Below are 140,249 nucleotides of genomic sequence, written 5' to 3'. Positions count from 1 at the left end.
TGACAATATTCAACATCCATTCTCTCAGAAAACTAGTAATAGAAGGGAACTTGCTTACTTAATAGAGGATAAGTTTGAGGAGAGGGGAACTTCAGTGAACCTCATTCTAAATGGGGACTGCACGCTTTCCCCATAAGATCTGGAACAAAACAAAGATAGCTTCTCTCATCACTCCTATTCAATAACAGACTAGAATTTCTAACCATTGCAATGAGGCAAAAAAAGAAATATAAGGCATAGAGACTGGAAAAGAAGGAATAAAAATATCTCTATTCACAGATGACATAATTGTCTAACAGAAAAAGCCTTGTACTACTAAAACAGTTCGCAAGGTTGGAGAATACAGGCTCTATATAAAAAAAACTAAATTGTATTTCTATGTACTAGCAATGAACAATTGGAATTCTAATTATTTTTATAGTACCATTTACCAAAACAAATGACTTTGGTATAAATCTAGCAAAATACATGCCACATCTTGATGATGAAAAGTACAAACACTAATCAAATAAATCAAAGAAGATCTAAATAAACTGAGATATATATTGTGTTAATGTATTAGAAAAGCCAATATTTTTAAGAGGTCAGTTCTCCTCAAATTGTTCTATAGACTCAAAAGGATCCCCAAAAAATATCAGCAGGCCTCTGTAGATAATGATCAGCTGATTCTAAAATCTAAATGGAAAGACAAAGGAACTATAATAATGAAAACAATATTGAAAAAGAACTAAGACACACACTACCAATTTCAAGATTTACTATAAAGTTATAGTCATCAAGACAGTGTAGTTTTGGTAAAAGGATGGATACCTACATCAATAGAACAGAATAAATAGTCCAATACAGACGCAGAGAAAAATAGTGAACTAATTTTTGACAAGTCACAAAGGTAATTTAATGAAGAAAGGATACTATTTTCAATAAATGGTGCTAGAACAATTGGATAACCATTTACACACAAAAAATTGAATCTTGACCCAGATCTCACACCATACGAAAAAATTAACTTTAAATGGATCATAAACCTAAATATAAAACAAACACCATAAAATTTCTAGAAGAAAACGTGAGAGAAAATCTTTGTTCCTTCAAATTAGGCAAAAAAGTTCTTAGATATGACACAAAAAGCATAATCAATAAAAAAAATGATAAATTGGACTTCATAAAAAGTAAGACATTTTTTTCTGCCAAAGATACTGTTTTTAAAAATGAAAACTATTAGCCGAAGACCAGGAAAGAACATATGCAAATCACATTTCTGACAAGGACTTGTATCCAGAATATATCAAGAACTCTCAAAACTTAATAAGCAAACAAACATCAAATTTTAAAATATGGGCAACAGATCTGAACAGACACTTTACCAAATAAGATATATAGAGTAAATAAGCACTTAAAAATATGTCCTGCATGATATTTAATCATTAGGCAAATGCAAATTAAAACCACAGTGAGATACCACTGTACTCAGAATTGCTAAAATAAAAACAAAATTGACAACACCAAAAGCTGACATGGGTGAGGAGCAATTTCAACTGTCCTCCATTGCTGGTTGGATTACAAAGTGATACAAACACTTTGGAAACAGTTTTCTGTTTTCCATTTTCTTGCATAGTTAAGTAAATACTTACCATATGAACTAGCAATTCCATACCTGGGATTTGCCTAAGAGAAATGAAGATTTGTGTTCACACAAAAACCAGTACACAAGTGTTTATAGAATATTTATTCACAATCACCAAAATTGGAGACAATCCAGATATCCTTCGACAGTGAATGGGTGAACAAATTATAGTACATCCACGTAATGGAATACTGCTCACCAATAAAAAGAAACACTTTTGATTCACACAACATGGATAATCCTCAAAAGCATTTACCCAAGTGAAAGAAGGAAGACCCAAAAGGCTATATATAGTATAATTCTATTTATATGACATTCTAGAAAAAGTAAAACCGTAAAGATGGAGAACAGATCAGTGGTTGCCTGGGATTAGGGTGACTAAAAAGCAAAACGGAGTTTTTGAGGTAATCAAAGTGTTCTGTATCATGATTTGTGGTAGATGCATAGCTCTGTGAATTGTCAAAACACATAGAGTAGTCTACCACAGGCAGTAAATTTTAATGTATATCAATTAAAGAAGAATGGCGGGGGGGAGGTGTGGGGTAAAATAACGGGGAAGGTGTCTGACCATACCAAGTGTTGGTGAAGATGTAGAGCAACTTGAATTCTTGTCTATCATGGTGGATATATAAAATAGTACAATGACTTTGAAAAACTGTTTCTCATAATGACAAATACACTTTTAGTACAATTGTCAAGAACGGAAACAATAATTCTATGACAGGATAGTAAATACCAGATGAAGGCATAGCACTGGCTTCCAAAGGCAAAGCGTCACATGACCCACCCAGACATGCTCTTTGTACATTTGTCGAGAACACCCATATGAAGGCTGTCCAGCTCATAAGATTCTTCCCCCGTCCCACACGCACACATTAGCACCGTCACAGGGCTGAGCTACTGACATCCGTGTTTATAGTATCTGACCCTGCTCATAGATGATTGGACCAGGGATAGACACCTGAATCGAACTGAGCTAATCAGATTCTTCATCCTGGGAATTCAGGATTCTAAGGGTTTAGAAAGGAACAGTAAAAGAAGTCACTTTGTAGAGAAACAATTAATGACAATTTATTATCCTTAATGTCAAATATTGTTCTAATCACTTTACTTGTATTAACCCCTCAGTTATTCCTATCACAATCCTATTAGAAAGTATATCAATCAGGGCCCAATCAGAAGACAGAAATCAGACAGTGATCTGAACATGGAACTTTTAATATAAAGAATTAATAAGCTATTCTAGGAGGATCACTATAAAGATGTAACAAGAACTCTAAAGGATACCCTAGAACTAAAGGAGAGTACCCAAAGAGGGACAAACTTCAGAGAGTTGGCCCTCCCCAAGGCTGGGATCCAGAAAGAAGGTGAGTTTGCAGTCCTCTGGATGGTGAGGTGTTCTGGGATGCCCACAGCTGGTCCATAGCCTCTAGACAAGCAGGGTGCAGGCAAGCCAAAGACGGTGGGTAGGGAATCATGGCTGTGACTGGTAACGAGGAAATACCCCTCTACAAGGAGGCTGAAGCTGAAAAGCCAATTTCTGGGATGCCTGCAACACTCACTGGAAATTGACCCTTCCTCCCACCCTGCCCCCTCCCTATCTTTCCTCCTTTCTTAGTATCTTTCTAGAAATCATTTTTTCCAACTATTTCAATATACTTTGAAAATTTGCTCCTTGAGTAGTCCCTTCTCTCTTCTATCTTTATTCTCTACCTTTTGGCTGATCCTTTTTTCTGTCTTTGCACTTTCAAAATTGGCTTTCCTAATCTTGAAAAATAACTCTGCTCAACTCTGATGCATCTCTATTCATTGTCCCATTATCTCATTCCTTTTAAAGACTACCTTCTAAAATCACGGCTCTACACTCACCATCTTCAACTCTTGCTTAATTTTAAATGCAATATAGGTCCCAGTGATATTCATAAGGAAATCTGACTGTGAATAACTTTGTTGATGTAAGCACTCTGAGTTTTCAAAATGCTAGGTTAGCTACTATCCTTCTCAAGGACATTATGGGGAAATGGAAGAAAAATAACTTATAATAAGTGGACATAGGAAAAAAGAACATTACCCATGTGGAGCACAACTATAGGTACTCTGTTTCTAGTTATAAATAAAACTATAAATTATATAAATAATTATATAAAACTTATATCTCCTCTGCTCATTGTTTACTTAGCAGGGCAAAATGCTCATACTGCTATTCAATTGTTTACAATAGCATTTTTTGTTTACTCTTTCAGGAATGCCATTATTTATGAGGATATGGAAACCAGAAGTTCTTAAAATAAATTTATAGGAAATTGTATGTTTGAGAATAGATTCCTCAGGCAAAATTACAGTAGTTAAAATTACAGTGTTATAGATAATTGAATGTGCTCGCTAAGCTATAAATGAACTCACCACCCCTGTGTTACACTTGCCATGACAATGTGTATATTTTGTTAGAAAGCTTAAGATGCAGGTTTTATCTTTCTCCATCAGACAGTTTAAAACACATTGTGACTCTAACAGATTAAAATGTCAAACCAGTCAGGAATCTTATTCTTCCAAAACACCTTCTCTCTATGGGTCTCAAATCTGGCTCTTTCTCCTCCCAGTCTACAGCTAACCAAATTCAGTGATAAGCATTCATGTTGACTATACATGGTAGATTTAGAGTTCAGTGGTGATGGTCACCATCACTTCCTTTAAACTGCAGCTTCCTTTGACTTCCATAAAACTCGGCTATTCTCAGTCTCTTCCTACATTTTCGATTCCTTTCTGTTCTTCTTTATTAGTTTTCCCTTTCTTCTAGATTTATGCAACATCAGCCTGCTTGTTGAGCTAGTGCTGCAATTCTAACTATCTGCTAGTCTTTCATACTTGGATTTTCAGTTATTAACTTTAACATAATATGTTGAAAACTGATCTCACCATGTTCTCTCTCTCTCAACCTCCAACAAAACTAGCTGGAAGTCAACCTACTTTCTAGGTGTCTGTGATTATTAGGGCCATCCTTCCAGTTCAGCGAAAGAAGTAAATACTAAATTACAGACTGCAGAGAGGAAGGAGAGGTTATTTCCATGTGAGGATCCAGGGACGGTTATAAGGAACTAAACTCCATTATATCTCATTTGAAGAATTAGAGGAAGGGCACCCCAGAAAGCAGAAATATCATAGAATAATGCTCAAAAATATGGATTCTGGAGCTAGATTGCCTGAATTCAAATAACAGCTAGACTACCTATTAGCTGAGTGACTTTGGAAAGTCCCTTAACCTTTCTGTGCCTCAATTTTCTCATCTATAAAATGGAAATAGTAATTCTTACGAGGATTAAATGAGTTAATACAAGAGAAGCTTTTAGATCACAGTTCCAGGCATATAGTAAGTAATATATAAGTGCTTTCTATAATGATGATGCTCAAAGACATGAAAATGAGAAACAGATGGCATGTTCAGGGCATTTACATTGCTAATGTGAACATGAACACTGACAGTGACCAAGTGATAAGCAGGGGCCAGTAATGAAGAGCCTTAAATGATGTTGGGTGCTTTGATTTTAACATATGTTGATGAGGAATTATTAAGAGATGTGTAAAAGAAATGAAGGTAGGTAAGGTGTGAAAAAATTTTCACTTTAGGCTGAAGGAAGCACTTGAGCAAGTGGGGACATAAGTTAAGAAGCTGCTGGGAAAATACAGTCACATGGTGATGAGATCTAAGTCTGGAATGCCTTCCTCATCTCTATTTCTACACAGTGAAACCAAACCTATTCTTCAGTATTCAGACACCTTCCTTGTTTCTTATTACTAGAAGAGGAGTTTCCTATGAATTTTTGTGCAATTTTGATGTCTATGTACAAACCAGGACACTACTGAGAGTGAAACAGGACACTTGTAATAATTATGCTAAGACAACAAGCATAAACCGGGGCTCTTCTGGGAAAACCAGGATATAGGGTTACCCTCTATATGACACTCGTACAACACTTAAACTGACTTTATGCAGTGGTTTGGAATGCAGGTTTCTTCCTCTCATCCTCCTCCTCTTCCATGAGAATGCACATGCCACATAGTGCCTGGTAAACAGAGGCTGGACCTTAAATATCTTTGTATCCTCTAGAGTGCATTGCACACAAAAAGTGCATGGTAGATATTTAGTAAAGGAGTGAATGAATTAATTTTTAGCATTGCTAGAATAGGTCTTTTTTTTTTTTAAGTTATTGTCACTTCACAGTCTTTTTTCCCTTTATTATAATATCAAAGATCTGTCGTTATATGCAAAATACATAAAGTAATAAAACATCACAAAGGTTACAAGTGAAAATTAACCTATTTTCTATTAATATTGGATATATGTAACAAATATTTAAATGGACACATATTACATGAGTAAGAGCACATACACTAATTTTCTCTTACCTGTAAATAAATAGAGAGGAAGATGGCTGAGTAGGAAGCTCTAGGAGTCAGTCCTTCCACCAGTTGTCTGGAGCAATTATTTCAAAACTCCAGAATCCAACAGCACACTGCACGGACCAGGGAAGAATGGGAGGAAAAGGCTGGTAAATTATGATAAAAACTAGTAAATTGTTCTCTCCATACAATGGTTACTGGTGCCCACCTCCCTCCTCACAGCCCCTCGTGGTGGGCCACCTTGAGGCCCAGCCCCCTGGCTAACTCACTGGTGACAGAAAGGAACATAAATCTCCTCCTCCCCAAGATCGGGGGTGAGCATAGCTGATCGCTGATCACTGATCACGGCTTCTGATTAGCAACTTCCTATCGCTGGGGGCCCAGCTCTGAGGGCAGCCATTGCTCCCACCCTTCCTGGACAAAGGTGGTTGAGGAGACTTAAAAATGCTACTCTTCTTCATGGCTGCAGGGGACAGTTGAAGGGCTGCATTTGCTGGGCAGATCAAGACAGCGCAGCTTTGGGGAGCCGTGAAAGAAGCTCCTGGGGGCCTTCCTGAGCCTTTGCCCAAGGCACTTTGGAGCCAGTCTCTGCCTTGCCTCCTTTGTGGGTACTTGTCTTTTTCTCAGTTAGGAAAGACTGACTTCTTTGTCCCCATCCCTATCTTGTCTCTACCTCAGCCTACAGAATTTGCCCTCCAGGCAAAGCAGCTTGAGACAATAAAAGGAGTGTAAGAAAAGAATTGAGGCAGAAAGCCTGAGGCAAAAGCTTACCTGCTTTAAACACCCAGAAGAGGAAGAAGGTCTGTCTCTGCAGGCCAGTAGAACACTGTACAGCATCCAGGGAAGAGCAGGAGAAAGAGGTTGGTAAAAATGGTAAAGACCAGTAAATTGCTCTCTCCCCATGGCATTACGGATGCCCATGTTCCACTCTAGCGGATCGCTGGGGCCAGGCTCTGAGGGCGGCCGGCCGTTCGTCCAACCTGCCGCATACACGGGTGGCTGAGGAGACGCAAAGACTCTACGCTTCTTTATAGTGGCCGGGCAGGTCAAGAAAGTGCAGCTTTGGGGAGCCTGGGGAAAAGTTTCTGCCTCCCTTCCTGATTCACACCCCGAGGAAGTTTGGAGCTGGTCCGCGCTTCCTTCCTGAGTGCCAGGACTTTATCCAACTGAGAAGGACTGGCTAGAAACTACTCTCCAGCATACTCCCACCACCTGAATTTGCTTTCCGGGTGAAAGCAGTTTGAGACAATGAAAGCAGTGTAAAAAACTATTGAGGCAGAGAGCCTGGGGCAAAGGATTAATAACTTAAAACACGGAGAGGGAGAAGGTCTGTCTCCTGGGAAATAGAGGGGACAAATAAATTCCTGTAAACAGAGGAACTCCAAAACAGCTAACAAGCACAAGCCCAGGACAAGCCAGAGCCCCCTACCCCTACCCCCGCCCACCGCAAAAAAAAAAAATAAAGAAAAGAAGAAAAAGACAGGGAGGACCCTGCACACTGCTTTCATCTTGGTAAGACTTTCCTGACAGGATGGCTGACACTGAAGAAAATCTGTCTTATCACCAGCTGGTTATAAAATCAAGAAATAGATGTCTCAGGAAATAGATCACAGAGTTAACATTTTAAAATATTAAAAAGTACAGTGTTCAACAAGAGTAATGAGACAAACAAAGAAACAGGAAATTATGGCCCATCCAAAGGAAGAGGAAAATCCAGAAAATACCAGTGAAGAGGACAAGAATGTGGACATACCAAACAAAGCCTTTTAAAAGTCATTTTTAAAATGCTCAAGGAGATGAAAGAAAATACAGAGAAAGAACTAAAGGAGATCAGGAAAACTATGAATGAGCAATATGAGACTCTTAGTAAAGAAACAGAAAATTTAAAAAGGAACCAAACAGAACAACTAGATCACTTAATGGAAATGAAAAATTCCCAGGAGGGTTCCAACAGCAGATTGGACCTGGCAAACTCGAAGACAAGACAATTGAAATGAGTCAAGCTGAGGAGCAGAAAGAAAAAAGAATAAAGAAAATGAAAATAGCTTAAGAGACCTCTGGAACACCATCAAGTCTACCAATATATGCATTATGTAAGTCCCAGAAGAAGAAAGAAAGAAAAGGGCAGAAAGAATAGTCAAAGAAATAATGACAGGTTGTTACCTTTTAGCCCCATGGTAACCACAAGGAAAATGTATGAAAAACATATCCAGATAGAAATAAGGAGGCAGTCAATCAAATAAACATGAAAGTAGGAATAAATGGAAGAATTGAGGGACTTAAAAGGTATAAGACTTACAAAGACTAAATAGCAAAATGGCAGAAGAATGTCTTGCATTATCAGTAGTGACTTGAAATGTAAATGCATTCAACTCTCCAATCAAAAGGCAGAGATGGGTAGAACAGGTAAAAGAGCACAACCCAACTATCTATGCTTTCTGCAAGAGACTCGCCTTAAATTCAAAGATACAAGAAGGTTGAAGGTGAAAGGATGGAAAAAATATATAGCATGCAAGTAGTAACCAAAAGAGAGCTGAGGTGGCTATACTAATATCAGATAAAATAGACAATAAGTCAAAAACAGTTATGAGGGATAAAGATGGTCATTATATACTGATAAAGTGGTCAATTCTACAGGAAGAGGTAACAATCATAAATATAAATGCACCTAATGGCAGAGCTCCAAAATATATGAAGCAAATACCGACAGATTTGAAGGGAGAAATTGTTGGTTCTATATTAATAGGAGACTTTAATATACCACTTTCAATAATGGATAGAGCATCTAGTCAAAAGATCAACAAAAAAGTACAAGACTTGAATGATATTCTAAACCAAACAGACCCAACAGGTATATATAGCACACTTCACCCAACAACAAAACAACACACATTCTTCTCTAGTGCACACTGATCACTCTCCAGGATAGACCATACGTCAGGTCACAAAAAAGTCTCAATAAATACAAAATATTTTTACAATGTATCTTCTCTACCCTCAATGAAATGAAGCTACAAATCAATAACAGAGGAGAAATGGCAAATTCGCAAATACATGGAAATTAAATACTCTTAAATGACCAATGTGTTAAAGAGGAAATCAGAAGCGAAATTAGGAACTATCTTGAGGCAAATGAAAATGACAGTACAACATACCAAAACATATGGGATGCAGCAAAGACAGTGTTGAAAATGAAATATATAGTTCTAAATGTTTACATTGAAAAAGAAGTTTTCAGATCATAGACATAAGTTCAAACAGGAAGTACTAGAAAGAGAAGAGCAAACTAAACCCAAAGCAAAAAGAAAGAAGGAAATAACAGACATTAGAGTGAAGATAAATTGAAATACGGAACAAAAAAAAAAAATAGAGAATTAACAAAACCAAATAGTTCTTTGGCAAACATTTAGTTAGACTGATGAAGAAAAAAAAAGAGAGGACACAATTAACACTAATCAGAAATAAAAAGGGAGATATTACTACTGATCCCACTGAAATAAAAAGGACTGTAAACAGATACCATGTACAATGATACACCAACAAATGAGACAACCTAGAGGAAATGGACAAATTCTTAGAAATACAAACTACCTACACAGACTCAAGAAGAAATAGAAGATCTCAACAAACCAATTACTAGTAAAGAGAACAAACCAGTAATCAAAAACATCCCAACAAAGAAAAGTCCAGGACTAGACTGCTTCAAAATGGAATTTTACCAAACATTCCAAGAAGAATTAACACCAATCCTGCTCAAACTCTTCCAAACAATTGAAGAGGAGGGAGCACTCGATGGGGAAAGAATGGTCTCTTCAACAAATGGTGCTAGGAAAACTGAACCTCCATTTCCAAAAGAAAGAAGGAGCACCCCTACCTTACACCTTATATAAAAATCAACACAAAGTGGCTAAAAGACATAAATGTAAGAGCCAGAACTATTAAATTCCTAGAAGAAAATATAGGGAAGCATCTTCAGGACCTTGTTGTAGGCCAAGGCTTCTTAGACTTCACACCCAAACATAAGCAACAAAAGAAAAAATAGATAAATGAGGACCATCAGAATTTAAAACTTTTGTGCCCTCAAAGGATTTTTTCAGGAAAGTAAAATGTCAGCCTACACAATAGGAGAAAATATTTGGAAACCATATATCCAATAAAGGTTTAGTATCCAGAATATACAAAGAAAATCCTTCAACTTAACAACAAAAAGACAAATGACCAAATTAATTAATGAGCAAAAGACTCTAATGGACATCTCTCCAAAGAAGATATACAAATGGCCAAAAAAGCACATGCAAAGATGCTCAACATCATTAGCCATTAGGGAAATATAAAGCAAAATGGCAATGAGGTACCATTTCACACCCAATAGAATGGCTACTATTAAAAAAAAACCCAGAAAATTACAAGTGTCAGAGGGTATGCAGAGAAATAGGAACGGTTATTCCTTGCTGGTGGCAATGTAGAATGGTGCAGCTACTATGGAAGACAGTTTGGTGGTTCCTCAGAATATTAAGTCTAGAATTACCATATGACCCAGCAATCCCACTTCTAGGTATATACCCCAAATAATTGAAAGTAGGGACTCTAACAGATGTTTCCATTCATAGAAGCATTATTCACAATTGCCAAAAGACAGAAGCAACTCAAGTGTCCATCAACATATGAATGGATAAACAAAATGTGGATATACGTACAAAAGAATATTATTCAGCTACAAAAAGGATTGAAGTCTTGATACACGTGATAACATGGATGAACCTTGAAGACATCATCATAAGTGAAATAAGCTAGATACAAAATGACAAATATTGTTTGATCTCACTGATATGAAATAATTAGAATATGAAAACTCAGGGAATTAGAATCTAGATTATAGGTTACCAGAGGCCAGGGATAGGAATAGGGAATAGGGACTTAAAATGTGCCGAGTTCTTATTTGAAATGATGGAAATGTTTTGGTAATGAATGGTGGTGAAGGTAGCACAACAATGTGAATGTAATTTTCAGAGCTGAAAAATATGTCTGAAGGTGGTTAAAAGGGGGAAAATGTTAGGTTGCGTATAAAGTAACAGAATAAAAATTATAAAAAAAGAAGTATACATAGATATAAATGTAAGTATAGGTATAGATATGGATATAGATACATATTTCCGAGGTATAAGAGTGCATAAATAAATTTTTAACTGTTTAGAACTTAAGGGTTATATAATACTCCCCTCATTTTTTTTTTTTTTTTTTGCTATGTAGGAACTATTGAGGCCATTTAAAATTTATTCTTCTAAAAGGAATTAAGGCTTCTGGACCTTGTTTTCTCAACTTTACTTGGCCTAATTCTTATCTGCATTATTTATGTTCATCTTTCATCAAGGATGGTGAAGAAATGTCCTGTTCAGTGGTATTTTTTTGCAGTCATAGAAAACACAAATTTCTTCTACAGGAAAATAGATTGTGCCTTTGATCATCTTTGGTGGTAAGTGCAGCCATTTACTCTATCTTAGGGAAAATGTCTATTGAGTTATACTGACTGATAGCCTGAGATAGCCGAAATGCTGGAGTAAAATATAGTAACTATAAGACTGTGAAGCTATTGGTACATAACAATTTAAATAAGCCTAAGTAGGTTTCATATTTGTCATATGTTGTGATTTGCTAAAATAAAAATCAGTAGGCAGTTAATTACATGAAGTTTAGTGTGAAACTAGCTAAGTAGTCTTAGAACTTTATGACATTTCCGTCTCCCCATACCAACACCTAGATACTTCCATGGCAAGCTCGTTGGACATAATGCCTTTAATAACCAAATCAATCCAAGTTTAACTCCAATATGGTGGACTCTAAGTCTCCGGGCTTATAATACGACCATTCTTACCTTTCAATAATCTTAGAGAAGTTTTTTTTTTCCTTAAACTCATCTAATTCTGAAAATCTACCAATGCAAATGTTAAAAATACAGTTCCAAGCCTCACCCCAAAGTAAATCAGGAAAAGGAAAAGGGCCTGAAAATGCCTGTTGATTTATGTGGACTGCTGGAATGAGAGAGGAGAAAGCTATAGCTAGCTGCCTGGGAGAGGTTTATGATCAGGCAATTTTATGAACCCCTGACTGTGTGGCAGATAGCAATGGTAAGTTTCAGAGCCTTCAGGGTTTCATCATTAGTTGATTATAGTACTTAATCAGTACAATATTCAACAGTCAGAATGTGCTTGTATCATCAAGCAGCAACTCCAAGTTAACAGGGTTTGATTCAGTAGGATGTTATTTGTCCAAAGACTTTTTAGCAATATAGTTTGAATAAACAGAACAACTAAACTTACTCTCTGACATATGTGATTTAGATTAGTTAAAATAACACAGGTCCTAACAACAAGACAACAGCTAGCTCATACAGAGCTTTGTTAAAACCAGAGAAACATCCTCTTTTCTCCTCTGGGGGAAACAGCTCCGCACCTGGAACACAGACTGAATTTCAGCTGGTGCACTTGTGCAGGACAATCTGGACATCTGTCCCTAGTTGCTGGTGTTCAATCATTGGTATCAACTGCTAATATCATGAGAAATCAGAGGAAAGACTGACTCCTAGGCCAATGATTCCTCTAATGTTTTAAAGATATGGAACTCTTCCACTCCAATTATATCTTAAAAATAAGCACAAAAATTAGTTATTAAGGGAATGGAGCCAGAACACATAGATTGTTGAGTGAAGTCTGTAAACTTCCTGGAATTTTGCTATTATTTTTTGGTTGGGCTATAAAAACAATACATCTGTTATTTTTTGAAAAAACTGAAATAGTACAGCAGGGTATAAAGTACTATTATTACAGTCTACACTTAGAACAATTCCTTGAATAACTGTCCGATAATTTTTTATATATGCGCAAAGGTGCTCTTTGTTATTATAAGCAATATAACATTTTGCATGCTATTCTGCAAATTGCCTTTTCAATTAATGTATCTTCGATGTATTACTATGTGGCACATATAAGTCTCCGTCATTCTTTTTAGGTGGTGCATAGTGTTCCATTATGAAAATGTAATTAATCAGTTACTTATTGGTGGACTTTTAAATTATTTCCAATGTTGCTCTATAGCTGGCATGACTGTAATGAATATCATTGTTCCTTTATTTTTATTCATTCTATGCATATTTTTGTTGGATAAATCCCTGAAACTGAATTTTCTAGGTCAAAGGGTATTTGTATTTTCTGTTCTTATATTAAACAGTTTGGTTTGGTGAAGGTTATTCTTAAAAGGAGGAGTAATATTAGTATACACTTTACTTTCTTCTCTCTCAATATATTTTCTAAAATAAATAATTCTGTAACAATAAGGTCTGCAAGATCAGGAGCCATATCTGTCTTGTACATCATTATAACCCATAGTCTTAAACAATGCCTGACATTGTACTTTTTAAAAAGGTCGAATGGATGACCAATGCAGCAACTTGAGTAGAAATCACAAACTGCACTGAAAGCATACCTCACAAATATCTTGAAATTTAGGAAACCAAAGCATAAAATCAATAATATATGTTATTGCAGTGAACCCAACCCAAAGCAGCATGCACAACAGTGACATCTTTCAGATGGTGAGAAAACACAGGAATATCACATTATTATTCTAAAAATGGCTGATGAGAATGAAAATGAAAAGACACAGTTTAGCTAAAGAGTTATGGATAATACTATTAGCACATTTGGTGCTACTCAATTCCTACATATCCTATGAATGGATAAATAAGGAACTTAAATAAATTACCTATAATAATTACACTTGAAAGAGGCCAATCTTATTCAGTGACACAGGTTTTATTTTAAAACATTGTAAAGGATTATGACAGATATTTCTAAAATAGAATTTATCTTTATTTTTCATTACAATAGCAAAACATGACTCTTGTTACAAAGTTGAAAAAAAAAATTTACAAAATAGAAAATAAATATCCCATGGCCCAAAGAACAACAAGTAAACACTAAATCAAAAATATTTTCTTAATATTTCAAACTTCCAAAGCTAATGTTTCACAACCACTCCTCCAGAAGACTGGATACTATTCTTCTATGCAATCTATATCACCTTGAGCTAATCATTTGACTCCCCTGAGCTTTGGATTTTCATTCCAAAGGAAGGGAATAGAAGAAATGAATTTTAAAGGCCCATTCTAGGTTCAAAACATTATTTTTCTGAAAATAACAATTTATACCAATTTTTGGTGGATAAAACAATAAACTATCATATTACTAGTGCATTATCAAGTGAAACTCATGCTAGTTTATAGACTTTTAAGATAATATAGAAAGGTTTTCTCCTAAGAAGGAATGGATGCTTTCCACACATTGATCCAGTGATATAGCTCTTGGGAAAAAAGATAATAGAATAGAAGCTTACCCTGTTATTAGGAACCTGGAACAGATTTTTTTTTTCTGCTTTGCTCTGCTCTACTCTAGGAGGTTTGATTTCATCAGAAAGTGATATGTACAGTCCCCAATCCAACTCTAAAATACAACTAAATCTTAAATTACTTCTGACAAATCTAGTCTCCTTGACATTTTCTGAATTACAATTTGGAAATGAATTATTGGATTTTAGGAGCTGCCATATTCAGTTACATATCTGGAGAATTCCTCCTAAACCAGCAGAATTTGGGGACTAAGCCCCATCTAGATCTAAGACAACTTAGTATCAGAGGCTAAGTTTTTTTGGTCTTAAACTTCAGTGGTATGCCTCATTTACTGTACACCTTCTCTTTAGCTGTACAGAATCAATGACTTGCTAAGTGCTCTTACCAGCTCCCTATTGCTGCCCCAAATTGAGTGGCCCTATGACTACATACAACCTTCTTATGTTAGACAAAGGCCAGCTGTTAGTACAGCACCAGGATTATTCAGTGTGTCCATTTTAATACCCTTATGATAAAGCAAATTTTGTCAATCAATAGTCTTAATACCATATTTTAAAATTTTACGAAAGTGGTGGTTCTCAAAATATGGTCCTGAGATCAGCAGCAACAGTTACATTTGGGAACTTGTTAGAAATTTATATTCTCGGGCCCCACCTCAGACAGGCTCAAACAGAACCTCTGCAAAGTAGGGGCCCAGTCATCTGTGTTTTAAAAAGCCCCCAAGGTGATTCCAACATATGCTCAAGTTTGAGAACCATTGCACTAAAGAATTTCGTGTCTTATGTTTAGGGCAACAATGTCCCCAGTGGCCATAAACATGTATACTATTTTTTAAAAATAAATGTTTCTACACTATATTTAAAATAATCCCCGAAGAGGATTGTCATTATTTTTTAAAGCATGTATGAAACTCAGTCTCCAAATTCAGGTGTTCAAGAAATTTCCAATCTTTCTTCTTTAAAAAATTTAATAAATCCAAAGCTGTGCCTAAGTCCCACCGGATTTTGAGGAAATTTATTCTTACTCAGTATCAAAGCACCCTTCCTTCATACTACTTAACCAAAATCCAAGAGGTTATATGGTGATCAGAACTCAGAAGATGTTTCTTGAGCCTCCAGTCTAACAAAGCCTCCAAACTAAAGTAGATCCTTGTGATCTATTCTAGACTCAGCTCTCTTGGGCACACTATGCAGTCATCTCTTTGAGGTTTCGCCTCTTTCTGGATTCTCTACCACAGATTAGGGAGTGCATCCTAAAAATTACAGGACCCATTGGTTTTTTTCCCTTGTCCCAGTTCCTGGGAAATGTTGCTCCTTCTCTTTCCCTCAGAGGTGTTTCTCTGGTTAAGAGAAATAGTCAGAGATATTTCTCCACTAAGCCAGACTCATTTCTTTAATAAACTTATCTTTTACAAACAATCCAAAAGGCTTTTAAAGCACTGTCTGATGGAACTACCTGCGATGATGGACATGTTCTATATCTGTGCTGTCCAATTCAGTAGCCACTAGACACATCTACTTAGCATTTGAAATGTGGCTAGTGCAACTGATGGACTTCATTTCTAAATTTATTTAATTTTAATTAAATACTAATGTAAATTAAAATAAGCCTCATATGGTGTTCTGGTTTGCTAATGCTGCCATTATGCAAAATACCAGAAGTGAGTCGGCTTTTATAAAGGGGATTTATTAGGTTACAAATTTACAGTTCTAAGGCCATAAAAGTGTCCAAACTAAGGTATCAACAAGAGGATATCTTCCCTGAAAGAAGGCCAATGGTGTCTGGAACACCTCTGTCAGCTGGGAAGACACATGGCTGGCATCTGCTGGTTCTTTACTCCCAGGTTGAGTTTCAAAATGGCTTCCTCCAAAATGTCTCTGGGCTTCTGTCTCTCTTAGCTTTTCTCAGCTCTCTGCTTGGTTCTCCTGGGGCATTTCTCTCTAAGCATCTCGGGGTCCTCTCTTAGCTTCTCAAGGGCAAACTCTGGGCTTCATCTCTTAGCTTAGCATCTCCAAACGTCCTTCTGTCTGCATCTCCCAGCATCTCTAAGCATCTGGACCTATGTCTGCTCTTAGCTTCTCCTGGGGGACACTCTGGGTTATATATCTTAGCTTCTCTCCAAAATGTCTTTCTCAGCTTCTCTGAGCTCCTTGTTCCATGAGCTCTCTTAAAGGACTCCAGTGATCCAATTAAGACCCACCCTGAATGGGCGGGGTCCACACCTCCATAGAAATAATCTAATCAGAAGGTCTCACCTACATTTGGGTGCGTCACATCTCCATGGAAACAACCTAATCAAAAGGTTCCACCCTAACCGAAAGACTAATAGTCTGCCCCCACAAGATTGTATTAAAGAACATGGCTTTTGTGGTCACTTTATTGGACAGAGCAATTCTAAAGTCTTCCATCTTGCCTCATAAACGGCATATTGATTTAGATATATAGTTATTGTTAAGTAAAATACAATGGATGCCTGCACTGGGCATTGCCAGGAGGAGGGACCCTTTTCCAAGAAAGGATTTTCCAGAAGACAAAAATAATTGACCTGTAGGAGCTTTCAGAAAAAATGGAACGTTATGCACCCTACAGAACTGCAGATAAGCAAAACCTTGTAATAAACCAGTTTCCATCCAGGAGAGATAGCTTATCAAATTGGACACACGATGTTAACCACTGTGTATCTGCTTTCCCCTCTGTGAGACTTTCCCCATCCCCACACCCCCATGTAAAATGGAAACTTAACACCAGCCAATCAGAACATTTCCTCACCCTCTATAAACTTCTCCTTTCTACTCCCGGTGGGCTGGGGAGGGGGTGGCGAGCTCCCTTCTACTTTTTGAGTGGGATGATGCCCAATTCATGGATCTCTCAATAACACTGTGAGATCCTAAATTCAAGAAAAGTTTTTCCTTTAATAGCATCTACTTGAAACAAGAAAATGGAAAATACAGAAAACAACGCAAAATTGTATCTCAAAAAAGTTCTTTGGTGACAGGCTTAGGAGAGTTCATTGTACTGTTCTTCAACTTTTTTTTAGTATTTGAAAATTTTCAAAATAAAAATTTTAAGAAAGAACATATATTGTCACAAATTAAAGCCCAATTATAAATGGATTTGTGAACAGAGATTCCAGGGTATGAGAGCCCCAGCTGTTTTCGTTCAACTAATTAAGACAGTTGGTAGGGCTGGCCAGGGCAAACTAGTGCATGAGAAACCAAGAGTTGCATGTGAAGAGAGAAAGCCTGGACACCTTCCCCCACTATTAAGGGGAAATATAACCTCTGTACTGAGGCATTACTCTGGATGGGAAAGTTTCTTTTCCAGAAGTGAGATGGAGTCCAGTGTCTTCACTAAGGTCGCTGGGATGCTGTGTGCACCACTGTGAGCTGACATGCTGATGAGATTCTGACTAATTCCTTTTAGAAGTCAAACTCATGGAATAAGAAGTATTAGAGGGCAAGTCAGAATGCCAAACTGGGATGAAGCAGTTCCATAGGGTAAAAGCATCGCTCAAGTGACTGTTAGTATATAAGATTCTTAAATGGATGCAAGGAAGGGATTAAAAAAGGCAGAGAAAGAAACATCAGTGGGAAAACTTAGATGCAACATGCACAGAGATCACACTGGACCATAACAGTCTGCAGAACTTCAGGTCTCCTGGGCACAAAGTTGCAGTCTGTTCCTTTATTTTTGCAGATGCAACATTTTACATTGGAGTGTATTGCCCCTAAGGAATGTTGGGGACCACTTGGTAGCCCTGCTATACAAAAAGTTATTCAAGAATCAGACATCTAATGCTAAAGCTTGATTCTTCTCAACCTTAAGAAAAAAATTAGAATAGAGGTAGGGTTACCTCCCCTCCAGAAATAATACAGTGTCAAGGAAGATGTGCAGTTGAATTTGATGTTGGGTTATGTTTTTCAGATATGAACTTGGACATAGGTGAATAAAATTTAAAATTACATGCTTTCTTAATGTCACACCAGGCAGAAGGGGAGTTACCACTCTTTCTTGGTCTTATTCTGTCAACCAGCAAAGAATTCTTTAAATAAGAGGAAGGAAAGACGGATGGCATCTTATCTAAAGACATTCTGTATATCACAGTTGTAAAATTTAAATAATTCATCTTCTATTTCAAAATGCCAGATTCTTAAAAATGCATTTTTCTGTCTCTTCATTCTACTTTTACAGAGATGAAAAGTAAAGATCTAGCCAAGAAAAACAAGAAAAATAGCTCTCCTGGTAAGTCTCTGTCATGATATCTCAGTAAAAGCATTCATATCATACAGTGGTTTAAAAGAAGTCAATTGTAGAAACCCAGTTACATAATTCCCTGAACTACATAAAGTGGTGTGAATTTCACCTCATACTTGATACATTAATCCCTAATGATGGGCAGAGATCACTCAGTTTATTCTCTTGGAAAATTGCATGTCCTAAGACAGCTATGACAGTTGTGTAATTCACTGTAATTTAGTCATTTCCTTTGGTGAATATTTGTTCAGTCTATCTATTTTTACTAGACTTTAAACTCCAGGAGGGCAGGGACAAGAATTGTGTTCTCTGCTGTTGGCACTTCAACATTTGATGAATAAATGAAGGAATGATTAAACAACACATTGTTAGAACTCAGATCACCTCCTCAACTTTCTTCAGAATGTCATTTAGAGAAATAAATGTAAAAGGCAAGTGACCACTACCCTTTTCTCCCGAACTTAAATGAAAAAAAAACAAAAACAACAACAACAAAAAAACCTGAAGTACTTTAAAGGGATGAGATATGACAACCTTCTTTTTTTTTTTTTGCATCAATAGCCACCCATGCATCATAATCTTCTATATAATAACAGAATTAAGGATGATTTTTAAATTTTTGGATTAAAAACACATTATTTAAAAGACTGGTCCTTTTCTACTTTGTTACTTAGAAAATAAAAGAGCAAAAGATAGCAAATAGAAGGCTGGATCCTAATCTTAGGTTAAATGGCTGGACCATGGTCAAACAGCTCATTAGATAAGGAAGGAGCTTTCCTTTAACTGTGGGTGATGGATTAAATTGTGTTCCCCCAAAAGATATGTTGAAATCCTGATCCCCAGTACTTTCGAACATAAACTTATTTGGAAATAGGGTCATTACAGATAGAATTAGGCAAGATAAAATGAGGTCATAACTGGAGTAAGATAGGCCCCTAATTCAATATAACTGATGTCCTTATAAAAGGAAATTTGTATTGACAGAAAGACAGAGGGTAGAACACCATGTGATTACTGAGGCAGGGAAGACTACAGATTCCTGACTTCCACCAGAAGCCAGGAGATACAGAACAGATTCTTTCCTATACACATCTTTCATATAAACTTTTCAGTGAACCAAAAACATAAAATTCAAAATACCAACTTTGATGAGCATCTTGGACTGTTGATACAGTCTGCCAAAAGCGGAGTGCAGATTCATTTACATGCTTTGAAATTTAAAGCAGGTATTACCTGTAGTCCATTACCACAAACTTTTAGCTTGACTCAATGTTGGAAACACAGAAAACAGCCTTCATGGGAACAGGACATGCCTCTTTGGATGGAACGCACTTTAAAGTTTGGGAAACAAATGAAAAATACTGTTTTGCCCTGAGGCTTAGTGTAGTAACTACCCAGTCCCTTAAGATTGCCATTGCATAATCTACTGGTACGGAAAAAGTTAATGTGCATCGATTCCTGAAGAAACTTAAAATCTGGTTAAGGCAACTCAGTATCATGTCAACTAAGTAAGATAAGTAATTCTAAGATGGAAATTTGGAATCCATGTAAAAGATTCTTCAGATACCATTTATATCTCAAATCTTATCCATTAATTTAAAAATCGCTTTAAGCAGAAATAGGAAATCTTTTACTCCATATTTCATTTTAATTTTGAATAACTGAAGAAATCTATGTAGAGCTGACAGTTGCGTGGTGGATGCAAACATGAAAGTTTGCAGAGGGATTCATTTTATAGCTTATAATCAGCAGGATATATATTTAAAAAAAACCACAAACCAACCAAACAAAACAAAACGTGAAGAACATATTTACGTTATTTCTCCCTCTCATTATCCAGCTGGGGAAAACGGACTAATTTAATGTGCATTCTAACGGCATACACAGGATTGCAGCAATACTCAAAAATGCTCGTCCCATTTCTGTTAAGAAGTTGTGATTTTTCTGCGCCACCCTGTGGCCATATTACAAGTGAAAGTTATAACGCTTTTACACTCGTTGGTCAAGCTTTCAGATACCCGCATTGCGGTAATCTTTCTTCAACACAATCGTGCAGAAAATGCTGTCTTTCTTTGTAGCCACTGATGCGAAACAGACTTGCTCTATTTTCCACTTCCTCCCCAATTTCCCAGACTCGTAATTCCATACCCTCGTGCCCGCCTATCCACTCTCCTCTTTGAGCCGTTTCCCTGTATCATCCCATCTGGCCGCGTTCCCTTCCCCTACATGGGGCCTCTCCGGGCCTTCCTCTCAGCCCTGCGCTCGGGGTCCCTACCCACGCCTCTGCCTTGCGTCCTGCAATCCCTGCAAAAAGGACCCGCCCCCTTTCGGCAGCCAATGGCGGCGCGGCCTCGCCCCACCCCTCCTGCTGCTCTGGGCGCGCGAGCCGGGTCTGGGCCTCCGCGACGGGAGGGTGGGCGCCTGTTTCTAACGCTGGGCGGTGGCTAGCACACGTCCGGTGCTGCGATCCAGTCTCGGGGAGCCATGGACCCGCAGGGGCTGAAGGTGAGTGGGCGGGCGGGGGCCCGGACAAGGTTTGCTTGAAGAGGGGTGTTGATCGGTGGGGGGCGTGGGGTGAGCTCGGGTGGAATTCGCGAGGCCTTTATTACTTGGTGGTGCCTTTGCTGCCCAGCTCTCCTGGTTCCTCACCTCCCCCCACTCCAGCGTCGCAGTGCGGGCCCGTTGCCTTCATTACCTGGTCCATCTCCGGGGCCCCCTGCTCTGGAATCCCGAGGCCCTGGCGCTTCCTTATCATTGCCGTTAGTGTGCTTGTTTCCCACCCGATTTGCTGTGTTTACTTTTACTTTTATACCATGTTTGCTAGGAAAGCCTGATGGGCACAGAACACTTACTGCACTTCCAGATATGATTTTTAAGGACTTACTGGAAACTAGTGTCAGCTTTCCGTTGGACAGTAGAAACACGGAAAGATGATGTGAAAACAGAGACACAAGACTTGAAAATGGAGGAGTTTTTACTTAAGGTTGATGGGGCTTTTCTATTCATTTATCACTGATTCGTCCATTTAGCAAATATTTAATGAGGGTCCACTTCATAAATGATATAGAGCCATAGACATGAAGCTTAAGGTTTCCTTTTAGGATGATGATCTTCTCTACTCATTTGTTCACTGCTTTGCCTACTCGGCAAACATTTCTTGGGGGCTCCCGGTGTCCACTAGAAGCTGAAGATACACTGATAAGCAGAACCAAACAGCTCCTGTCTGCACAGATAACACTAATGCCGGAGAAAAACCTTAATTAAATTCATTCCACAAATGTCCAGTGCCTACTATGTGTCTGGCACTTGGCTAGGTACCCAAGATACTGTAATAATAAAACTAAGAAAAAAACCCTCCAGTCTTGGAGTTCACATTGTAGTAGGGTGAGTCAGACAATAAGGAGGTAAATAAAATAGGGAACGTGCTAGATGATGATGAATGGATAGAGGACAGTACTGAAGTGGAGGAGGATAAGGAGTGCTGGAGCTGTTTTGTTTTTTGCTTGAATTTTTACATTAGCATCCTGTCAAGCCTCCCGTCAAGCCTCCCCCTATTCCCTTAATTTTTTTCCACTCCCTTAATTATATCCTTCACACTGCCACCCAAGTGAACTCTTTAATAAAAACATTTTAATGCTTAAAACCATTATGTGGCTCCTCATCACTTCATCTGGAGGATCAAGTCCAAGTCCTTACTGTGAGGCACTTCTTGACCCTACCTTTCTCTCCAACCACATCATCCAGGATTCATTCCCTCCATCACTTACGGCTCTAGAAAAGATCACTACAGACTTTTTCTGGAAAGGGCCAGTAGGACATATTTTAGGCTTTGCAGGCCATAGGGTCTTTGTCATAGCTACTCAACTCTGCCATGGTAGTCAGTCCCAAAGCAGTCATAAACCATATTTAAACAAATGAGTGTGGTGGCTGTGTTCTCTGTTCGTGGACACTGAAAATTTAAATTTCTTATAATTTTCATGTCATGAAATATTTTTCTTCTTTTACTTTTTTTTTTTCTTTCCAACCACTTACAAATAAATTAAAAACAACAACAGCATTCTTAGCTCATTGGCCACAAGAAACCAGGTATGATCCACAGTCTGTAGTTTGCAGACCCTTGCCCTAAAATAAGGAATGGGTTTTAGTTTTCTCCATCCCCATTTCCATCCCCATGTACCATTGTTGATTTTTTTTTATTTCTGGGATGTTGCAGTTCCTCTGCCTGATTTACTTTTCAGGCTGTGTAACTCCAAAACCTTCACAAATTATGAAAGCAGAATAGCAAGAGAGAGAAAGAGGGGGAGAGAGGAGGGGAGGGGAGAGAAAGAGAGAGAGAGAGACAGAGAGAGAGAGAGAGAGAGAGTGTGTGTGTGTGTGTGTGTGTGTGTGTGTGTTAAAGAACTTGCAATTCAAGAGCCCTTAAAGTCCTCTGCAAGAATCTTTCCCTTAGCTTTCCTCTTTTACCCTTCCCCTATACCCCACCCTCAATTATCAGACCAAGCTGTCTAAATATTCTTCTCCTGCATTCTCAAAGCAATTTATAAGGTCTTTTGTTACATTTATTACAGTGTATTTCAGTTAGTCTTCAGATTCCTCTAAAATCTTAAGCTTATTTGGGGCAGGAACATATCTCATTCATCTGTATTTTCCCAGTGTCTGGCACTAGCACGTGGTCAGTAAATGTTTGTTGTACTGAGCCGTCTAACCTGAAGAAGGCGTTGGCAGTAAGTATAGAGAATAGGGAAGTAGACTGAAAAAATACTAGAAGAACCTAGTGAATGGTTATACTTAGGGTGACCTGGGTGAATGGAAAGGGAGCATTTTCTGACTCAATTACTGGTTGGGTACCTGTGGGCAGGAGGCAGCTGGAAATATGAATCTGGAGCATACATGAGAGATCTGTGTTGGGCACATTGTTTTTTAATTCATCAGCATAGGAAGAATTTATTTTTTTTCAGAATAGGGGTTTTGCAGTACATCTTTTTAAATGCTCAACAACAACCTGTCAATTGATCTTACTATCAACATTATACAAATGAGTAAACTGAGTTTCTGTAATCTGGACCACAGATTTGAAACCAGGTCTTTTCAACTTTAAATCCACGTTCTTTTTATAATGTCACACCCGCTGCCTTTCAGGAGAGTTAGAAGTACTTAGTGAACTAAATGCTAGACAGAAGTCAAGTAAAATATTAAGTGTCCTTAGATGTGGCAAGCCAAGAGGACATTTCAAACTAAGAACTCATTTGTAACCTTAGGGAGTGGAGAAGTGGAGGAAAACTGCAATTTACTCAGATGTACTGTGGAGATTGTGAAGATGGGGTATGGTCCATGTTGTCAAGAAGTGAGTGAGCCTAAGAAGGGGAATCGAGAGCAGGAACCAGGGCTGGTGGGTGGTGTGAGGAAACAGAGTCAAATTTGGGCTTTCAAACTGAAACTAGCTGGTAACTGGTAGAACAAAGATCTAGATAGAGCAGGGATCTGTGAACTATGGAGCCAGATCTAGCCCTCTGCCTGTTTTTGTATGGTCTGCAAACCAAGGATCGTTTTTATATTTTTAAATGGTTGAAAAAACTCAAGAGACTCATCTTTTATGACACATGAAAATTATCTGGAATTCAAATTTCAATATCCATAAATACAATTTTATTGCAACACAGCTTCTGTGCTCATTCCTTGAAGTATTGTTTATAACTAATTTTGGGCTACAGCGGCAGAGTTGATTAGTTGTGACTGAGACCCTATGGTGCACAAAGCCTAAAATATTTATGATCTAGGCCTTTACAGAAAAAAATTTGCTGTGCCTTAATCTAGAGGAGATGAACTTCCATCTAATCCTTATGCCTCATCCCTTTTTCTCACTCCATCAGTAGAATCAGAGTAGATAGTTTTGGATGTCTTAAATTGGTTTATTGCAGTGAACTAGACATTTCACACTGACGGTAAGTGTGGCTTCCTTCCGATTAGGTTAGCCTGCACACTTTGGATATGATTTGTGTCAGGAACAGGCCCAAGTAATCAAACTTGGTATCCATTTATAGTAGTTTTCTGTATTGTAAATCTAAATAAAATAATTTTTAAAAGAATAAAGTCAGTTATTTCCACTGAAAAATAGTTTAAATCATATATTCCTTTTTAAATGATAGATTTTTTAAAATGCAATTTTATTGAGATACAGTCACACACCACATAGTCCATACAAAGTATATAGTCAGTAGCTCACAGTCTCATCACATAGTTGTGTGTTCATTGCTACAATTTTAGAACATTTTCATAACTCTAAAAGAAAATCGTCAGTTGGCCATAAATGTGAGGATTGATTTCTGAGCTCTCAATTCAGTTTCATTGGTTTTTATGTCTTTGCTTTTGCCAGTACCATGCTTTTTTGATTACAGTGGCTTTGTAATAAGTTTTAAGATCGTGGGTCTTCCACCTTTTTCTTCTTTTTCAGGATGACTTTGGCTAATTGGGACCTTTACTCTTACATATAAATTTAATAATTGGCTTTTCCATTTCTTCAAAGAAGGCCATTGGGATTTTTATTGAGATGATGTTTAATCTGTAAATTGCTTTGAGTAGAATTGATATCTTGACAATATTTAGTCTTCTAACCTGTGAACTCAGAAGTCCTTCTATTTATTTAGGTCTTCTTTGATTTCTTTAAGCAAAGTTATGTAGTTTTCTGTGACTTTTAGTTCTTATTTTCTTTTAGACTTTGATTAATTACTATTGTCAAGAGAGATATTTCCATCATGTGATAACTGTTGCCAGTGAAGGGATTAAAAGGTATGGCAGTGACCCAGTCTTCAGGTTTTATCATGCCTATGGTACATTAATGGAAGGTATGTGCTAATTAATAACCCATGTTCCTTAAGTTTTAAATTCTCACCTTGCACTAAGGACAATTTTTCACATCAGAATCTTGATTTTCAGGTAAAATTCAAGAAGCTCTTCGAGAATTTGAAGCTATTAAAAATAAACAAGATGTATCACTTTGTTCTCTAATTGCACTGATATACGCCCATAAAATGAGTCCTAATCCAGGTACAGTATTTAAGTACAATGCTTAGGCAATTTCTCCTACTCAACTCATTTTGATTTTTCATAATTATCATATCATTGTCTAATCATACTGTATTATATATTGCCTGTGAGGAGCATTTATAGTATATAAGTTTTGTTTTCCTGGCAAGGTTATAAATTCATTGAGCATAAGAAATATGTGTCTATATAATGTTCATATTCCTTACATCCTATGGCAGAAATTTTATGAGTACATAGGAATTGGTGAAACTAACTTAAAGGTAAAATGTATATTATCAATTGTTATCCTCAAAAAAAAGGCCAGCCCAAAAGCAGGTATATACATTTAATTGCCCTGCAGCAGCCAACTTTACAACTGGTTATTTTCAAGTATATAGCTCTGTATAGCTTATCTCTTACACTGTATCTTGAAGGCTTTTGCACCCTCCATGGGGACTAGCTGTTGGAAGACTTTCAACAGAATTTTTGCCAACAGTAGATTAGGAAATATTACGAAATTAGAGAAGGAAACTTATTCATAAATCAGCAGTTAATTAAAGTTGTATGAACTGTCTTAGTGAATAATGTAATTTTTTTGGCTGAAGCCCAAGATTATCAAATTTGTAGATAATAGAGAAGAAATAAAGTTGTTTTCTTCCATAATTTTCCAATCAGAGCTAATAAGGTTATAAATATCGATAGTCTCAAAAGATTAGATAATAACCAAATAGGAAATAATTTTTTCTTAAGTATCACTTACCTCCACCCCATTGATATGCACAAATCCATAAAAAGTTATTTAAAATATTAATATATTTAGTAAGTAGACAAGTCTAACACTTAGACGCTTACATTCTGCAAGGGGCTGTGCCAAGTGCAGTTAGAAGCTACAAAAGAATTGTAAACAATGATCTGTGACCTCAGCTTATAATTTAAGAAAACAAAGTGTAAAAACCACAAGGATTAAATCCTAGCATTACTATTAAATAAAGCTATAAAAATGAAACTAACAGTTCTATAATTAATTAAAAATGGTATGCATTGTTAAGCCACAGGATTGAGCTGGAAGACATTGTGAGAGATGGGGACTTAATCTGGTCTTTGAAGGATTTAGAGTAATTGAATATGAAGAGCATTTACCAAACAGGAAAATGACAGGGGCAAAGATATGGAAGTTGTTCCGGATTAGGTTCTTGTTGTGAATGCCCATTCTCTGTGCTCCAGGGAAAGTGTATACCTGGAGCAGAGAATTTGTATAGGAGAGCAGTGGTCATTAAGTTTAGAAAAAGAAATTAGTACAAACTATTTTCTTCCTGGAATCAGGTGTTTACTTAAATTTTAAGACTGAGGTCTTTGAAGGTTCTGTTGGGAAATTTGATTTCCAGGGCACTAAAAAGATGGAGGCAGAAATATTGTTCAGAGACAGCTGAGTACTGATTTTGCCTTCCACCATAGATGGTGCCAAATGGGCTTGAGATCCAGATGGGGCAGAGATGTCTGTAAATATTGCCTGGTAAAGGCTTACATAGTTAGTGAACATTCCTCTTAAATGCTGGTGTAAACCTTGGTTTTAAATGGGCTGTGAAGCAGAGAGAACTCCAGCTGAGATCTGGCAAGAGCCTTCTTTGTGCAGACAGCATCACAGGTAACTGATGTCCCATCAGGGATGTGATGGAACTCTGGGCTAAGACGTGCAGCACAGTTATTTTCTGTGTCTGTGACATGGCTATTTAATTAAAACTTCTGAATAGGTGGGAGTGAAAGAAGATGTCTTCCTGCCAAGCGATCTGTAGCTCTGTAGAAGCAATTCTGTTTCTTAAGCCCGTGCCTCATAACCTTTCCTTGGGTGCCATTTTCAGAAAGGGAGAACAAGTAGAATCCCAGCTCTAAACTTGGGCACTTCTTCCTTATTGCATAGCTGATCTTTTTTCTCATTTGATCCAGGATTTGGATATGACTGACATTTGTGTCCTAAGCAGATATTCATATATAGTGGATTTAATAGAATTGATTAGAGTTATTAGACACATATTAAGCAATTGAGCAGTCAGTATATAAACTACGAAAGTAAACAGTGATGTATTACTCTTTAATAGAGCTGAAACAGAAATTTGTAAACATTTATATGTTTTAGAATTGGATTTGGGAGTTATATAATTTAAGTACTAGTCCTGGATCTCCCCTTAAAACCTGCATCATTTTAGAATCATTGCAAATTTTTCAAGTCTTATTATTAATAAATATTTGCATATATAGCCTTTATGTTTTGGAAAAGACATAAATTATACACCTATATGTCCAGTACAGTGGCTGTTGAGCACTTGAAATGTGGTTAGTGCAACTGAGGGACTGAATTTTAAATTTTATTTCATTTTAATTAACTTATATATTAATTTAAAGCCATACTTCAGTTATTGGAACACTTTTAGGTATGTTTGGAACAGCTTGAGTATGTGAATTTGCTTTTTCACTTATAAATTTTATGAAAACCAAGTATAGATCAAGTATTTCTGATGAAAATTTAGCATCTTGAGATGTGCTATAAGTATAAAATACACAACAGATTTCAAAGACTTAGTAAAAAAGAAGAATGCAGAGTATCTCATTTTTTTCAATTATGTATTGAAATGATAGTATTTAGTATATATCAGACTAAAATATAATTAATTTCATTTTTTTTTTTTACTTTTTAAAAAATGTAGTTCTTAGGAAATTTAAAATTATATATATGGCTTGCATTTTTTTTTTCTATTAGACAGTGCTTCTATAGAGAGAAGAAGTAAATTCTCTGCCCTATTAATCATCTCATATTTTAATAGGTCGGCACTTGATCATCAGATCAGCACTGGTTGATAATTTAGTTTTCATTTAATGCTTTTTATTCTGTCACAGATAGAGAAGCTATTCTGGAATCAGATGCCAGAATGAAGGAGCAACGTAAAGGAGCTGGACAGCAGGCTTTGTACCATGCAGGCTTATTTTTATGGCACATTGGTCGTAATGATAAGGCGAGAGAATATATTGACCGAATGATCAAAATGTCAAATGGCAGTAAAGAGGTAGCTGTTTTTTTTTATTTGAAATAGTAATATTAGAGGAAGCTTATATTATTTTCCCATTCTATTTTCATTTTTAAATAACAGTTTTAATTTAATATTTCAATCTAGTAATATTGTGGTTCTCTTACGCTGTTTAACTCCTGAAAAGATCCATCCGTCCCTCTGCCCATGCTTCCCTTCATGCCTCCTTCTTCCCCCCTCCCTCCTTGCCTTCTTTTCTACTCTCTTTCCTTCCTTCCCTCCCTCTCGCCTTATTTAACAGCTCTAAGTACAAAGACACCATTATTCATACTGTTAATAATACAAAGGTAAGGAAAACAAACTTTACTTTCATGAATGACTAATCTAGTAATGGCATATACCTAGCTAATACTGAGGGAAAAATTACAATAGTATAAGAGGTGTTTTTTGTTTTTTGTTTTTTTTTAATCTTCATTTTATTGAGATATATTCACATACCACGCAGTCATACAAAACAAATCGTACTTTCGATTGTTCACAGTACCATTACATAGTGGTACATTCATCACCCAAATCAATCCCTGACACCTTCATTAGCACACACACAAAAATAACAAGAATAACAATTAGAGTGAAAAAGAGCAATTGAAGTAAAAAAGAACACTGGGTACCTTTGTCTGTTTGTTTCCTTCCCCTATTTTTCTACTCATCCATCCATAAACTAGACAAAGTGGAGTGTGGTCCTTATGGCTTTCCCAATCCCATTGTCACCCCTCATAAGCTACATTTTTATACAACTGTCTTCGAGATTCATGGGTTCTGGGTTGTAGTTTGATAGTTTCAGGTATCCACCACCAGCTACCCCAATTCTTTAGAACCTAAAAAGGGTTGTCTAAAGTGTGCATAAGAGTGCCCACCAGAGTGACCTCTCGGCTCCTTTTGGAATCTCTCTGCCACTGAAGCTTATTTCATTTCCTTTCACATCCCCCTTTTGGTCAAGAAGATGTTCTCCGTCCCACGATGCCAGGTCTACATTCCTCCCTGGGAGTCATATTCCACGTTGCCAGGGAGATTCACTCCCCTGGGTGTCTGATCCCACGTAGTGGGGAGGGCAGTGATTTCACCTTTCAAGTTGGCTTAGCTAGAGAGACAGGGCCACATCTGAGCAACAAAGAGGCATTCGGGAGGAGGCTCTTAGGCACAACCATAGGGAGGCCTAGCCTCTCCTTTGCAGCAACCGTCTTCCCGAGGGTAAAACCTGTGGTAGAGGGCTCAACCCATCAAACCACCAGTCCCCTATGTCTGTGGTCATGTTAGCAACCATGGAGGTGGGGTAGGCGAATACCCCTGCATTCTCCACAGGCTCCTCAAGGGGGCACTACATCTTTTTTTTTTCCTTGTTTTTCTTTTTTTTTTTTTTTTAACTTTCCCTTCTTTTTTTTTTTTTTTTTTTTTTTAAATCATCATTTTATTGAGATATATTCACATACCACGCAGTCATACAAAACAAATTGTACTTTCGATTGTTTACAGTACCATTACATAGTTGTACATTCATCACCTAAATCAATCCCTGACACCTTCATTAGCACACACACAAAAATAACAAGAATAATAATTAGAGTGAAAAAGAGCAATTGAAGTAAAAAAGAGCACTGGGTACCTTTGTCTGTCTGTTTCCCTCCCCTACTTTTCTACACATCCATCCATAAACTAGACAAAGTGGTGTTTGGTCCTTATGGCTTTCCCAATCCCATTGTCACCCCTCATAAGCTACATTTTTATACAACTGTCTTCGAGATTCATGGGTTCTGGGTTGTAGTTTGATAGTTTCAGGTATCCACCACCAGCTACCCCAATTCTTTAGAACCTAAAAAGGGTTGTCTAAAGTGTGCATAAGAGTGCCCACCAGAGTGACCTCTCGGCTCCTTTTGGAATCTCTCTGCCACTGAAGCTTATTTCATTTCCTTTCACATCCCCCTCTTGGTCAAGAAGATGTTCTCCGTCCCACGGTGCCAGGTCTACATTCCTCCCTGGGAGTCATATTCCACGTTGCCAGGGAGATTCACCTCCCTGGGTGTCTGATCCCACGTAGAGGGGAGGGCAGCGATTTCACCTTTCAAGTTGGCTTAGCCAGAGAGAGAGGGCCACATCTGAGCAACAAAGAGGCATTCAGGAGGAGACTCTTAGGCACAAATACAGGGAGGCCTAGCCTCTCCTTTGCAGCAACCGTCTTCCCAAGGGTAAAACTTATGGTAGAGGGCTCAACCCATCAAACCACCAGTCCCCTATGTCTGTGGTCATGTTAGCAACCATGGAGGTGGGGTAGGCGAATACCCCTGCATTCTCCACAGGCTCCTCAAGGGGGCACTACATCTTTTTTTTTTTTTTTTTTTTTTTTACTTTCCCTTCTTTTTTCAAATCACCTGTATGAAAAAAAAGTTAAAAAGAAAACAAACATACAATAAAAGAACATTTCAAAGAGACCATAACAAGGGAGTAAGAAAAAGACAACTAACCTAAGATAACTGCTTAACTTCCAACATGTTCCTACTTTACCCCAAGAAAGTTACATAATATAGCAACATTTCTGTGAACTTGTTCCTACTATATCCATCAGAAATTAACAGACCATAGTCATTCCTGGGCATCCCCAGAACGTTAAATAGCTTATCTGTTCTTCTTGGATTATTGTTCCCCCTTCCTTAATTGCTCTCTATTGCTAGTTCCCCTACATTCTACATTATAAACCATTTGTTTTACATTTTTCAAAGTTCACATTAGTGGTAGCATATAATATTTCTCTTTTTGTGCCTGGCTTATTTCGCTCAGCATTATGTCTTCAAGGTTCATCCATGTTGTCATATGTTTCACGAGATCGTTCCTTCTTACTGCCGCGTAGTATTCCATCGTGTGTATATACCACATTTTATTTATCCACTCATCTGTTGAAGGACATTTGGGTTGTTTCCATCTCTTGGCAATTGTGAATAATGCTGCTATGAACATTGGCGTGCAGATATCTGTTCGTGTCACTGCTTTCCGATCTTCCGGGTATATACCGAGAAGTGCAATCGCTGGATCGAACGGTAACTCTATATCTAGTTTTCTAAGGAACTGCCAGGCTGACTTCCAGAGTGGCTGAACCATTATACAGTCCCACCAACAATGAATAAGAGTTCCAATTTCTCCACATCCCCTCCAGCATTTGTAGTTTCCTGTTTGTTTAATGGCAGCCATTCTAACCGGTGTTAGATGGTATCTCATTGTGGTCTTAATTTGCATCTCTCTAATAGCTAGTGAAGCTGAACATTTTTTCATGTGTTTCTTGGCCATTTGTATTTCCTCTTCAGAGAACTGTCTTTTCATATCTTTTGCCCATTTTATAATTGGGCCGACTGTACTATTGTCATTGAGTTGTAGGATTTCTTTATATATGCAAGATATCAGTCTTTTGTCAGATACATGGTTTCCAAAAATTTTTTCCCATTGAGTTGGCTGCCTCTTTACCTTTTTGAGAAATTCCTTTGAGGTGCAGAAACTTCTAAGCTTGAGGAGTTCCCATTTATCTATTTTCTCTTTTGTTGCTTGTGCTTTGGGTGTAAAGTCTAGGAAGTGGCCGCCTAATACAAGGTCTTGAAGATGTTTTCCTACATTATCTTCTAGGAGTTTTATGGTACTTTCTTTTATATTGAGATCTTTGGTCCATTTTGAGTTAATTTTTGTGTAGGGGGTGAGGTAGGGGTCCTCTTTCATTCTTTTGGATATGGATATCCAACTCTCCCAGCCCCATTTGTTGAAAAGACCATTATTACTCAGTTCAGTGACTTTGGGGGCCTTATCAAAGATCAGTCGGCCATAGATCTGAGGGTCTATCTCCGAATTCTCAATTCGATTCCATTGATCTATATGTCTATCTTTGTGCCAGTACCATGCTGTTTTGGCAACTGTGGCTTTATAATAAGCTTCAAAGTCAGGGAGTGTAAGTCCTCCCACTTCGTTTTTCTTTTTTAGAGTGTCTTTAGCAATTCGAGGCATCTTCCCTTTCCAAATAAATTTGATAACTAGCTTTTCCAAGTCTGCAAAGTAGGTTGTTGGAATTTTGATTGGGATTGCATTGAATCTGTAGATGAGTTTGGGTAGAATTGACATCTTAATGACATTTAGCCTTCCTATCCATGAACATGGAATATTTTTCCATCCTTTAAGGTCCCCTTCTATTTCTTTTAGTAGCGTTATGTAGTTTTCTTTGTATAGGTCTTTTACAACTTTGGTTAAGTTTATTCCTAGGTACTTGATTTTTTTAGTTGCTATTGAAAATGGTATCTTTTTCTTGAGTGTCTCTTCAGTTTGTTCATTTCTAGCATATAGAAACATTACTGACTTATGTGCATTAACCTTGTATCCCGCTACTTTGCTAAATTTGTTTATTAGCTCTAGTAGCTGTATCGTCGATTTCTCAGGGTTTTCTAGATATAAGATCATATCATCTGCAAACAATGACAGTTTTACTTCTTCTTTTCCAATTTGGATGCCTTTTATTTCTTTGTCTTGCCGGATTGCCCTGGCTAGCACTTCCAGCACAATGTTGAATAACAGTGGTGACAGCGGGCATCCTTGTCTTGTTCCTGATCTTAGAGGGAAGGCTTTCAGTCTCTCACCATTGAGTACTATGCTGGCTGTGGGTTTTTCATATATGCTCTTTATCATGTTGAGGAAGTTTCCTTCAATTCCTAAAGAGGTGTTTTTAAAGTGCTCAAGAAAATAATAGCTGACATTTACTGCCTGCTGGCTTTGTGCTAGGCACTATTTTTAATACTTAAGGAGAGAACGTATCTAGAAGTATTAGGAGAATAATGAAGAGTTTATTGAAGGAAGAATATTTGAGCTAAAACCTGAAAGATGGACACAGTTTCAACAGGCAGTGATTATGGAAAAGAGAAGCAAATAGTCCCAAGATGAAAAATAATAGACGGAAATGAGAAGAACAAGGAGACATGTTGGTTCTGGGTACAGCGAGAACCTCAGATTTGATTGGATCACAGTATGCAAGTGGTGGGAGAAAAGCTTAGAGAGGTGGTTTGGGGCAAATTGGAGGATCTTAACTGCTAGGTATAAATGTTTGTGTCTAATCTGTAGGCACTGAGAAGCCATTGAAGGTGTTTAATTATGGGAGTGATATAATTAGAATGCAACATTTTTTCGGATCAACTGGCCTGGGAGAAATTAGAATGGGGTGAAAAAAGGTAGTGCTTTCTGGCAGAAGAATTTGAGAATGTATACTGAAGTATTGTAGAGTGCATACAAATTTGAGAATTATTAAATACCCATGAGTCTTGTCAACTGATTATAAATAGTGGGGCAAAGATAGTGAGATGTTAAAGGTCAAGGATATCTCTGAAGTTTTAAGCCTGGGTGGTTCTGAGACCATTTAACACAAAGAGAAAATATGCTGGGATGAGGAGCTAGTTTGGGAGGGAGGCAACATATTTGGCATTAAGACATTATATTGCAGGCATTGGCAAAACAGTGAAGTGGAGATAGGAAATGAGCTTTTGGAAAAAGAGAAGAAAAGTTTAGAAAAGGTATTGGGCTAGAAATATAGGTTGGAATCATCCACAGAGACAGTAGTTGAAACCATTGATCTAGTGAATGGAGTTAGTATTGTTTTAGTATCCGTATCTGTCTTTTCAGGTGAAATAAAGGAGGTAAAAATCTTAGTTAAATGTTTATAGATTTTTTATTTCTGAGGCCGTTTATCCTTTCATTTGACACTCACGGGAGTAGTCACAGAGGTCAAGGACAATTGTCAAATTATCGTAATGTTTACTGTATGTGAAAGCGAGGCATCTTCTGTTTTTCCATCTTGGTTCATCTGGTGACAAATTCTTATTTACATACTGACTTGCAGGTTTAATGATTATTAATACTAATTTACTGGCTTAGGACCAGATAAATATATTGCTTTTAACATTAATGGAATATTTGACATGTTTATAAATAATAATGTTGAGGAAAGTAGTAATCTTTAAGGCTGAAATTCATAATAAAGTATAGTTTCCAAGACTCCAGACTGGCCAGGGTTCAAAAGCTATTTTACTGCACAGAATTTTATTGTTCATAACATTATTTGGTATCTTTTATTACTAGTTACAGAAAAACGTTTAAAACTGTTAATAGGTTTAGCTCTCTCATCAATATTTATTTCTTTTATTTCCAAAAAATAGATGTAAGAGATTATTCATTTTACAGGGACAGATTTTGAGAGCATGGCTTGATATTACAAGAGGAAAAGAACCTTATACTAAAAAAGCCCTAAGGTATTTTGAAGAGGGATTACAAGATGGAAATGATATTTTTGCTCTTATGGGTAAGGTGAGTTGGAGTTAACATGAATAAATCATGTTTTTAAATTTATTCATAATGTATTTGAAACCCACAAAACTAAGTAGTTGAAAAGAGGTAATAATTTTCATGTGATTTTGTCAGCTCTGATGTTGTAGAAGGGATTTCCATTTGTGTAGGACAATGAGTAATAAACTAGAGAAATGTACTCCTTACCAAAGCTCCTGAATCCTGGGTCATTTTTATTTATTTTTTTCTCTTCTTGGTTCATTTTTCTTTCCTCAACAAACATTTATTGTGTGTCTAATATGTGAGAGGCATCATTCTAGCTACTAGGTATACCCTGAACAAAACAAAAACCTCCTGCTTATGTGAAGCTTCTATTCTAGTGGTGGAGACAGACAATAAACAAAATAAGTAAATTATGTAGTATATTAGAAGAGGATAAGTGCAATGGAAAAATAAAGTAGGGAAAGGGGGAGAAGGAAAGCCAGGTTGTGACTTGCAATTTTAAATAAGGTAGTCAGAGAAAGTGACATATTGGAAGTGAGGGATAAGGCTGTGTGGACATCTGGGGAAAAAGCATTCCAGACAGAGGGAATAACACGTAAAAATACCTTAAGGCATGTTCAGGGTATAGCAGGGAGTCCAGGAGGCTAACATGAAGTAAACAAGCATAAGAGTAGAAATAGAGATTAGCGGGAAAGAAGGCAGGTGTGGGGGCACGTGGGGCATGTGAATATGGGGAGGTGAAGAGAGGCTGAGTGAATTCTGTAAGGCCTTTGGCTTCTAATTTGAATGATATAGAAGCCACTAAAAAGTTTTGAACATATAAATAACATGATCTGATGTACATGATGAGGGATGAGCAATTGACAGAGTCATTAGAAAACATTGATGGGTGGAAATATTCAGACTCTCTTCAATCCTCATTGCTGTCTTCTGAGGGCCTTTAAAATTTTTTTTAATTTTATTTTGATTCAGCAAGAAGAAATAAAATTTATAGGATAGGAAAAACAGTCTTTTAGACTAGCAGACATTGGGGTGGGGGGGTGAAGAGAAAAAGAGGAGGGGATTCATGTCTTGGCTCTTGTTAATGTCTCCACATTGCTCCTTTTGTAGCAGAAAAGCTTTTTGCAGCAGAAAAAAAAAATTCTATCATAGATCTATTGAGACTGGATACTCATTTTTCACTGAGGTATACTATGACTAAATTTATTGCTAAAGGAAATCCAGAAATACATTTTAAAAATCTGATGTGATAAATGTGCCTCATTATCTGTTTTCAAAACATTATCTATAGCATTTATTTATAGCTTTTTCTATCAGATTGATACATGGATATTGTAAAAAAAAAAAAAAAAAACAAAGTTCATCAACTACTGAATTAGAAAATAAATATCACCACCTAGAGAAAACTAGTTAAAGCATTATATATGTATGACATCTCTTCATATCATGATGTAAAATAGATCTACAAATCTACATAAGCACTTTTTATGGCTACCTAAAATTCTAATAAACAGATAGGCTATATTAAAAATCTTCTATGGACATTTGGGATTATTTTCATTATTTCTATTATAAATAGTTTTACCATAAATATTATCTGTATGCTTTCTTTTTTTTTAGTTTTGCCCAATTATATTAAGATAAAGTCCTAGAAGTGAAATTGTTGAGGTAGAGAGAGTTGTTTGTTCTTTGAAGTCAGAATTTCTTTAATCTGGAAGTAATAAAAAATAGATTTAAAAATGCTTTAATGTCAGATACTCCTTACAAATATCCTGGAAATATTTATTTCTAAAAGGATAAGGGTAGCAAATTATTTGTTGTGTGGTGTTTCTAAAATCGTATTTTTAAAATTTCTATCCTAGATTAATATTTCTGAGTTATTTAAAAGTAGATTTTAACATGAAATTTCCTATTATTGTATATTGTTCTGTGATGTTTTAAACTTTTATTTTTTTCTGATTATAAAATTGACAGCTCTTTCTAACAAGAAACTCATAAAATAAGAAAATAGGCAATAATAAACTTCCTGCCTACTCAGGTATTACTATTGTGAGAACCTTGGTGTGTATAATCATAATTTTGATGTCACTTTGTTTTCCCTTCCATTAGGCCCAATGCCTTGAGATTCGACAAAATTATTCAGGTGCTCTGGAGACCATGAACCAGATAATTGTGAACTTTCCAAGCTTTCTACCTGCTTTTGTAAAGAAAATGAAATTACAGCTAGCCTTGCAGGATTGGGACAAGACAGTTGAGACAGCACAAAGGTTAAGTTAAAAAAAAAAAAAGACAACAAACATCTTTGAGTCTGGTTACAATTTTGAGAAGAAAGAAAATCTAAATGTATTCTTTTGTCTCAAGATTTTTTTAAATTTAATTTTTCAAAATAGCACAGAATTGAAGGGAAACTTAACACTGCATGCTTTTAAAAAATGAATTGGTTTACGTAATTATCTGAGTACCTCTTCTAAACCAGACACTGCTTTAAGTAAACAAACAAATATTCCTGACTTCATGAAGGTTATTTTCAAGTGAGAGGAACCATATCATAAACAGAAAAAAGTTGGTAACTTATGTAGTACATTAGAAAGTCACAAGTTTTATGAAGGAAAGATAAAGCAGAAAAGTGAATTAGGGAGTGAAGGGGGTTTGGGTTTATGGGGTGGTCAAGGACAGCCTCCGTGAGTAGACGGCATTTGAGCAAAGACTGAAGAAGGTGAGAGCAAAAGCCATGCAGACATCGGAGCGAAGACTTGGCAGAAAGGAGAAACAAGTGTGAAGACCTTTGGATGGGAATATGTGTCGTGTGTTTGAGGAATGGGAAGGAGTTAAGGGAGAGATGATTAAGTGGTGAAGTCCGAGAGGAAGGATGGGAGGGAGGGAAGGGGTGCCAGGTCTGAAAGCTCTTGTCAGCCATTGTAAGGATTTTGGTTTTTCATCTCAAGTGGGAAGTCATTGGAGGGTTTTGAGCATAGGAGTAACATGATCTGACTTAAATTTTAAAAAAATCAGCCTGCTGTGTTGAGAACAGGCTGAGGGGAAGGGGGCAAGGGCAGAAGCAAGGAGACCATTTTGTGCACTATTGCAGTAATCTTAATGAGAAGTGTTGGTGGCATGGAGCAGGATGGCTGTGGTGGAAATGTGAGAAGTGGTTGGGAATCTGGATATGTTTTGACCTGGAGGGTGGAGAGAGAGAGGGGTTGGAGATAGTTCCAAGGCTTTTGGCCTGACAACTAAATTAACAACAGCAACGATGATGTTTATGATGAACCCTTGTAAGTGCTAAGAGCAGTAAGAGCACTTTCTATTTACCCTGACAACAGCCCTAAAAGGCAGAAACTGTTAGTATCTCACTTTTACAAATGACTGGACAAAGAAAGGCATAGAGAGGTCAAATACCTTAGTGGAAGTCACACAGTTTGTAAATGGTGGGGTCAGGATTCAAATCCAGAGCACTCTGCTCCCAAAATCTTTGCCCTTAAAGCCTATATTGTACTAGAAGGATGCAGCTGCCCTTAACTGAATGGGGAGAATGTGGAAGAAGATGATTTTGGAAGGAAGGTCAGTTTGAGAAGCTGGATCCTCTAGGGAAACAGAACCGACAAATGATGTCTATAAATATTGAGATTTTTGTAAGAATTGTCTCATGGGACTGTGGGGATGGGCAAGTCCAAATTCTGCAAGGCACACCATGAGCTGGGAAATCCTATGATGGGTTTCAGTGACTTCCCAAGGAGAAGCTGACTAGCTGACGTAGAGATGGAAATTCTCTCTTCTGACTACTGAAATCATTACTTCTTTTAAAGCCCCCGACTGATTGGATGAGACTTCTCTCATTGTTGAAGGCAGTCTCCTCAGTTGTTAAGCCCACTATCCTCACAGTAACAGTCAGGCCAGGGCTTGCTTGACCAAACGCCTGGAACCATAACCTGGCCAAGTGAACACATGAACTTAACCATCACAGATGCCTATTAGAAATCAAAGTAGAGATGGATGTACATGTTGGCAATTGGATGTTGAAATCTGGAGTTCAGGAGAGAGGTCTGGGGTGGAGTCACCAGCAAATAAATGTCATATAAAGCCATGAGACTGGATGAGAATAAATCTGTTAGCCCCAAATTTATAGTTTCTGATGAACAAATGAATTCATATCACTTAAATACTGAAATTACAGAAGTCAATTTTCCAAATGATAATTAGCTTTTAAAATCAGGATGTCACAATAGAACTTCTCACACAAACATTGGGCAGAATCCTTTCAAGATACAGACAAAACAAATTGCTTAGAAAGTCAGCTTTACTTAAGTATGGATTAAGATTGAATCAAAGGATATTGTGTTTGTTAGGGTAAACTTAGCTACTATAGACAGTAGATTCAAGCATATAATGGTTCAACATGATAGGCTTTGTGTGTGGGTGGGGAGTGGGCCTTAGCATTGATTGGGCAGCTTTTTTTCACACTGTGGAAGACCTAGGCTTTTTCCATCTTGCTACTCTCCCATCTCCCAGGACCTACTATCTTTGGTATTCGGCTGATGAAAGGGGTGAGTGGGGAGAGGCATTTCACCTTTCTTAAAAGTGTTGTTAGATATTACTTATTCTCACATTGGCCACATCTAATTGCAGAGACTGCTGGGAAATGTTGGTTAGCTATGTGTCCAAGAAAATAAGGTGAAAATGGATTTGAGGGACAGATTACAGTCTCTCCCTCAGGTGAACACATGTAAATTTTGATAGACAAGCCAAATTGCTCTTGTAAGAAGTTGTGCTAATTTATACTCCCATGAATAGTCTATTAAATAGCTCTCCTTTCCCCGTCCTCACCAGTCACCAATACTGGCTATTATCACTGCTTCTTTTTTTTTCTTTTTACAATCTAATAGAAGAGTAGTGCCTTATTTTAATTTTAATTTCATTACTCATGATGAGATTGAGCATCTTTTCATATCTTAAAAGCAATTGTTTTTCTGCATATTGATTTTTTTCTTTTAACTGGGCCTATTCTTTCCTATATTTCTGTTGAATTTGAATACCTTTTAGGGTAAGTTTCCCATCATGCTGTTTCTTTTTTGATAGTTTTCTTGGCTCTTCTTTTATAGTAGACTGCCAGTATTAACTTATCAAATTATAAAAAGACACCTTTTAAGATTTTGGTTTGAACTGCATTAAATCTATAGGTTATTTGGGAAAGAATTTTAATTTAATTTTTTTACCAAAGATGAGCATTATCATCTGTATCAGCTAGCTATAGGTGCATAAAAAACAACCACAAATCTCAGGGCATAGAATAATAAGCATTTATTTCTCACATTTGTGTGGGTCATCTGGGGTTGGCTGATAGATCAGGCTTGACTGGGGCTCTGCCCTAACCTGCACATCCAGCTGAGTGGGTGTGGCACCTCATTACAGCTTGGGTGCTGGTCAGCTCCAAGTGTTTCTTCCTTGGGCTCAAACCAAGAAGCAGCAACTGCCCAAAGAAAGCTCTTGTCATGGTAATGGCAGAGGTACAAGAGTATAAGCAAAAATATTCAGTGTCTCTAAAACTTAGGCTTAGCATACTTCTACTTCTTCTCACATTCCATTGGCAATATGAGAAAAATGTCCAGGTTTATGGTTAAGGAGCAATAAAGTACAACCTGTCTTTTGTTGGAGGAACTGCATGTTACATGGCAGAAGACACATATTCGGGGAGAGTTGAACAACTGGAACCAATAATTCAGTGTACTACATCATCCATGATAAGAAACCTAATGTGTTAATCCATTGTTTCAGTTCTTTTTTTAAATGTCCTTGAGAAAATTTTATAGGTTTTTTTAATATAGCTTTTGCATATTTCTTACTAAACTCATACCTGATTTGTTTTTGTTTTTGTTCCTGTTAATATGATTTTTTTGTGTTTTCTAATTTGTTTTATCACATAAGAACTTTATCTATTTCTATTTATCTGTCTGTCTCTGCACATATCTATCCTTAAATCAGAACAACTTATTCCATTTTTAAAATGTATTCTCTAGAATTTTCTGGATCACTTCCTTTCTTATTCATATTTCTTTATTTTTCTTCTTTTATTGAATAGGCCAAGATTTCTTTTATAGTGTCAAATAGTATTGAGAATAAAAGGAATTTTTTTCCTGTTGCTGACTGCAGTGTGAATAATTATAATGTTGCATCTTTTAAGTATAATACTCTTTTTAGGTTTCTGGTAGATAACCTTTATCAGGTTAAGAGAGTCTCCTTTCATTATTAGTTATTATGTTTATCATGAATCAGTATTGAATTTTATCAAATTTCTTAGTCCCTCAAGGTGATTATGTGGTTTTTAATGTTATTAATTATGTTAATAGATCTTCTTAATGTTCAACCACCTTTACATTTCTACAACAACTGTAATAAATCTGCCTAGTCAAGGTGAATTCATCTTTTAACATATTGTTGTGTGTGCTAACTAATATTTTATGTAGGGTTGCCATAGGATTTAATGAGACTCTTGGTACAACCTAGTCATATCTTTTAAAAATATATTAAAAATTAAGATCTAGAGATTTTTTAGTTTAAATGGTGAGGTTGATAATTTTCACACAGCAGGTGTCATTTCACTAATTTAAAATTAATTATTTGGGCAGAGAAATTATAGGCAGGCCAATAAATCAACTTTTCAAGCCCTCAAGTAAAAGAAAATATATGCTTGCTTTAATACTAACTGAAATGTTTTCTTGTAGGTTAATGCTACAAGATAATCAAAATGTAGAAGCACTGAGAATGTTGGCTCTCTACTATTTGTGTAGGGAGGGAGAAATAGAGAAGGTAAGTTGTACTGCATTGCCTATGTTTCCTGTATTAAACCTATATATTTAGTTACACACATACATACTTAATGGGGCCTTGAAGTGCTCTTTTAGAGTGTACATCATGGTAGTTTTTATTTGACTAGTAGAAATATATCTTAAAGTCTATAGCTTCTTAGTAAAGCAAAAATATTATATAGTTAAAATTACCCTTGAAAATCCTACTTAAATCATTAATTATGTGCATTCTCTTTATAGAACTCCTATGCAATAATATATATGATTAATGTAATCATTTATTTATATTCGATATGTAAGAATACATATGCAGAATTTTTGTTAGTCTTACAATTTAATTGAATTTGCCTAATTAAATGAGAGGATGAAATTCAAGTGTACCTTACAATAAGGTATATTTGTTTCTTCAGTAGTGAAGCACATTGCCATATATTGACTTATAGAGTGCCAAAATCTATTCTGTAGCAAATGGTATTATAGCAAATAGTGAATTTGGATTGTGTTTGGTGTGGTTAAAGTGGTTACTGTGACAAAGGCTAATAAATACTTCAGTAAATACTAGAATAATCTTATGGGGCAAATTTTTTTCAGTAAATTTTCTAGGCATTGACATTACTTATGTTAGATACTGTAATGATTTTTCTATTCTAGAAAATATTTTAAATATAAACCAAGCCATATAGGTTATACAAGGGCTGATCTCATATAATATGTATGTTTGTAAATATGTTTTCCTTCATATCACACTTATTCATGTACATCATGAATTAATCATTGGAGAGGGAGCTTGACATGTATAGTTAGTTGAATATTATGACTGTCATTATACACCCAAAGTTGTCCATTAAATAAAAAATATTAAAGAAACACTGACTAAAACTAAATAATTCTTTATAATTATTGAACTTTTTAAAAGAACTTTTAATATATCTTGCAGCATATAAGAGTTCATTGGAAGAGGGGGAATTTATAAAAGTAAAGGCCTTATAACAGAAAATCATGTCTACCCATATGTTTTCTTTAGTGCACATGTTCATGTATTATGCTTTTTTTTTTCCTTAGTATATTTAAAAATTATACTAATTACTTTTGTTTTAGGCTTCCACCAAGCTAGAAGACTTAGGAAACACATTGGATGCCATGGAACCACAGAATGCTCAACTTTTTTATAAGGTCACAATAGCCTTCAGCAGAACTGTAAGAGTGCCTACCATGTACCAGAACTCTGTTACCTGTAGTAGGGAATATAAAATAAGCAAAAAAGATTGAAACACCAAAGAGTATATGGCCTAGAGTGTATATACAGCATGTACATAAATATGTGATACATTTCCAGTTGAAACACGTTTCAGAGGAGAGATGATTTCCAACTATAAAAAGCCAAGTGCTTCATGGAAGGAGGGTCACTTGATCATTTAAGGATACAGATGTGCATTCTAGGCAAAGAAATAGGAAGTAGTTTATTTTAATCCATAGGCCATATAATTAGGGTTGTTCTGTTTTTATTGTTTATTTTTTAAACTGTTTGAAAGAAAATTAAGGTGGATGTGCCAGTTTGAATGTATTGTGTCCCCCAAATGCCATTATCTTTGTGGTCTTGTGTGGGGCAGAAGTTTTGGTGCTGGTTAGATTTGCTTGGAGTGTGCCCCACCCAGCTGTGGGAGATAATTTTGATGAGATGTTCCCATGGCGGTGTGGCCCCACCCATTCGGGGTGGGCCTTGATTGGTGGAGCTATATAAATGAGCTGACTCAAAGAGAGAAAAGAGAGTGCAGCTGGGAGTGGTGTTTTGAAGAGAAGCAAGCTTGCTAGAAAGGAACGTCCTGGGAGAAAGCCGTTTTGAGGCCGGAGCTTTGGAGCAGACGCCGGCTGCCTTCCTAGCTAGCAGAGGTTTTCCGGACACCATTGGCCATTCTCCGGTGAAGGTACCCGATTGCTGAGGTGTTACCTTGGATGCTTTGTGGCCTTAAGACTGTAACTGTGTAGTGAAATAAACCCTTGTTTTATAAAAGCCTATCCATCTCTGGCGTTTTGCATTCTCCAGCATTAGCAAACTAGGACAGTGGATGATTAACTATTTTAGTGGGGGAAATTGTTGGTATCTTTTTTTTATATATAATAGTAAAGAAATGTTTTTATTGTAAGCACCCAGTAGAAGGAAGGTAATCAGGAATGGAATAGAAAAATTCAGTAGAATATAAAAATCAATAAAGAGAATGAAAAGATTGAAAAGTTAATTAAACTAGCAAAAAATAAGGAAAGAATACACATAACTAAGATAATTTGTACACATAAAAGTGAAAGAAAATCAAGGATATTAGTTGTTAAATGACAAGAATAAACTATTTCTCTCATTTAAAAAGCAAATATTGTCAGAGGAAAAAATCCCTGCTATTAAAAATTGAGTTAAGGAGGATAGTTACCTTTTTTTTTCCCATGCATACTATTTTGATTAGTTTTTTGATAAGCTTACAAAAATTCAAACATCTAAATAACTATTTTACTCTTAAATGTTGTGCTCAAAAGTTATGTACTTATTCTGACAATACTGCCATTTCCTTCAGTATTTCAAAAATTTTTTTCAAGAGTCCAAGGTTTGATCTTTAAAAATATTTTCACTGTTGGTACAGCTTGTCTTTTGGGCCAAGTAGATCCTAGTCCTATTTTTTGGTTCAATAAAATATATATAACCTTGAAGTAATGGTTTTCCTGCCTAATTTGTAAAACAACTGTGAGACATTTGAAAAAGGCAGTTTCTTAAAAAGCTATGCCACAGCATCACTAGTTTAGGAAAAAAATAAAAATAGTCTTTTAGTCCTAGTAGAAATATTTGACTTCTAGTTTTACTTAATTTTTTTTTCTTACAGTGTGGCCGTAATCAACTTATTCTTCAAAAAATTCAAATGTTACTAGAAAGAGCTTTTAGTTTAACCCCTCATCATTCAGAATTTGCTTCAGAACTTGGATACCAAATGATTTTACAAGGAAAAGTTAAAGAGGCATTGAAATGGTATAAGACTGCGATGACACTTGATGAGACTAGTGTTTCTGCACTAATTGGTATGACAGATATTTCTATAAATGTTCCTAATATAGAATTAAGTAGTAATTGCTTTTAACATATGCCAGTAAAGGAAATTGTAATTTGTGATTTTGTAGTGAATTTCAAGTAAAATAGACTTAAATTTTAAGTCTCAGAAGGACATATTATGTATATCATAAATACATGCTTTAAATAAATCAAACTGTTCTCTACTATCCACAATAGAAAAAGTCATGCATCTTTAGAAATAGATGTTTTATTTCTTAAATAATATCTTGAGAGAATAGATTTTTACCAGATAATTCCTATAAATTATGAATTCTTTAGTGAATGACTTTGTGTGGTTCCAAGTTTACCCATTTTACTTGCTTTCACCCTTTTCTTTTTCTTCTTTCTGTTTTTTTTAGTCTAAAACTTTAATTTATTGTGATGGGAAAAAACCCTGTTTTGTTAATGTTGCTTGTATTAGCTTGAAATGTACATCCCTGAATTGATGTGGGCTTTGACTTCTTATGTCCTCTTTGGTTTTAGGATTTATCAGATGTCAGTTAATAGAAGGGCAATTACAGGATGCAGATCAACAGCTAGAATTCCTTAGTGAAATTCAACAGTCCATTGGAAAATCTGCGGTATTGTATTTTGTTTTAGCAGGATATTCATAGCTACTATTTATAAAAATGAAATTTTAAATCGTTCTTGGTAACTAGAAATAGCTTAAAAAGACTAATGCACATTAATTTTAATATTAAACTCCACTTATTAATTTACCTCCATGCAAAATTAAAAATCTTTCTAAATTATTCTGAGAATCCAATTTAATGCATAAGTTTGAAAAAATAATTGCACATGAATAGCACTTCATATACATTTGCAATCTAAATAGGAAAAATGAGTTTATAATTGAATGGAATAATTTTATGAAAACTACTTATTTTTCAGGAATTAATATATTTACATGCAGTTCTAGCTATGAAGAAAAATAAAAGACAAGAAGAAGTTATACATTTGTTAAATGATGTCTTGGACACTCATATTTCACAGTTGGAAGATTTACCACTTGGCATAGAGTATTTTGAAAAATTGAATCCCGATTTCTTGCTAGAAATTATTACAGAATATCTGAATTTCTGTCCAATGCAGGTACATAATTCTTATTTTCAGGAATTCATTTACACTGATGTTTTGCAGATGGTATTAATAAATTATCTTTCATATGCTAGTACTATATTGGCGTCTTAAAATCGTGGTATTTGTGTCTATTTTAATTGCAATTGTTTTTAATTGGAGTGTTTATTGTAAGGACTGCTATCAACTAATAAGTGTATTGTATTACAAATGTTCATTTGTAATTCACAGAATCTTAAAATCTTTAGTTTACAAGAACCATTAGAGTTCAGCTAATTCAGATATCCACTTTATATCTGAATTTACTGTATAGCATCTCCACCAAGTGCCCATACAATCTGGATGTATTGAACAATGGAGTTCTTACTGATAACTATGATTATTAGACTGCATTTCCTATGTTAAGCCAAGCTGTGCTTTGTGTTAAAATTCATGCACTTACTGATCCTCTTGCTCTCTCTGGAGTGACATGCAGCAAGTTCAGTTACTTAGTTAAAGCACAAATCATTCCTTTTTTCATAAAACAGGCATACAGATTTTGGAAGTTTATTTGCATGTTCCAGGTTTCCTTTTGGATCCTCATTGTCATCTGTCTGCTCCTAATATCTGTCATCTGCCTTATCTAGCTCTGAGAGAGTCAGGATGGTCTCATCCAAGCATTAAGAACTTAAGAGTTGAGGATGGAACCCTATGCCAGAGAGCTCTTTCCAAATTGATACAGATCCATTAATCGCCACTCTTTTATTATAGATGATAAACAGATATAAACTACCTAACTTTATTATATCCAGCTCACATTTCAGTGTAGAGATATCATGAGGGACGCTAACAAATACCATTGCTAAAAAGGAAGGTCTTAACATTGCCCTTGATCTACAGTGTCAATAACATTTTTTTCTGCCTCAGCACAAGTGAGGAGACACAGCATTTCCTTGTCAGTAACAAGGCTCATTATTACAGAATTGATTGTCAATAAGAGGCCATACTCTAGTTGGGAATCGGTGTGTTTTGGGCGTGGGGGAGTAGGAAGGGGCATCCTTCAGATAAAGAAAACAGCATTAGTACAGTGAAGCAGTGGGAATGAACATTGATATTTAAATTCTAATATCACATTTCTAAGTTGTGTTTGGATGAAAGTTGGGTAAAAATAGGTTGTATAAACAGCCATTAGAAGAATAATACAAACCCCAAAGAGAAAACAAATACTCTAGTACTGCTTCAGTTACCATATTTACTCTTAAGGAGAAAAAGAAAAAACTTATGAGGGTCCACAACTTGCCAGGCAGAAAAGTGAGGAATATGAAGGTATGAGACATTTGGTGTTATATATATATATGAGTGTGTTCTGTCTTCTTAAATCTACTCAGAAAATCTGATTTCTTTAAAAACTGACCTTTCAGTACTATAAAGGGTAGTGAAAGTTACTGAATTGAGTGAATCACAGGTAAGTTCTAGAATTAGAACTCAAATTGTTGGTACTAGTAAGAAACTCTACCTCCCAGTTTTCTTTCCTTTGAACAAATGTGCTTCCTTCATAAAGTGTTTGAGCAGATATGCTGCTTTCATATGTTATTAAATCAATCATTGCACAATAATTTCATAGTTATTTTGCTAAGCAAAAGCCATTATTTACATAATCTGTTCATAGAAACAGGAGATAAATTAGTATTAGTCCAATCATAGTAAGGTATTGAGCAATAAATAGAATAAGAGAAATTTTAGAAAAATACATAGTTTTGCTAGTCACACTAAAATTAATATGCATTTATTTTTAGCTGGATTAGAGCAAAGGTAAATAGTGCAAGTAGACATTAAACCATGGCCTCATGAACAGGAGAATTTAAAGTTTAAATGTCAGAAACAAATTTATCATAAGATGATTTACTGATTTGTTTTGTTTAGCCTGCAAGTCTTGGGCAGCCTCTTTTTCCACTTCTCAGACGTTGTACCTCAATCCTGGAGACTATAGTAAGAACTGTGCCAGGTCTTCTGCAAGCTGTCTTCCTAATAGCAAAAGTGAAATATTTGTCAGGTAGGGTATACCTTGATTTTTTTCCTGATGTTGATAAAAACAGGTGTAAATCAACTGTGTACTCCACATGTATGGAAAATATTCACATAAAATGCACATTTTACATGTACATAGACTTCATTTTAGTCCAAAATAAAATTATAAAACATCCTACACTATATCACTTTTAGTAATTACTGTAACCATTTGTGGTTCAAGTGAATTTCTGGGAAAATGCAGTTGTATCACTTTTTTTAAAAATTAGCTGAGTTCTTTAGATGGTACTGGGACTGACAATAATAATTTATAGTCATTAATACATAGTTGTTGACTTTCTGGTATCACCAAGTGTAATGTTTGCTGGGTTTCAGGCCCCTGTGAAATGCATAGATTGATTCCTGTTTAGTTTCTGGGATTGGTATTTATAGCTAAAAAAAACAAGCAAACCAAAAACCCAATTTACTTTAGTTTTTTAGGATATAGACAAATGTATGCTGACTATTCACTTAAAAATAGACCATCATTATGGTGCTTGTATATATATTTAATGTAATTTTGTTGACTGCATGCTATGCTAAATAAATTAAATTTGTAAATTCTGGAGGGGCAGAGACCTACTTAAAGATATCTTAAATAGTTATTTCTTATATATAATTAAGAGAGCACTGAACTAAAGATTAGGAGACCTGGGTTTTTTTATATTGACCTTACAGGTGTTTTGGACTTCAGTTTTGAACGTTGAAAACAAACAAAAAAACCTAGAATATCTAAACAAAACTTGTTTTACCTCTAAAATACTCCAGTTGTATTTTCTGTATGCTTTTTAAATGGATTTCTATGATTACTAGAATGTTAGGTAAGCCTTTTGGAAACTAGAAAACTTTTTAAAGTGTTAGGCACAGTTGAGGAGAGTAATTGAGCAGAAGATAATTTAGGATCTCTTCTTGCCCCTTTCTCCTAGCAAGGTTAAATGGGTAGGGGGCCTAGCTATACCTACTTAAGGACAATTTATGAAATGGCTAAATGCAGACGATTGTGGGTCTCATCAAGAGAAACTACTGGGACCTAAAGTCTGTGCTGATCTGTCTCTACAGAGCCACATCTTACCCCATCTATCAGCCCAAGGTAGATTCGTCCATTCCTCCACTTTAATCTTCATCATTTCCTTCCATTTGAAGACTCCTAGCTGTACAGCAAATATTTTCTAAAATGTTTAATTTTCTTCTAATTTATACTTAAAGGTATTTTAATCCCATAACCCGTATTTCTTAATTTCTGGAATATATCCTTTGCCTTTATAATTTATAATTTAAGGAAAATATCCTTATACTTTTTTGTTATTTTTTATATAGTGTTAAAATTACTGGCAAAGAATAATTATCAGACTATCCTCTTTATTATAAATGACACTGAAAAATTAAATTTTGGGGAATTTGTTTTGGATGAAATTGTAAACAAAAAATTGTTGTTTTGATAAGGAAAATAAGTAAAGGTGCATTTATAGGCCTCTCGGTAACAGTCATGATTGACTCTGAACCTTCCACACACTTTTCCTGGTCTGCTCCTATGACCAAAGGCTGGCCTGAGTTACAGGTATATTCTTTCATACTGGGCTAGAGCAAAGTTAAGTAGTGCAGGTGGATATTAAACATGGCCTTATGAACAGGAGACATTAAGTTTAAACACCAGAAACACAACTCAAATAGGAGTTGAAACATCTCCCTCTTCTCTCTTAGATTTCTAACTCTTAATTGTCTGAATTATATAATAGTGCTTTGTTTTCCTCATTAGGTGACATTGAAGCAGCTTATAATAACCTGCAGCACTGTCTAGAACACAGTCCTTCTTATGCAGATGCTCATCTCCTGATGGCTCAGGTTTATTTGTCTCAAGAAAAATTCAAATTGTGTTCTCAGTCTCTTGAACTTTGTCTGAGCTATAATTTTAAGGTAAGTATTTCAGCCTCTAGTGGATAAGATATTCCACTCCTTGAACCTATAGCAGATGTTTACATAGTCAATCATTAAGAATTTTAGCCTGACAGATTTTGCCAATAGATGTATTCTTAATGGAAAAAAGTTTTGTACTCACAAGCAGTAGGAGGAAAGAATGGAGGCAACTGTGGTGTAATTAAGAAAGTATTTAGACTTGAAGAGAAAAGACCTGGGTTCAATATCGGGTCTTTCCATTCACCTCTTTTTGAGCCTCAGTTTTCTTTTCTATAAAATTCATACAACATAGTTATTATATTGAAGATTTAATTCAATAATAAATGCATCTAAAAATAATTGTAAACTGTAAAGCATTATGTCAAATATTTTTATGTATAAAGGTTAATAGATTTTATTTCCTCTTTCTTGGACCTTGGTTTTTAATATCTTCTTTTTAGAGTCACTGTTAAAAAAACATCTTGTCATTTTAAAGTCAAACTGGTTTAAGGATATAAACACACTAGATTTTTATCTAAGATATTTTGGGGGGATACATCCAGTTTCCCCTTAGCATTAGGGAAAATGTAGGATCAGGTAATTCCTGAACTACCTGGAGTCATGGAGAAGCTCCCCAAACTTTTGCTCTGGTTCACCGTGTCTTGAGCCCTATTATGAGGAAACCCTTCAATGAAATGGAGAAATCAAGTTCTAGACTAGATTTGCAAAAGATACTGCCTGCTTCTTAGGACAGTAATTTTTGAGACTGGTGATGCATCATAACCCCAGAACAAAACCTCAGAGGGAGGAGTATAAGCATGAGTATACATTTACACAATGCTCCTTAGGTAAATGTGCAGCCCAGCTAAAGTTGAGAACTGTAAACTTAGGAGGACTGCAGACTTCCTGAACATTAAATGATTGCCCCATCAACTCACTCCAGGTCATCTTCCCTTTGACTTCTTTGATATTCCTTATTTCGTGTCATTTTCTTTGAAAATTTCTATTAGAAAACACAGAATTTCTCTTGGAAAATTTCTGTGTACTCTATTGATAGCCAAAATAAAGAGAGAGGCTTGTTCTTCCATGTTTAAGAAAAGTATCCAAGGGTAAAGCCAATAATTGATTAAAGTGTCCTGAAATTTTAGTCTTAAAATTAAAAAAAAAAAAATAAGAAAAAAAATGGAAAACCTATTTCTATAAAACTAATAACTTCATATCAGTACTAGAAGTCTCAGATGAATTCCTTTCCTGTAAATTCAAATAATTTCTGAGAATATTTGCTAGCCTTCAAAACTTTATTTGTATTTCTCTTCTATCATGGCAGAAGCACCTAATCAACCTGTTTGTCATCTAGAAGGATGCTTAATAGTGGCAATTTCCCTGAATCTTATTTAATACAATAAATGATAGGAGAGTTAATAACCAGAAATAGACTTATAGACTATCCTCACAGATCCTATTCAGCTAATGTTTGTTTAGATTATAAATTATACAGTAATACTGTGAGCACTCCAAAGAAGTATTTCTAAATAATTCTTTTTCTCAGGTGAGAGACTATCCTTTATATCATTTGATAAAAGCTCAGTCACAAAAGAAAATGGGAGAAATAGCAGAAGCAATTAAAACTCTGCATATGGCAATGAGTTTACCAGGAATGAGGAGAACTGGATCTTCCTCAAAATCAAAATACAGAAAACCTGAAGTAGATGCGGGCCATCGCTTATCAATCTTTCTTGAATTGGTTGAGGTTCACTGCTTAAATGGAGAACAGGTAGGTCAAGTTTTATTTTAATGGCTCAAATATAAAGTTTTATCTTCAAGAATATGTACTAATAGAAAATGAAAAAGCAAAATTATCCCCTTGACCAAGTGGTAAAGTTTAGAGAATTTATGTCTTGTGACTTTGAACTAAAATATATACTTTCTGCAAGCCCCAGAAAGTTAAACACAACTTGTGCCCTGGATACAGTGAGATTACCTTGTCTACCTTGAAATGAAATAATATAATGTAGTTACAATGCTGTGAATTCCTAAAAGGATTAACATGCATGCATACACCTACATGCACACACTTATACTACTGGAATAAGATGAAAGCATCAACCTGAAATTTTAATAGTTGAGAAAACAAAACAAACACTTAATAAATACAGCTATGTATCATATAGTCAGATAGATTAAAAAAATAATACACAGAGATAGAGATAGTAATTCTGAGAGAAGAATTAAAGCCTTGTGGAAAATGAGGAATTTAAAGTTCTTTATATCAGTTTTTTTTTTAGGTTGCATCAGTTGCTAATCAGTTCTTTTCATATTTTAATGGAAATTTAGTAGAAGGCCATGTTTCTATATATTTGCCAAATTAACATGGAATTTCTATTTTAGTCATAAATTAATATGAAATACATTTAATAAGTGGGACAAATATCACCATATATTTTTGACTCTATCATGTACTTTTTCTACATTTTAACATTTCAGAAATCAGAATATCTTATAATCCCCAAAGGTGAGATGAATCTTGAAATAAATGTCATTTTATGATTGTATAAAAATGTAGCTTATGAGGGGTGACAGTGTGATTGGGAAAGCCATATGGACTACATTCCCCTTTGTCCAGTGTATGGATAGATGAGTAGAAAAATGGGGGCAAAAAAAAAAAGGCACCCAGTGTTCTTTTTTTACTTTAATTGTTTTTTCACTTTAATTTTTATTCTTACTATTTTTGTGTGTGTGGTAATGAAAATGTTCAAAAATTAATCTTGGTGGTGAATGCACAACTATATAATGGTACTGTGAACAATTGAATGTATGCTTTGTATGACTACATGGTATGTAAATATATCTCAATAAAAATGAATTAAAAAATGTCATTTTAGATTCATTGAGGTTACAGATTTGGGAATGAATTAATATATTTACTTGAGGTCTAAAAAAACGATGTTTTGGTGGAGGGATTAGAGCCATCTGCTATTTGATGAAGAACTGGTGGTTGCAGTGGGTGACTGTGGCCTGGATCCCACCAAGGTGGTGGGTGAACATGGTTAAGAATTCAGACTTTGGACTCAGGCTGCCCGAGTGTGAATTCTAGTTCTGTCATTTGTTAACTTTTTAACTTTCTAAATCTCAGTGTCCTAACTGCATGAAGGACGTAATAATAGTAACTGTCTACGAGGATTATTGTGAAAATTAAATGGGAGAGTACTATACTGGGTGCAAAGTAAAGGCTCAGCATATTGTGGAAGTAGCAAATCTTACGTAGCAATTGCTGTTGTCCTAGTTAGGAAGACACTTTACAAGCTAACAAATAGTTATAGCCTCTGCTGACTTTGGTCTTTAATTCTGGTTTTTAATTTTTGTACTTTTTAAAAATCTATTAATTTATTTCATAAATATCATATGTTTTGTACTTATTATTCTCTGTATTATTAGAAAATCTTCCTCTGTACAGCAATTTGTTTTATATTTTGAAAGAAAAATATTTCAACCCATCTTTTCAGCATGAGGCAGCAAAAGTTTTACAAGACGCCATCCATGAATTTGCTGGAACATCTGAAGAATTGCGTGTTACTATCGCTAATGCCGACCTAGCGCTGGCCCAGGGAGATGTTGAGCGGGCTTTAAGCATGCTTCGAAATGTTACAGCCGAACAGCCATATTTTATAGAAGCCAAAGAAAAAATGGCAGATATCTATCTCAAGTACAGAAAAGAGAAAATGTTGTATATTACTTGTTATAGGTAAATGGTTATTTCAACCCATCTTTTTTGACATATTTACTTCCTAAAATTAATTCCCAGATTTATTTTTCATTTTCTCTCAACTGCTTTACAGATGCTTTGCAGATTCTTTACTTAGTGTGTTCTTACTTTCTTCTACCACCAACCTCAGTCTCTCTAAAGAAGTTACTCACTTTCCTGAAAACATAATGATTATTTTAACCTGTAGCTTACTTGAGCTGAGAGTTTCTTAGCTCTCCTCAGTAAATGCAGTTTCTGGCCCTGGATGTCTTTCTTTCATCTTCCTGTATAGGAAGGGAAAGAGCAACAGGGACCTGTATTCTAATAGCTTAAGGGCATTCTGTAATGTACCGATAATTCAGGGCATAGAATATTTATTACTCGATATAGTAATGTTAACAAAAGAAAGTTATTGCTTAGTATGTACTAAGCTAGGTATGGATTGCAAATTTTCCTTGGTGTACATGCAGGAACTTTAAAATTTGTTCCATACACTGATGTCCTTACAGATTATTGGGATACACAACACACCCACATGCATCCACACTCACACATGCCTGTGCACGTACATAGGTTGCTCTTACTCTTCTCCCCAAACAAAAAGATAAACATGCAAACATAACTCCGCGTAAGAGAAAATTAACATTTTTATCTGGGAACACAATAAAATATTGATGAGTTAATTCACTATTGTTTCATCTATATTGTGTAAATATCAAAGATCAGAAAACTGCTCAGATTCTTTTAGGTGCTGAGTGATTAAAAGCAACTGAGTATCACACCATGTATGTATGGGTAAACTGTAGTTCCTACAATATATTTTCTGTCATGTTTCCAAAAACATCACCACTATCTTCTCTCTAATGATATGACAATACTTTAAAATAGGGTTTATTTGTTTTGGATGCACTATAATATAATAGTTAAAAGCATGTTTTGTTTTGTTTTGTTTTCGGGCAGATCTGACACTTTAGCTGTAGATTAAACTCTTGACTTTATCTATAAAAGTGGAATAATTATCTTTCTCAAAGAGTGTTTGGACCAATTAGATGAGATATTGCATGTTAAAGACTTATTATTTGAGTAACTTTTGCAGTTTGAATTGAAGAACAGCTTTAGAAGCCTAAATTTTGCAGATAAAAAAGGAGCAGCAAATGTTGAAGTAAAAGATTTTTTATTTTTTGTGGTAACTTATTTTGGGATACGATCTTTGCCATGAATATCGGAGCTCAAGGTGCATGGAAAGGCATTTTCCCCCTTCATATTTTTTGCCCCCCTCACATTTTTTGGTACAATCAATCCCACATCATTTCAAAATCAAAAATAGCAGCTTATATTTCTGGATAATCAGATTCTATGTTTTTATCGCCTACCTGTGCTCTGCTACTTTCATTTCAGAAAATGGAAAGATTTTATGGAAAAAAATGATCTAGTGTAAACAACCTATGGGTGTGGGTATGGGTGAGTTTTTTTGTAATACTACCTTTTCATCAGTTCAGAAGATATTTGTATTCAGTATACTAAGTAGAGTTGGTCTGTTTCCAGAGAAATTGCTGAAAGAATGCCCAGTCCTCGTTCCTTTCTTCTCCTTGGTGATGCATACATGAATATTCAAGAGGTAAATTAGCTAATGCTACTAAACTTAGAATTTTTAAAAACAACTCTTCATTTAATTAGTTTAGTGTTGTCTTTAAAGGAATTTGTTTTGTATACATAATGTTTATTTAATGTTTGAAATCTAGTTGTCACAATAAAAAGGCAGCCATTGCAATAAAAGATTCACTTTTTTTTTTTTTCAAACTGAGAACTAGTAATTCAACCTTATCATCATTTGCAGTAGAGATCATATGAAAAGCGTATTAGGAGTCTCCTTTAAACTGTAGGACTAAGAGAGCTACAGGCTAAGATGGTGATTTCTTCAAAGGGAAACAGTCCTCTGACTCAATCTGGCTTTTATAATTACAACTAGAAATTAAAAGTTGAGAAACTGTCTCTTAATTCTCCTATCATTTATGAAGATAAAGGCATGTTTTCATGGATGAGGGTTATACTGAGTTACACCCATCCTAGCTGACTCTGAAATCATTAAGGTTCTAGACTTAGATATGTAACTAATTAGTCTTATTAAGTATTCCAAATATAGAGCTTAATTATAGAAATGTTGCCATTTAATCAGATCCAGTTAAGCTGTTCATTTGTTGTTTATCTTTGTGTCTGCCAATATTAGCCTGAAGAAGCAATAGTAGCGTATGAGCAAGCATTAAATCAGAATCCCAAAGATGGAACATTAGCAAGCAAAATTGGGAAAGCTCTTGTCAAAACTCACAACTATTCAAAGGTAAGTATTTTATAGTTTGAAATATATCTGTTGGGTCAAATTTATCAAACCCTGCTCTGTGAGAGTCTTCAGCAAGCACCATTTGTGTCATTGATGGATGTAAACTCCACATTTATATTCACACTGAATTTGTGTTAAAAGCTTTCTCAGTGTCTTTGATTCTTCATTGCTGCATTTTTCAAAGATTGGACCTAGAATTTACTTCAGACTCCATTTTGCACCTAAAATCTTTGACACCAAACCAATTACAATAAAGTTGCTATTCTTTTGTCTCTTTCATTTTATGACAAAGCATGATAAATGTCCCTTCTGTTGAACCAATTTTGGGTAGACATTTACTTCTCGTTATATTTTTTCTAGTAAAGACAATGGATTTTCTTTTAGCTGTTAAATATTTGCCCTATTCCTGGTAATTATTGAACATATATACAACATTTAGCAAAGTATTAGTGTTCAGTAAGGCTCACTGGCCTCAAATAAAATCTGTAAACTTGATTTCACCAAGTACTGTTATTTAAATAATTAACATAAATGTTAGTTGACTTGTGTGATGTTTAATTCTCCAAGAAAAATGAAATACTTTAGTGCAGTATATTCTTAGGACATGGCTGAGAATGTCCCAAGTTATTTCTAATTATGTATATGCTCTTAAGTATGTAATGTATAAAATATCTATACTTGAATACCATTCTCTTTGATTTTTTTCCTTAACTTAAATGGGTTTTGTTTAGGCAATCACTTACTATGAAGCCGCTCTGAAAAGTGGGCAACAGAATTATCTTTGCTATGACCTGGCTGAGCTTTTATTAAAATTGAAGTGGTATGACAAAGCAGAGAAAGTTCTTCAACATGCTTTAGCTCATGAACCTGGTATGAAAGTCTTTCTGATTTGAGAAAAAAGTATACCTGATATATATGATATATTTTACCTTTATATTATATAAGTGTATAATTTGTGTTCTAAGTATTTTATATGTGTGCATGTGATGCATATGAAGGGTTGAGATAAATACATATATTTCTTGTTTCACTTATCAGAATGCCTCTCTACTAAAACAAGGTACTTGGGAATCTGATAGATTCATGTAACAGTTAATTGTATTATAGAAGTATAGAAAGATACTTTCCAAAATTGGAATTTCGTTTATATTGCAACTACCTCTCCTATTTAAATTAGTAAACATATTTTTACTATTTGCATTTTTTAAAGTAATACATAATTGTTTTTAAAAACTTAACACTATAAAAAAATATAACTTGGAAGTCTCCTGTTCCTCCTGTGAATTCCACCTACCCCATTCTCAGACCACTCCCCTAGCAGTAATCATTTTTGTGTTTTGTTGAATATACTAATTATATCTGTATACATAAATGTAAATAATAAATGTAATAAATGTAATATGCATACTTTTCCTTTTCAAAATTGGATTCTTCTTCCTATTCTGCATTTTTCCACATACATTGTGTCCCAGATGTAGTTGATGTCAGTATGGTAGATAGAAAGATTTCTATCTAATGGCATCATAATATCCCATAACTACGTAAGTTATATAACTTTCCCCGACTGTTGTACATTTGGTTTGTTTCCATTGTTTTTATATTATAAACCATGCTACAATGAATATCCTTGTATCTCATTCCTTGCCGTACACTTGCTCATATTTCTTAAAACCAAGATACTGAATAAAAGGGTATGTGCAATTAAAATTTAATTGGATACTGTAACATTGCCTTCTTACATGTTTGTACAAATTTACTTTTTAAAGATGTTTATTTTTAAGAAAATCTGTAGTTTCCTTATTACCAGAATTTAAAGATTAGAGAAGTGAATGAAAGTCGTGAACTCTCCCACTCTTCCGAGAAAATTACATTTGGCAGTTTATGTATCATCCCAGTCTCCCCGCCCGTCTTTGTCTCTCTCACAAACAAAATTACGTACCATTTTTTCTACTTAAATAGGATTATATTATACCTGTAGTTGTGCAACATACCTTTTTCATTTAATAATTTCACTTCATGTTGTCAAATACAGCTCTTCTTTATTCTTTTTATCATATGTAGAGTATTTCACTGTAGGTTGATACCATAATTTATTTGATGACTCCCCCTATTGATGGACATTTGGATTGGAGAAAAACTAGAAACAATACTGAGATAAACACTTTTTTTATATATCTGTATACTTCTTAGAATGAAATCTTGCCCAATTGTTCTTCCTTAGCTAGAAATATCCCAACATTAAGTAGTATTAATCATAGAGAAAAGAATGCTTGTTATTTTAATTTGCATCTCTTTGACAGTTGAAGTTAGGTATCATTTTATGTTTATAGAGATCATATTTTCTTCTAGGAATTGTTCATTCAGCCTTTACCTTTAATTCTTTACCTGGTATTCATGTTGCAGATATTTTCTCCCCGGGTATCCTTTTGTTTTGTTTTGTTTTTGTTTTTGTTTTTTTGTCAAATTTGTTTATTGTATCTTTGGTCAAATAGAATATTTAATGATAATTTAGTCATATCTGCTAATCTTTTCCTTTTTTGGTTTCCAAATTTCTTATCATGTTCAGAAAATGCTTACTAACCCTCATGTTTTAAAAAATTTCCCTGTATTTTCCTAGTATTTTTGTAGTTTTATGTTTTTATCTTGAAAACATTAATCCATTTACTTTAATCCATATGCATCTTTAATCATATTGTTTCCCAAATGGATAGTCAATTTTATTCCAGTGCTATTTATTGAAATGCCACCTTTATCATATAATAAGTTTCTTCATATATGTGACTCTGATTTGGGGAATCTTTGTTTTGTCCCATCCACTCAGTTATTTTTCTTTTCTTTTGCTTATACCATGTTTACTATAGCTTTAAAATATGTTTGGTACATGCTAGGGCAAGCCTGCTCTAAATTTTTTAATATTTCCAAAATGGTCTTTTGATTTAGTTTTGATGAATTTATAGTTGCTAAGTATACTTTAACTAATAGCTCATAAAGTTGGTGCTTAAATTTTCCTAATTATGAATGCATTTAATGTATAAAATGTGATTAACTCTATAAAAATATGTTATGAGCCTGTCAGATCTTGCTGTGAAACATTACAGAAGGCCTGAAATGTGTGTCAGTGTTTTAAGTGGATATAGAGGGAAAGAGATTCAAGTAGCATGTGTTTTCATTTCATTGGGTATAATTCATTTAATAAATATTTGCTGAGCAGATCCAATGATCTACTTAGATTCCTTCATATGCTTTCATTATATACTTTCTCATTAAGGCATTAACCTTTGAAGCAAATATAAATATTCCCATTTTGAAATTAGCAATCTGAGACCCATTTTCTTGATGTGTCCAGGTTCACCTAGCTAATAAATAGCACACCTGGGTTCTAATAATCATCTTATACTTAACATATCTAAAACTGAACCCCCAATCTTCTTCACATGTCTTTTCCACATACAGCCTTCTTCATCTCAATAATGATTTAATCCTTCTTTTAGTTGCTAGGAGCCAAAATCCTTGCACCCACTCTTGCCCTCTTTTGGACTATATGCAGAATCCTACTACATCTTACCTTTTCCTGTGTTATTGCCCTCATCCAAGCTGCCTTCGTCTCTTAATAGAGCAGTAGCCTCCTAGCTGGTTTCCCTGCTTCCTTCTTCAACCTCCACACCCCCGCCACAGCCTTACCCAACAGGGCAGCAATATTGAGGCTTAAAAAAAAAAAGAAAAATAAAAAGTAAGTCAGATCATGAAATGACTTGGCTCAGGCTTACTGTTGTCTCCTCATTCATTGCCTGCAGAGTTCAGCCAAAATCCTTACATGGCCCTTCACTCGGCTTTCTGTTGCTTCTCTGATTTCTTATACTCTCCTCTCTCTCACCCTGTTACAGCCTCCTGTTCCTTGTTCTCACTTTAGAACCTTTCTTATCTGTGAAATAACAATAATAAAACTGGCCTCCCAGGTTGTGATTTTAAAGAAATAATGTATATAAACCACTTTTAACAGTGTGGCATGAACTATGCACTCAATAAATGGTGGAAGAAATTTATCTTCATTAGTTATCTAGGGTTCTTTTGTGGCTCATGGATCACAAAATATGAGACCAAATACTTAGATAGCACTTACCATATAGCAGACTTTAAGTTCTTTACACAGGTTAACTTACTAACTTTTTAAAATCTTACAACAACCTTATAGGGTAGGTATTATTGGTTTCCCTATTTTACAGATGAAAGGCAGGCAGAGAGAGGTTAATTATCTTGCTGAAGATTAAGTACCTAATAAAGGCTGAAGACTAGATTTGAAAGCAGCTGGTTGGCATCAGATTTATTGCTCTTAGTGACTACACTATACTGCTTCTCAGTAGATTTTAAAAATAGCAGTTATCTTCTTAATTGCATGTACCAACTGATCTAGTTTGTCTTTCAATGCCTTTAAGAAACACAAATTTTTATTCATTTCGGACTGTAAATTAAAATTATTTGTGTTGTTAGATTGTCATCTCTTAATATATGTCTAAGAAAAACCTCTAATTGTTCTTTCGTTTTTCTTCCAGCCAGTTTTTATCCTAAATCTTATTTTTTAACCTTTTATGTAGAAATGCTTTTAAACTTACAGAACAGTTGCAAAAATAATGCAAACACCATACAGAGAATTTCAGCAGATCCCACTCCCCTACCCCACACACAGATACCCAGAACCACCAATTTTAACATTTTCCACATTTGCCGTATCATTCTATCTATCCATTTATCAATCCATCTATATCTTTCCATACATACATACATTTTCATCCATCCATCCACCCACATACCTTTCAATCCATTTGCTGAACTCTTGAATGTAGGTTGTCTACAGTATGTTCCTTGAATACTTAAGACAGCCATTTTTATTTCCTAAGACCAATGATATTCTCTTATGTAAACACCTTAAGGGCAGTTATCCAGTTCAAGAAATTTAACATTGATATAAAGTTTATAGTCTATATTCCAGTTTTTTCATATGTTCCATTAATGTCCTTTTGGACTTTTTCTCCTCTGTTTTAAGAACCTGTCCAGGATCATGTATTCTATTTAATTACCATTGTCTCTTTATTCTATTTTTTTTTAATTGTGGGAACATTTATACAACACAAAATTTCCCATCTTAATCACTCCCAAGCATACCAATCAGTGGGATTAATCAAATTCACAATGTTGCAGTACCCTCACCATGTTCCATCACTAAAAGTTTCCCATCTCCACAAATAGAAACCTTACACTCTATGCATTAACTTCCCATTCCTCCCATTCTCCACCACTGGCAACCTGTACCCTAACTTCTGTCTCTATGAGCTTGCATATTCTCCAGTATTTTCTTTATAGTTACCATGAGGCTTAAATTTAATATCCTAAATCTATAGCAATCTTGTTTTCCTTGATACCAACTTAACTTCAATAGTATACGCAACCTATGTTCCTCCACCTCTCCATCTGCCAACGGTTTTGTAGTTCTTGTCACACATTGCACGTTTATACATTAGGAGTCCTAACACCACTGATTTATCATTACATTGGATATATTTGCCTTTTAGATCAGTAGGAAGTAACAAATGTGGTTACGAACCAAAAATACAGTAGCACTCGCATTTATGTTTACTCATGTTGTTACCCTTACTGGAGACCCACGTTTCTTCATCTGGCTTTGATCTATTGTTTATTGTCTAAATCTTATTTTTAATTTGGATATTATTCAGTTAACTGAAAAAATTCAACTTTATTAACTATTTTTCAAAATCATTTTCTCAAATGAACAATTTGAAAAATTATAGAAAAATGTAAACATTTATTTAAAATGAGCATTTGGTTTCAATATATTCCATTCTTTCATAGTAAATGAATTGTCAGCTCTCATGGAGGATGGACGCTCTCAAGTTCTTCTAGCAAAAGTTTATAGTCAAATGCAAAGACCTGATGATGCAGTCACTTCATTAAAACAGGTAAATCACTTGTTCGTGAATGTGGTTGTGGAGTGGGTGATGGGCAGGAAGAGAATATGCCACATTTCTTTTGGCTCAACAGTCACAGAAAACATGCCAAAATAGAAATGATTGAATGCCTATGGATTATACAGTGTAAATATATAATTTCTAATTATTGTAGCAATCAAGTAAGGTTGGTATTTTTAATCTTGTTCTACAGAGGAAATTTGGTGTAATAACGTGCATAAAGTCACATGACTAGTGACATAGTCAGGATTTGATCTCGGATTTTTCTTCCACCATTTACTTAGATCTTCTCTAATTTCTCTTAATATTTTGTGGTTTCAAAATAGAGGTCTTGTATACATTTCATTAGATTTATTCCTAAGTGGTTGATGTTTTTTGACAATTTCTTAATTCCTAGTTGGCAGTTTTTTTCATAAATGACCGTTAAATTTTATTGACTGTGCTTTCTGCATTTATCAAGATGCTCTTATGATTTTTCTCCTTTTTTTCTGTTACTGTTGTATATTAAGTGGATTTTCATATATTAAACCACCCTTATATTCCTAGAATAAACATCACTTGATTGTAACTTTTTGAAGAGATTGCTTGATTAGATACACTGATATTTTTTGTTCAGGATTTGTGCATCTATGTTCATGAGGCAGATTGAGCTATAAGACTGATGCAGTTTCTTTAATGTTTGGACCAATTCACTATTAAAACTGCCAGGGCCTCAAGGGTCCTTAGATGGAAGGTTTTTATTAATGGATTCAACCTTTTTAATAGATTTCAGTGTGCATTTTGAAATTTCTTACTGTGTCAGTTTGGATAGTTATGTTTTTCAAATTTGTTCATTTCAATAAATTGCACAATTTATTAGCATAAATTTGTTCATATCTTATTGTCTTTGGATGTCTGCAAGTTCTGTAAAAATGTCCTCTTTTACAGTCCTGATATGGTTATTTTTTTCCTTTTTTAATGATTAGTTATGCCAGGGGCTTATTAGTTTTATTAATGTTTTTAAAGAACCAACTTTTGGCTATTTTTGGCTTCATTCAGTGTTTACTTTTGCCTTATTAGTTATTTTCTTTTACTTTTTTTGGGTTTGACCTGTTGATGTTTTTCTAGCTTCTTGAAGTAGCATTTTAGGTCATGGGTTTTCAGCCTTTGTTCTAATATATTCATTTAAGGTGGAAATTTCTTTCTAAACACTGCTTTATCACATCCTGCAAGTTTATTATTATTCAGTTCATAATATTTCCTCATTTCCGCTTTGATGGCTTCTTTGACCCATGGGTTATTTTAAAGTGTAGTGTTCAGTTTCCAAATGGTTCAATTTTGCAGTTGTCTTTTTGATTCAGATTTCTAGCTTAATTCCCCTTGGGCAGAGACCGACTCTGAATGATTCAATCCTTTGAAATTTGTTGAAACTTGTTTTATGTCCTACATTATAATCACTTTTGGTAAATGTTCCATGTGGATTTGAAACAATGTGTTCCTGGCATGAGTGCATGCTTAGTTCAACATGTCGATTTATTCATCTCTTCTCTATTCTTAGGGTGGTGGTGTTATTGTTTGCTTTTTGTCTGTATAATTATAGGAGATATGATAAAGTCTTTCAGTGTGATTGTGGATATGTCTTTCTGCTTTTAATCCTGCGTATTTTTGCTTCATTTATTTATAAGTTCTATTGGATGCACCAAGATTTAGAACTGCAATAACTTCCTGATCAATTAACCACTTTATAATTATAAAATGTCCCTCTTCTAGTAACACTTCTTGTTTAATGTCTCCTTTCTCTGATGTTAATATAGCTACTTTAAATTTTCTTCTTTGAATTAGCACTTCCATGGTGTATTTTTTTTATCTGTTTACCTTCAACCTTTCTGTGTCTTCATATTTAAGATCTGTCTTTCATAAGCAGCATATAATAAGACTGAAAATCTTAGTCTTTTCATTAGAATATTCATTTGTTTATATCAAACATGGATAATATTTGAGTTTGTATCTCTTATTTTTCTCTTGAACACTGTAAGTTCTCATTTTTTTTTAATTTCATAGTTTTTTCTGGATTAATTAAATCTTTTTACTCCATTTTTCCCTCTATTAGTTTGTTATTTATACGTCCTTTTACTGCTTTTTTGTGTTAGCTAGATTACCACATACACCCTTTTCTTACTCAATCTAATTCCATTTCCCCCACTCTGTCTTTTCCATTGCTGTATTTTATTTTAAACACCCATGAAACTTTATTATTATTGTTTATACACTCTGTAAACTCAATACTCAGTTAGTATTCCTTCATATTTACCCATGTATTTACCCTTTCCATTGACCTTTGTTTCTTCCTGAAATTCCTTGTTTTGTTTTGGGATCATTTTCCTTCTGTCTGAAGAATTCTCTTAGTTATTTTATTTTATTTTTTGCAGATTTATTGGTGACAATTTTTCTCAGTTCTCATATGAAATTAACTTTATTTCACCAGTAGTATTGAAGGATACATCTGCTGGATATAGAATTTGAGCTTTGCAGTAAGATCATTCTGTTGTCTTCTGGTTTGATCATGTCTGTTGAAAATGATTGTCAGTGTTATTGTTGCTTCTTTGAGGGTAATATGTGTTTTTTTCCTCTGGTTCTTTTAAAATTTTCTTTTTGTCTTTTATGTTCAGCACATGTTACTATGCTGTATGGAGCTGTCCTTTTCTTTGTATTTACCTTGCTTGGGATTAGCAAAACTTCTTGAATCTGTGTGTACATCTCTCTCTCTCGTTAATTTAGGAAAATTCTCAAAGATTATCTCTTCAAACATTGCTTCTGTCTTGATCTCTCTCTCTTCCCACCCCACTCTGTGTTCTTTTATTGTGTCCCATAAATCTCTAATGTTTGTTTCAGATACTGTTTTTTACAATTCTGGATTTTCCATTTGATTCTTTAGATTCCAATTCTCTGACTTTTTTATGTTTTTATGTATCTTCTCCGTATCTTCCTGTCTTTTCTTGAACTTAATAATTGTAAATATCTTAAAGGTCTTTTCATCTAACTCCATCTGTGGATCTTTTTCTGTATCCATTTATCACCTTGGTTTTTCAATCATGCATTTTGTTTGGCAAGTCTAGCTAGTCATATTTGACTTAATACCTAATATTGTATATAAAACAATTATAGTATCTGCAGATAATATTATCTTCTTCCAGAGAAGGTTTAACCCTCCCTTGTTTAGACATAAACAATGGCACCTGCTCACTGTAATCCATTTGGAGACTGTGGGAGCTAGGCTGCTGTCCTTGTAAGGTCCAGTCTACCTCTGGTTTGTCCTGGCACCTCTGGGTTTCAAACTGAGAACTGGTTTTCCATTGAGATTCTCATGGCAGGTTCCAATTCTGATCTTTGGCTCATGAGATGATAGATCACTCCACTCTGCTTTTCAGAAATGGCAGCTCCTCGTGCACTTAAGTAATACCATGATGTATTATTATTTTTTTAATCTTTGCTAGTACTGTTGCTGGTTTGAAACTATTCTTTGTTAATAGTGAGCACAATGTGATATGTTTCAAGAGATGTTTCCCCTCTAGTGCCAGACACTGATAGGCTTTTAAAGAATCCTTTAGACAGGTAGTATGTAATGATAAATATCTGGAAATTTTATGTGAAAAGTGTATTCTTTTGCCAGTGTTTCTATATCTATTTATCTGTCTTTGTTTTTTAGAACTTATACTTTTATTTAGTATTTTGAGATTTTTTTTATATACCAACCATCACCTACCTTCCGTCTGATATCTGGAACACATTCCTGTACCCTATTTTTAGAACTGTCACAACCAAAGGTATATATTTTGGCATACATTTTCTTTGACTATATAGGAATCCAATATAATCTTGCAATGAGAACAAACCAGTATTGCCTGGGAAATACTAGCTTTTACCCTGGTCCTCATGATGTGACATTTATTGTGGTTACTTCACTTCTTATCCATGGAGTCCCAAAATCTTAATGTGGTCATTGACATGATTGAATTCATCTTAGCCAAGCTCTGAAGAAACAATACCAATTTATGACTGAACATTGAGAAAAATAGCCATTGAATAGATGGCCTTCTTGTTGTCCTGACTAGCAAGCACATCATCTCCATAAAAAAAAAACTGAAATCAAATTTATTTAAAGGTTACTGCATAAACATGGAGTCAAGAATAAGAGCCATTTACATAACTCAGATAACTTTCTTCCTATCATATACCAGAGAAACAGTAGGACATACCTCACTCCTAACATTTCTTGCATCGATGCTAATAATCTTTAATATCTCTCCATTTTATATTTCCATTAACTGTTAGCGCTAGTTCTCCTTATGAATAGATCATTTATTCTTGAAATGTTAAAACTGTCATATTTTCAGAGCTTGTAGGACTGGTAGGTATGCTATCTCATTACAGTGAGTTTTGCCTATCTCTGCCCCAATTCATTATGTGTTGATTTCATAGCTTAGCTCTGAGAGAGATGATCTTACTTCCCAGTTCCTTAGAGGTACATTAATGTTCCCGAGCAGGGTCTGATTTGCTTTGCAATTGTCTACTTTCTGGATAAAAAAGATGAAATTGATAATTTGCTTGCCTTTTTAAATGCTTTATATTTCTGAAAAGATCTACACCATTTTTCTATCATTCTCTTCTATTTATGTGAGTTCCTGTGATATGTTAGAAATAACAGGTCTCTGTGGTTAGCAAGTAGGTCATGTATTACTGTTCTTAACTTTCTAAATAAAGAAGTAGCCCATGGAGAGTATTTACCCACAAGCACACAGCTGGTTAGTGGGAAAGCGTGATGTACCTTCCACTACTAACACAAAGCACCTCACAACTAACCCTACATGCTTTCCATGATACCACACTGTTTGCTACCTTTTTGACCTGATTTTTATGGTACCCAGGAGAATTCTGTATTCTGCAAATAATTTATTAAATGTTTGGTTTTGAGTTTTTCTAACCATGGTTAATATACATTGACTTTGCATTTCAGCAGCAATATCCAACATAATTTTGTCTTCTAGTTGTGAATGAATTGGCTTGGACTATTTAGTTTCTGTAACACCCTTCTAAACTTAAATGATTTCGTTAAAATATAATCCTCAGCTTTGAGCAATTAGGCCAATGTTTAGTAACCCTTAATCATTGGTGTGTTTGTTTTATCCTTGTTTTCTAAACCACATGGTAGAGAATTGCATCTAACCCTAGATGACCTATAAAGTGTAATTTTAAGGTACAATTCAAACAGAAACTTATAAGTGGAATCAAAGTTTCTGACATTTTGAATTCATTTATTCATCAACTATTTATTGAGTTTAAATAACCACATCATTATGGAATTTAGGAGTGCCATTATAGTGTTTTGAGTAATTGCTAAACATTTTAGGAAGTGGCAAAACTGGCAGATTAGGAAAGCCCCAGGTCTTATCAATTCTATTTTCTAAAAATTTCAGACTTCTGAAATAACTCTACATCTCTTCATCTCTCTCTGCCATCTTTTAGCCCTGCTCATCTTTATCTTTTGCCCAGACTACTCAGTGGCTGGCTAACTTCCAATCTTACTCCACTCCAGCCAGTACTTCACAACAATACCAGAGTGAGCTTTCTAAATGACAAGCCTTACCCTGTCGCTCTATTGCTTATAAACATGTAGTACTAGCTACACTTTGCCTTTAGGATAAAATATTATTTAACAGGCTTACCTGTTGTAAATTCTCTGTATCTTTTTCAGCTGTATAGTTCTTCTGATTATTTGATCAAGCAATAGTTTCACTTACATTCTTAACCACATGCCTGCACCCCATCCCATCCCCTCAACCCTTTCCATCTCCCAAACTCAACAGGCTAACTACTACTCGTTCAGTCTTTTCTGAACTCTAAGACTAGGCTAGGTTCCTGATTATGTACTTCCTGGCAACCAGTATTTCTCAGCCATAAAATTATCATAATTTGATGTAGTTATTTCATTATCTGTCTCCTCTTCCAAAATTGGAATTTCCATGAGTACAGGCAGAGTCTTGTGTTTGTAACCCTAGCAAATGCTTTCCCCATAATAGATTGTATTAGTTTTCAATGTTACGTAACAGATTACCACAAATTTAGTGCCTTAAGACAATACACACATTTAACATCATGGATTCTGTGGGTCAGAAGTCTGGGCATGGCTTAAACTGGATCCGCTGCAAGGTTATAATCAACGTGTCAGCCAGGATTGGGTCTAATATAGACATTTGATTGGGAAAGGGTCCACTTACAAGCCCACACAGGTTGTTGGCAGAACTCCTTTCCTTGAGGCTGTAAGAATGGGGGCCCCAGCTTCTTGGTTGCTGGGACTAGAAGCCATCTTAGATCCTAGAGGATCCTTAGTTCCTTGCTTTGTGTGCCTGTTAACATGGCCAGTTAGTTATTCAAAGCTATCAAAGGCGAAAGTCTCTAGAGTGAGTCTGCTAAGAAGAGCAAGTCTTATTCTATAATATAATCATGATGTTCACATCCCATCACATTTTCCATCTTCTGTTAGTTACAAGCAAGCCACAATTCCTGCTTAGATACTGAAAGGGGATTATACAAGTAGGTGAACTCCAAGAGGTGGGGATTATGGAAGCCACCTTAAAGTCTGCCCACCATAAGAGGTGCTCAAAATTTGTGTTGAATGACTAAAAGAAAATATAGATTGATGTAACTCTTTAATTGCAATAACAGTTATAGGAAAAATCACTTTTTAATAAATTAATGATCTTTTCTGAGAAAATAAAATCTAAATAAATCAGAAATAAAGAAACTTTATGTCATAAAACAATAATTATTTTATGATTCTTTGATCCATTTTTACTCTTACCATTGTGGAAACTTAATTTTACATAGTTGTAATCAGTATGTCCAGGTTATAGTTATTTTTGCTGGTTTCAGTTAGCATTCATTTGTCTAGGTTTTTCCAAGACAAGATGTATGGTTTCATATTCATCATAAAAATTAAGGTGATATTCTGATTTAATTGATATATTTTATTTTGAGGTGGTCTTTGATAAGAAGTGTATACCGTAAGTCTATTAAAATAGAAAGGGAAAATTTTAAAGTCTAGAAATTAGATGTTTGTTTATACCTACGTTTCATTCTACCCAAGGATTTGAAAGAACTTATAACAATATAGATCATAACATAGAAAGGGGGAGGAAAACTTAAATATGTTGACAATTAAGCCTAATATAATCACTGCAAAGGAAAATTAAATTAGCTCTGGTCTTTCTGGAATCCAAGGAAAACATGGGTTTAACATAATTCCTGTTGGATAAAGAGAATCATATCAATTATTCATGGAAGTTTTATTCCTAGTAATGAATTCTGTATAAAGATGTTTCCCAGTGATCATCGTATGTACTCTTACAGAAATTGAACATTCTTTTATAAAATGTATTTAATAGAAAATGCAAAATACTTTTCCTCAAAAATTTCCCCCTGGTTAATAACCTTTAAGAAAATGACAAAGCATCACATGAAAATCTAACTCATAAATGTGTTTCTCTAGGGAACTAAGCTAATGATTTCTAGAGATTTACTTGTTACAGAAATATAATTTAGAATACCTAGGAATGCATTGTGTACTTAGACTTACCTAGGCTGACCATATAGTTTGTCATCTAAACCAGAATACTTTTGAGAGGGAAAAAGGGTAGTGTTAATAATTAGGCTCAGATAACAGATGTTAACAGTTATTGTCATGGCCAAACTGAGACGTATAATCACCCTATTCAGACCAGTTATTCCAAAAGTTTTTGGCTGTGAACTGTGTGTGTATGTGTATGTGTAACTACATACTTAGACAATATGCATATATATATATATAACCCATAACACACAAATGCACACATATAGCTGTACTTTTACACACAATTTATGTAACAGATAAAAAATTCATGAAACAGTGTTATTTACCTTTGCCATATGCTCTATACATTGATATTTTCTAATCCTGCTTTCAGAATGCCTATTCTGACGCCTCCCCCAAACTGATATCATGACATATAGTTTTAAAAAACACTACTTGAGACCATCTTCAAAAATGCCAATTGTCAACCAGCATTTTGGCAGCATCCCCAGCAGGGTGTCCTGTATGTAATATAGTGTGTTGCACATGGTAGGCATTTGCTGTTTGTTAAATGAAGGTATAAGTCAACAGATACCTATGTTTCAAAGTTAAATTGTTTTATGAAGGCCTGAAGCCTAGGAGTTCTCTGTCACTTATTAAAGGGAGATCCCTGTGTTCCAGAAACCGGATGGGTGGGTGGAAATGCTGATATTCTTCTTAACTTAGCAACCTGCTCTACGTTCTTACCCTAAGGAAGGCCTCCACCTCCTTATAGAGTGTCTCTGCCTAGGGCTATATGTGTATATAAACACACCATCGCTGGATTAGCCATTTTGTATCATTAGACATTTGGGTTGCTTCCAGGTTGTTTTTGTTTGGTTGTTACTATTTGTTTTTATTATGAATAACAGAGATTGTATTTTCTTTACCCCAGACAACATGTTTGTTTCCTTTATTTCTTCTATGTTATTTCCTTAATACTTTCTCAAGAGTGAAATAACGAAGTTGTTTTACAGTTTTACGGTGTTGCTATGTGCACTCCAGAATTAGTGGGCTAATTCATATGTCTTCAGCAGTATATGAATGCACTTATTCCCTGAAACCTGCCAATATTGGATTTAATAATTTTTATATACTTATTATTTTATTAGCTTAATAAACATTTTGTTTTAATTTATTTAATTACAACATCTAAGCATCTTCTTCAAATATTTATTTCATGGTTGCATTTCCTAGTTAATGAGCTACCTTTACATGTCTTTATAATAGTGGAACCTGACTAAGTAATTTTATACTATTTTTTTTTGGAAAGATAAGTGCATATTGGCTCCTTTGCAAACAAATGCATTCGCAATCTCAAGAAGACATTTTCTTTGGCTCAGGTTTTGCTAGATTAAGGATCAGCAATGCTTAAATAAATCTGTAAAATTATACTATGTGTGAGTTACTGAGAATTATTTTATTTCTTTTCAATTTTCTTATTCCTTTTTGTCCTTATTTCTTCTAGGCTCGAGAACTACAAGCTCGAGTACTAAAACGTGTTCAGATTGAACAGCCAGATGCAGTCCCTGCACAGAAACACTTAGCAGCTGAAATTTGTGCAGAGATTGCAAAACATTCTGTTGCTCAGAGAGACTATGAAAAAGCAATTAAGTTTTATAAAGAGGCTCTTGTTCATTGTGAAACAGATAATAAGGTCAGTACCTTTACAAAATTTTAATCACCTTTTATTCCAGATGTCATCTAATTTCTGAAAATGTAAAATTCTCACCAGCTTACTATTAAGAAGACTTGAAAAGAAATTGAACAAAAATACAAGTTAAAAAATTAATATTGTCTCTGGAAAGTCTGTAAAATACTTGCCTGATGCCTTAAATTAAGACTGCTAGAGTCACATGCACATGAAAAAATTCAAAAAAAAAAAAAAAAAAAAGACTGCTAGAGTCTAAAATATTATTATGAAAAAAGTAATGTAAAGTAAACCTGCAGGTTCTTTGTTTTTTGATATTCATCTTGTGTTTTAATAGTCACTGTAAAACAGCTTCTCTTAATCCTACATAAATAACTGGATCTGGATGCTTTGGTTCAGTTTACTAAACAGCTATTGTATACTCTGTATTTCCATTACTGTTGGGTGTTAAGAATCCAGAAATAATTACACTGAATCTCTGACCTCAAGTAGTGGTACAGTGTGAGAATAGAGTTAAAGACTATATTGGTATAGAAAAAATAATATATATATATATATAGTTATTATAAAAACTGAAATGTCATTACAACCCTCAGATTTTCTTGATAGAGGATAAATTTTTTAAAATAATCTAATAAATGACTACTTAAGTAATACAGAAGGAGTAGAATAAAAGATGGCCATATTCTATAATTTAAAGTTTAAGATCAAGCATTTTAAAATTAGTACCTGTCTTTCAGTTGTAGGGCAGAATAATCTTTAGTAAAGCATAGCGAAACTGCTGTCTTTTTCAGTGGTGGCCAGAAGAGTTGGAATCCTAGTTTAAACCTGCTTCTGGCTTTTTATTTTACAAATGAAACAGGTTCAAGGGGTTAAAAATGACTCAGCCCCATGACGAAGCTGGGACTAGAATCCAGTCTCCTGATTTTAAGATCAGTCTTCTCTTCACAACGCCTAACTCTCCACTCTTCTACCTAGTCACCACCTTCCTTTCCTTTTCATTCTTTCTTTTTTTTAGCTCTATGAGAGAAAATAGAGATGATGTACTTTTCCTGCCTATTGTACTTGACATTTTCAGCTCAAGAACTTTTAGTCAACCAAAGTTTAATCTGTTTCCAGACATGTACCTGATCCACTTTTTATTCCAAACAGCTTCTGCCTAACCTGACTCTTTCTCTGTAGATCATGTTGGAGCTGGCCCGGTTGTACCTGGCGCAGGGCGACCCCGACGCCTGCCTGCGGCACTGTGCCCTCCTCCTGCAGACCGACCAGGATAACGAGGCTGCTGCCATGGTCAGTCCAAGAGACGTCAGTGCTGCAGATGCAGATTTGTTTCATATTCAGATTTCACATGGTACAGCTAATACCAGACGGAGAGGCATGTTTTGTGTTGGCTTTTGGAAGTAATAACGTATTCCTAACAGTATTAGCACATTTTACCAATAAAGACCAAGAATTGTTAGCATTTTATTTGTAAGAATGAAATAAACTCAGCCCAGGCCTTTGCTTGCCCTTTGGGGCCTAGTTAATTATTCTTTATGCCTCAGGGATGCTTGGTCAGGTGGAGTTCATGTGGTAAAGCTGTAATTTGCTACCAACTAACTTTAAAGTACTTAGACTGCTGGACCAATTTAAGAGTTTCAATGGGACTTTTGGAGTTACAGACACAACTTTCAGGTGTCTTTCTAAGACTGTTTTAAATAATTGAGTTCTAGCTTTTCATTCTCATTTTTACTTCAGTTGAAGTATTTCTTAGCTTTTCAAACATCTCTGTCCATGCCATTTTGTGAGATTCATTCAAAGTTATTATTATAACTACAAAGAGAAATATAAGCAGTCTCCCTGTTAAAACATAAAATGAGAAATCTCAGTAGGTCTTGCTTGTTTTAAGTTCCTTTGAAATTTTTAGAATTTAAGAGTGTTGTTTTTTATTTTTTTCCTTTTTTCTTAATCATCTCATTGTCATTTTAGCCAAATCCAGTGAAACATCTTTTCTATGATAGCACTTAGAGTATGCAATTCACTTCAAATTCTCATTTTTATAATAACCATTTGAAACATATTTTTTTTGCTAAAAATACAGTTTTGTGAACAATGTGCTCTGTTTCACATCTTTATCTTCTGTTACACTGATCTCAGAACTAATCTTCCCAAGATGTACTTGAACTTTTAATGACTCTTGGATATAATACTTTGCCTGCCTCATATTTTTCATATGTATATTCATAGTGCTAAGTCCCAGTAAGAAGAATATGCTTTAAAGAAAACATGGCAATATTTTTAGAACCAACTTTTACCTTTATAGATGATGGCTGATCTCATGTTCAGAAAACAGGACTATGAACAAGCAGTGTTTCATTTACAACAGCTTTTAGAACGCAAACCAGGTAAACATGCTCTGATTATATTTATTCTAATGTAATCAGCTCTCTTTCTCCTCTTTTTGGCTGTTATCTGCCTTGGAAAAGCCCTCACTCTGGTTGAATCCAACACTCTGCTTATTCCACATCTGCACTTGAGCAGCTGAAATGACCCTAAGGAAAATGCTGTGCCATTTACAAGTTTCGCCTTAAATTAACCACAGACCTCAAGTGGGCCCTCAGGAGCTGCCTGGCAATCTGATATTGCTCCTATGGATTCACTGACTCAGGCTGCTTTTTATGCTTTCTCCTCACTCCTCAAACTTCCAACACCCTTTCTCCCTTGTTCTCAGCTAAAAATCTTGCTTCTTACTTCACTGAGAAAATACAAGGAACCGCTTTCTCTAGGCTTTGTCTTCTGAAGGACCTATCTGCAGCCAGCTTCTCCCCATGTCTACTAGATACCTAGAAAAGGGCTTAACTCCTACAGTTATTCTCTCCTGCATCAATTTTTTACTAATCAACATACAAACATTCTGTGATATCTCCCTGTTTTAAATGAATCGATCAATAAAAATCAACTCTTAACTCTCCATCCCCTTCCACTAACTGCTCCATTCCTCCAAACACCTTTATAGCAAATTTCTCCTCCAGACAGGCTGTCTACCCTGCACTCCCAGGGAGCTGTTTCTGCAGTCTAACTGATGACCCCATGTTGCCTAACCCAATGTTTAATTCTCAGTTCTCTGCTTATGTGACCTGTCATCGTTATTTGACACAGTTCCCCCAGCACCTCCCTCCATCATGAAAGACTTGCTTCACTTGTTTTTTTGTGATGCTAAACCCACCTTGTTTTTCTTCTCTGCAGTTGGGCACTATGTTTCACAGTCTCCTTTGCTGGATCCATCTTCTCTTTATGATCTGTAAATATTAGAATGCTCTAGGCCTCTTATTTTTATATATTTTCTCCCTAGGTTTTGCCATTCTGTTCCAGAACTTCTTATCCCACATGTATGCTGATGTCTTCTAAATATATATCTCTAGTCCTGACACTTAAACACCACTGCCTGCTTGCATTCTACACAGATGTCTGAAGGGATCACAAACTTAACATGTCCAAAATAGAATGCATCCTGCCAAATCTTCTCTATTCTTCATCTCAGTAAAGGGTGTCACCATTCACCCAATCCATCAGCACATCCCTGAATCCCACTGCTTTTTGCCATCTCCAATGCTATTACTACCCTGGTCTAAGCCGTGAGCTTCTTTCACCTGGATTATTGCAACACCCTCAAAACTCATCTGTTTCTATTCCTTGCCTCCAGATAGTTTAGAAGTGTTTTCAGCTGAAAGTAGGAGAGACTCCCCTCGCCCCCCCCAAAAAAAATCATAGTGGCTTAAAAAATTAGTACTTTTATTTTTCTCCTATGTGAAAGAAGTCCAAAGGTACACTATCCAGGGAATGATGAAGGTTGCACAGTATCAGCAGGAAACCTGAATCCTTTTTCTTTTTGCTCCACAGTTATTGCCCAGCTTCCATTCTAAGTATCACCTCATGGTCCAAGATGACCACTGCAGCTTTGGCATTGTGTCTGTATTCCAGGAGATTGATGGGGAAGGTGGGAGTAGAGGTGGGCTAAGGGGTATAACTTCCAGGTGAATCTTTTTCTTGAATAAAAAAATCCTTGCCAGAAGCACCTCCATGGCTGCAAAAGCAGATGGAAAATATCATCTTTTAACTGAACATAGTGCCACATAGAATAAAATCAGAATTTTGATTGTAAAGAAGAAAGGGGAAACATATTAGGTTACCACCTACCCAAGCAAGTTATTGCCTTGAATCTTTTAATTTGCCATTCTCTCTTCCTGGAATATGTTCCTCGCAAATATCCATATGCTGCTACTTTCTTTCATTCAGGTCTCTACTCCAGTACTTCCATGACCATCCTGTATATAATAGCACCCCTTATTGTTCTCCATCCTTTTACCCTGTTATTTTAGTTTTATTTTGTATAGCCCTTATTAAACATAACTGTAAATAATAGAACACAAGCATCAAGTGGTCAGGAACTTCATTTGTCTACATCTGTGTGTCCAGGACTTAGAATAGTATCTGGGACAAGTTGATGCTCAATAAATATTGGGTGGGATAAAGGATGGGAGGGTGGAAGGAAAGAAGAGAGGAGACAAGAGGAGGGAAGAGGGAAGGAAGGAGGTTTTCATTCGAACTTCAGATGAATGTCACTTTTACGTGTCACTAAAGTGGGTTTGAAATTGCAGGGAAGCACAAGAGCTATGTTTCAGTTCTTCTAAATCCTAATGCCTTTGTCTCAGGATGATGCCACAGGTAGTCACATTTACTGGTTAAGGCAGTGTGGACACAGAGGTGGCTTTACTTCTAGAAGGGCAACTCAAAGAACTGTGTTATGCTGACCAACGCTTTTAATAAAAAAAGTTTTTATTTTAGAGAATAGCACTTTCTACTTAAAAATAAGATACCCCAGTTAGGGCAGAGATTGAAAGGGAGCAAGCACATCCGTTTTTAATAGTAACATCAACCTTTTAATTTCTTTTTATTTTTATTACCTTTTCAGATTTTCTCCTACCTTTGGACTGCCTCAGGCTATGTCATTGTTTCTTGCCCAGTTGGTTCCAATTTATAGTAAGAAGTTATTTAAAAGAACAGTGTTAATTATATTACCATCTTACCTCTTCTTTTCACTCTAGAGTCTAGAATAAGGACCCATCTCCTGACCTCACCTTACCCCAACCTGCTCTTACTTTTTTCAGACCTTATTCATTTTTTTCCACCATTTCTACCTTGAGTTCTAGACTCTGTTCTGTCCTTTTCCCCTTCTCTGAACTGCCATTTAAAGGTTATGCACATAATATTTTCACTCTGTGTAACTCGAACTGTTCTGTTTCACAGCTTTTCCTTCTGAGTGAATGATCCAACCTATTTTCTTTAAAAAACAGATTTCTCCCCTTGTGAATATTTTAAGCTGTTGGCAGTGATATTGCCTTCACACATTATAGTTTTATGAGATTTTGAAAAAGCCCTGGTGTGTCATGTGAATTTTGTCTCATCCAGATTTCTGTTACTTGGCACTAGCATCTTTTTCAAATAAATATGAGTAAATGTGGCTTAGTGGACTGGCTACTTTGGACTGCTTGTTTATAAACAAAATATAAAATAAATTCATTTATAAATTCATTTATAAAGGATATTGAACTCCAGCAATCCCAAATTACTTACAGCCACACCTTCAAGTCTTTGTGTGTTTTTCTTTTCCTTTTGTCCATAATGCATTTTCCCATTCTCATCCTTCCTCTCTGCCTTTGCCAACACATAATCCACAATGACCCTTCCCTCCCAAAAAACCTGCAACCCCACTGCCACTACCCACGTGATAAGCTGCCTTATGTGATCTTATGTGACTAAGTGTCCAGGGTTTCCCAAGAATGAGAGAGTCCCTGTAATGTGGGACTTCCTAAAGAGTTTCCCAGAACTGAGAGAGAGATAGTCCTAGGCAAACTGGGATGAGTTGATCATCCAAATGATGGGTCATTTCATGCCCTTAGAGTTATCTCTTTGTCACTTATAGTATTTTGCCAAAAATTTGTGTACATATTCACCTTTTCCATTAGACTGCAAACTTCTCACATTTAGGGATCAAATTGTATTCATCTCATGTCCCCAGTGTCAGACACAGCTTCAGGCACATAGATGATACAAAGCAGATGTTTACTAGTTGACCAGATCAATGAATGACTATGAAATACAAAGTTCATTTAAAAAATGTAAAATTTCAAGTAAACTTTTATTATCTATGTGGTATTTTATGTATTTAAGCTTGTGTTTTATGTTTTATCCCTAATAGGACTTTACAGACTTTTCTACTCATCTGTTTTGTCAGAATTGTTCTAAAACATAGAGCACTCATTTTATGTATGTGTTATTGTTCCTCCTCAGTAGCATATCTTATACTTCATATTAAGATTGTTTTATTTCGGAATCCAGTTTATAACCTAGCTAGTTGACAAAGTTCCTTATAGATTTAATTGCTGCTCTCTTGACAGATAAACCCTTTTCTCTCTCAATGTCCAGATCTTCTTCCAGTCTTCCCTTCACCACTACCTGACTAATTGGTTAACAAGTGCCATCAACCCTATCTACTGAAAAACTCACTGTCACATGCATTCCAGCTTCTCCTAGTCTGATGCTTTAAATAAGACCCTCATCACCTCTCACCTGGAGTAGTCCAGTTTCTTGACTACTCTGGTCTCTAGGTTCTTTCCGCTCCAGGCCATCATAGGACTATCATATTCTAAAAATCCATAAGGAACATTCATCAAATTGAGGTACTCTCTAGCTGGTAGGAATATGACTGATTTTTGTTTGTTTTCTTCTTTACACTTTTCTGCCTTTTTCCAAATTTTCTGCAGTATACAGGCATTATTTTGACAGTCCTAAAAAAAGTTTTATTAAATTATTCTCAAAACTTGGTATACCAGTGATGAGAGAGAACTGGATAGAATTAGGAGAAAATAACTTTCAAGGAACTGCCAGAAATTTATACCTGAACAAAGAACTGAATTAATGTTTTTTAGAAGGTGGTAAAATAAAATTAAAATACTGGGACTAATATGTTAGGGTTATACTATGGTAAACTACTGTGTGGTATATTAAAGAAAGTCTGGAGTAAGATTTCTAATTTCCCACCTCAAACATTATTGTTAAAATGTACTGTTCTCTCCCCCTCCCTATCAACAGTAAATGGGAAATGGGTCTCAGAGACAGACAGTGATTTGCAACCCAGTCAATTCTCCTGAATTTTGAAGTTAGAGTCTAGATTACCAAGGCAGAGATTATTTCTAGATTTTTGTCCCAAGAATGATTGAAAAGTGAGCTACAACAAATTTATGTTTCTATAGATTTGCCTGTTTAGACCTTCTTCATGCTGATTGGCCGAGCCCAACAGTCTCTTCAGGGGTTTATAGCTCCTGAAACTTCTTTGCTTTTATCTAAATTTTACTTCATTTGAAATAAATTATACCTTAATAATGTAGGATTATAACCATCAAAACAAAAGATATCAAATATTGTCCATATCTGAACTGTTCTTTTTTTTTAGATAATTATATGACATTATCCCGTTTAATTGATCTCTTAAGAAGATGTGGAAAACTTGAAGATGTTCCAAGATTTTTCTTAATGGCTGAGAAACGTAACTCCAGAGCAAAATTTGAGCCAGGATTTCTCTACTGTAGAGGACTATATCTTTGGTAAATCTATTGACAAATAAATCCTACATTGTATTTTTGTGTGTGTGTTTTTTCCCCTTATTGTGTATATAGTAGAATATCCACAAAAAATCTGCATTTGAATCTGTATTCAAAAAATTTGCATTTTAAATGTTAATAGTTTTATTACTATTCAGATTATAAACTACTTAAAAATTTGTAGTCTATGATTGATATAAATGATTTTTTTTAAACAAATACAAGGTATACTGGAGACCCAAACGATGCCCTTCGACATTTTAACAAAGCTCGGAAGGATAGTGACTGGGGCCAAAATGCCCTTTATAACATGATAGAAATCTGTTTGAATCCAGATAATGAAACTATTGGAGGTGAAGTATTTGAAAATCTCGATGGGGACCTGGGGTGAGTCGTGTTCAATGCATTATATTTTTGTGTTTTGTTTTGTTTTGTTGTTTTATTTTTTTAAACTTGCCAGTGATAATAAGCAGGGGTACTTTACAAAAGAGAGCTAAATTCTAGGATAGCACTAATGAAAGTTCAAATGAATTAATTATAGCTAAATTAATTGTTCTCTGAAACAGAGGCATGAATTGCTTTTAGAAGGTTTCTTAAATCAGCATAGACATTTTATGAAGACATTCTCCTAATAACTCTGTAAGAAACATGATAAATTGTAGAATTGGCTTACTTTGGCAAAAAGGTCCATACAATAATGGGAATTAATTAACAAATAGTAGTTATGTGCCATATACTATATGTGCATTATCTCACTTATTACCTACAACAGTACTGTGAAAAAAGCATTCTTATTAGCTCCTTGTTATGGTGCTCAGAGGGTTAACTTGGCTAATGTAATAGTGAATGGCAGGGCCAAAATTTGGACTTTTACCTGGCCTAGGACCTCCTGTTTCCAGCCCGTGTGGCATACTGCTGATGAATGATTGTGTGTGTGTTAATCTGTATTTGTTGAGTTTGTTGAGCATCCTCTCCTCAAAATTGTCTAAGGGATGTAGAGGAAGCTTGAGGTGGTTTCTACCTTTCAGGGGCATGCAGTTTACCTGAGGCAAGACTCATACCTGAAACTATTCAATAAGCAACAAAACAGCAGTAGGTTAAGTAGATATTAAGTGTTACAGGAATTCATAGAAATCATAGCAGCACATGGTAGTTGGGGGATGATGCCCAGAGGAGTGGGAAGAGATTAGAACCAGATTGCTGAGAGGTTTCAATGACAGATGTTTAGGCTTGGATTATAAACACCATTGAAAAGTTCTAGGGCAGGCAAGTGTCATTTTTACCTGATGTTTGTTTTGGGAAGGTTAAGCTAAGCATATTGTTACGGAATCACAGGCCATCCACATCTTCGGCAAGCAGTTAAAGATACAAACTCAGAAGGGAGGTCACAGCTGGAGATACAGATTTGGAAGACATCTGCACAGAGTGGGTACTTGGAGCTGCAATGAATGGCCTCTTTTTCAGAGGAGAACATAGTAACAGAAGGCTGAGAACTAAATTTGGGGCATGATATAAGAGGATGGGAATATGGAGGTCAGAGAGGCACAGTCGGTGTGGTGGAAAGGGAACCAAAAACTGTATATTGTTACAGAAGCCAAAGGAGGGAAACTGAGGAAGGCAGCCAACAGTGTGAAATGCTTTAGAGAGGATTAAAAGCCTGAGGGCTGAGGAAAAGACCAATGGCTTTAGTGATTGGGCTTTGAGCATTCATCATTTAATTTCCTAAAAAAAAAAAAAGGCAAATATATACACACACTTACGTAATGTTAAAAAAAAATGTTCTTAAATGCTCAAATTGTCATTATACTTGAAATTTACAACCTTTCGAGAGACAAATGGTTTCTTTACTGAGAGGCAAAATGGTTAAGAGGAGAGTAGACTATATATCTGACAAACTTAGGTTTAGATCCCAGGTTTACTATTTATTAGCTATGTGACCTTTGGCAAATTACTGTAACTGTTTGAGCTTCAGTTTACTCCTAAGTAAAATAGATTCAGTATGGATTAAATAAAATATTGACACATACAATAGGCTCCTCAGCAAGGTTAATTACTTTTCTCTCTTCCTTTCCTTCCCTTCCCCTCCTTAATAGATACACCATCTGATAATTGTATATGGTTCCGCTTATCCATATTTAGTTTTTTTGTTAACTAAAATTAAGACATTAACCACATATAGATTTTCCTATTTTTGTCTTCATTCCAGAGCAAATTAATTTTTGGTGTTTTACTGAGGCTTTATTAATTTTGTTTCAAAAAAAAAGTATTGTGACTATGCTTCACTTTGCATTAGGAAGTAATGAATGATATTCTTCAAAAAGGAATACTTTTAAATGACAAAAGTAAGAAAGCTCTGATTCTAACCTCAGTGAATTTTACTTCATGAGTAATAGTCATGATATTTATTTTTCATTGTATGTAGTAATTCAACTGAGAAGCAAGAGTCTGTGCAGTTAGCGGTGAGGACAGCAGAAAAACTCCTCAAAGAGCTAAAACCTCAGACTGTTCAGGGTCATGTGCAGCTTCGCATAATGGAAAACTATTGCCTAATGGCTACCAAACAGAAATCCAGTGTTGAACAGGCATTAAATACCTTCACTGAAGTAGCAACATCTGAGGTTAGTATTCTTTTTCAACTTAGTATGCTATCGTTCCTTGGTAGTACAGAAATATGAATTTTGATTAGTTGTGTATTTTATGAAACTTGCTTAATTATTAAAAATTAGATATATTGTTTGGCAGAAGTTTACACAATGTACCTTTGTTTCCAGAAAAGACAATGTTACTGTTCTGATACATTTTTGATATATGTATATCTCTACTGGAATGTAGTATTGTAGAGAAAGGGCATTCTTCAGAAGGGCGTAAGTTAATTCTCAAGGGAGCTGCTTTATCTTCTGGAGAATTTTTGTATTGTAGATGTAGTCTAGGTTAACTTACTAAACAAAAATTGAAACCTGACTGTCTTGATATCTCACCTTTTCACTTATATGAATTTGGAATTTTTCCAACTCTAGAGCTAAATGAGATCAATTCTGACAACTTTAATTCAGTCATGCAAATAATGATGTTATCTAGCAACACTAAAGTAACTCCACACATTCTAAAATAAAACTATTCCTTATTATAATTTTTATCATTGTTCTTAGACAATCAAAGACTTACTCCTTTCTTCACCCCACTCAGATCCGTCTCCCTTCTTAGTCTCTGGGTGTTTCATTTTTCTGTCCCCCACACAGTGATATATTTCTTCCATTGCATGACATTAAGGAAGGAATTCTAGGAACACTCCCCATCAGCAGTTGACAGTAGCTAGTTCTAAGCACTCTCAGTGATTTTGTGCTTGTTCTTCTGGTCTGCAATACTGTAGGCCACTGAAAACTCACAATGCTGTGTCTCTCAGGATATGCAGAATTTTGCTGTGCTTTCTTGTGGTTCAGAGGTCACAGTGTTGGTAGCTACCACAAACCCCTTTGTGAGCCCGATCCAGGACCAGGGGAGATTCAGATGCTGAGGTCTTTGAAAGACTTCCCACTTGTCACTGTTTGAGTACAGGCATCCTCGATGGCAGCCTTACTGTCACCGTGAGCCACTCTGGGTGCACAGCAGCAAGGTGGCATCAACAGCTGTAGCACTCAGGGCAAGCTCTTCTGCAGACCCTGCAGTCATGCTCTCAGGACCCTGCTCCCCTGAATTGTGTGTGTGTGGCAGATGGATGACATCTGCTTAGTGGACAGAGAGCAGACGTAGGACAATCATGAAGTGTAAGAAAGTCTGTAAGAACATGATTAAGCACCATTTCATGTAAGGTGCCGTAGCTACTGAATGTTGTGAAGTGGCATTCCATCACGTAACAATGAGGGAAAATTTTGAGAAAATTTGTATTTCTCCTGTGAAGTTTAAGAAGAAGAAAGCTAAAGCAGTGAAGGATGTTATAGCTGTTTCCTACAAAGACTACCAGTTTTTTATGTTGATAAGACAGCATTATTTTTTATCAGTTAATGCAAATAGTCATTTACTATCCTCGAATCTGTTCTACTGACCGTATTATCCATTATCCAAAGACTGTTGTGTGAACTGGAGTTTCATAAACATAGAGTTTTGTCTTGATTTTTTACTTTTAAGTCCTAGGCTACTAATTAATTCCATATAATGAAACTTCATTGAGCAGCAATAAGTGCTAAGTATAGTGGGGATCACTAAGATAAACAGTGTATAGTCCCTTTCTTCACGTTTCTCATCATCTAGGGATGATGAGAAAAGCATACTGACTGCAATTGCTGTAATACAAAGGAAAATGCTTCACATTATGCCATAGAGTTGCAAATAAAAGTGCTGTAGGAGACATTATAGGGAAGGTGGGAGTTCCTTTTGTGGAGAACGTATGATTTAAGAAGAATCAGGTTCAATTGAAGTTTCACAAGCAGAGATGGAGAAAGCACATTCTAAGTGAAGGGGAAAAAATATGAGCAAAAGCAGGGAGGCTTTATGAGGCATTCAGATTGATTGAAAAAGGTGTATGACAAGAAGTCATGGGAGGAAGCCCAAGCTAAAGTGTTTCTGCTTGCTTTCATAGTGTCACCATGAACCATAAAAACACATTATGATACAGGTATATTGTCCACACCTAATCTTGTCCTTTGAGATCTAAAATTGTTGCATGTTAGAGTTACTGAAAGCAAGAGAGAACAGTTGGCTGAACGTCTTAGGATTCCAGTAAAGAGATCATGGGTCTAATGCTGGGGTTAGAACTCAGGATTGCAATTTTAGAAACTTTTCTTCAGTCCACTTAGGAGTGATCAAGCTGTGAAGAATTGATTCATTCTAATCAAACTTTAGGTGTTTGATTTTAAAATTAGAGAGCTTATCTTTAAATGTATAGTGTGGGATGTTGTACATGAATAGTGTGGGGCAATTTTCCAGGGCTCGCCTCTTAGATCATCCTCTGTTCTGGCTGACAAATGCATAGCAGGCCTCTGTTTTCTTTCCTTTTGTAGCCCAATGAGAGGCATCAGTAATTGATAACATTCCACACAGGTCCAAACACAGGACTCAATCGTCAACACAGGGATCCTGATAGCAACTACCAGTTGGTTGGATTTGGCACTCAAATAAAACCTTGTTGCCTTACCATAGGGGAGCAGATTACTTACTGGAAGATTATTGATAAGCATGGAATTAGAACCAAGGGAGTTTTATATTCCCAAGAGCTGTTTTCATCAAGCTTTAATGAGTTGTCTTTCTATATTCCAGAGTTATTTCTAACTTCCAATGATGATCAGCATTGGACATTGAACATTTGACCATTGCACTCTCCTTTTGCAATATTATTAGTCACCCAACTTAATGTCTTACAGTACACCTTTATTATAATCATTTTATTGTAATTTCTAAATCACAGTTTAACATCCTTTATTCGTATTTTAAACTGAGGCCTTCCTCTTTAGAAAAGCACTATAATTCCTCTGCTGAAATTTCAGAAGCACACTGGTTCTATCAGGGAAATGGATGTTATTGCTTAGGTTAGTACGTTTTCTGGATAGATAGCTAATTGCCTTCATTTTATACCAATTCTCATTAGCTTGTTGGTTTCACAGGGTGACATTTTCTGACCTTGAACTCTATTCTAAAGGAATCTTATGTTTGTAGATGCTATCAGGAAGCTGCAGGCTCCAAATCCAAAAGCATATTTTAAGGCATGAGTTTATTTCATATAATTTTCAAGTGATTAATTAATTGCCTTATATATAACATTTCATTGGTCAAATTTTATTGGGAGAAGAGGCTTTTTTGAGTAAAAGGGAAAAGGAACAATGAAAGTCAATATGGATAAGAAATATCATTTGTATGTAAATCTGTTTGTTATTATTCCTGTTTTACAGGTGGGAGAACTCAACAGCCAAAATGTTTAATAACTCTGATACACAAACTGCTCATTAAGGATTCTACTGAAATAGAATTTCATTTATTTTATTTCTGTTTCTACATAAACAAAATCAGCCAGTCATCTCTATTAAAGACTAGAGTGTGTGGAGTTGTGCAGTTACAGCATCTGCTTAGTTATTCAGTTGTCTTGACCACACATTGCCTCACCAAGTCTCTTCATGGTAGCTTGGGGTGACCTGGTGTGACAAATGATGGCCATGGTCACAGTAACCTGTGATGGAGCCAGAAATAGAATTCCCAGACCAGTTCTTAGCTTATGTAGCACTTGCTACCTTCCATGTGCTTTCCTTTTAAATATATAGAGCATTTATGTTTGTGTATCTGGGGGTCTAAAGTTTTTTTTCTTACAGAAGGATCATATTCCTGCACTTTTGGGAATGGCAACAGCTTATATGATCTTGAAACAGACTCCAAGAGCCAGAAACCAGCTGAAGCGGATTGCAAAAATGAATTGGAATCCTATTGATGCTGAAGAGTTTGAGAAGAGTTGGCTGCTACTTGCCGATATTTATATTCAATCAGCAAAATACGACATGGCAGAAGAGCTATTAAAACGGTGCCTGCGCCATAATAGAGTAGGTGATTTAAGAGTAAAAATTTGTTAATCTTTGTTGTATAAGCTTTTTATAATCGGTTATAATAGAGCATTGGTCCATTTCCAAGGATTCCTTTGTGTTTTTTGAAATAAACACAAAGGAATTTTACCACGACTGAGAACTAAACTTTAATCATAAGGAAGAAGACATTTGCCCTTGAAAGTAAAGGAAAAAAAGAGATGTACTCAGGTTTCAAGTTTCAGCTGTGGTGATGCCCTACTTAACAGAAAGTGTTTTTGGAATGTCAAGCATTTGCCTATGATTATCCATCTCATCCCAGAACTAATGAAAATTGCAGAACACTAATTGCGGACGTCTGTCCTTCTTGTTAAGAAATCCTCTTGATGAATTCATTGCAGCTGCATGTCGTTTTCATGTATTAGAACACACTATGCATAATATATTTTGTGAGGGAAAAGTCTTTTAGCTTTTAATATGATTTGTTTCATAAAAAATCCTTATCTTTAGGTATAAAATTGAAAATCTTAAAGTCCTTAGAATATAAAGGTTTTTACTGAACAGTGCATCTTGGTGTTTAAGCACAAAAAAGGATGTCATTTTCTAACAATTTTTAAGTTAAGAATTTGTGTTGTTATTTGTTGAGAAATAATTCTACTTGACTTGAAAACTTGAAGTTGTTCATCATTACAATTTTATATTAATTACTTCAAAATCTTAATCATAGTATATATTTTATTACCTTGGAGCAAATTAGATTGCAAAATGGATCATTTGTTTTTCTAAAGAGAAATTATGATCATATAAGACTATCAAGTTATTTCGTAGGAACTTTAAAAACCTAAAAAATCAAGCCATTCATCTATGTATAGACTATTCTAAATGATTGATTACATCTAATTTTAAGTTAAATTGACCCTGAAAAACATGGTAAACTCATTAATAGGCTTTGAAAAATCCAAACAGCCAAAAGAATAGCTGACCTGCCAATGCCTAGTCTAGGCTTAAGCAAGATTTATAGAAAATTAAGGTTTTGATGCAGAGAGAATTTCAGGTATGGTAAATAGTGGTTATGTCTAAAGAGTCTTTATCTTTTTAAGGTATATACTAAGATATTTATAAATGAAATCATACACTATCTGAGGATTTTTTTCTGACATACAGAAGGGCAGAAGTGGGTGGGGTATTGATGAAACAGAATTAATCATGAGTTAATAATTGCTGAAGCTAAGTTAAAGGTTCATGAGGTCCATTATACTGTTATCTATTTATTTGTGCTTATACACACACATACTTTATGTGTGGAATATACATGCTCTGGCTTCTCCCTCCACAATCCTTATTCTATAGGTTTGAGATGGGGGATTGGCATCAAAATCTTTTATAAAGTTCCATAGATAATTTGATTACACAAGATTGAAAACATTGTTTTATGCGACATTTAAATAGGTTAGTATGGTTGACTTTTTTTTTTTATCTTCATTTTATTGAGATATATTCACATACCACGCAGTCATACAAAACAAATCGTGCATTCGATTGTTCACAGTACCATTACATAGTTGTACATTCATCACCTAAATCAATCCCTGACACCTTCATTAGCACACACACAAAAATAACAAGAATAATAAGTAAAGTGAAAAAGAGCAATTGAATTAAAAAAGAACACTGGGTACCTTTGTCTGTTTGTTTGTTTCCTTCCCCTATTTTTCTACTCATCCATCCATAAACTAGACATAGGGGAGTGTGGTCCTTATGGCTTTCCCAATGCCACTGTCACCCCTCATAAGCTACATTTTTATACAATTGTCTTTGAGATTCATGGGTTCTGGGTTGTAGTTTGATAGTTTCAGGTATCCACCACCAGCTACCCCAATTCTTTAGAACCTAAAAAGGGTTGTTTAAATTGTGCATAAGAGTGCCCACCAGAGTGACCTCTCGGCTCCTTTTGGAATCTCTCTGCCACTGAAGCTTATTTCATTTCCTTTCACATCCCCCTTTTGGTCAAGAAGGTGTTCTCCATCCCACGATGCCAGGTATACATTCCTCCCTGGGAGTCATATTCCACGTTGCCAGGGAGATTCACTCCCCTGGGTATCTGATCTCACGTAGGGGGGAGGGCAGTGATTTCACCTTTCAAGTTGGCTTAGCTAGAGAGAGAGGGCCACATCTGAGCAACAAAGAGGCATTCGGGAGGAGGCTCTTAGGCACAAATATAGGGAGGCCTAGCCCCTCCTTTACAGCAACCATCTTCCCAAGGGTAAAACCTATGGCAGGGGGCTCAACCCATCAAACCACCAGTCCCCTATGTCTGTGGTCATGTTAGCAACCATCCAGGTGGGGTAGGCCAATACCCCTGCATTCTCCACAGGCTCCTCAAGGGGGTTCTACATATTTTTTTCCCTTTTTTTTTTCTTTAACTATTTTTTTTCTTTTTTAAATCAACTGTATAAAAAAAAAATACAATAAAAGAACATTCCAAAGAGACCATAACAAGGGAGTAAGAAAAAGACAACTAACCTAAGATAACTGCTTTACTTCCAACCTGTTCCTACTTTACCCCAAGAAAGTTACCTAATATAACGACATTTCTGTGAACTTGTTCCTACTATATCCATCAGAAATTAACAGACCATAGTCATTCCTGGGCATCCCCAGAACGTTAAATAGCTTATCTGTTCTTCTTGGATTATTGTTCCCCCTTCCTTAATTGCTCTCTATCGCTAGTTCCCCTACATTCTACATTATAAACCATTTGTTTTACATTTTTCAAAGTTCACATTAGTGGTAGCATATAACATTTCTCTTTTTGTGCCTGGCTTATTTCGCTCAGCATTATGTCTTCAAGGTTCATCCATGTTGTGGTATGTTTCACGAGATCATTCCTTCTTACTGCCGTGTGTATATACCACATTTTATTTATCCACTCATCTGCTGAAGGACATTTGGGTTGTTTCCATCTCTTGGCAATTGTGAATAATGCTGCTATGAACATTGGCATGCAGATATCTGTTCATGTCACTGCTTTCCGATCTTCCGGGTATATACCGAGAAGTGCAATCGTTGGATCGAACGGTAACTCTATATCTAGTTTTCTAAGGAACTGCCAGACTGACTTCCAGAGTGGCTGAACCATTATACAGTCCAACCAACAATGAATAAGAGTTCCAATTTCTCCACATCCCCTCCAGCATTTGTAGTTTCCTGTTTGTTTAATGGCAGCCACTCTAATCGGTGTTAGATGGTATCTCATTGTGGTCTTAATTTGCATCTCTCTAATAGCTAGTGAAGCTGAACATTTTTTCATGTGTTTCTTGGCCATTTGTATTTCCTCTTCAGAGAACTATCTTTTCATATCTTTTACCCATTTTATAATTGGGCTGTCTGTACTACTGTCATTGAGTTGTAGGATTTCTTTATATATGCAAGATATCAGTCTTTTGTCAGATACATGGTTTCCAAAATTTTTTTCCCATTGAGTTGGCTGCCTCTTTACCTTTTTGAGAAATTCCTTTGAGGTGCAGAAACTTCTAAGCTTGAGGAGTTCCCATTTATCTATTTTTTCTTTTGTTGCTTGTGCTTTGGGTGTAAAGTCAAGGAAGTGGCCGCCTAATACAAGGTCTTGAAGATGTTTTCCTACATTATCTTCTAGGAGTTTTATGGTACTTTCTTTTATATTGAGATCTTTGGTCCATTTTGAGTTAATTTTTGTGTAGGGTGTGAGGTAGGGGTCCTCTTTCATTCTTTTGGATATGGATATCCAACTCTCCCAGCCCCATTTGTTGAAAAGACCATTATGACTCAGTTCAGTGACTTTGGAGGCCTTATCAAAGATCAGTCAGCCATAGATCTGAGGGTCTATCTCTGAATTCTCAGTTCGATTCCATTGATCTATATGTCTATCTTTGTGCCAGTACCATGCTGTTTTGACAACTGTGGCTTTATAATAAGCTTCAAAGTCAGGGAGTGTAAGTCCTCCCACTTCGTTTTTCTTTTTTAGAGTGTCTTTAGCAATTCGAGGCATCTTCCCTTTCCAAATACATTTGATAACTAGCTTTTCCAAGTCTGCAAAGTAGGTTGTTGGAATTTTGATTGGGATTGCATTGAATCTGTAGATGAGTTTGGGTAGAATTGACATCTTAATGACATTTAGCCTTCCTATCCATGAACATGGAATATTTTTCCATCTTTTAAGGTCCCCTTCTATTTCTTTTAGTAGAGTTATGTAGTTTTCTTTGTATAGGTCTTTTACATCTTTGGTTAAGTTTATTCCTAGGTACTTGATTTTTTTAGTTGCTATTGAAAATGATATCTTTTTCTTGAGTGTCTCTTCAGTTCGTTCATTTCTAGCATATAGAAACATTACTGACTTATGTGCATTCATCTTGTATCCCGCTACTTTGCTAAATTTGTTTATTAGCTCTAGTAGCTGTGTCGTCGATTTCTCAGGGTTTTCTAGATATAAGATCATATCATCTGCAAACAATGACAGTTTTACTTCTTCTTTTCCAATTTGGATGCCTTTTATTTCTTTGTCTTGCCGGATTGCCCTGGCTAGCACTTCCAGCACAATGTTGAATAACAGTGGTGACAGCGGGCATCCTTGTCTTGTTCCTGATCTTAGAGGGAAGGCTTTCAGTCTCTCACCATTGAGTACTATGCTGGCTGTGGGTTTTTCATATATGCTCTTTATCATGTTGAGGAAGTTTCCTTCAATTCCTACCTTCTGAAGTGTTTTTATCAAAAATGGATGTTGGATTTTGTCAAATGCTTTTTCAGCATCTATTGAGATGATCATTTGATTTTCCCCTTTCAAATTGTTAATGTGTTGTAATACATTGATTGATTTTCTTATGTTGAACCATCCTTGCATGCCTGGAATGAACCCCACTTGGTCATGGTGTATGATTTTTTTAATGTGTCTTTGGATTCGATTTGCAAGTATTTTGTTGAGGATTTTTGCATCTATATTCATTAGGGAGATTGGCCGGTAGTTTTCCTTTTTTGTAGCATCTTTGCCTGGTTTTGGTATTAGATTGATGTTAGCTTCATAAAATGAGTTAGGTAGTGTTCCATTTTCTTCAATGTTTTGAAAGAGTTTGAGTAAGATTGGTGTCAGTTCTTTCTGGAAAGTTTGGTAGAATTCCCCTGTGAAGCTATCTGGCCCTGGGCATTTATTTGTGGGAAGATTTTTGATGACTGATTGGATCTCTTTGCTTGTGATGGGTTGATTGAGGTCTTCTGTTTCTTCTCTGGTCAGTCTAGGTTGTTCATATGTTTCCAGGAACTTGTCCATTTCCTCTACATTATCCAGTTTGTTGCCATACAGTTGTTCATAGTATCCTCTTATAATTTTTTTAATTTCTTCAGGATCTGAAGAATTCATTCATTCTTTTGTTTATATGGGTCTTCTTTCTTTTTGATTTTGTCAGTGTAGCTAGGGGCTTGTCAATCTTGTTGATCTTCTCAAAGAACCAACTTTTGGTGATATTTATCCTCTCTATTGTTTTTTTGTTCTCTATGTCATTTATTTCTGCTTTAATCCTTGTTATTTCTTTTCTTCTACTTGGTTTAGGATTGGTTTGCTGTTCGTTTTCTAGCTTCTTCAGTTGATCCATTAGTTCTTTGATTTTGGCTCTTTCTTCCTTTTTAATATATGCGTTCAGTGCTATAAATTTCCCCCTCAGCACTGCTTTTGCTGCATCCCATAGGTTTTGGTATGTTGTGTTCTCATTTTCATTCATCTCTATATATTTAGCAATTTCTCTTGCTATTTCTTCTTTAACCCATTGATTGTTTAGGAGTGTGTTGTTTAACCTCCAGGTATTTGTGAATTTTCTAAGTCTCTGATGGTTATTGACTTCTAATTGTATTCCATTATGGTCAGAGAATGTGCTTTGAATAATGTCAATCTTTTTGAATTTATTGAGGCTTGTTTTATGTCCTAGCATATGATCTATTCTGGAGAGAGTTCCGTGAGCACTAGAAAAGTATGTGTATCCTGGTGATTTGGGATGTAATGTTCTGTATATGTCTGTTAAATCTAATTCATTTATCAGATTGTTTAGGTTTTCAGTTTCCTTATTGGTCTTCTGTCTGGTTGATCTATCTGTAGGAGAGAGTGATGTGTTGAAGTCTCCCACAATTATTGTGGAAACATCAATTGCTTCCTTTAGTTTTGCCAGTGTTTCTCTCATGTATTTTGTGGCACCTTGATTGGGTGCATAGACATTTAAGATTGTTATTTCTTCTTGTTGAATTGCCCCTTTTATTAGTATGTAGTGGCCTTCTTTGTCTCTCAAAACATGCCTGCATTTAAAGTCTATTTTATCTGAGATTAATATTGCTACTCCTGCTTTCTTTTGGCTGTAGCTTGAATGAAATATCTTTTTCCATCCTTTCACTTTCAGTTTCTTTGTGTCCCTGTGTCTAAGATGAGTCTCTTGTATGCAACATATTGATGGTTCATTTTTTTTGATCCATTCTGCCAATCTATATCTTTTAATTGGGGAGTTTAATCCATTTACATTCAACGTTATAACCGTGAAGGCATTTCTTGAATCAGCCATCTAATCCTTTGGTTTATGTTTGTCATATATATTTTTCCCCTCTCTCTATTAATATCCTTTATTGTACTCATACCGAATCTCTTTAGTACTGAACCTTTCTCCAAGTCTCTCTGTCCTGTCTTTGTTTCTCTGTCTGTAGGGCTCCCTTTAGTATCTCCAGTAGGGCAGGTCTCTTGTTAGCAAATTCTCCCAGCATTTGTTTGTCTGTGAAAAATTTAAGCTCTCCCTCAAATTTGAAGGAGAGCTTTGCTGGATAAAGTATTCTTGATTGGAAATTTTTCTCACTTAGAATTTTAAATATATCGTGCCACTGCCTTCTCGCCTCCATGGTGGCTGCTGAGTAGTCACTACTTAGTCTTACGCTGTTTCCTTTGTATGTGGTGAATTGCTTTTCTCTTGCTGCTTTCAGAACTTGCTCCTTCTCTTCCATGCTTGACAGTGTGATCAGAATATGTCTCGGGGTGGGTTTATTTGGATTTATTCTATTTGGAGTTCGCTGAGCATTTATGATTTGTGTACTTATGTTGTTTAGAAGATTTGGGAAGTTTTCCCCAACAATTTCTTTGAATACTCTTCCTAGACCTTTACCCTTTCCTTCCCCTTCTGGAACACCAGTGAGTCTTATATTCGGATGTTTTACATTATCTATCATATCCCTGAGGTACGTTTCGATCTTTTCAATTTTTTTCCCCATTCTTTCTTTTATGCTTTCATTTTCCATTCTGTCATCTTCCAGGTCACTGATTCGTTGTTCAACTTCCTCTAGTCTTGTACTATGAGTGTCCAGAATCTTTTTAATTTGGTCAACAGTTTCTTTAATTTCCATAAGATCATCCATTTTTTTATTTAGTCTTGCAATGTCTTCTTTATGCTCTTCTAGGGTCTTCTTGATATCCTTTGTATCCCGTACTATGGTCTCATTGTTCATCTTTAGTTCTTTGAGTAGCTGCTCTAGGTGCTGTGTCTCTTCCGATCTTTTGATTTGGGTGTTTGGGCTTGGGTTACCCATATCGTCTGTTTTTTTCATATGCTTTATAATTTTCTGTTGTTTTTGGCCTCGTGGCATTTGCTGAACTTGATAGGGTTCTTTTAGGATTTGCAGACCAATTGAAGTCCTTATCTCTAATTTATCAGATCTACAGCTTCGTGGAGTACACTTTCTCTAACTAACCAGCAGGTGGCGTCCACGAGCCACCTGTTCTCCACAAGCCAGTTCTCCCCTGCTTTGCCTTTGTGGTGAGTGGGGGAGGGAGTCTTGTGGGGTCCAATTGGTGTACCAAGCTTGAGTGTGTAGTTGGTGTTGCCCGCCCTGTATATGGGGCGTGTTTCTGGGTAGTCAGGGAGGGGGGTGGCTCTAACAATCAAATCTCCCTGGTGATCCTGGGGTTTTAAAGCTGCTGCAATAGTCTAATCCTTCAGTTCATTCCTGCCACAGTTTGTCTCTGCCACTGACCCACAAGTCCTTGGTATTGGAGTATGGCTCCTGAGACTTGCAAGTGGGTCCCTCTTCCAGGCCGTGCACCCACTGGTCCTCTTTTGAGGGATGACTGTGCTATGTCACAGATGAGTGCTGTCCCCCCAGGGCGGTTCTGGGCTGCTGGGCTGTGTAGGGAGGCTCCCAGTCTGCTGAAATGATGGCTGAATGGGGCTGTGTTAATTCACACTGCTCCACCTTCCCAACTCTGGGACAATCAGCTGAGGTTGCAGGGAAGGCTAATGTCCATGCCCAGTTTTGTGGTGTGTGCCTGTTATCTGAAGCACTTCAGTCACACTGGGTTGTCTGGGGCAGCTCTGGGCTATGGGGCTGGTGATGGGCAGGAGTGTTTCCTGTCCACCAGGATGATGGCTGTGAGCGGACACCCCCCTTTTCTTGGGAAGTTGTGGTGTTTAGTGAATTTTCTCAGCCACTGGATTATTGCCTTTTGTCTCAGAGCTCTCCTAGTTCTGCTCTTGTCTTGACCTGCCCAAATTGGAAGTCTTTGAAGCTTTCTGTATTGGGTTTCTTAGAGTAATTGTTTTAGAAAAAGAAAAAAGGATTAAAAAAAAAAGGGGGGCCCTCCTCAGAGATCTAATGGGTTATTGAAATGCTAAGAGACAAAGCAATTAGGGCCATTAAGGAAAGGTCCACAGGGCAGAGAGATCAGCTTTTCTTCGGGATTTGCATATGCGCCTCAGGGCCTGAGCTCTGCCCTTCCCCTTTCTATGTTCACCAGAACTCCAAAAATCCTCCGCTTTTATTTTGGAGTTTTTCGTGCTGTTTTTTTTCTATGCCTGTCTCCTCTCTGCTGCGCTGGCTGCTCTCAGATTCTCTGGTGACTGGTCTCAGTCTATCTATGGTTGGAGTTTGGATCAGTAGAATGAGTTTCCGATAAGAGCTGCCACTGCAGTTCTCCCTTCTCCTTCCCGGAGCTGACAGCCCCTCCTCCCACGGGACTGAGCCTGGCAGGGAGGGGTGCGGGACCCCTGGCCACAAAAACTTACAGATTTCACTGATCTCAGCAGTTCCACATTTTCATGAGTGTTGTATGAAGCATGCCCAAAGTCAGATTGCTCTGTGGTGTCCAGTCCACGCAGTTCCTGGCTTTCTACCTACTTTCCTGGAGGAGTAACTAAAACATACAGCTCACCAGTCCGCCATCTTGCCCCCTCCCAGTATGGTTGACTTTTATAGTCATCAACATCCCGTAAAATCTTAGTGGTATCAAGTTTAATCTACTGATGTATCTTCCACTTTTTTTCAGTCTTGCTGCAAAGCTTATGAATATATGGGATACATTATGGAGAAGGAGCAAGCTTATACAGATGCTGCCTTAAACTATGAGATGGCATGGAAATACGGCAATCAGATAAATCCGGCAGTAGGTGAGTTTAGCAAATTAGACATGAGGATTTCATAGGAAAGGTTTTTATTTGTAAACCTCCATTTAAATGTATTTAATTTTATTCAGAACAAAATATATAGTAAGAGCCAACTTCCTTTGTGAAGTTTTCTAGAATGAGAATAAATGTTATATCCATAATAGATTTTTAGCTGCTAATAGTTAATAAGCATAATTTCCTGAAATTCAGACTTGTACTTGGTCATCTTAGAGGACAATTAGTCTAATTCTGCCCCTTTCTCTCCTTTTATCTTATGCTATTTCCAAACTGGAAGTGCTATGGAAAAGACAGTGTTCCATTGTCAATTAAGTTAGGAAAACACTGAGTTAAATCAAGTTATGCTGGTTCCCTTGCTGCAGGACTTCTCGAAGCCTTTAAACATTGAGATATATTGTAATGGATATCAAAGAAGGAGCGTGTTTCCCACAATTTTTTTGACTATGGACTTTTTTCTTTCTGAACATCTAGAAACATCTTCTAATTCCAACATTTTGTAGACTGGAAAGTTAGTTTACAGAATCCCTAACTTTATTTTATAAATATATATATATATGTTATAAACGTAAGTGTATTCTGGACATCCAGAATATAACTAGTGACTAGCCTCCCCTCTCGTTTGTGACGGAGTATATTCCCGTATTCTTCTGATGGTTTATAGTGAGCCGAGATAGGCTTTATTGAAACCACCTAGATCTGTTCTCTGGAGGGACCCATGGTATCCTTTCCACATTGCTGTTCATGATCCTTTAATTGCAAACTTCTGTCATGTCCCTCCTAAGGCTACTTTTCTTCAAATCACCCTCAAATACTTGTCCATTCTTCTTAAGGCTTAGTTCCAAGTCTCACCCTGCTAGTCACTATCTCCTGGAAACTCTAAAATATAAATACAGTGTTTCCCAAACTGTGTTTTTGAGTATTTGATGATGTATTCATAGTTATTTCTTTAATAAAAAAAAGAGAGCTGGGTATGGGGATTCCATGGCCAAATAAGTTTGGAAAATGCTGTCCTATATTTGTTAATGTCCTTCCTGACTTCTTGTTACTAGAAATGAACAAGTTCTTAAATATGATTTGGCTAATTGTAGGTATGTTGAATAAGTAATGATGAAAGTATTTATTATTATTATTTTGACTAGGCATTTTCTAGTTGCTAATTCAGCCTAAGTTGGAATCAGTCTTTGAAGCAGCCGTGTCACAGTATGGGCTCAGATGTAATTTGTAGTCAGACAGGTCAGCTTTACATTAACTGCTGTCAGTTCAGGTCCTCCCTCATTTTGTATTTCATGGAGTCTGTATGAAGCACAGGAACTAACATTTGTTGATACTGTTTTTCATTACCAGATATTGTACATCCTACATTAGAAGTTATGTCCTAAAGTCAGTATGTAGAATGAAAAGTCCATAAATTCTCTTAAAATGTATGTAATTTTGACTCTTTATTCCACAGAGGGAGTACATTTAGAAGTTAAATTATTTAAAGCTTCTGTTCCTTGGAACACTTGAGCAGATTTAGAGATTCCAACTCACTAGTTCTTTTCATTGTGTCATCTTTGTTTTTTATGGATGATTTTATCAGTTCCTTCACCATTTTGTTAGTAAGCATTTCTCTTAGGCCCTGAATTAATTTTTTGATTTCTTCTCTTAAGGTTGTCAGTACATCCACTTTCCCCCCTGCCTAGCCAAATTAACAATGCATTTGGTTTCATGCTTGATTATTTTCACCATGAAAGGTACCTGGACCTGAGATCCAGTGAGAGAACACATTCCTGTTTCTCCTTCACACCCCTTCTCAATACAAAACAAGTGCTAAACTATTTATATATTTTTCATTCTCTCTTCCCATCTCACTCTCACCCAATATCTATCTATCTATCTATGTCTCTCTCTCAATCCCCTCTCTCCCCCTCCTCTCACCCCACACTCTTTTTTTTTTTATGATTACATACTGTTTTAGTGTCCCTGAACTGCTATTAGAAATACCACACAGTGTGTTGGCTTAAACAACAAGCACTTAATTGGCTCACAATTTCAAGATATTGGCAAGATATGCTTTCTGCCCAAAGACTAGCTGCCAGCAATTCTTGGGGTTCCTTGGCTTTTCTGTCACCTAGCAATGTCTTCTCCTTTCTTCTGCTCATCTGGTTTTCTTGTCTTCCACTGACTTCCTGCTTCTGTCTGTTTATATTAAGGCCTCTGGTAATCTGGATTAAGACACTCCCTCATTTACTTGCTCCACACCTTAGCTAAAATTAACATCTTCAAGAAGTCCTATTTACAGTGGGTTCACACCTGTAGGAATGTGGATTAAGATTAAGAACATGTCTAAATTGGGGTACATAATCCAGTCTGCCACACATATAGTTGAATTCTTGTCAGTCTGGTGGTATGCTATAGCTGTGGTACACATGTTCCTTGCCCTTTCTGGCCATTTATTTCCTCTCTAAAATGATTTGAACTAGATGACCTATCAAGTTTCTTCCAGCATTAAAATTCTGGGATTCTAATCTAGAGTTTGTTTATGCAGAAGAGAATAATTGCTAATATCTGATTGATATTCTAAAATTTAGCATTTGACAAGTATTTCATTTGATCTTTAAAATTATACTGAGTTAGAGGGAGGAGTTATTGTCCCCATTTTATGGATGAGGAACTGAAATTGACAGATCAAATGATTTGCATAAGGTACCAAAGCTAGACAGGTATCCAGAGATCAAAACTTAAATCCAGGTTTGTTTGTGATTTTACTTGATTTCCATGTGAAATATATCTGGCATAATGTCTTCAGTTGTTTTTCTAATTTTTAAGTGATGCAAACTGTACTTATTAGTCCATTTTAGAATTCCTTAGTGATTACCTAGTATTTACCTCTCTGAAATTTGTTTTTATCTTTGATAGTTCTTTATGCATATACATCTATCCATATGTATCTATAGATACACATACATACAAATATATTATAAAGCAAATATGAATTTTAGATAATTTCTATTTCATACTTTTTATTATGACTCTTAACCATCTTACTACATTAGCCAGTAATTCTTTTCAAACATTTGTTTGAAATTTAAAAATCTGTTTTGGTGCTTTGGTTAGAGCTCTACAGTTGTATTCAAAGTTCACTATTTCATATTTCTAGGAGTAGAAATATGAAATACTTTATTAATTGCATGTTATTTTGTGTTATGTTATTTCAGATCATATTTGTGGAGCAAACTGTTGCTGTTACCTTTCTGGTCTCCTCCTTAGTTTGCTTATTCTGTTAACATTCTTACAGGAGAAGAAAAATCATTTAATTTCTGATAACTAATCCATCCTTTCCTGTGCCATTCTTCTAACTGCTCTGCCTCTCATCTTATTGTAGGTTGTTTTGGTTCCTTGTGTGTCCTTGTACCACCTGCTTTACACCTGCAGTTTCTTCTGCCTTAAAGGATTCGTGCTTCTCGCCCCCTTGGCCTAGTTACAGATCCTAAACACACCCTGACACCCAGCACCACCTCCCAACCAGGTTCCTCATTATAGCTCCCTTGGCTTGTTTCTTCCTTTCATAGTTTATATCTGTTTTGAAATTATACATTTAATTAATGTGTAATTAATGTATAATTTATGTATGTAATCACTTAAATTATGTCTTTCTCCTAACAGAGTGTAAATCTCATGACTGTAGAAACCATTTTGCCTGACATGTTAAGTGCTGAATAAATGTTCACTGTCTAAATGGATATCATTTACTGCCCTATAATAAGTTTTTACTATAATCTAAAATAAATAACACTTTCTAGAAAGTTACAGAAACCACACTTGTGGAATGGCAGTCTTCTGACACAATGATTTCTTCACTCCCCACTCTCTTTTCTTCTCTACCTGTTGTTCTTTCATGCCACTCCACCTTTTATTATCATGTCACTTCTCTCATAGTTTAGTCACCAGCCTCTGTTAAGAGTCCTCCAGTAAGTAAGCAAACTAAGGAGGCGGCAAAAAAAGTAATACTAGCAGTTTGCTCTTACATGGTACTGTATCATTACGGGTTTTTTTTCTTCACAGGATACAAACTGGCATTTAATTACTTAAAAGGGAAAAGATATGTGGATGCAATTGACGTTTGTCACCAGGTAAACACTAAAATTGAGATTTCTTGAAAATTTTTAGATGTACAATTTTCTAGTTTGTTAATCTCAAAACGAACCATACGTATGGTAGACATATTATAAATACATTGATATTTATTCATAGGTAGAGGATGAAGTATTTTGGTGAAATGACTTATCAAATACATCTAGAGAGATTATCAGTTTTTAAAACTTGGAAAACAGTAGAGTTTACTTAAGCATGTGTTTTTAACTTGGGCTCAAATAATAACATTCTTACATTCATTTAAAGAAAGAAGCTAGGGGAGAAGCATGTTAAATAAAACTTACTCTTTAAGTCAGAAAATATTTGCGGATTATGTAGATTCTCTAGGTCATTGTTCTGAATAGATGTTCTTATAAATGCATCTAAGTCTGGGCTTTTAGACAATTCAGATTTATAAATTAGAGAGAAAAGGTTTTTCTGCAACTTAGAAGTTATTCCATTACATTTCTTGATCCCCCTACTAAAATGACAGGTAGTTAAATTGCAATTTTATAATTCACAGACTATCTTCATATATAAATTGTCTTATTGATACTCTACATCAGGCAGTATACTAAACATTGTGAGGATCTCCAAGAATGTAGAAAAGAATTATATAGTGCCCCTTATCCCAGAGAGCTGTGTGTCAGCATCATAAGAGTAAATACTTGGCCTTAGTGATTGCTATTGATTACTGAGTCTCTCTGCAAGGTATTTCTCATTCAGCTTAAGGTTTACATTAATGTAAGATTATATATTGGAATCATTTGTGGAATTTTTTTTAAATGATTATCTCTCCACCCTTGGATTTAGTAGGCCTGGTAATCTGTATGTTCCAAAATGGCAACAGGTAAATCTGACTTGTGCTACTGGTTAAAAATCACTTCCTAGGGATTTAATAAATATTCATAAATAGCTAAATTATGAAATTATTTTAAATCATTGATACATAATTGTTTTCTCCAACTGATCAATTAAGAAAGTAATATATGTATTGTATTTTCCACATGTGGTTTTCACAGTCTACTGTTCTCATCTAATTACTATTACTATAAATAAGTCATCATGCCTCGACTCAGATGTCACCTTTAAAATGCATTATTGTAGTTGTCATAGTATTAGTACACTGAAATAGCAACTGTAATGCTCATTTCTAGTAAAATTGGTAGCTCCCTAGTTCTCAATAATTAATTACAAGTTCTTGTTTTGTTTTCTTTCTAATTTTGTAGGTTCTTGAAGTACATCCGACTTATCCAAAAATCAGAAAGGATATACTAGATAAGGCCCGCACATCTTTAAGACCTTGAATATTATTGTAACTTAGCTTGTGCATTTATCAGGACATGGAAGGAATCTGACTTTGAGTTCTTCCAGTTCATAATAAGTTCGAGCTAATTGTTTGTTATAAAAGCATACTTTTCTTTCTCCAGCAGAGGTTGCTGTTGTATATAAAGAAAAATGCTATGTCAAATCTATGTTTTCTAATGAAGGAAAAGTTGGACGAGGGTTGGTCTATTTGATTGACTGTCTTTTCATTAGAAACAGATTTGGTGTCTCTCCAAAGCTGTAAAGACTATAATCCATTTCTATAAAGAGTATTTGGTTAAAATCTGGTTAATTAAATATAATCCCATTATCTCTTTATTAGTTGTTTATTTCAGGAAATATATTTAAAATGTTATTGTTCTCTGTTAAAATTTTTGTCTTATTTTATCTGGTTTCAAATGTTTGAATAAATCTTGTAAATGATTTGTGAATAATGAAAATATATTTTTTAATAAATATTTTTTATCTTTTTGGTTTGTATTTCTCTTGGAACCCAAAAGACATGGTAAGTTTTGCAAAATCAGTGTAAAGCTACCCATGCATGTACTTCAATGTTAATAGGTAGTATTGCAGAAAATGTCACTTTCTTAGAAATTTTTTTTAGATAATTATAAAGATTGTAAGTTTCCCTTTTCTTTTCTGAGCTCGTTCTCATGCTCTCAAATACCACCAGATGGCCATGATGCTCATGGGACTTACATGTTGGAAGACTGATCTAACAAAATAATCAGTATCTGAAATCAGCTAAAGTAGGTAAACCCTAATAGCAGTATTTATCCTTAGCCCAGAGGACACTGTCACATCTGCTAGAAGGGTGACAAAATACTTTTCTTCAGCAGGGACTCAAAAAGCACACCATGTGAAAACAACTGCTTACTCAACTATGCATAATTTGTGGCCATAGCAGCTCTCACCCTTTTATACTAAATTTAACCTAATCTTATTAAAGTTAATTAATAATATTGTTTTTAATTTTAAGGTTTTTTCTGCATGTTTTTCAGTTTTCTTTAAAATATAATAAACCCAGTTTTCAATTTTATTTGCATTTGCAATAAATGTAGGGTATTTTTTGAAGTCGCTACTTCTTTTCAAAAGCAATTTGTATTTTGTTTCTACTGAGCTGCATTCTCTTGTTTCTTATCACCTTTCTGACTTTCCAAAATCCAAATTATATGATATAAAATTCTCATCATTCTTCTTTTCACCTACGTTTTACAGCATTTCTCAAAATGTTTGGTATTAAGAGTATTTATGGAACACTTCATATCTGTTAAAACACTTTCACATGCCTTATTACATTTGTTCCATACAACTTTATAGTATTATTATCCTTATTTATAGATCTGGAACTGTGACAAATTACATCTCTCTCCCTAATTCCGGAAAAAAAAATAGTTTTGCCTGAATGGACATTTTAAGGACAGGCATGTAACGGAATGCTTTTGGTAGATCCAGTGAACTTGCATCTTGGGATGCTAGAATCATGGAAATGGGATGGAGAAAGTGTAACATCTGTTCTCCCAGCAAGACTGACTTTGGGGAAATGAACCAACCATTCCAAATCATTTTTCCCATCTGTAAAATGACGGTTTGTTCTGTTTGTTAAGCAGCCATTTATTTTGCATTTGCCGTTTGTTAGATGCTGTTCTGGGGACCTTCCTTACATTATGTCTTTTAATTCTCACCCATCTCTTCAGATAAATAATAGTCCCAATTTTCAGATGAGGAAAATGAGCCCCAGGCCAAATGATTGTCCCAAGATCACAGAGTAACCTGGATTCCACACTGGGTCCGCCAAGTGCAAAGCCTATGCCCCATTTCCTATATAAAGCTGCATCCCATAATTAAGAGATTATGTGTCTGGATAATTCCCTGTCTACATCTGGTTAGCACATGAAACTAATAAATGTTCTCACCTGCAGTTTTATAACAGAGATAGCTAAATGATAAAAGAACAAGATAACTGAATGGATTGAACAGTTCTTACAAGTAGAAACTAGCAAAGAGATGACTGAGGAGCAGTGTAGTTTAGCAGCTAAGAACAAGGATTTGAAAACATAGTGGCCTGGATTTATATATTGGCTCCACTACTTTCTTGATGGTTCATCTTTTTCAAATTACATGGGCTCTCTGAGCCTCAGTTTTCTCATCCATAGGGAATTATATCAGGATAACCTGCCTCAGGTTGTTGTGAGGATTGAATGACAGACACATATAAAACCTATAATGAACCTGACTCATTTAGGCCTTTAATAAATAGTAGCTCTACTTATTTATTATAAGTATTTATAATAATACTTATTTATTATAAGTGTTGCAACTGAGGAGAAGAACCTTCATAGGCAAAGAGAAAAGGCAGCCCCCCTACGAGATTCTCATTCATTCTCATTATCTTATTCTCTTTTGCTTGTGCTGCATCATCTCATTTCATCCACCTTGAATACTTGTGCCCAGTCCTCCTCTACCTGGAATTCTCTCCCTCCTTTCCCCACTTGCCCTGCTTCCTGTCTCCAAACTTCCCTCTCTAGGCTTGCTCTTCCTTTTTATTCAGGAAATCGGTTTATGACATCCTCAGAGAGGCCATCTCTAGGTCCAAAATCTAAAGTAGTCCTCCTATCATTCTGTGTCATATCACCATCTTTTAATTCTCTATTTAGCATTTATTACTCTCATGTTTTTCTTGGTCATTTATTTGGGTATTGCTTGTTTCACTCAAGAACATAAACTCAGTAAAAGCAAGACCTACTGTATTCTCCATACCTAGAAGAGTGCCTGGTACAGAGACTAGATGCCTAATAAATATTTAACTAATGAATACTCATAACAACCTTCTGACATATCTGCTGTTAGTATCCCCTCTGTACAGATTTAGACAATAAGGCTTGGTGTCAGTGACATGTCCAAGGTCACACATCTGGGAAAGCTGGAATTGACACTAGGCAGTCTAATTCCAGACAGCTCTGAAGGAATCAGTGCCCATGACATGTTAAATGAGTTTGGGGGCTACCTTCAGGATGAAGAGGGGAGGGACACAACAGGAATGAAAGAATTCTCTGTAGACCTAGGACTCTGATAACCCCCCTCATGGTAAGGAGGCAGTTATAAGTTTAATGTACTCTAGACCCTAAGCTGGCAAAAATGGTGAACTGGATCCCAAGGGGAAATAGCCTTTTTCCCCGGAGTCTAGAACTTGAGCAATTCTGGGAGGGTTTTATGTCTGACAGCTGAGGAAGCTAAGTTGAACTTTGAACCAGTAGATAATGGGCTCACTATGGAAACCAAAAGACCAATTGGGAATCTGACAGGAACTATTTGATTTTGGGACTGGAAATGACAATCGAATAGCTTTAAAACAGGATTATATGACTGTTAGAGCCAGTAAATTAGCAAATGCAGGGTTGACAAAGGTGCATGGAAACCACCACAAATATACTAAGGGTTATATAATAATGGCACACTGCATACACCAGAGTATTATCAGATACTCTAAAGATCTTTTAGTTTAGTTTTTTTTCACTGTATTCAAAGATGTTTAATTGCTAACATTCCCACAAAGTAATATGTGAAAAGGTAGAAAACATAGAGTACATATAATACCTCAATTGTCCAAAACAAATATATAGATGTATAGACATGTATACACACACATGAAACCAGAAGAAAATGAACCAAATTGTTAGTAGTAGCTGTATCTGAGTGATGAAAGAGCAGAGAATTTTTATTTCTCTGCCATTTTGCAAGTTAACTGCAATGAACATGTATTTTCTACATGAAAATAAGTTCGATTGTTATAGAAAACAGCCTTTTAGAGAATTTTGTTTTTTTGGTGTTTAAAGCTGTTTTGTTGCACAAAAGTAAGTAGGAAAAAAACACAAAATTTGACATTCTTTCGACTCAAATACCCAAACTTCCCTACTAATTGTTCATAAAATGTAATCTGGTTTACTTCAGTTTCCAGAAGAAAAGGTTCAAAAGTGGAAGACAGAGTAAAAAAAACCCCTCTTGAAAATAGCAGCAGTGGTAGCAGGAGAACATGGGAGTTGCCAAGGAGGGCTGCAACAGCACTCTCAGAACTGTGGCCCTTGCCAAATGGGTAAAGAGCACAGTTCCTCAACTAGAGAATCGAAAGCAAAACCCATTTTTCTTTTCACTTTTATCCATTGTTCTAGCGAATAAATTTTAATACAGATCCTACCAATTTTCATAAATAAGAAGTCAGTGGTAATGGCTGGAATCATGAAGTCCACAAGGCGCGGGTGTGCAGTTTGAGTGCTGCACCATGGCCCAGCTGAGGGGGGGTAGGTGGAGCCTGAAATCCAGCACTCTTGCACCCAGGAAGGCTTACACCCAGGAAGTGCCTCCTCTTGGAGGAAGAGAGCCCCTTTTTCTAATTTGAACAAAGCTCCCTTATAGGTTAGAGGTAGCCTTGTGAATGAGAGGTGAGGAACTGGGGACAATACAGACAAATTTTTAGTAGGGCCGAGGGTAAGGGAGTGGTAGAGCAGTGGCTACATAGGGATATGAGAAGCTGTTTTATTGGGAGGGTGGGGGAGAGGTTTTTGTTTTTTAAAGTAGGAGCTACTTGAGCATCTTGATCTATTTATGGGGAAAAGCCAGTAGATATTAAAGGTATAAAAAAGAGGTAAGGTAGTCAAGAGGCGAACATATGAGTAGGAATTGGGTGGAGTCCGGGAGATGTTCAGAGGGATTAGAGCTAGGAAGAGGGATGTGTGATTTTTGTAAAGGGAGTGAAGAGGGTCGAGGGGAATAACTGCAGAAAGAGGTACTACATACAAAGGTGGCCTCTGGGGCCCTTATGTTAAAGGGCTCCAGTAGTTTTATGATAAATAGACTTTGACCTAAGGGCAGTACCACACCTTCCTATGCATGAAATTTTTGTCCTCTGTTTTCCTTGGGCTCTGAAGTATTTTTTATTCATTTCCAGGTTCCTGGTTGTGGTTGCTGGAAGTTTGCCCACCAGATTAGAGAAAGGTTACAGTGACATAATAAATAATAATTATGAGCAAAAAAGTGCTACCCACCTTCTAATACTCAAGAACCAGATGTTTTATAGAAAAGTGCTTCACTCTCCAATCTGCCTTACAGTGCACACAAATGAATCTGGCAAAATGCCATGAAAGTAATTTGATCTCATAAATGAGGAGAACTGAGTAATGAGCAGGTTCTAAATGTCTTCCTTCCCAGTGGTATAACCTTAGAATCTACGGCAATCCTTAACCAAACTGTTTTCAAATAGTATGTATGTTATTTTTATCTTTCTTCAAACAAATTCTTTTGGCAATGTAAAAAAGACTTTTGAAAAAAAAAAAACAAAAACATAAGGGCATTTTAAGAAAGTAATTACTATTTCAGTTTATGCCAAAGGCAGGCTGGTTTTATTTTTAATGGATGAATGATGTAAGAAACTTAAAAAACAAACAAACAAAAAAAAAACACTTGAAACACGAAGAAAAGACCTGTGAAGCATTCAGTAGTATTCGAGTCAGGGTAACAGGCCCTGTTTCACAACTGGATATTAAGCTTTCTTTGAAAACCAAACTAAGCTTGAGATATTTGAAGGAAAAAAAACTGAAATGCTAAGCAGTTACATATATGCTATTTTCATATAATTTAAGTTAGACTTGAAGTTGCTGTAGTCGATGAATGAAAACCTCTCCCTGACATAATTACTTGAAAACCCCTTGGCCAATTTTCACATTGCCTTATGTCACAAATAGCAGAGGAATAGTTTGAGACGAAAGTCCAGGATATTGAGAAAACCCAAGAGCAAAATTAAAATGATTAAACACATGCCCACACAAAGGGACAAGGGGAAGAAATGGGAAAAATGAGATGTGTCAGGATCCTGATGTCACATCTCTGTGTTAAACATATAAACTCATTGTCTCGTAAAGTGCGGTATCTTTTTGTGTATGTTGGGTTTTTGCAGGTATTTTTATCGTTTTTTTTTTTTTTAACAAATATTCATTATTCAAGTTCCAATGAAAATTGTTTTGTTTCCACCAAAAGAGAAAAGAAGTTCCCTTTTTTGGATTGAGTCTTTAACTTTTCATTGTGAAATAATTTCAAACTTACACAAAAGTTGCAAGGATAGGAGTACAAAGAACACCCATACACCCTTTACCCAGATGCATGTTAGAATATGATTATTTTACCCATTTGCTTTACCATTTGTGCTCTCTCTCTTCTCCCTCTCTGTCTCTCTCTCCACATTATACACAACACACACAAACACACAAATAAAATGTGTTTTTTCCTGAAACATTTGAGAGTAATGTACATACATCATACATAGCCCTTTACCCCTAAATACTTCAGTGTGTATTTCCTGAGAATAGGGACATTCTCCTATACAATCACAGTACAGTTATCAAATTCGGTAAATTTAACAGATACAATACTTTAGAGTCCTTATTTGAATCTGATAATGTCCTTTATAGCATTTTTTTTCTATCTGGACAGTATCTGCTCTGGGATCAGGTATTGCATTTAATTGCCACATTTATTTAGTTTTGTTTAATCTGGAGCGTTTCCGCAGCCTTTCTCTGACTTTCATAACATTGAAATTTTTGAAGACTACAGTCCTGCTTCCCTCAATCCACTTTTTAATAGGATGCTCCTCATTTTGACTGATGTTTCCTAATAACTCAATCATTCCTGGCCATAAAACTACATAGGTGAAGTTGTGTCCTTCTCAGTGTATTACATCTGGAAGCACACAGTTTCCATCTGTCCCTCACTGGTGACATTAACTTTGATTACTCAGTCAAGATGTTGTCCAATTTCTCTACTGTATAGCATAATGTTTTTTCCCTTGCAACTAATAAGCAACCTGTGAAGGGGTGCTTTTTAAGATTGTACAAATATCCTGCTCCTCTTCAAGAATTTCCCCTGGATTTAGCATCTAGTGATGATTCTTGCCTGACCCAATCTTTACCATGATAGCTGTAACAGGATAGTATTCTAACTCCATCAAGCCCTCTGCTATAGGCAAGAGCCCTCCCTTGCTATTTATTTTTAAGCTTTTTTTAAAAAAAAACTTTTTAGTTTTTAAAATCTAATATACAGGTTCATGACTTCCTATTTTTTCCCAATGGTTCATAATTCATTACTGTCCCTCATTATTTTGGTGCTCAAATTGTCTCCATTTGGCCTTCAAGCTGACCTCTGTTTCCTTGTGGCATGGCCCACCATTCATTTTTTTGAACACTTCCTTACTTTTTAGCATAACCAGAAGTTCCTATCTTGATTTTCAACTATCCTGCCCCAGCCTTGGAATCAGCCACTTTTCTGAGGAGCCATGGTTCCTTTTAGTGGGGAATGGCATTAGAAATCAAAATCTGGGCCCTAAGGGTGCTATTACTACTGGATGTCATTGCTTTCAGGACCTTTCAGCAGATAGGAAGTATATGCATGTATATATATATACACATGCAAATACATGCATACATGTATGTAAACACATGCCTATGCATATGCACACATAGTTTAGAAATCACAAAATCACACCGATACGTCTAATTCAAATCCATCCCCACAGGATTCTTTCTTGCTTTCCCCTGGTATTTATTACTTCCACAGTGAGAACTCTGCATCCCAGCAACCTCAACATAATCGTTCATTTCCTCAATCCTATAATCCTTCTAAAATAGGTTCAGAATTGCTTCACCCAAACTAAAAAAAACAAAAAAAAAAAACCTACGAAGAAAGAGATCAGGATCTGTTTGCAGTTCCTTCTTCACCACCACCAATTTTGATAGATTTTTAATGTTGATATACTCAACAACCTATCTTAAAATTGTTATCCACAACTATCTTCCAGTGGTATGAGATATTTTGAAGGGAAAAGTAAATAATTGATGGCTGACAAGAGTATATGTTTTGCTCCAATGTACCAACTTTGCAGTTTCCTCCCAAATATTCATCTACTTGCAAAATAAATGCCATCACTTCCCACACCACCAGTGTCATATTAACAATGCAGTGACAGGAAGGAAAGTAGAAGGGTCTGGGGCTTAAGCAAAACATCATGAGCTGAAGATTGAGAGTTGTTCTGTTTGTTAAAAATATACATATAGAGCCATATCTTTTATAAATTGATTTTTTGTTTGCCCATAAGTATTTTCAGACCCTTAGCTGTAACAGTTTACATGGCAGTTATAAACCATCCTTAAAAGCACAGTGAGGAAATTTTATTCCTATATTTTTCAAAATATAAGGCTCTGATACATAGAGACTAGCACCATTTTTCCCTCAACCTTGCTCTTTTAAACCACTGCCTTATTTTATTGAGGGAATCCTGTCTTTGCTTGGAAAATGTTAGATTATTTCCCCTACTCTTTATTATTTTATTTACATTTTATATCTATTTTCTTGAATCCTACTGCCTCATAAAAATGGTTTTGAATAGCAGCGCTGCAGAGATGATGGGGAGGTCAGCTATGTTAATTTCAAAGCATCCCAGTCTTCGGTGTGAGGTTGCCTAGCAACCCATCTCTCAGGCCTCCTCTGTGGGTGAGAGAAGAGAAAGCGACTCTTCTATACACTCTCAAGCAGAGATGGTTTTATAACGGAAAAAACCTTTCACAAAGGGTCCAACGCAACCCCTGTTTCTCCTCTTCTGCCCACTTTGTGCACTTCACACATGATGAGAGAAACGTTCCATCCTTTGATGCCTTAGTTCTGACACAGGTATCAAAATGGAGCCAAACACGATATGGTCAACAGTGGAAGTGACCTGTTTCCCTATGTTAAATTGAGACACATTAATTAAACTGCTCCTCTTTCCCTTTCTCTTACATGAAAGCATACTTTCCCCTCAAGTTCCAAAAGCCAGTTATGTGAAATGAAACTGTAACTGCCTGCTGAGCACCGGTTACCATAGCGACGGGAGCCAGGAGTGGTATTTTTCTCCTTAGGCACAGGATGGCTGAAATGTGTTCAGTCAGGGGACGAAGCAGCACGCTGACTAGAAATCACATCTGGGAAGAACCTGCTCTATTCCTTTTTCTTCGTCCTAATTTGAAACAAGTAACTAAATCATCTGCTATCCCCCCAAAGCTATTACCTTTTTAGAACTGAACCTCAGTGGGTAGCAGAAGTGTCCCCAATCTAGGCCCATAGGAGAAGGGGATAGGATATAACTTGCCAGTAAAACTCAAGTGAACAATGGAGAGGGGTAGGAAAGTAGAAAAGAGTGCTGTAGAAGACACACTGTCATTTCAGATATCTCTGAAAATATAAAGTGAAAGTAACAGCTAGAAATTCATGCAGTCTTACATTGTTAAAGTACATATGTACAGTTTTGAACCATTCTTAATCCCCTGACATTACTTTCTAGGCAGACAATGCTCTTTAGAAGAACATTATGGTTCAGCCTGATATTGTTTTATGGAAAATCTTTATAATTTCTAGTTAAAACAGACATAAGGTAAAACATTCTGTGCCATTCTCACTTGCCACTAATTATGCCTGAGAAGAGAGAGGAAGGATAGCATAGTGGGCTTTAGGGTCACACAGTCTGGGTTTGCATTGTCTACCACTTATTAGCATTGTGACTTGGGACAAGTTGCTTAACCTCTCTGAGTCTCAGTTTCCTAACCTTTAAAATGGGACTAAAAAGAGAATTGTTGACAGTGTGAAATAAGAAAATATATGTAAAGTACCTGGCTCTAGGCAGGGTTCAAACACTGATAGCCATGATTATGAATTTTGTTTGATGATCCAGTGCTTACTGAGCACCTCCCACATGCCCAAGATTGTGCTTGATGTAGAAGGGATGTCAAGGTATAGGGCCTGGGTCGCATTCAGGAAGAGGCCAGCCAAGTTTGGGGTCCACTGCTGTGGGTTACCTGGCTTTCTGACACCAGTTTGGTGTGTCATGCTCACCAGGATTCGATCTGTCCTGGTGAGGCATTCCTCGGGGGTCTGTCTCCAGGGCCCTTCACAAGGAAAGGTCTCACTGTCATTTTACAGCTCCACCTTGATTTCCTCAAGCCGGTGGGGTGCTATTGGCACCCTCAGTCGGCACAGTTACCAGACTGGAGACCTGCTTCCATGGAGGGAGTTCAAATCATGTGCAACCACCTCCGAATGCACTTCCCACAGGAGCTGCCAAATTTTCTCAGCAATCCTACAACATGGTAAGTATAGGAATCCCCGAAGTGCCTCTTTTGAAGGGTATGGCACTCTTTTCTAAGAATAATATTCTTTCTTGTGATTTACTAACAAATCACGGACAAAATTCTAGGAAATCATGTATCTCTTAAAATTTCAGATCATTTTATCTATCCCCTTCATTTTAGAGATGAGGAAATGGAGCTCAGGGACATTAATTTTCCCAATACACACACACATTTATGTATATATAATATGCACATTTATGAATATATACATACATACACATACATTAAATATACATAATATATTCATATATATCCATATATACATACAAAATAGATACACACACATACACATATATATTTATATAGAGAAAGGAAGAAAGAATAAGTTCTGCAGATAGATATATTTTTTTCTTGTTTGTCTAAAAGCAGGCTCCAAGCTCCCCCAAAGCAGAGACCATTTTTATTAGCAATCCACTATCATTTGCAAGCAACCGAAGCCAGCTTCTAGGTTATAGGTAAGATTTCAAGGATCTCATAGCCTAAGATCAGCAATGGTGCTGATCAGTGGCAAGGGATGAAACCAGGGTCTGGAAAGTGGGCAGAACTCTGTATCTTCCATTTGCCACTTCCTGCTCTCTGTACTCATTCATCTATCCATGCATTTACCAATCCAAGTCATTCTTCAAATGTTCACCATGCACCTATTCTATGCCAGCACTGCGCCAGACAGAGGAGAGCTCTCAAATGTGTAGACTTGCTCCTCGTCGGCTGTCACAGACACTTCACTTCTCCCATGTTACAGGCTTAGCCCCATGTAGAGACTGCAACTTAGTCCCAATCATACCCTGAGTTCCTTAGTTCCCCCTCCCAAAAAGGGCATCTGATTGATCTGGTTTGTGCCAATTGTCTAGAGTGGACAGGGGTGTGAGTCCACCAAGTGAAACAGGTTACCTGAACCCATGTCTGTGGATCAGAGGGCAGGGTCCAGAGGGGAGCTGGGCAGAGAGCCCCAAAGGCTCCACCTAAGCATTTCTGCTGATTCATTTGAATCCCTCCCTCCAGAGTACTTAATTTAAAAAGGGGGAGAGGGACATTCAGGCACTAGAATAGCCGACCAACTGCATAAAAAGCACAAATTTCCATTAAATAATGTAGAAAATTCCTCCCTTTTCATTGATAAAGTGACTTGCAACATGATAAGTTAATTGTTCATAATCATAATTCTCACATCTATTTTCTTTCTACCAGATGTCTAGGAAATCCAAACGAGGACAGTGTCAACAGCTGCACTATTTCAGTGTTTAGTGGGACCTTACTATAGAAGAGTCTCAAAGACCTGAGAGCTGTCCAGGCCAGCACTCTTCCAAATCAGTGAAGAAGCAGCCAGAAAGGCACACATTAATCAGTAAGCTACTTTCAAAGAATATGATGCTAGTTGACAAGAACTTTGACTCTTATGTTCCTTCTTATGTACCAGATAGCTTATCATAATGTAAAGAAGAATCATTGACCATTACCACAGCTCACATGATGTGTGATGGGAGATTCTGGGAGAGGGACAAATTGGGCTGGTTCCATTTACCCCCAAGGATTCTCTGTTTTGCCATCCCATTGTCTTGTACTCCATCCCCCTCTCCTTGGGCTCTCATATGTCCTAGGATATTATGAACTGAAATTCAGATAGGAACCAAACACAATGTAAAGAAATGGATAAGCTTTATTCTTTCAGGAAGCTCACCAAACAAGATGCTAATTCGTGGAATGAAATACCCAGGAGAAGCAGAAAGCAAATACTATACAGCTAACAGAGCCACCAGAGTCAGGGGATGCTCATTTGAATAATGGGCTCCCCAGTGATGACTCTGCACCTATCAAGTCACGAGCAGAACTACATCTTGCTGGCACATACTTGGGGCAACAATGTCATTGCAAGGTTTTCCATGATCCCACCTGCTTAGATATAACCATCCCTTTTTGTTCCCTTCTTCTTAACCCCGTACTCATATACACGTAACCTTTCTTCTCTCCTGTCTGTCCCCATGGCAGAACCTCTTCCCAGCCTGGAGTAAAGCCTTGCTCTCCTCTGTTTCTGTTCAAGATGTTTGTTGATGCTCCAAATTCTCTTATCCTGGCTTCTAGCCAAAACATTTTGTTCTATTTCTTATACCCAAAGCAAAACAAAACAACAACAACAAAACCCTTCTAGGTTCAGCTTTTTAAAATAAATAAATAAACCTTCATGGCCCATCAGACTCAAATGTCTATGCAATAAGAACAAAACATGTCTCTTTTTGTTCAAAGGTAGGGGGAGTTTAAACTCCAAACCCTTCCAGTTCAGCAGGGAAAGAGAAGAAAAACAGAACAGCTGGTTCCATATTAAAATAACAGGAATGTTCATCTCCTGCCACAATTCAAAGAATATTACTAAAGAATCAGAAAAATAAAAACTGTGCTTGACAAAGAGTTCTTGAATTATGCTCCCTCCTACATCAATCATTTCTCTCCTTTCGTGTAGATGAGCCCTGCCTGTCCTGGACTCCCATCTGTTATCATGAGAACACGACCATCTGGAGTCAATACAGATCCTGGTCCTTCCACATATACAAGTGCTTTTGAAAAAAAATTAATATAATACAACAGAGAAGGCTTCATTAAATTCCTCTGGTGGTTCCGCCTGACTTCCATGAAGGGCCCATTACAACTCAGGAGTAAGCTGCCACGATGCCAGTGCGGCAGTGCTGCCTGAGGGGTCTGTATCAGTTCCTTTCTGCTCTTGTAACGAACTACCACAAACTCAATGGCTTAAAACAACACACATTTATTCTCTTACTGTTCGGGAAGTCAGAAGTCCAAAATGGGTCTCAATGACTAAAACAAAGGTGCCAGCAAAGCTGCATTCTTTCTAGAGGCTCTAGGGGAGAATCTATTCCTTACCTTTTCCAGTGTTCAGAAGCTGCTTCCATTCCCTCTGCTTTTGTCATCACATCTCCTTCTCTGAATCTCCTGCCTCCTTCTTTCCCTTATAAGGACCATTGTGATTTCATGGGGCCTATGGAGCTCATCCAGGATAATCCTTCCATCTCAAGATCCTTAACTTAATCACATTGGCAAAGTCTCTCTTGCCATTTTAAGGTAGCATATTCACAGTTCCAGGAATTAGGCTGTGGACATCTTTCAGGGGCCATTATTCTGCCTACTACAGGGTCTGATATAGTCAGAGGGCTAATTCCTGGTTATCAGAGAGCCCAGAACACAGTCTACAATTAGGAAATTCAAGCAGGAGGGTGTGTAGGGAGTGTTGGTATGTGGGTCTTACCTTTGGCTTATTTGACTGAGGCCCCCAGTTCTGGCCCTAGACTATGGAGTGTTATGATGAAGAGCCCTGGTTATAAGTCAGACTAACCTGGGTTCTCATCTTTGCCATTCAGGAACACTGAGACCTTGGGCAAATTCCTCAACCTCTCTGAGCTTTAGTTTTCATGTCTTGTACAGGGCTGCCTTCAGGGACACAAACACTGAAACAGACTTGCATGCAGGAGTGCTCGGAGGATAACGCTGGTATGGGAGTGAGGGAAGTGAGATTGGACTGGAATGAGATCACAACAAAAGGCTCAGCTGAACCCACAGGGAACTCTGGAGCGCGGACGGTCCTTCAGCACTGACCCCGTTAAGGCAAGAGGACCAGCCCTGTGTAGCCCCTGAATCAACCTGCCTGGGCTGGGACTAGGGTATGGTGAGTGAGGCACTCACCTCAAGGGGCAAGTTTTAAGAGACACAAAAATTTAATAATCAAGATAAATTATATCTTAATGCAATCTTTATAAAAATCAAAATTGGTACAAAAATCCTGATGAACAAAACATTGAAAGTTCTAAATAAAGACAGTACCAGTGCTTTGTGGAGCCATATTAGAGCCTTGGGCAAAAGGAAAAATCAGTTACCTGGATCCTATTTTTATTAAAATTTTGATAGTTTGATCATCACGGATTTTTTTGCTTTTTTGATCTTTAAAAACATTATGTTAAAATATTATATTCCTTGATTACTGTTTTTTTTTCTTTTGGTGCCCCCTTAAAATTTGCAGGCAAGGCCTGCTCCTCATTTGCTTCACCCTAGTCCCTGCCCTATGTTATATGCAGGCTGCCCTCCTGTCCCATGACAGGATATCAACTTGGGGCCCAGAGCAATGCCTGGAAGGGAGTTTGTCTGTAAGCATCATTAGCCTACTCCCCTAACATTTGCAGGAGGAAGTGCCGTTTTCTTGAGTGGGGGATTAGGGATCTACCACAGCATCCTCTGGGGAGATAATGATGCTTACCTGTAATGAGATTGTTTTGTTTTATTTATTTATTTATTTTTTAACCATAAGTTTTGCAAGAGCAAGCCTCAAGATCGAGGGCTTGACTTATAAAGTAGGGGGTTCCTAAATTCACGTAGCATAAGTTATGTCCACGATAATCCATCAATATCTCACATTATCATCATTTAGTTGTACAAACCTCATCACTCTCCATTTTAAACACTTCTCATGACCCAAACACCTCATAGCTCTTTTTCAGCCCTTAATTATTTGTCGCTAATATTTGCATGGTACTAGTAAGATATTCCTATTAATTATAATCCCTAGTATGCAATAGGTAGATTTTTCCCATATACCATTCTGTTGTCAACTCTTTGTACTGGTGTCATATTTTAAAAGTATATCATGGGAAGGAAGAAGATGGTGGCATAGAGAGGAGTGGAAGCTAGTTAGTCCCCCTGGAACAATTAATAAACCACCACGAACAACTAGTAAATAATCTTGAATAACTGCAAGGGGGCAAACGTGACCATCCACTTATACACAAACCTGAATTGGGAAGAATGCCCAAGATCACAGCATAAAATCTGTAAGTAAAAACTGTGGACCCAAGCCGGGAGCCCCCTCCCCCACAGCCTGAACTGCTAAGCCTCATGGTGCTAGAGAGCAGCACTCTCCAAGCAAGCGAATATAGCTCAGCTGAGCTCCAACTGGGGATTTAAGTAACAAACGTGGACTTCTCAATACAAGCTATGAATCCCCAACAAGCAGACAGAGGCTTTTGGTGACGACTGACCTTGGAGAGCCGGAGGACCTCTCTGGGAAGGAGGGGAATCCCAGAGGACCCAGTGCTATCTCTGGCCAATGGGTGAAACTGAGGGGGGCCACAGACCGGCCCTGAAAGGGGGCTTTCTGTCACTTTTTTGGCTCAGTGGAGAAAGCCTCAGCCATTTTCAGTTCCCAGAAGTCTGACCCAGACAAGGGTGGAGATAGCACAGGCAGAGAGACTATTTAAATGCTAGTGACCTCTCCCTAGGGGGTGTATCTTCCCTAAGAGAAAGAAGGTTGTGCCAAACTCTACCACCTGCCTTCCATTCAGAACCAGACCCCAGAGCCTAGGGGAAAACAGTCACAGGCCACACCTGTCTGGAGCTACAGGCCGACAGGCAACACCTGCTGGGAAGAAAAGCGCAGTGACTTGAGGCCTCACAGTGTGTATCAATCTTCTAAGACACCCTCAGAGAAACCAGATACTATTGCCTCCTTCCAAGACCTGAGCCCGTTTTCTTTTGGGAAAACATGATTGGGGTAACCAAGGAAACCAGATGACTAGTCAACAGAAAACTACAACCTACACTAAGAAAAACAAAGTTATGGTCCAGTCAAAGGAATAAACTTACACTTCAACTGAGATACAGGAATTTAAACAGCTAATGCTAAATCAATTCAAAAAGTTTAGGGAAGATATGGCAAAAGAGATGAAGCATATAATGAAAACACTGGGCATACGTAAGGTAGAAATCGAAAGTTCAAAAAAACAACAAAACAACTGGCAGAATCTATGGAAATGAAAGGCACAACACGTGATGAAAGACACAATGGAGACATACAACACTAGATCTCAAGAGGCAGAAGAAAACACTCAGGAACTGGGGAACAAGGCAACTGAAAGCCTACACACAAAAGAACAGATAGAGAAAAGAATGGAAAAATATGAGCAACATCTCCAGGAATTGAATGACAACACAAAATGCAGGAATGTACATGTCATGGGTATTCCAGAAGGAGCAGAGAAGAGAAAAGGGGCAGAAGCAATAATACAGGAAATAATTGATGAAAATTTCCCTTCTCTTATGAAAGACATAAAATTACAGATCCAAGAAGCACAGCATACCCCAAACAGAATAGATCTGAATAGGCCTACACTAAGACACTTAATAATCAGATTACCAAATGTCAACATTAAAGAGAGAAACCTGAAAGCAGCAAGAGAAAAGCGATCCATCACATGCAAAGGAAGCTTGATGAGACTATGTGCAGATTTCTCAATAGAAATCATGGAGGTAAGAAGGAAGTGGGGTGATATGTTTAAGATACTGAGAGAGAAAAACCACCAACCAAGAATCCTATATCTGGCAAAACTGTCCTTGAAATATAAGGGAGAGCTTAAAATATTCTCTGACAAACAAATACTGACAGAGTTTGTGAACAAGATACCTGCTCTACAGGAAACAGTAAAGGGAGCACTACAGACAGAAAGGAAAAGACAGGAGTGAGAGGTATGGAACACAAATTTGGGAGATAGTACCACAGCAATTTGCAGGAAATAAAGACCTGGAATTCACCATACCAGAGTCAAGCTGCAACTGATCCAGGGTGAAGACACACCTCCTGTTAAATAAAAATGGCGGTAACAGCAAATCCTCCTAATAATCCAAAACATCAGTAAACCTCTGGATGGCCTAAAATATTTGTTTAAAAATCTTTCTAAACAAATTAGCTATGAAGTTCTTTGTTATCTATTTTTTTCCTTAACCTTAATATACCTTTTAGTAGCAATTTTCCAAAGTAATCTCTCCTTGCAAAGGTTCTATTCATATTCTACTTCTATAAACCAGTCTTACCCACTGGATTTGTATCCAGCTGCCTATCTATAATGTTTCTAGCTCATCAACCAGAACATTATCTTGTTTAAATTGCAAGACAGTGCTGCAGAATAAAATAACTCTAAATATTCTCACTGCCTCACAAGGGGGAACATGTGCCATAGTCAAAACAGAACACTGTACCAATATTCCTAATAAATCTGGTAATATCTCTTCTCTTTTAAAACACCTAAATAATCAAGTTCTAACTATAAATACACCAGTTAACGGTTTGATGGGCTGAACCCCCTACCACAGGACTTGCCCTTGGGAAGACTGTTGCTGCAAAGGAGAGGCTAGGCCTGCCTATAATCGTGCATAACAGCCTCCTCCCAAATGCCTCTTTGTTGCTCAGATGTGGCCCTCTCTCTCTAGCTAAGCCAACTTGACAGGTGAAATCACTGCCCTCCCCCCTACATGGGATCAGACACCCAGGGGAGTGAATCTCCCTGGCAACGTGGAATACAAATCCTGGGGAGAAATGTAGACCCGGCATCGTGAGACGGAGAATATCTTCTTGACCAAAAGGGGGATGTGAAAGGAAATGAAATAAACTTCAGTGGCAGAGAGATTCCAAAAAGAGCCGAGAGGTCACTCTGGTGGGCACTCTTAAGCACAATATAGACAACCCTTTTTAGGTTCTAATGAATTGGGGTAGCTGGTGGTGGATACCTGAAACTATCAAACTACAACCCAGAACCCATGAATCTTGAAGACAATTGTATAAAAATGTGGCTTATGAGGGGGGACAGTGGGATTGGGGGGGCCATGGGGATCACACTCCCCTTTGTCTAGTTTATGGATGGATGAGTAGAAAAATGGGGGAAGAAAAAAAAAGGCACTCAGTGTTCTTTTTACTTTAATTATTCTTTTTCACTTTAATTTATATTCTTATTATTTTTGTGTGTGTGGTAATGAAATGTCAAAAATTAATTTTGGTGATGAATGCACAACTGTATAATGGTACTGTAAACAACTGAATGTACATTTTGTTTTGTATGACTGCATGGTATGTGAATATATGAATTAAAAATAAATAAATAAAAAATAAATACACCAGTTAAGAATTCTATTTTTTTTTCCATTCTATGAAGTTAGCTACCTTCAGAAACAGGGTCATGGTTATGAACTCTTCTTCCTAATTGTTATATCTACTCTTGTCCTAGTCAAATGCCTCTTATCTCTATGTACTCAAATAATAAATTAAATATGTACAAAACCCTTTTCATCTTCCAAAACTCTGGCTAAGAATGATCCATGGTGACTTGAATGTAGAGGGTATAAAGAATGTTTTTACTAAAAGGAAAAAGAAAGTAAAAAAAAAAAAGTATATCATGCAAATACCTATCTATATTTGTAATGCTGATCTGTGGGGTACATGCCTCTAAGAAACCCCTTTCAATCTTATTTGCCTTCAGTGCAGCTCTGTTATTGATAATCCCATTAACAAACATTTATCACCCCTATCCATTCCTATACCTTTGAATTCCCCATCATTAACATATATGAACATATTGGATTATCATTGTTTTCTTATACAGTTATCCACTCACTGGGATGGAAAGATCATCATAAAGCACTTAAAGTCTAAATCTATTTCAGGTGCTAGTGAATGTAGTCACAGCCAAACCTAGCCCTGGGCTCTTCCTTCCATCTTCCTGACAGCCAAAACATCTGAGCAAAAGGCCCAGACCATTAACTTGGACCTGAGGCTGCTGTCTATGGAAATGAAACATGTGCACTCTGGGTGAATCTTCCTTGAAGCAAAATTCCCAGAAACAGTGAATTAGGAATGACTGAAGTGCTGTTACAGCAGGGATGATGTGCTAATAAATAGCAATGCAGAAAGTCTTCCTCCTCCAGTGGCCTCGGTGACACCTGGCCCACTTGTCTTGATCCTGCACACCTACCCAGATGCCTCATGCCTACAACCATATGGAGCAAATAGTACTCTGTGGTGAAATACCTCTGCCAATGAATTTACATGGAGCTGAGAGTTTAAACAGGAATGATCCCAACCTCAAGCTGGTCTTAGATGATTGTTGGGCAACCGCTACTATGGACCCAGCCTCTCTCACCAGTGGAATATTGCTGTAGATGGCTGTAAATATAACCTGGACAACTACCAAACAACCTTCTGTGTGGTTGGCACCTCTGTGACCCACCCCAATCAGTTACATGTGCAAGGAAAGAACTGTTTGGGTCTATGGCTTATTAAGTTTGGTTAGAAGAGCCAAGCAAATAAGTCAAAGTGAAGCTTTGTTCTATTCCATGATCTGTCTAGACTGCAAACCCCATAAAACCTTCTCAAGCCATTGATCACAACTAAGTTGGTTCGTTGACATAAATATTTCATCGCCACAGGAAAAAAAAATCAAAGTGCAAGCCCTACCAAATGTGGATTAGTGAAGGCGCTTGATGGGCCTAGCATATATGCACCATGTTCTAGAAGCTTGTTAACCTGGGGTTAAGATAAAAGATTAATTCTTAGTCTTCATTTAAAGATCAGTGATTCTCAAAAAGGGAGAGAATTTGCAACCCTTAGCAAGATAGGTGATTCTCAAAAGGAGAAGGGGTTTGCAACCCGATGTGAATTGAATTGGATAACCCAGTTTGGACACGTTCTTGGTCTTGGTGTGCATTCTGGTGGGTGTGGGTTCATTGGAAATAAGATCGCTCCAAGACGCTACTTCATCAAGGTATGGCCCAACTAAATCAGGTAGGGCTGTAATCCAGATTACTGGAGTCCTTTTTAAGCAAACTGAAGGTCAGGCAGAGAAAAGTCAGGGAAGCAGTCAGAAGCTGGAAGTCAATGGAACTGAGAAGAGAAAGGAGAAGATGCCACCATATGACAAAAAAGCAAAGAACCTAGGATCACCAGTAGCCAGCCCCAGAAGGCCAGTCTTCTAGAAATCATCACCTTCCCGATGCTTTTATTTTGGACTTCTCCTAGCCTCAAAACAGTGAGCTATAAACTCCTGTCATTTAAGTCAACCCTTTGTATGGTATTTGATTTAGCAGCTAGGAAACTATAACAGAACCGCCTGAAAAAGATGCTTAATCATGCTGGCCCTCCTCAACTTCCAATGGAGAGAGACTTTAACACTTAACAGTTAACACCCTTCCCTGTAATAGGTTTCTTGATTGCTATAGTGAGTCACTGATACTGATGGGAGAATAAAATTTACATCAGGTGTACTGAATCATAAAAGAATGCGAACCACTGTTATAAGATGAATTGTTGACACAAATGCACATGAAACAAAACAGTGGCAATGCAATGCACAATTAACTGACACAGTGACATTTTTTGCCATATGAAAAATAGAACTGCAGCTTTTTCATGAAGCAAATTTCAATAACAGCTATTGAATGGTACTTAAAGGGTGCATCATTTATAGAAATGGAGAACTGGAGATTTTTAATTTTTATATACTGGCTGAAGGAAAAAGTTGACACTTCATTATATTTCAATAAACTCTCTCCATATTGGGAAATGAACACTATTCCCTTTTGCTTCTTGGCTTTATACCAGTTCTCTAGATTTCTTCTTCTTTTTTAAAAAAATAACTACAGCATTCTTACTAATACAAATCTGACATGGATCCCAATGAAAAAAGCAACAGAATTCCTAGACACTGTGTACTCTTTAGAAAATGCACCTCAACAATGAAACAGTTTTTTTTTCTGATTTAGCAAAGTGTACATTCTAAAATGATTCATGTAAATCTTTTTACATCTGTGAGCTTATTAAATTTCCCTTGGAAATTTTTCTTTGTAATTTTAACATCTTCTGGGGTAGAGTGGTGACATTTTATATATTTTTTAAAAATTTTCTGATTGCCTTTTAAAAGAAACAGTCCTTTCTCTTCCCTCGTGATAATCATTTCTTTGACTGTCTGAAAGGACTTTTCTCTCTCTGTAATCCTAGTTGATTATACAGTATCTTCATTGTTTTTCAGTGCCTAAGTCTTCAAGGTTTCAGCTGCTGTATCCAAATCATGATAAGCTTCAGTCGTGGCTGCTGAAGGAACCTCGAACGTTTCAACTGCTCCCTCAAACACCTTTATTTACTGCTTTTATTACAAAGCTGCTGGATAGTTGTGCATCTAGATGGCCTGACAGAGGTTACACTTCAGAGTCACTTACTGGGAATGCCAAAGATTTATTTCCTCTTCTTCATTAAGGAGGGAAAAAAAGAAGGAAAATTATAAAATAAACTAATTGAAGAGTCTGACGGACAGTTACCTTTTTTTTTTTGGTAATTTTCTCCATTCCCTCCCAGATTTAAACTAAGATATTGGATAACTTGAACGCCCACTGACATTTCACATGTATTTTTTTAAGCAACTCTTCCTATACATCAAGCAGAAGAAACTATCAATATTTTCAGAAACCTGAGAAGAATCTACCTTTTCATCCTTGAATATTAAAGGAAAGGTGCAGGTAAGGTAATCTTGCAAACATACTATTAATTCAGAAGTAAGTTACAAAATAAATTGTTATAACATGGATTAATTGTTAGCCTTTCAGGTGGAAAGTGTAATGATGATGTTCTTGAATTTTATGTATTGTAGATGTTTTAATTATTGTTGTGTTATGCTTTGAAAGTACCTTTCCAGTGAACTTTCTTAAATCAAATTGAAAATTACATTAAATTTTCAATGGCCATTATTTTCTTCTAATTTATATATGTGTCACAAGAAAAAATACATACACACACATTTCTTTTTATATTTGCCATTTTTAAAAACAGAAAGGTTTTTATAGTATCACAAAATGCATCAAGTGATACTGGATTCCTTTACTTCTTCCACTAATGGCAACTGATCTGATTATTTTCAATAATTATTTTTTTCATTGGAAATTGTCACTTGTCTGTTATTGGTGATCTTGGTCTGAATGTTACTGCTCAGGAATATTACCAAGTGCTTTGTCATGTTTTAAGGAATGTTTTAAGGAATGTGGTTCTTTATTTGGTGACTCTTCATTATGTATAGATTTGTGACATCATATTTATGGCTTGAGAGTATAAGGAAGATACACAGAAATACACAGAAATATTGTCTCAGTTTGACGTTAGTGTTTACTGCACAGCATTATTTTCTAATGTTAAAGAAATGAAGGTAGGAATTAGAGGCTAATCTGGATTTTTCATTCCTTTCAGGAAGATAACCTGTGAAGCCTGAAAAAAGATCTTCCATGATTACTGATTTAAGATATTATTGCAATGTGATTGTAGGAACCTAGCTAATATATTTCAGTCCATACTTCTTAGACCCTTTAAATGTAAATCCACTGACTGTGCTTACGTATACAGAATAATTCACGTTGGAAATCAGTTGTCCTGTCACTCTAATGGTCATTTGATTAAATTGGAAGAGCATCACACGATGAAGAGCCATTTTGTCCATGCATTCTTGAACTCCAACAATTATGCTTCTGCAAAGAGGGATGGTGGTTGATGCTTAAGGGAGATGCTAGGTTGGGATAATTCAGACCAGTTCAGAAACAGTTTTGTCACTGAGCTAGTCTGGGTAGTCAGATCTTATTTCATAGTTACTAAGTATGGCCAAGTGGTTATTATTATTTTGTTCTTTAAGATGAGATAAAAAATGTTTACCAATCAATTTAAGGATTAATGGAAGGAAAATAGTGCTCTGTGTATGAAGGGGTACTGTATTTGGTGTTTGAGGGGCTTATGTTTGCAGGTCACAGTTTTGGGACTGTTGGTAATGCAAATAAACCAATGGTAGTGGACTTTTGATGAAAAGTTGATTGTCATAATTTTATTACAGTTGCTTTGCTAAGTGTGTAGACATAGCCTCATTCATGTATCTGGAGAGTAGTACTCCAATGAGAAAAAAGCCTGGGAAGTTTTATTCATACCTCTTGGGATGAGGTAATGTTTGTATCTTCCAATGTTAAATTTTGCTGTCGCTGTAACTAAAACCGAATGAGAATCAGATTTTGTTAGCCTCTGAAAGTTTTGGAGTTAACAGAAGAGAGAAAAGAAAAAAACAGGATTTTGAACTCACTAGTAAAATCATGGAGCTGCAAAATAAAATAGTTATTACTAAAATTCTATCTGGTGTTTTTGGTTAATCACCCAGTAGAATGAAATGAACTGTGAACTCAAAATGGGACTGGTAATTCTAATAATAGACAGGAAAATCCTAATAAAGGCCTTGGAAGTTGAATTTAAATAATTTTGAACAGAAAGAATTTCCTACTCTGAGCACCACCAAGATTTTAGAATTTTCCTGGGGTATTTGAGTTGGATACACAAACCCTGAAGTAAGGAGAAAATAATTCCTCAACCTGGTTGTCACAAGGCCCATGCACTTTTTTATTATAGGAGAGGATGTGACTGTGGTAGGTATGAGGATGGCCAAGGAAGGTTGGAACAGCTAAAAAAAATTGTGGCAGAAAAAGTGAGAAAAGACAGAGAGGCAGGATACCAGTAAAGGGCAGATTGGGTTTATAAACATTTGGAAATTCAGGACTATTTGGATGATGCCAAGCCCTCACACTTCAATGGTCTTTCCTGACATTACTGTCTTACATTAAAGTAAATATTTAGTTGATGGATACCTAGAAATTCCAGGCCTAAAGGTGTAAATTTCTATTCACTGTACAAACTAGAAAATTCTACTGGAAGTACTTTGATTAAAAACTGTGGGAATTAAAAACAGGTAGTCATTATGTTAAGTGATGAATCATTTATACAAAACCTTCAGTTATTCCCCAAATGTATAGAAATAATGACACAATTTTTATTCACCTTAATTTTTTCTCCTTCATTCATCTATCTTATACTTATCAAAATAGGCCAAAAAGATTTTCAGCCAAATCTTAACATTTATTGTGATACCAATTCATAGCCAAGGGAAACAACTGTTGTTAGGACAAGACCATGTATCTTGTACTTTTTTTAAGTTCTTTTATTTGTTTATTCAACCGTTCATTCATGTATAATTTCTTACTTCCTAAGTGAGCTCTAAAAATCTGTACTAAAAATATATTCTGGACCCATGTCTAAATGTCAAATGTGCATGATTGTTTGGAAAAGGAGTATATCAGCTATTCCTAGCAACGTCTTCCTCATGAAATTGATTGACCAGGATAAGAAACTGTTCCACTGGTGGTTTGCTTTGCTGAGCCACGTGTCCACATGGACCCATGCACGCGGGTCCCACGGCCCTTGGTTGGGCATTGCATGAGAGAGAGAGGCACAGTGGAGCCAGAAAGACTTTTAGCTAATTGTACCTACACTTGTGATCTGCCATAAGGTTGCCCTGCAGAATGGAATGATTTTGCCTGATTCTCTTCCATTAAAACAAGACCTATGCACAGGTTATAATACTTTGCCAAAATGTTTGCCATTGTGCTTTCTTGTGCTTTCTTCCAAGCACAAGTCTAAGAACATAACCATTCTATTTTTAGAAAAAAATTTCCCTCCATTCCCCTCAGCATTTGTGAGGGTATTTTCCAGATTTGGCTTATCTTTCCAATAAAAAATTTTGTACCTACATTTTTTTCCTTGCAATTTTATTGAGATATAGTCACATACCATACAATCATCCAAAGTATACAATCAATTGTTCACAGTATCATCATGTAGTTGTGCATTCATCACCACATTCAATTTTTGAACATTTTCATTACTTCAAAAAAAAATGAAAAAATAAAAAATAAAAGTAAAAAAGAACACCCAAAGTAAAGAAATTGTACCTACATTTTTAAATTCAAATATCCAATATCAGCATAAGCTCTTTAGTGAATAACAATAGAGCTACACTCCACAAAATTTTAAATTGTCTTTTGGGGAACCTCAAGGGCCAAGAGATGACGTAATCATACTCTTTAGTTCATAATGCACAATTTATTATCAGTATGGGCAAGACCTTCTCTTGTTTTCCTTCAATGTTGTATCTTTGAATTCATTCCTGACCTCACTTCCATTGCCCCCTCCCCCACATTCAGCCATTCTAATGGACTTGATATGTCATTGAATATGTGCATATTAAAAAAATAAGTAAACTTGTTATATACATGTATATTTTAATTTATAGGAGTAGTCTTGTGCAATAGATTTATTCTCATACTTTTTATTCACTCATCACTGTATGTTTAAGATGTTGCTATATAAGTCTCTAATTCATTGATTCTAACTGCTGCTTGTTATTCCATAGTGTACATCCAATACATTTTACTTGTCCATTCTCCTAATAAAAGATTGAGGTTACCACCAGCTAGCTCTCTGCTCATACAAATGAGATAGTAGTCCCTAGTGCTGGGTCTAGTTTATATACATGCTAATTTCTCCATATGTTGCAAACTAACCTCCTCAGTTCTAGATACTCACTAGTTTTATATGAAGGTTCTCAGGTCTCACAGTGTCACCAACACTTGGTATTACTGAAGTTTCTAATTTTTATCAACCTGATCGTTATAAAGTGATATCTCATTTTAATTTGCATTTCTCTGGTTTCTGGGGATGGTGGCCATTCTACTATATACTGATTAGCCATTAGGAGTTCCCTTTTGTAAATTGCCTTTTCACATCTTATCCCAATTTTTAAATGTGTTTCACTCCATGCCATGTTCACTGTTTTTTTACTGTAAACTGGTGAGTGTATCAGTATGGAAATGAAATGTTACTTATCTAGCATCCCCAGGTCTAAAAAACAGCATGAAAGTTGGAAATTACATTATCTAGGAGAATTTCCAGATAGTGAAGACTACTAAATATGAGTTTGAATTGCCGTTCTGCAACTTAATTGTTGGTTAACTTGAAGGAAAGCATTTTTGCTCTATTTCTGATTGTGCGTATTTGTAAAATGGGGGAAAATAATACTCGAGGCTTATTGTGAGAATTAAGTAAGATGACATATAAAATATGAAGAATAGTACTGACTAATTTTAGGGGCTCCATAAATATGCATTTCTTCCTGTTCTGTAGGCTGGAAGTTGTTCTCAGTTCCCAGAGGTCACCTGTGTTCCTTGCCACATGGGCTTTCCCAGCCCAGCTCCTTACTTCATCAAGCCAGCAAAAGTGTGCCTGCTAGCAAGACGTCTTATATAAGGCAATGCAATCACTGGAGTGACACCTCATTACCATATTCTTTTGGTTAGAAGCAAGTCACAGATCCTGCCCACATTCAAGTGAGGGAATTATACAAGGTGCGAACACCAGGAAGCAGGAGTCTTGGGGGCCACCTTAGAGTGTCTGCCACACTCTACAAACACCACCCCATGCAAATAGACACCCAAAGGCAAAGACAGGAACCCTTGCAAATTAGGTCACTGTTTATTTGTTTACATTTATTTCTATTTCTAACTCTATTTCTTAACATGCTTCCTGTTCTGTTTTTTTGTCCCCATTTCTGTAGGAGTTCCTTCCTCCTTTTCTGTTTGCTTCCTTCTTTCTGTTTATTTAAACCCCTTTTACAGTTTCAAACACTATTTCAAGGCCTGGGGATACAGTGGTAAAAAGAAATACCCAGTCAGTCTTCATCTTTGTAGAGCCCACAGCTTACTAGGGAGCAGAGAATTATATAGACAATTACAATACCGTGTCGCAAATGGTATCAGAGAGAAAGTCCAAGATAACGGGCAGGCACATGGGAGGGATAGCCAACTCATTCTGGAGCGGAAAGGGAAGGCTTCTCGGAGGATGTGACCACAACACTTCGTTTGGCTTTATGTTAACTTTGAATGGATGAGACTTAAACTGAGATCGAAGCTGAGTCTCTCAGCCAATCCAGGCAAGACCTCCACTACCAAGGGCTTTGCGTGAATTATCAAGAGGCGCCCCCTCCTGGCCGACAGATTACGGAAAGGCGCCCCTTCAAGAGACATTGTTTTTCAAGAGGCGAGAGGGGGTGGATTTCAGGTCCGAAAACGGCCGGGAGTCCAGTGTTATTTATAGTCTCTGTTTTGACCATTCAAGGCTCCAGATTCTCAAGGAACCAGAAATGCTCTGGAAGAGGAATAGGCAGAAATTTGTCCACAGTTACTATCCACCCCATATACATTGAAAGACCCTTTACCCTAAATTCCTGAACACTCCAGTTCAGGAAATGAAGGGCTTGGGTTTTTTTGGTTGTTGTTTTTGTTTTTTAATATATACTATTTACCTGGATCTCTAACATTTTGTCTGCACACACAAAAAACACTCAATCTTTCTCTTACCAAGTCTTTTTTCAGGTTCTGGTATAATTACATTTAAGATGCGTTGGAGTGGCAAAATGATCAGATACTGCCTACAAGGTGGAGGCTACTATCAAAGCAGATTCTTGCTGCAGCCCCTTCTCGGCCTCAGAGCCTTCAGCATTTCTTTCCCTTCCTGGGTCCCTTGGCTCTTCCCAGGGACTTGCTATCCTCGCCCAGTGATTCATCTCCACATGGCAGGCTACATCACTTGTGGACGGGTGGCTGCTCAGGAATCGCTGCGCCATTTAAATCCGTGCTGATCTCCAAGGCTCAGAGGCGAACCCCACCCAGCAGGCGTCTCTCCTTCCGAGAGAATTCGTTTAGGTTCCCAAATGCCCCAGAAGCTAAAAAAGTCTTTGCTGGCTCAGCAGTTGGCTGACGATGGGCTGTAATTTTGTTCTTTTGTTCTTATTTGGCACCAAGCAGGGCCGTCAGGGAGTGATCAGATCGTGAGGGGAAGCAACTGAGTATGCAGTCCTCCCAGACATGGCTCTCACCTCCACCATACAACACAGTCTAAGTGGGGTCTTTAAAGTGAAAGAATAAGATGGATAATCTTATATATAGGTGGGGATAAGGGACCTCTCCTCTGACCACGGCAGTTTATTGAGACTGAACTCAACAAGATGGTCAACTTTAATCATTATCAATATCATAGTAGATAATATTTATTTATTCATCATTCACTATGTGCCAGACTTTTTGCTAAGCACTTTCCTACATCAACTAATGAAATCCTAACAATAATGCTAAGAAATCAGTACTTCCTGTTATTTTATTTTAAGGGCAATCTTCTTTATTTTACTTAAGTCTTGGAATAATTATTAGTAAAAATGTCTATGTAACTGCCTGAAGTTGTTAAAAAGAGATAGATGAATGTGTATTGTTGTGGAAAGATATTCCAGAGATATTTTAAATTGGAAAACAAAACCAAAATGCTGTTGCAAAAGAGTTTCTTTTCTGCAATTTTGAACTTCCTGCACAAATGATTCCATTTTTTGTAAAGGGAAAATGTATGTCTTCATTATTGTATAAAAAGTAGATATATACACACCAGGAAGGAAACATATTAAATTGTTCATACAGTTAATTCTAAAGAATGGGATGGGGAAGGAAGAAAAAAGATAATTTTTTCCCTTTTACTTTACTCAAGTCTTTATAAATGTGATTTACTTTAACTTTGTAGTTAAAGTACACTTTATGGAGTGCATTGATTGTAATAGAGAATTTTTTAAAGATAAAAGTGAATGAATAAAGGATGTCCTAGCCTGGTCAGGTTCTAAGCATGTTTTTTTAAAATTTAATTTATTTTTAATTGTGAACATTAACATATATACATAACAGTGATAACTTTCAAAGTACAATTTAACAAGTAGTTAGAGAGCAAATTTCAAATAATGTCATGGGTCACAGTTCCACAACTTTTCAGCTATTTCCATTATTGTAAAATATAACATACATACAGAAAGGTATTGACTTTCCATGGCTCAATAAGCAATTATATAGGTAATTACAAAAATTGTTATGGGTTACAGTTCCACAGTTTCAATTCTTTCCTTATTAACAGAAAGGTGAAGACTTTCAAAGCACAATTCAATGAGTAGTCTAAGCATGTTTTTAAACTATCCAAATGAGTATCTAAGCTTTAAAGCATCAATATAATGACAAGCCTATAAAGAGTCATAATTCACTAAAGCTAAGTAAACCTAACAAAATAAAGAAGTCTGTAACTATTTTTTTTTAATTGACCTAATAGATTGATCCAAGTAGAGTATGCTGGCAATTAGCTAAATCCCTGTAATAATTTAATGATGATGATGATGATAATTATGACCAACATTTATATAGCAATTTTCAGATTTACAGATTAAAAAGCATATTCCCTTGTATTTTTCATTGAACCCTTACAATGACCCTTTTAAGGAGATATTTCATCCTGACAATAATAATATTAATAGCAGTCATGTATCGAGCACCTACATCCCCATGTGCCAGGCAGTGTGCAAGGTACTCTACATAGGCTATCCTATTTCATCCTCAAAAAAACCCTACGGATTAGGTGTGTATTAGGAATAACATACCTAACTAACAAAATGGCTCAAGCAAAATAGAAACATACCTCTGTTTGATAAAAGTCTGGTAAATGGACTGACTTCTGTGGTGGTTCCATGATCTTAAGGGACCCAGGATATCTGGTTGCTTTGCTTTCCTCAACATACTGCTTACGCCTCATAATTCAAAATGCTGCTGCAGCTCCACCCATCATGTCTCCATTCCAGCCAGCAGGAAGGAGAAAAGGGAACAAAAGAGCATCTTCTCTCCCCTTTAGAGGATATTTCCTGGAAGCTGCGGATACCACTTCTGGTTTTTACCCCTGTGGCCATAACTTAATCACCTAAACACACCCACCTGAAACGGAATCTGGAAGGGTTGACTTTATTCTGGGTATTCTTGTGTCTAGCTAATTTACAGGGATTCTTTACTGATGAAAGAGATAATGGATATTGGAATAAAATTAGCAATCTCAGTCATAGTATGTTTTCATAGCAATCTCAGTCATAGTATGTTTTCATAGCAATCTCAGTCATAGTATGTTTTCATTCTCATCTCACAGATGAGACAACTGAAGCACAGAGAAGTTAATAAATATATCCAATGTTATATAGCTAGTAAGTAGTAGATTCAGATTTGTTTGACTCTGAAGTCCAGGCTTTTTCTACCATGGTACCCTGTCTCTTATGCTCTCAATTTATCTATTTTTCAAGAAAGTTAGAATTCAAATAATGATATAAAAAACACTTTTTAACTAAAAAGCCAACAGCAAAGTTTTACTTTCAGTCTGAGCATCTGTTTGCTGCATCAGCTATTCCACTTACCGGGAATAAACAGACACCCCACATGTGTACTTTTGGTTAGTACACAGTTTGAAAACAGAAGTTCCTAGGATAAATTATAATATTCCCATCTTATAGCTATAAAAGCGACTTGAAGTTAAAAAATGAAGAAGACCTTATGTTCTAGTTTGCTAGTGCTGCCTGAATGCAAAACACCAGAGATGGATTGGCTTTTATAAAAGGGGGTTTATTTGGTTACACAGTTGGTCTTAAGGCCATAAAGTGTCCAAGGTAACACATCAGCAATCGGGTACCTTCACTGGAGGATGGCCAATGGTGTCCAGAAAACCTCTGTTAGCTGGGAAGGCACGTGGCTGGTGTCTGCTCCAAAGTTCTGGTTTCAAAATGGCTTTCTCCCAGGACATTCCTCTCTAGGCTGCAGTTCCTCAAAAATGTCACTCTTAGTTACACTTGGGGTATTTGTCCTCTCTCAGCTTCTCCAGAGCAAGGGTCTGCTTTTAATGACTGTCTTCAAACTGCAATTCCTCTCTCAGATTCTGGGTATTCTTCAGAGTGTCCCTCTTGGCTGTAGCAGCTTACTTCTTCTGTCTGATCTTATATAGTGTTCCAGTAATTTAATTCAGGCCCACCCTGAATGGGCAGGCCAACACCTCCATGGAAATTATCTAATCTGTGTCATCACCCACAGTTGGGCAGGGCGCATCTCCATGGAAACACTCAATTACAATCTAATTAACACTGGTAGGTCTCCCCACACAAGATCATGACAAAGATAATGGCATTGGGGGGGGGGGACATAATACATTCAAACTGGCATACCTTACATAAAGAGAAATGGCATCTCTTAAATCTATCAGGAAGACTGGCTTGCATCTCAATATTAGAGACATAGCCAAGATTGCATTGAGTCAGATAAAGGGATGGAATGGTACTAGTTTAATCATGCTTCTAATAACAAGATAATACAGTTACCTAATCAATTGGATGCTAAATTTTACATATTGAAGTGTCCTACTGTAACACTAGTTAAGGTGATTTGTGTCTGGCTAATCCAAATTGAGATGTTCTGTAAGTGTAAAATACACACAGCATATTCTAAATACTTAATACAGATAAAAGAATATAAAATAACTCAATAAATTTTACTTTAATTACCTGTTGAAATGATTTTTTAATATATTGTGCTAAATAAAATATATCATTAAATTTCATTTCACCCATTTATTTTTACTTTTAAAATATAACTACTAAAAAATTTAAATTACATATGTAGCTTGCATTTGGGGCTCACGATATATTTCTTTTGGACAGTAATGGACTACAAAAAAGGAAGCAAAGGAGAAGATGGGGACAGAGAATCTTTACTAGTGTCCAAGAAGAAAAAAAAAGTCTTGCCCTGGGGTACCTTGAATTTCCCAGTTGCTAGAGAGATGCACTCTGTTTCTGGGTAGGGATATTTCACCAAGATTTCTAAATACTTAGTTAAAGCTCTACCCTCTGGAAAAAATATCCCAATACCTTTTAAAGGACTCAACACAGAGGGGGGTGGAGAAAGAGGGAACATGAGAGAGAGAGAGAGGGAGAGGGACAGAGAAAAGAAAAAAAGAGTGGGGGGAGGAGCTTCTGATGACTAATTTGGCTTCCTAGATCTTCCAGTATGAGTGGTTGGGGTAGGAGATAAAAACATTCTGGTATTCGGAAAGAGTATGCTGCACTAGAAGTAAATGCATTTGCATTGAGTCAATTATGATGCTTTTAGCTGCAAACAACAGAAAAACTGCTTTAATAGAAAAAATGGTTTAAGCAATATGGAAATATGTTATCTTAAAACTAAGTCCAGAAAAAAGAAGGCTCTGGATGATTGGGCTTTGACTCCATTTCTCTGCAGATTTCTTGCATGCTACCTTCCTAAGCATGTTGGCTTTATCTTCAACTTATGTTTAATAATGTAATGGATTAGTGGTTTCATTTCTTCTTTTTCTTCTTCTCAGTTCTTACCACATTCATTAAAACTTCACAAAATATAATCCCATAAATCACTTCACAGGCTGTGTATTAGGGTTTTCTATGCAAACAGAACCAACAGAAGATATCTGTAAATAGTATGAGATTTTAGTAAGGATTGTCTCATGTGACTGTGGGGATGCACAAGTCTAAATTCTGTAGGGCAGGCTGCAAACTGGGAACTCCAGTGCAGGTTTTTGATGAATTCCCAAGGAGAAGCTGGCTGGCTGAAGTAGAGATGGAAATTCTCTCTTCTGACTGCTGAAATCATTACTTCTCCTTTTAAAGCCTTCAACTGATTGGATGAGACTTCTTGTGGATGTAATTCAGCCATAGATGCAATCAATCAATTTACTGATGATTTAAATCCACCAAATGTTCTCACAGTTAACAATCAAGCAGTGCTTGCTTGACCAAACAACTGGACATCAGAACCTGGCCAAGTTGACATACGAACTTAAGCATCACAGGCTTTTTCTGGCATTCATTTAATTCATTTATTCAATAAACATTTGTTTGAGTATCCACAATGTACCAGGAGCTTGCTCTCTCACACTTGTTAGATAGACAAAGGCACACAAATCATATCCTCAATGTTTCAAAATGGTAGTGTTCTTCAATAGATTTAAAAGCTACCTTTGACCTAAACATACCTCTTAAAGTTTGTCTTTGAGACCCAGCAGCCAAATTAGGTGGGAGAGCCAGCCTGGTCAGTATAAGTCATTCCTGACAAGAAACTTGTAGCCACAAATTTTTCTGTTCTTCAGTGATTGGATCCCTCAATGACGAATGCTCATGGAACTACATGATAATTCTTGTCAAACATCTTTCTCAAACGAGGAGAGTAAGGCTTTAATTGTCTCCATGAATTTCTGTTTTTCTTTCTGTCCAGCAGAAATACCAAGGGGACTCTCTAGGGCAGACTCTCTCAGCCTGGATGGGATCGGCTTTTATTGCCATGATGCCATTCCTCAACACACATCCCACAGTTCCAGAGTGGATGGAGCATCCCCCTATTTTTAACAGCTGCAGCATTTTGTCTGACCCTCTCATGTAACACTTTTGATCCCTTGCAAATTGAACCAGATAGTCCTTGGTACCAGGGCTTGACTTAGCCATTTTGAATGTATCTCATACACAATGATCAGGTTCTTTGAATTATCTCCTTTAATTCTTTATGAGGTTTTTTTTTTTTGTTTTTTGTTTTTTGGTTTTTTTTTTTAATGCCCATTCAAAACTTGAAGAAACTGAAGCTGAGAGAGGGAATGACTGCCTGACTTCCCAAAGAACCACAGCACTTTTCACTTCTTTAAGAGGTCAAAGTGACCAGGAATTCATTCCCTGGCCATTGCACAATAAACCTTCCAAATATTCTTCAGGATATGATATAGGGGTGCTAAAAAGACTTCACATATAGGGCTTCATTCTAAAGCCCGTATTTTATGTCCTTACCAGTCCTTCATAGCAGATAATTTTATCCCAAGTCTAGCAGAAAACAAAACACCTTTTGTGCTTCTGGTTTTTCCCACTACTTGTGACCAGGAAACAAAAGAGAAAGGAAAAAGTAGTGAGGATGACTGGCCAACTTTCAGCTAACTCTCTTAGGTTGGGAAAGAAGGCATTGCCTGTGAGTTGGAGCAGCTCGTAGCTCTTTGTCACTTGGCTTTGTAAGTGGAAATGGCCCTTGAAGCTACTGAATCTTGGGTGACCTCCTTTAAACATTTAACCTCTCAGTTGAGTGTGGTTGTGTTATGGGAAGTGACTAAACTTTGGGCCTTCCATCAACCATGTGAGTTCTTTCCTTCTGGGGTGCCAGTGAGACCACCCCATTTCATTTCACTGCACTCTAGGCCCCTTGTCTTGACAGATAAGTAGTGATACAGATAATTGTCCTTGTTTATACTTAATGTTATCTCTTCCCTCTTTATCATTATCTTAGGAGTACAGTGGTGAATATATAGCACATACACACATATATGTAGAGAAAGAGAGAGACTAAGATTAATTTTCAATTTTATTACTTACAAAAATCCACACTCATTAACAGTTTTTCCACAACACTTTTCATCTAAAGGGAGAGTCATTGCATATATAGTGAGAAGCCTATGGCAAGTGAGGATTTCTTTCCCCCAAAACCACATGCACATTCTACCACACATCCTGCCATCTTATCCATATTCCTCTTCCACCCTCTAAAAATGAGAAAAACACAAAAACTCTCCTGAGGACAGATGTCACTGATTAAAATTCCTCCGTCAGAAACATATATTCCCTTGATACAATGTTATCTCTTGGTGATGTATAGATTACCCTGGAGAGAGGTTACCTGTTTAACCATGTCGTTTTAGCCTTTCCTGAGAATAGCCTTTGATGAGGGAAGAATGCAAAGATTATGAAGGTGCTAAATAAATCATCAGAGTGGTATTGGTGGTAGATAGAGTAGTAATAGGCACTTTGAAATATCAAGGAAAACCCTTGTCCACCAAACACCTACCTATAGGCAGGGTGGGCAGTAAGACTTTACTTTTTGTCTTTTGCTTGCAGCTAGTGAAGAATATGAAAGTCTCATATCATCATACTAAGCACTTGAAGTAACACTTGGTTCTATCAAACTTTGTTGAACTTTTTGTTGATTTCAGTTGCATGAGCTAACATCTAATTGTTAAAATCTTATCTATTATAAGAATGTAATTCATAGTAAAGTTTTGGATTCGAACACACCAGTGGTTCTTTTACTGGCTTTGCCACTTGTTAGCTGTATAAACTTCAATATTGGAGCCTCATTTTCTGATAAATGGATTGAGGAGTACCTATGTTACAGTGTTACATATTAAATAGGATAACGCAGATTCATTTAATTTACAAAGATAGCTATGATGATGGTGATAATATTTCCTACTTGAGAACTACCAGTCAAGATTTTACCCTTTTTGCTTGCTCTGTTTGTATTAAAAGAAAAACCCTTCAATCCCTAGTAAAGACAAAAGACATCTAACATTGACATGGTAATAAAATTTTTATATATTACTTGGTTTTGACTTGGTGTGATAAATCCAAGTCTATACATATTCCCAAGTCCAAACCTGGATCTAGTATTACAGGTGCCATTCATAATTTCTTTGAGTTCTATTCAATATAAGCAAATCAGAGGCAGTATGTGAGCCCCTTGATTTCTCCCCAGACCCCCTTCTAGTCTGTGCTTTCTTCTTGACTACAGCCATTTCCATGGAATCAACTAACTGTGTTTCTATGCTCTGGGTCCATAAACCAACCATTTACTGATTGGAGCCATCTGAAAGCCTCTCCCAAACTCACTTTAACCTCCCTCCCACACTTTAGAATTCAATTTCAGCATCTCACTTTCTGGGAACTCTCCGTTTCACATCTGCTTTAAGAGCTCCTCCACTGTGCCCCTAGGCACCCTGGGAGCACTTAACACATTATATTGTATACATCATATGACTTGACCCTTTACTGCCTCAAATGCATCATATCTATTTAGTATATCTTGAATATTTAATGTCACATTGTCCTGCCATTCCTGTCTACCCATATTCACCTACATCCACAAAACTTAATTGATCTATACGAAAATGTCCTACAAGTTACTAACTTACTTATCTATGCTCAATACATCTGACTTTCATCCTTTCCATTCGCTTTCTTGTCTTCTATAACAGAATTAACTATTCTCAAACAAAACAGCAAATGTACCTTACAGATAGTATATTTTTATCATTCAGTACCATCAGTTTGAAATATTATCTTTTTTTCCTCAAAAGACACCTAAGATCTTATATTCTTGAGAGTTTATCCTTTGAACCCAGTCCAGGCATTAAAGATTTCTAATATAGTGGATAAAAAATCTGTTCCTTTTTTCTCCTAAGGTGATTTACAGAATTCAAGTTAATGATAGCTCAATCAAGTCATTTAGCATCTGCAGGCTTCAGTTTCCTCTATCATAAAATTAGAATATTATATCAGAGAGTTTAAAGGCTTTTTGAATACTGATTCTATGATGCCAGTAAGTATTTTCATATTTTTCTCCCCAGGCTTCAGTGTTTTTTCCTTCATTGGAATACTAGCATCTTCACCCATCAGGAAATCACTCAGAGCTAGAAAGGGATAATTAATACAAATGACAATGGCCACTTCAGAAATTCCAGATAGGAAAATCTAGTTGTGGTCATCTGGCTGGAAAGCCAGGGCAAGATGACTTTTCTTGAAAATGGGAAGCACGCCCACTGTTTTTCCTTTGTTTATTGGTGTGTGGGAGTGCAGGGGAGGGGTGATGTTAGGGAGGCTGATGGGGATTCTGGGAGAAAAGCATACATGCATCCCATTTAACATAGTTACTGATTACAGTTGATTTCTTATGGTGATTTACATATGTATTGACTTCAATAACTATACACATGGCCATGCATTGCCTACATTCATGCATAGGTGATCAAAACCCACATGAGGCCATAAAGATTGGACTTACAATATTTGCACAAACTGCTCAATTTCATGTGGTATCTTCCCTGTGCCTTCCCACATTCTTCTTCTTTTTAATCAGTTGATGCTGTATCATTTCCGTCAACTCAGAATTCAAACCTTTTTATTCCACGAAGGGAGATAGAGGTTAAGAATACAGCACTTTGAAGTAGACATAGCTGAGTGTCAGACAAGGTTTTACCAGTGAGCTAGACCAACCGGACACACACAGCTGACGAAACACAGGAGTGGATGCTAAAATCCAGCACGTCTTTTACCTGCCAAATCTTGAGCCCCAACTTGGGACTGGATCTGCCTGGGGGTGAAGGAAGGGTGCTTTTTTGTTAATTGCCCCGAAGATTCTCTGATGCCTTAGTGATGTGTTAACACACCTAAATTGTAATTATCCTTTCCAGAATTCCCTCTCCTTTATTATTCAGGGTTAGCATTGGCCCCTCAGAGACATTGTGCACAAGATCTGGAAGACAGAATTCAAACAGCAGCTGTATGTGTCAAGTTGTGCATATTGTCACTGATCAGCTGGCTCATCTTGTCGTTGTGGGGCAGTAACCAGATCCGTAGCTCCTCCTGCTTCCACCAGACCTTTGTCTTCAGTTTCTCCAGATTCTGGGCCAAATGCATGTGCAGCGTCGTGGTGAAGGGTGCCAGCCACTCCTGCAGATCACCCATAGCATCAGGGTCGGTGGTGCTAAGACACAGATGTGAGTTTTAATTTGCTCTCTCGGGTTCAAATGGTTAATGTGAATCCTAGTCGATCCTCTTGGGTTCTGTTCTAGTTTGCCTTGCTTTCTTCTAAATCAGCTTTCCTTCAGCTGCCAATCTGGCTAATCTATAGTGACTTTTAGGCTCAAAACCAGATGCAGAGTTAACAGCCTACATTGACTGCTCCACCAAACTCCCATAATTGCATAAGTTTTAACCCCTATGATAAATCCATTATTCTAGTCACTCATAGGGGTTCTGATTCTCTGACTGAATCCTGATTGATACAGGCCCCATAGAGACTAGCAGGGCCCTGGACAGACCACAATGGCTGGCCTAGGATCAAGGATTGGGGAGAATGAGTATTCAAAGGCAGTTAGCTAACTGCCATTTGAATTTACTATAAAATCAGCAAATAAGCAGAGCAAAGGCTACATACAACACCAAATATAAATACAAATGCTAACCTTTAACCTTCATGGGGGCACAGGGCATGCTCAGATTTCAATGGTTTGGCAGCTCATGCAGAATGAGTGATCTTCTAGGTCTGATGGGTGGCAGGGTGGTAGGAGGGGTGATTGCAGATGTTAGCATGCAAGAATCCACCCTATAACACAAAAAGAAAGTCTTTGTGCCATGGAGTTCTCCTACTTTCGGTGTATCCATGATCTTCCATACCAAGTTACTGTGCTGGTTTGGATATATTATGTCCCCCACAAAAGTCATGATCTTTTAACCCAATCTTGTTGGGTAGAACCTCTTGATTGAGTGTTTCTATGGAGATGTGACTCAACCAACTGTGGGTGAGAACTTTGATTAAATTATGCATGGAGGCATGGACCCCACCCACTCAGGGTTCACTGGATTACTTAAGAGAACTCAAGAGCCGACAAAGATGCTTGCTGATGCTTGGAGATGCTTGGAGATGCAGACAGAAGGACATTTGGAGATGCTAAGCAAGGAGATGAAGCCCAGAGTTTGCCCCAGAGAAGCTAAGAGAGGACCCCCAGATGCTTAGAGAAAAGCCCTGGAAGAGAGAAGCAAGGATGCACAGGAGCTGAGAGAGAGGGGCTCAGAGACAGTTCAGAGAATGCCATTTTTTGAAACACAACCCAGGAGCAAGGAACAGCAGATGCCAGCCATGTCCCTTCCCAGCTGACAGAGGTGTCCTGGATGTCATCGGCCTTTCTTCAGTGAAGGTAACCCCTTGTTGATGCCTTAGTTTGGACACATTTATGGCCTTAGAACTGCAAATTTGTAACCTAATAAATCCCCTTTATAAAAACCAATCCATTTCTGGTATTTTGCATAACAGTGGCATTAGCAAACCACAGCAGTTATTAAATGTTTGACCTGCTGCAGGTTTCATAGGGTAACCAGTCATCCAGTTTGCCTGGGACTCTCGTGGTTTGGTAGTGGAAGTTCCACATCGTGTGAAACCTCTCAGTCTCAGGCAAACTGGGACGATGGTTCTTTCTATTTCTTAGCTTCTTTAAGCATCAGTTTCTCATATGTAAAGGAGATACAGACATACTCATCATAGCACCGTAAAGGGGATACTATAACAGTGTTTGATAACAATGACTTCACCATAAAGGTGAACACTATATTTCTAGCACACCAATCTAGTTTTTGGTTTTATTATCTCTGGGTGAGCTTGTGCTCACTGTTACCTTATTTTACTTTTTTATATTTAATGGAAACACATGTACACTATCAGAGAATGTAAGGGGCTTGTGCCGGTTTGAATGTATTATGTCCCCCAAACGCCATTATCTTTGATGTAGTCTTGTGGGGCAGATGTTTTGGTGCTGACTAGATTTGCTTGGAATTTGCCCCACCCAGCTGTGGGTGATGACTATGATGAGATATTCCCATGGAGGCATGGCCCCACCCATTCAGGGTGGGACTTGATCAGTGGAGCCATATAGATGAGCTGACTCAAAGAGAAGGAACTCAGTGCAGCTGTGAGTGACGTTTTGAAGAGGAGCAAGCTTGCTAGAGAGGACTGTCCTGGGAGAAAGCCATTTTGAAACCAGAACTTTGGAGCAGACGCCAGCCACATGCCTTCCCAGCTAACAAAGGTTTTCTGGATGCCATTGGCCATCCTCCAGTGAAGGTACCCAATCACTGATGTGTTTATGGCCTTAAGACTAACTGTGTAGCCAAATAAACCCCCTTTTTATAAAAGCCAATCCATCTCTGGTGTTTTGCATTCCACAGCATTAGCAAACTAGAACAGATTTTGGTACCAGAGAAGTGGGGTGCTTTTGCTGCTGAGTTTGCAAATACCAAACATGTTGGAATGGCTTTTTAAATGGATAAGGGGAAGATTCTGGAATAATTGTGAGGAGCTTGAAAGAAAAGGCCTAAACTGCTTTGAAGAGACTGTTTGTGGAAATGTGGACTCTAAAGATACTTCTGACCAGGCCTTGAACAGAAATGGTGAATGTGTTGTTGTAAACTGGAAGAAAGGCAATCCTTGTTTTAAAGTGGCAGAGAATTTGGCAAAATTGAATCCTCATG

At 36.5% G+C, this 140,249-nt stretch overlaps 1 protein-coding gene across 3 annotated transcripts; it reads left to right on the top strand.

Moving 5' to 3' along the window:
* The first annotated feature begins 21,083 nt into the window (after window positions 1-21,083).
* Window positions 21,084-100,766, top strand: TTC21B (tetratricopeptide repeat domain 21B). 3 transcript variants are annotated; one of them, XM_037849608.1, is made up of 29 exons: window positions 21,084-21,182; window positions 25,390-25,519; window positions 25,611-25,721; window positions 28,593-28,759; window positions 34,973-35,095; window positions 37,187-37,344; window positions 41,797-41,881; window positions 42,979-43,077; window positions 44,748-44,940; window positions 45,455-45,552; window positions 45,863-46,063; window positions 47,951-48,080; window positions 49,851-50,008; window positions 51,537-51,761; window positions 53,491-53,729; window positions 55,275-55,347; window positions 55,957-56,067; window positions 56,799-56,937; window positions 61,933-62,039; window positions 71,141-71,329; window positions 72,506-72,616; window positions 73,629-73,710; window positions 78,819-78,969; window positions 79,192-79,353; window positions 81,389-81,584; window positions 85,263-85,487; window positions 94,780-94,900; window positions 98,960-99,027; window positions 100,258-100,766. In XM_037849608.1, exons 1-29 carry the CDS (start codon window positions 21,162-21,164, stop codon window positions 100,333-100,335), a joined length of 3,951 nt encoding a protein of 1,316 aa, XP_037705536.1. In that variant the 5' UTR covers window positions 21,084-21,161; the 3' UTR covers window positions 100,336-100,766. The 3 variants fall into 3 exon arrangements, with proteins under 3 accessions (XP_037705536.1, XP_037705537.1, XP_037705538.1); XM_037849609.1 differs by lacking the exons at window positions 21,084-21,182; window positions 25,390-25,519; window positions 25,611-25,721; window positions 28,593-28,759; window positions 37,187-37,344 and having other exon boundaries at window positions 35,041-35,090; XM_037849610.1 differs by lacking the exons at window positions 21,084-21,182; window positions 25,390-25,519; window positions 25,611-25,721; ... (1 more) ...; window positions 34,973-35,095; window positions 37,187-37,344 and adding an exon at window positions 39,780-39,790.
* Window positions 100,767-140,249: the final 39,483 nt, after the last annotated feature.

Source organism: Choloepus didactylus, chromosome 9 (genome assembly GCF_015220235.1).
Source record: "Choloepus didactylus isolate mChoDid1 chromosome 9, mChoDid1.pri, whole genome shotgun sequence".
Classification (NCBI taxonomy): Eukaryota; Metazoa; Chordata; class Mammalia; order Pilosa; family Megalonychidae; genus Choloepus; species Choloepus didactylus.
Note: the sequence above shows the minus strand (reverse complement) of the source record. Positions and strands in the feature narration are given on the sequence as shown.

Excerpts from the sequence above, each read along its gene's own strand:
- TTC21B (XM_037849608.1), top strand. The coding sequence starts at position 21,162 with ATGGACCCGCAGGGGCTGAAG. Across the intron at positions 50,009-51,536 it reads GTCTGAGCTATAATTTTAAG|GTGAGAGACTATCCTTTATA; the intron begins GTAAGTATTTCA and ends TCTTTTTCTCAG. Across the intron at positions 94,901-98,959 it reads TCAGATAAATCCGGCAGTAG|GATACAAACTGGCATTTAAT; the intron begins GTGAGTTTAGCA and ends TTTTCTTCACAG.